Source organism: Amblyomma maculatum, unplaced genomic scaffold (assembly GCF_055883805.1).
Source record: "Amblyomma maculatum isolate TAMU_Amacu unplaced genomic scaffold, ASM5588380v1 scaffold_23, whole genome shotgun sequence".
Lineage (NCBI taxonomy): Eukaryota > Metazoa > Arthropoda > Arachnida > Ixodida > Ixodidae > Amblyomma > Amblyomma maculatum.
Window position 1 is genome coordinate 2,985,047 of NW_028146748.1, and position 108,556 is coordinate 3,093,602.

The 108,556-nt window shown below is 31.9% G+C and overlaps 9 non-coding genes and 14 pseudogenes across 9 annotated transcripts; all 23 read right to left on the reverse strand.

Annotated features, from left to right (window-relative positions):
• Nucleotides 1-10,477: 10,477 nt before the first annotated feature.
• On the reverse strand, nucleotides 10,478-10,669 carry LOC146171329 (U2 spliceosomal RNA). The gene has a single exon (XR_014702955.1). It is a non-coding gene; the product is annotated as a U2 spliceosomal RNA (small nuclear RNA).
• Nucleotides 10,670-11,048: 379 nt separating this feature from the next.
• LOC146171330 (U2 spliceosomal RNA) lies at nucleotides 11,049-11,219 on the reverse strand (annotated as a pseudogene).
• Nucleotides 11,220-16,803: 5,584 nt separating this feature from the next.
• Nucleotides 16,804-16,974, reverse strand: LOC146171331 (U2 spliceosomal RNA; annotated as a pseudogene).
• Nucleotides 16,975-29,264: 12,290 nt separating this feature from the next.
• LOC146171332 (U2 spliceosomal RNA) lies at nucleotides 29,265-29,456 on the reverse strand. Its single transcript, XR_014702956.1, has one exon. It is a non-coding gene; the product is annotated as a U2 spliceosomal RNA (small nuclear RNA).
• A 379-nt stretch (nucleotides 29,457-29,835) lies between these two features.
• On the reverse strand, nucleotides 29,836-30,006 carry LOC146171333 (U2 spliceosomal RNA; annotated as a pseudogene).
• Nucleotides 30,007-32,806: 2,800 nt separating this feature from the next.
• On the reverse strand, nucleotides 32,807-32,998 carry LOC146171334 (U2 spliceosomal RNA). Its single transcript, XR_014702958.1, has one exon. It is a non-coding gene; the product is annotated as a U2 spliceosomal RNA (small nuclear RNA).
• A 379-nt stretch (nucleotides 32,999-33,377) lies between these two features.
• LOC146171335 (U2 spliceosomal RNA) lies at nucleotides 33,378-33,548 on the reverse strand (annotated as a pseudogene).
• Nucleotides 33,549-38,405: 4,857 nt separating this feature from the next.
• On the reverse strand, nucleotides 38,406-38,597 carry LOC146171336 (U2 spliceosomal RNA). Its single transcript, XR_014702960.1, has one exon. It is a non-coding gene; the product is annotated as a U2 spliceosomal RNA (small nuclear RNA).
• Nucleotides 38,598-38,976: 379 nt separating this feature from the next.
• On the reverse strand, nucleotides 38,977-39,147 carry LOC146171337 (U2 spliceosomal RNA; annotated as a pseudogene).
• A 2,802-nt stretch (nucleotides 39,148-41,949) lies between these two features.
• Nucleotides 41,950-42,141, reverse strand: LOC146171338 (U2 spliceosomal RNA). The gene has a single exon (XR_014702962.1). It is a non-coding gene; the product is annotated as a U2 spliceosomal RNA (small nuclear RNA).
• Nucleotides 42,142-42,520: 379 nt separating this feature from the next.
• Nucleotides 42,521-42,691, reverse strand: LOC146171339 (U2 spliceosomal RNA; annotated as a pseudogene).
• Nucleotides 42,692-46,162: 3,471 nt separating this feature from the next.
• On the reverse strand, nucleotides 46,163-46,354 carry LOC146171340 (U2 spliceosomal RNA). The gene has a single exon (XR_014702963.1). It is a non-coding gene; the product is annotated as a U2 spliceosomal RNA (small nuclear RNA).
• Nucleotides 46,355-46,733: 379 nt separating this feature from the next.
• On the reverse strand, nucleotides 46,734-46,904 carry LOC146171341 (U2 spliceosomal RNA; annotated as a pseudogene).
• Nucleotides 46,905-54,290: 7,386 nt separating this feature from the next.
• LOC146171342 (U2 spliceosomal RNA) lies at nucleotides 54,291-54,482 on the reverse strand. Its single transcript, XR_014702964.1, has one exon. It is a non-coding gene; the product is annotated as a U2 spliceosomal RNA (small nuclear RNA).
• A 379-nt stretch (nucleotides 54,483-54,861) lies between these two features.
• Nucleotides 54,862-55,032, reverse strand: LOC146171343 (U2 spliceosomal RNA; annotated as a pseudogene).
• A 14,924-nt stretch (nucleotides 55,033-69,956) lies between these two features.
• Nucleotides 69,957-70,148, reverse strand: LOC146171344 (U2 spliceosomal RNA). Its single transcript, XR_014702965.1, has one exon. It is a non-coding gene; the product is annotated as a U2 spliceosomal RNA (small nuclear RNA).
• A 379-nt stretch (nucleotides 70,149-70,527) lies between these two features.
• On the reverse strand, nucleotides 70,528-70,698 carry LOC146171345 (U2 spliceosomal RNA; annotated as a pseudogene).
• A 4,557-nt stretch (nucleotides 70,699-75,255) lies between these two features.
• Nucleotides 75,256-75,442, reverse strand: LOC146171346 (U2 spliceosomal RNA). The gene has a single exon (XR_014702975.1). It is a non-coding gene; the product is annotated as a U2 spliceosomal RNA (small nuclear RNA).
• A 379-nt stretch (nucleotides 75,443-75,821) lies between these two features.
• LOC146171347 (U2 spliceosomal RNA) lies at nucleotides 75,822-75,992 on the reverse strand (annotated as a pseudogene).
• Nucleotides 75,993-78,764: 2,772 nt separating this feature from the next.
• On the reverse strand, nucleotides 78,765-78,937 carry LOC146171348 (U2 spliceosomal RNA; annotated as a pseudogene).
• A 5,430-nt stretch (nucleotides 78,938-84,367) lies between these two features.
• Nucleotides 84,368-84,538, reverse strand: LOC146171349 (U2 spliceosomal RNA; annotated as a pseudogene).
• Nucleotides 84,539-94,670: 10,132 nt separating this feature from the next.
• Nucleotides 94,671-94,843, reverse strand: LOC146171350 (U2 spliceosomal RNA; annotated as a pseudogene).
• Nucleotides 94,844-100,284: 5,441 nt separating this feature from the next.
• LOC146171351 (U2 spliceosomal RNA) lies at nucleotides 100,285-100,455 on the reverse strand (annotated as a pseudogene).
• Between the last annotated feature and the right edge of the window lie 8,101 nt (nucleotides 100,456-108,556).

The following is a 108,556-nucleotide window of genomic DNA, read 5'->3' on the forward strand; positions in this document are numbered from 1 at the left end:
CTAATTATTTACATTTGCGTAAATATAATTACCAATTACTTCCACACTGTAAAACCAACCACAATGGCTAGGTAAACTATTATTACTAATTATTTACAGTTGCGAAAATATAATTACTAATTATTACCACACTGTAAAACCAACCACATTGGCTAGATAAACAATTATTACCAATTATTTATAGTTGCATAGTATACTTACTAATTATTACCACACTCTGTAAAACCAACCACATTGGCTACATAAACAATTATTAATAATTATTTACAGTTGCGTAAATAATTATTACTAATTATTGACAGTTGCGTGAATATAATTACTAATTATAACCACACTCTGTAAAACCAACCACAATTGCTAGGTAAACTATTATTACTAATTATTTACAGTTGCGTAAATATAATTACTAATTATTACCACACTGTAAAACCAACCACAATGGCTAGGTAAACTTTTATTACTAATTATTTATAGTTGCATAGTATACTTACTAATTATTACCACACTCTGTAAAACCAACCACATTGGCTACATAAACAATTATTAATAATTATTTACAGTTGCGTAAATAATTACTACACTCTGTAAAACCAACCACATTGGCTAGGTAAACAATTATTACTAATTATTTACAGTTGCGTAAATATAATTACTAATTATTACCACACTGTAAAACCAACCACAATGGCTAGGTAAACTTTTAATACTAATTATTTACATTTGCGTAAATATAATTACCAATTACTTCCACACTCTGCAAAACCAACCACAATGGCTAGGTAAACTATTATTACTAATTATTTACAGTTGCGAAAATATAATTACTAATTATTACCACACTGTAAAACCAACCACATTGGCTAGATAAACAATTATTACTAATTATTTATAGTTGCATAGTGTACTTACTAATTATTACCACACTCTGTAAAACCAACCACATTGGCTACATAAACAATTATTAATAATTATTTACAGTTGCGTAAATAATTACTACACTTTGTAAAACCAACCACATTGGCTAGGTAAACAATTATTACTAATTATTTACAGTTGCGTAAATATAATTACTAATTATTACCACACTGTAAAACCAACCACAATGGCTAGGTAAACTTTTAATACTAATTATTTACATTTGCGTAAATATAATTACCAATTACTTCCACACTCTGCAAAACCAACCACAATGGCTAGGTAAACTATTATTACTAATTATTTACAGTTGCGAAAATATAATTACTAATTATTACCACACTGTAAAACCAACCACATTGGCTAGATAAACAATTATTACTAATTATTTATAGTTGCATAGTGTACTTACTAATTATTACCACACTCTGTAAAACCAACCACATTGGCTACATAAACAATTATTAATAATTATTTACAGTCGTAAATAATTACTACACTCTTTAAAACCAACCACATTGGCTAGGTAAACAATTATTACTAATTATTGACAGTTGCGTGAATATAATTACTAATTATAACCACACTCTGTAAAACCAACCACAATTGCTAGGTAAACTGTTATTACTAATTATTTACAGTTGCGTAAATATAATTACTAATTATTACCACACTGTAAAACCAACCACAATGGCTAGGTAAACTTTTAATACTAATTATTTACATTTGCGTAAATATAATTACCAATTACTTCCACACTGTAAAACCAACCACAATGGCTAGGTAAACTATTATTACTAATTATTTACAGTTGCGAAAATATAATTACTAATTATTACCACACTGTAAAACCAACCACATTGGCTAGATAAACAATTATTACTAATTATTTATAGTTGCATAGTATACTTACTAATTATTACCACACTCTGTAAAACCAACCACATTGGCTACATAAACAATTATTAATAATTATTTACAGTTGCGTAAATAATTATTACTAATTATTGACAGTTGCGTGAATATAATTACTAATTATAACCACACTCTGTAAAACCAACCACAATTGCTAGGTAAACTATTATTACTAATTATTTACAGTTGCGTAAATATAATTACTAATTATTAACACACTGTAAAACCAACCACAATGGCTAGGTAAACTTTTATTACTAATTATTTATAGTTGCATAGTATACTTACTAATTATTACCACACTCTGTAAAACCAACCACATTGGCTACATAAACAATTATTAATAATTATTTACAGTTGCGTAAATAATTACTACACTCTGTAAAACCAACCACATTGGCTAGGTAAACAATTATTACTAATTATTTACAGTTGCGTAAATATAATTACTAATTATTACCACACTGTAAAACCAACCACAATGGCTAGGTAAACTTTTAATACTAATTATTTACATTTGCGTAAATATAATTACCAATTACTTCCACACTCTGCAAAACCAACCACAATGGCTAGGTAAACTATTACTAATTATTTACAGTTGCGAAAATATAATTACTAATTATTACCACACTGTAAAACCAACCACATTGGCTAGATAAACAATTATTACTAATTATTTATAGTTGCATAGTATACTTACTAATTATTACCACACTCTGTAAAACCAACCACATTGGCTACATAAACAATTATTAATAATTATTTACAGTTGCGTAAATAATTACTACACTCTGTAAAACCAACCACATTGGCTAGGTAAACAATTATTACTAATTATTTACAGTTGCGTAAATATAATTACTAATTATTACCACACTGTAAAACCAACCACAATGGCTAGGAAAACTTTTAATACTAATTATTTACATTTGCGTAAATATAATTACCAATTACTTCCACACTCTGCAAAACCAACCACAATGGCTAGGTAAACTATTATTACTAATTATTTACAGTTGCGAAAATATAATTACTAATTATTACCACACTGTAAAACCAACCACATTGGCTAGATAAACAATTATTACTAATTATTTATAGTTGCATAGTGTACTTACTAATTATTACCACACTCTGTAAAACCAACCACATTGGCTACATAAACAATTATTAATAATTATTTACAGTTGCGTAAATAATTACTACACTTTGTAAAACCAACCACATTGGCTAGGTAAACAATTATTACTAATTATTTACAGTTGCGTAAATATAATTACTAATTATTACCACACTGTAAAACCAACCACAATGGCTAGGTAAACTTTTAATACTAATTATTTACATTTGCGTAAATATAATTACCAATTACTTCCACACTCTGCAAAACCAACCACAATGGCTAGGTAAACTATTATTACTAATTATTTACAGTTGCGAAAATATAATTACTAATTATTACCACACTGTAAAACCAACCACATTGGCTAGATAAACAATTATTACTAATTATTTATAGTTGCATAGTGTACTTACTAATTATTACCACACTCTGTAAAACCAACCACATTGGCTACATAAACAATTATTAATAATTATTTACAGTCGTAAATAATTACTACACTCTTTAAAACCAACCACATTGGCTAGGTAAACAATTATTACTAATTATTGACAGTTGCGTGAATATAATTACTAATTATAACCACACTCTGTAAAACCAACCACAATTGCTAGGTAAACTGTTATTACTAATTATTTACAGTTGCGTAAATATAATTACTAATTATTACCACACTGTAAAACCAACCACAATGGCTAGGTAAACTTTTAATACTAATTATTTACATTTGCGTAAATATAATTACCAATTACTTCCACACTGTAAAACCAACCACAATGGCTAGGTAAACTATTATTACTAATTATTTACAGTTGCGAAAATATAATTACTAATTATTACCACACTGTAAAACCAACCACATTGGCTAGATAAACAATTATTACTAATTATTTATAGTTGCATAGTATACTTACTAATTATTACCACACTCTGTAAAACCAACCACATTGGCTACATAAACAATTATTAATAATTATTTACAGTTGCGTAAATAATTATTACTAATTATTGACAGTTGCGTGAATATAATTACTAATTATAACCACACTCTGTAAAACCAACCACAATTGCTAGGTAAACTATTATTACTAATTATTTACAGTTGCGTAAATATAATTACTAATTATTACCACACTGTAAAACCAACCACAATGGCTAGGTAAACTTTTATTACTAATTATTTATAGTTGCATAGTATACTTACTAATTATTACCACACTCTGTAAAACCAACCACATTGGCTACATAAACAATTATTAATAATTATTTACAGTTGCGTAAATAATTACTACACTCTGTAAAACCAACCACATTGGCTAGGTAAACAATTATTACTAATTATTTACAGTTGCGTAAATATAATTACTAATTATTACCACACTGTAAAACCAACCACAATGGCTAGGTAAACTTTTAATACTAATTATTTACATTTGCGTAAATATAATTACCAATTACTTCCACACTCTGCAAAACCAACCACAATGGCTAGGTAAACTATTATTACTAATTATTTACAGTTGCGAAAATATAATTACTAATTATTACCACACTGTAAAACCAACCACATTGGCTAGATAAACAATTATTACTAATTATTTATAGTTGCATAGTGTACTTACTAATTATTACCACACTCTGTAAAACCAACCACATTGGCTACATAAACAATTATTAATAATTATTTACAGTTGCGTAAATAATTACTACACTTTGTAAAACCAACCACATTGGCTAGGTAAACAATTATTACTAATTATTTACAGTTGCGTAAATATAATTACTAATTATTACCACACTGTAAAACCAACCACAATGGCTAGGTAAACTTTTAATACTAATTATTTACATTTGCGTAAATATAATTACCAATTACTTCCACACTCTGCAAAACCAACCACAATGGCTAGGTAAACTATTATTACTAATTATTTACAGTTGCGAAAATATAATTACTAATTATTACCACACTGTAAAACCAACCACATTGGCTAGATAAACAATTATTACTAATTATTTATAGTTGCATAGTGTACTTACTAATTATTACCACACTCTGTAAAACCAACCACATTGGCTACATAAACAATTATTAATAATTATTTACAGTCGTAAATAATTACTACACTCTTTAAAACCAACCACATTGGCTAGGTAAACAATTATTACTAATTATTGACAGTTGCGTGAATATAATTACTAATTATAACCACACTCTGTAAAACCAACCACAATTGCTAGGTAAACTGTTATTACTAATTATTTACAGTTGCGTAAATATAATTACTAATTATTACCACACTGTAAAACCAACCACAATGGCTAGGTAAACTTTTAATACTAATTATTTACATTTGCGTAAATATAATTACCAATTACTTCCACACTGTAAAACCAACCACAATGGCTAGGTAAACTATTATTACTAATTATTTACAGTTGCGAAAATATAATTACTAATTATTACCACACTGTAAAACCAACCACATTGGCTAGATAAACAATTATTACTAATTATTTATAGTTGCATAGTATACTTACTAATTATTACCACACTCTGTAAAACCAACCACATTGGCTACATAAACAATTATTAATAATTATTTACAGTTGCGTAAATAATTATTACTAATTATTGACAGTTGCGTGAATATAATTACTAATTATAACCACACTCTGTAAAACCAACCACAATTGCTAGGTAAACTATTATTACTAATTATTTACAGTTGCGTAAATATAATTACTAATTATTAACACACTGTAAAACCAACCACAATGGCTAGGTAAACTTTTATTACTAATTATTTATAGTTGCATAGTATACTTACTAATTATTACCACACTCTGTAAAACCAACCACATTGGCTACATAAACAATTATTAATAATTATTTACAGTTGCGTAAATAATTACTACACTCTGTAAAACCAACCACATTGGCTAGGTAAACAATTATTACTAATTATTTACAGTTGCGTAAATATAATTACTAATTATTACCACACTGTAAAACCAACCACAATGGCTAGGTAAACTTTTAATACTAATTATTTACATTTGCGTAAATATAATTACCAATTACTTCCACACTCTGCAAAACCAACCACAATGGCTAGGTAAACTATTACTAATTATTTACAGTTGCGAAAATATAATTACTAATTATTACCACACTGTAAAACCAACCACATTGGCTAGATAAACAATTATTACTAATTATTTATAGTTGCATAGTATACTTACTAATTATTACCACACTCTGTAAAACCAACCACATTGGCTACATAAACAATAATTAATAATTATTTACAGTTGCGTAAATAATTACTACACTCTGTAAAACCAACCACATTGGCTAGGTAAACAATTATTACTAATTATTTACAGTTGCGTAAATATAATTACTAATTATTACCACACTGTAAAACCAACCACAATGGCTAGGAAAACTTTTAATACTAATTATTTACATTTGCGTAAATATAATTACCAATTACTTCCACACTCTGCAAAACCAACCACAATGGCTAGGTAAACTATTATTACTAATTATTTACAGTTGCGAAAATATAATTACTAATTATTACCACACTGTAAAACCAACCACATTGGCTAGATAAACAATTATTACTAATTATTTATAGTTGCATAGTGTACTTACTAATTATTACCACACTCTGTAAAACCAACCACATTGGCTACATAAACAATTATTAATAATTATTTACAGTTGCGTAAATAATTACTACACTTTGTAAAACCAACCACATTGGCTAGGTAAACAATTATTACTAATTATTTACAGTTGCGTAAATATAATTACTAATTATTACCACACTGTAAAACCAACCACAATGGCTAGGTAAACTTTTAATACTAATTATTTACATTTGCGTAAATATAATTACCAATTACTTCCACACTCTGCAAAACCAACCACAATGGCTAGGTAAACTATTATTACTAATTATTTACAGTTGCGAAAATATAATTACTAATTATTACCACACTGTAAAACCAACCACATTGGCTAGATAAACAATTATTACTAATTATTTATAGTTGCATAGTGTACTTACTAATTATTACCACACTCTGTAAAACCAACCACATTGGCTACATAAACAATTATTAATAATTATTTACAGTCGTAAATAATTACTACACTCTTTAAAACCAACCACATTGGCTAGGTAAACAATTATTACTAATTATTGACAGTTGCGTGAATATAATTACTAATTATAACCACACTCTGTAAAACCAACCACAATTGCGAGGTAAACTGTTATTACTAATTATTTACAGTTGCGTAAATATAATTACTAATTATTACCACACTGTAAAACCAACCACAATGGCTAGGTAAACTTTTAATACTAATTATTTACATTTGCGTAAATATAATTACCAATTACTTCCACACTGTAAAACCAACCACAATGGCTAGGTAAACTATTATTACTAATTATTTACAGTTGCGAAAATATAATTACTAATTATTACCACACTGTAAAACCAACCACATTGGCTAGATAAACAATTATTACCAATTATTTATAGTTGCATAGTATACTTACTAATTATTACCACACTCTGTAAAACCAACCACATTGGCTACATAAACAATTATTAATAATTATTTACAGTTGCGTAAATAATTATTACTAATTATTGACAGTTGCGTGAATATAATTACTAATTATAACCACACTCTGTAAAACCAACCACAATTGCTAGGTAAACTATTATTACTAATTATTTACAGTTGCGTAAATATAATTACTAATTATTACCACACTGTAAAACCAACCACAATGGCTAGGTAAACTTTTATTACTAATTATTTATAGTTGCATAGTATACTTACTAATTATTACCACACTCTGTAAAACCAACCACATTGGCTACATAAACAATTATTAATAATTATTTACAGTTGCGTAAATAATTACTACACTCTGTAAAACCAACCACATTGGCTAGGTAAACAATTATTACTAATTATTTACAGTTGCGTAAATATAATTACTAATTATTACCACACTGTAAAACCAACCACAATGGCTAGGTAAACTTTTAATACTAATTATTTACATTTGCGTAAATATAATTACCAATTACTTCCACACTCTGCAAAACCAACCACAATGGCTAGGTAAACTATTATTACTAATTATTTACAGTTGCGAAAATATAATTACTAATTATTACCACACTGTAAAACCAACCACATTGGCTAGATAAACAATTATTACTAATTATTTATAGTTGCATAGTGTACTTACTAATTATTACCACACTCTGTAAAACCAACCACATTGGCTACATAAACAATTATTAATAATTATTTACAGTTGCGTAAATAATTACTACACTTTGTAAAACCAACCACATTGGCTAGGTAAACAATTATTACTAATTATTTACAGTTGCGTAAATATAATTACTAATTATTACCACACTGTAAAACCAACCACAATGGCTAGGTAAACTTTTAATACTAATTATTTACATTTGCGTAAATATAATTACCAATTACTTCCACACTCTGCAAAACCAACCACAATGGCTAGGTAAACTATTATTACTAATTATTTACAGTTGCGAAAATATAATTACTAATTATTACCACACTGTAAAACCAACCACATTGGCTAGATAAACAATTATTACTAATTATTTATAGTTGCATAGTGTACTTACTAATTATTACCACACTCTGTAAAACCAACCACATTGGCTACATAAACAATTATTAATAATTATTTACAGTCGTAAATAATTACTACACTCTTTAAAACCAACCACATTGGCTAGGTAAACAATTATTACTAATTATTGACAGTTGCGTGAATATAATTACTAATTATAACCACACTCTGTAAAACCAACCACAATTGCTAGGTAAACTGTTATTACTAATTATTTACAGTTGCGTAAATATAATTACTAATTGTTACCACACTGTAAAACCAACCACAATGGCTAGGTAAACTTTTAATACTAATTATTTACATTTGCGTAAATATAATTACCAATTACTTCCACACTGTAAAACCAACCACAATGGCTAGGTAAACTATTATTACTAATTATTTACAGTTGCGAAAATATAATTACTAATTATTACCACACTGTAAAACCAACCACATTGGCTAGATAAACAATTATTACTAATTATTTATAGTTGCATAGTATACTTACTAATTATTACCACACTCTGTAAAACCAACCACATTGGCTACATAAACAATTATTAATAATTATTTACAGTTGCGTAAATAATTATTACTAATTATTGACAGTTGCGTGAATATAATTACTAATTATAACCACACTCTGTAAAACCAACCACAATTGCTAGGTAAACTATTATTACTAATTATTTACAGTTGCGTAAATATAATTACTAATTATTACCACACTGTAAAACCAACCACAATGGCTAGGTAAACTTTTATTACTAATTATTTATAGTTGCATAGTATACTTACTAATTATTACCACACTCTGTAAAACCAACCACATTGGCTACATAAACAATTATTAATAATTATTTACAGTTGCGTAAATAATTACTACACTCTGTAAAACCAACCACATTGGCTAGGTAAACAATTATTACTAATTATTTACAGTTGCGTAAATATAATTACTAATTATTACCACACTGTAAAACCAACCACAATGGCTAGGTAAACTTTTAATACTAATTATTTACATTTGCGTAAATATAATTACCAATTACTTCCACACTCTGCAAAACCAACCACAATGGCTAGGTAAACTATTATTACTAATTATTTACAGTTGCGAAAATATAATTACTAATTATTACCACACTGTAAAACCAACCACATTGGCTAGATAAACAATTATTACTAATTATTTATAGTTGCATAGTATACTTACTAATTATTACCACACTCTGTAAAACCAACCACATTGGCTACATAAACAATTATTAATAATTATTTACAGTTGCGTAAATAATTATTACTAATTATTGACAGTTGCGTGAATATAATTACTAATTATAACCACACTCTGTAAAACCAACCACAATTGCTAGGTAAACTATTATTACTAATTATTTACAGTTGCGTAAATATAATTACTAATTATTACCACACTGTAAAACCAACCACAATGGCTAGGTAAACTTTTATTACTAATTATTTATAGTTGCATAGTATACTTACTAATTATTACCACACTCTGTAAAACCAACCACATTGGCTACATAAACAATTATTAATAATTATTTACAGTTGCGTAAATAATTACTACACTCTGTAAAACCAACCACATAACAGTAAAAGTCGGAAAAAAAAGTCGGAAAAAAAAGTCGGAAAAAAAAGTCGGAAAAAAAAGTCGGAAAAAAAAGTCGGAAAAAAAAGTCGGAAAAAAAAGTCGGAAAAAAAAGTCGGAAAAAAAAAGTCCAAAAATTTCTAGAACAAAACAAAGCAGTTTTTCTGTTTTTTTTCAATTGTGCCTTCTCCCCCCAAAAGGGGGAGATGCTGGGCCGGTCCCGGAAGTAGTGCAGTACCGGGTCGACCCGTGGCGGAGTTGGAGCAAGCCCCGAACACTCCGCCGCGCTACAAAAATCAGTTTAATATCATGGGTACAATTAGAACCCGTAACAGATATTAAGCTGTTAAGAACAGATACTACACTTTGATCTTAGCCAAAAGGCCGAGAAGCGATAAATTGACAAGGAACTGCAGTTCGATCCCATCAAAAATGTATGCCCAAGTGGTGCCACTTATCGGTTGTTGCAGAAACAGCGTCGGTCCACCGTTTTTTGTTTGTAGCACTTGAGCTATGGTTTACCAAATCTCGACACATCCCTTGAAGGGGATTCTTAATCAAACCATTCTTTATTGCCTCAAATAATGGACTCACATGCAATGACATGCGGAAAAAGTAACCCAAGGTGTCACTGCATGCACGAGGCGCCCAACAATGCAATAAGACAGGCATTGAGAGGATTGCTGTGTTAGGCACATGGATAGCAGTGAGCTCGAATGAAAAAAGTTAGTTGGCCTCATCTTTGAGTTGTGATTGTCCTCCCCCAAAAACCGTGAGTCGCTTAGCTAGTCCCGGAAGTAGTGCAGTACCGGGTAGACCCGTGGCAGAGGTACAGCAAGCCCAGAATGCTCTGCCGCATTACAAAAAATAGTATAATATCAGGGTTACAAATTACAACTGGCAACTGATATCAAGCTGTTAAAACAGTGTTTTCCAGAAATGTTTTGTACATTTGCAAGCAATGCTTTATTGCAGATACCTACTGCTATTAAGGCAAAAGCCTTTATTGCCTCATAGTTGTCGTTAGCAAAAGTGTCACATTTTTGCCACAGCACTTATTGGTCGCGAAGGGAAGACGTCGTGGAGGTGTCGACCAATCACAGAGCAACACCACAGTATGTGCAAATGCATAGCTTATATGTCCATATGTCAATCAATGAGCAGTTACTAATTAAAAAGGAAATAAATAAGTAAATAATTATTTATATGCTATGTCCTGGTTATTGCACTAATTACTCAATATTGGCTAGGTAAACAATTATTACTAATTATTTACAGTTGCGAAAATATAATTACTAATTATTACCACACTGTAAAACCAACCACATTGGCTAGATAAACAATTATTACTAATTATTTATAGTTGCATAGTATACCTACTAATTATTACCACACTCTGTAAAACCAACCACATTGGCTACATAAACAATTATTAATAATTATTTACAGTTGCGTAAATAATTACTACACTCTGTAAAACCAACCACATTGGCTAGGTAAACAATTATTACTAATTATTTACAGTTACGTAAATATAATTACTAATTATTACCACACTGTAAAACCAACCACAATGGCTAGGTAAACTTTTAATACTAATTATTTACATTTGCGTAAATATAATTACCAATTACTTCCACACTCTGCAAAACCAACCACAATGGCTAGGTAAACTATTACTAATTATTTACAGTTGCGAAAATATAATTACTAATTATTACCACACTGTAAAACCAACCACATTGGCTAGATAAACAATTATTACTAATTATTTATAGTTGCATAGTATACTTACTAATTATTACCACACTCTGTAAAACCAACCACATTGGCTACATAAACAATTATTAATAATTATTTACAGTTGCGTAAATAATTACTACACTCTGTAAAACCAACCACATTGGCTAGGTAAACAATTATTACTAATTATTTACAGTTGCGTAAATATAATTACTAATTATTACCACACTGTAAAACCAACCACAATGGCTAGGAAAACTTTTAATACTAATTATTTACATTTGCGTAAATATAATTACCAATTACTTCCACACTCTGCAAAACCAACCACAATGGCTAGGTAAACTATTATTACTAATTATTTACAGTTGCGAAAATATAATTACTAATTATTACCACACTGTAAAACCAACCACATTGGCTAGATAAACAATTATTACTAATTATTTATAGTTGCATAGTGTACTTACTAATTATTACCACACTCTGTAAAACCAACCACATTGGCTACATAAACAATTATTAATAATTATTTACAGTTGCGTAAATAATTACTACACTTTGTAAAACCAACCACATTGGCTAGGTAAACAATTATTACTAATTATTTACAGTTGCGTAAATATAATTACTAATTATTACCACACTGTAAAACCAACCACAATGGCTAGGTAAACTTTTAATACTAATTATTTACATTTGCGTAAATATAATTACCAATTACTTCCACACTCTGCAAAACCAACCACAATGGCTAGGTAAACTATTATTACTAATTATTTACAGTTGCGAAAATATAATTACTAATTATTACCACACTGTAAAACCAACCACATTGGCTAGATAAACAATTATTACTAATTATTTATAGTTGCATAGTGTACTTACTAATTATTACCACACTCTGTAAAACCAACCACATTGGCTACATAAACAATTATTAATAATTATTTACAGTCGTAAATAATTACTACACTCTTTAAAACCAACCACATTGGCTAGGTAAACAATTATTACTAATTATTGACAGTTGCGTGAATATAATTACTAATTATAACCACACTCTGTAAAACCAACCACAATTGCTAGGTAAACTGTTATTACTAATTATTTACAGTTGCGTAAATATAATTACTAATTATTACCACACTGTAAAACCAACCACAATGGCTAGGTAAACTTTTAATAATAATTATTTACATTTGCGTAAATATAATTACCAATTACTTCCACACTGTAAAACCAACCACAATGGCTAGGTAAACTATTATTACTAATTATTTACAGTTGCGAAAATATAATTACTAATTATTACCACACTGTAAAACCAACCACATTGGCTAGATAAACAATTATTACTAATTATTTATAGTTGCATAGTATACTTACTAATTATTACCACACTCTGTAAAACCAACCACATTGGCTACATAAACAATTATTAATAATTATTTACAGTTGCGTAAATAATTATTACTAATTATTGACAGTTGCGTGAATATAATTACTAATTATAACCACACTCTGTAAAACCAACCACAATTGCTAGGTAAACTATTATTACTAATTATTTACAGTTGCGTAAATATAATTACTAATTATTAACACACTGTAAAACCAACCACAATGGCTAGGTAAACTTTTATTACTAATTATTTATAGTTGCATAGTATACTTACTAATTATTACCACACTCTGTAAAACCAACCACATTGGCTACATAAACAATTATTAATAATTATTTACAGTTGCGTAAATAATTACTACACTCTGTAAAACCAACCACATTGGCTAGGTAAACAATTATTACTAATTATTTACAGTTGCGTAAATATAATTACTAATTATTACCACACTGTAAAACCAACCACAATGGCTAGGTAAACTTTTAATACTAATTATTTACATTTGCGTAAATATAATTACCAATTACTTCCACACTCTGCAAAACCAACCACAATGGCTAGGTAAACTATTACTAATTATTTACAGTTGCGAAAATATAATTACTAATTATTACCACACTGTAAAACCAACCACATTGGCTAGATAAACAATTATTACTAATTATTTATAGTTGCATAGTATACTTACTAATTATTACCACACTCTGTAAAACCAACCACATTGGCTACATAAACAATTATTAATAATTATTTACAGTTGCGTAAATAATTACTACACTCTGTAAAACCAACCACATTGGCTAGGTAAACAATTATTACTAATTATTTACAGTTGCGTAAATATAATTACTAATTATTACCACACTGTAAAACCAACCACAATGGCTAGGTAAACTTTTAATACTAATTATTTACATTTGCGTAAATATAATTACCAATTACTTCCACACTCTGCAAAACCAACCACAATGGCTAGGTAAACTATTATTACTAATTATTTACAGTTGCGAAAATATAATTACTAATTATTACCACACTGTAAAACCAACCACATTGGCTAGATAAACAATTATTACTAATTATTTATAGTTGCATAGTGTACTTACTAATTATTACCACACTCTGTAAAACCAACCACATTGGCTACATAAACAATTATTAATAATTATTTACAGTCGTAAATAATTACTACACTCTTTAAAACCAACCACATTGGCTAGGTAAACAATTATTACTAATTATTGACAGTTGCGTGAATATAATTACTAATTATAACCACACTCTGTAAAACCAACCACAATTGCTAGGTAAACTGTTATTACTAATTATTTACAGTTGCGTAAATATAATTACTAATTATTACCACACTGTAAAACCAACCACAATGGCTAGGTAAACTTTTAATAAATAAATAAATTGGTTCACAGGAAGGGAAAGGCGCAGTAACTGTCACACTTGCTCTGTGGACACCCGAACCGCGCCGTAAGGGAAGGGAGGAAGGTGGGAATGAAAGTGGAAAGAGAGAAAGAGGAGCCATTTGCGTAAATATAATTACCAATTACTTCCACACTGTAAAACCAACCACAATGGCTAGGTAAACTATTATTACTAATTATTTACAGTTGCGAAAATATAATTACTAATTATTACCACACTGTAAAACCAACCACATTGGCTAGATAAACAATTATTACTAATTATTTATAGTTGCATAGTATACTTACTAATTATTACCACACTCTGTAAAACCAACCACATTGGCTACATAAACAATTATTAATAATTATTTACAGTTGCATAAATAATTATTACTAATTATTGACAGTTGCGTGAATATAATTACTAATTATAACCACACTCTGTAAAACCAACCACAATTGCTAGGTAAACTATTATTACTAATTATTTACAGTTGCGTAAATATAATTACTAATTATTACCACACTGTAAAACCAACCACAATGGCTAGGTAAACTTTTATTACTAATTATTTATAGTTGCATAGTATACTTACTAATTATTACCACACTCTGTAAAACCAACCACATTGGCTACATAAACAATTATTAATAATTATTTACAGTTGCATAAATAATTATTACTAATTATTGACAGTTGCGTGAATATAATTACTAATTATAACCACACTCTGTAAAACCAACCACAATTGCTAGGTAAACTGTTATTACTAATTATTTACAGTTGCGTAAATATAATTACTAATTATTACCACACTGTAAAACCAACCACAATGGCTAGGTAAACTTTTAATACTAATTATTTACATTTGCGTAAATATAATTACCAATTACTTCCACACTGTAAAACCAACCACAATGGCTAGGTAAACTATTATTACTAATTATTTACAGTTGCGAAAATATAATTACTAATTATTACCACACTGTAAAACCAACCACATTGGCTAGATAAACAATTATTACTAATTATTTATAGTTGCATAGTATACTTACTAATTATTACCACACTCTGTAAAACCAACCACATTGGCTACATAAACAATTATTAATAATTATTTACAGTTGCGTAAATAATTATTACTAATTATTGACAGTTGCGTGAATATAATTACTAATTATAACCACACTCTGTAAAACCAACCACAATTGCTAGGTAAACTATTATTACTAATTATTTACAGTTGCGTAAATATAATTACTAATTATTACCACACTGTAAAACCAACCACATTGGCTAGATAAACAATTATTACTAATTATTTATAGTTGCATAGTATACTTACTAATTATTACCACACTCTGTAAAACCAACCACATTGGCTACATAAACAATTATTAATAATTATTTACAGTTGCGTAAATAATTACTACACTCTGTAAAACCAACCACATTGGCTAGGTAAACAATTATTACTAATTATTTACAGTTACGTAAATATAATTACTAATTATTACCACACTGTAAAACCAACCACAATGGCTAGGTAAACTTTGATCTTAGCCAAAAGGCCGAGAAGCGATAAATTGACAAGGAACTGCAGTTCGATCCCATCAAAAATGTATGCCCAAGTGGTGCCACTTATCGGTTGTTGCAGAAACAGCGTCGGTCCACCGTTTTTTGTTTGTAGCACTTGAGCTATGGTTTACCAAATCTCGACACATCCCTTGAAGGGGATTCTTAATCAAACCATTCTTTATTGCCTCAAATAATGGACTCACATGCAATGACATGCGGAAAAAGTAACCCAAGGTGTCACTGCATGCACGAGGCGCCCAACAATGCAATAAGACAGGCATTGAGAGGATTGCTGTGTTAGGCACATGGATAGCAGTGAGCTCGAATGAAAAAAGTTAGTTGGCCTCATCTTTGAGTTGTGATTGTCCTCCCCCAAAAACCGTGAGTCGCTTAGCTAGTCCCGGAAGTAGTGCAGTACCGGGTAGACCCGTGGCAGAGGTACAGCAAGCCCAGAATGCTCTGCCGCATTACAAAAAATAGTATAATATCAGGGTTACAAATTACAACTGGCAACTGATATCAAGCTGTTAAAACAGTGTTTTCCAGAAATGTTTTGTACATTTGCAAGCAATGCTTTATTGCAGATACCTACTGCTATTAAGGCAAAAGCCTTTATTGCCTCATAGTTGTCGTTAGCAAAAGTGTCACATTTTTGCCACAGCACTTATTGGTCGCGAAGGGAAGACGTCGTGGAGGTGTCGACCAATCACAGAGCAACACCACAGTATGTGCAAATGCATAGCTTATATGTCCATATGTCAATCAATGAGCAGTTACTAATTAAAAAGGAAATAAATAAGTAAATAATTATTTATATGCTATGTCCTGGTTATTGCACTAATTACTCAATATTACTTTTAATACTAATTATTTACATTTGCGTAAATATAATTACCAATTACTTCCACACTCTGCAAAACCAACCACAATGGCTAGGTAAACTATTACTAATTATTTACAGTTGCGAAAATATAATTACTAATTATTACCACACTGTAAAACCAACCACATTGGCTAGATAAACAATTATTACTAATTATTTATAGTTGCATAGTATACTTACTAATTATTACCACACTCTGTAAAACCAACCACATTGGCTACATAAACAATTATTAATAATTATTTACAGTTGCGTAAATAATTACTACACTCTGTAAAACCAACCACATTGGCTAGGTAAACAATTATTACTAATTATTTACAGTTGCGTAAATATAATTACTAATTATTACCACACTGTAAAACCAACCACAATGGCTAGGAAAACTTTTAATACTAATTATTTACATTTGCGTAAATATAATTACCAATTACTTCCACACTCTGCAAAACCAACCACAATGGCTAGGTAAACTATTATTACTAATTATTTACAGTTGCGAAAATATAATTACTAATTATTACCACACTGTAAAACCAACCACATTGGCTAGATAAACAATTATTACTAATTATTTATAGTTGCATAGTGTACTTACTAATTATTACCACACTCTGTAAAACCAACCACATTGGCTACATAAACAATTATTAATAATTATTTACAGTTGCGTAAATAATTACTACACTTTGTAAAACCAACCACATTGGCTAGGTAAACAATTATTACTAATTATTTACAGTTGCGTAAATATAATTACTAATTATTACCACACTGTAAAACCAACCACAATGGCTAGGTAAACTTTTAATACTAATTATTTACATTTGCGTAAATATAATTACCAATTACTTCCACACTCTGCAAAACCAACCACAATGGCTAGGTAAACTATTATTACTAATTATTTACAGTTGCGAAAATATAATTACTAATTATTACCACACTGTAAAACCAACCACATTGGCTAGATAAACAATTATTACTAATTATTTATAGTTGCATAGTGTACTTACTAATTATTACCACACTCTGTAAAACCAACCACATTGGCTACATAAACAATTATTAATAATTATTTACAGTCGTAAATAATTACTACACTCTTTAAAACCAACCACATTGGCTAGGTAAACAATTATTACTAATTATTGACAGTTGCGTGAATATAATTACTAATTATAACCACACTCTGTAAAACCAACCACAATTGCTAGGTAAACTGTTATTACTAATTATTTACAGTTGCGTAAATATAATTACTAATTATTACCACACTGTAAAACCAACCACAATGGCTAGGTAAACTTTTAATACTAATTATTTACATTTGCGTAAATATAATTACCAATTACTTCCACACTGTAAAACCAACCACAATGGCTAGGTAAACTATTATTACTAATTATTTACAGTTGCGAAAATATAATTACTAATTATTACCACACTGTAAAACCAACCACATTGGCTAGATAAACAATTATTACTAATTATTTATAGTTGCATAGTATACTTACTAATTATTACCACACTCTGTAAAACCAACCACATTGGCTACATAAACAATTATTAATAATTATTTACAGTTGCGTAAATAATTATTACTAATTATTGACAGTTGCGTGAATATAATTACTAATTATAACCACACTCTGTAAAACCAACCACAATTGCTAGGTAAACTATTATTACTAATTATTTACAGTTGCGTAAATATAATTACTAATTATTAACACACTGTAAAACCAACCACAATGGCTAGGTAAACTTTTATTACTAATTATTTATAGTTGCATAGTATACTTACTAATTATTACCACACTCTGTAAAACCAACCACATTGGCTACATAAACAATTATTAATAATTATTTACAGTTGCGTAAATAATTACTACACTCTGTAAAACCAACCACATTGGCTAGGTAAACAATTATTACTAATTATTTACAGTTGCGTAAATATAATTACTAATTATTACCACACTGTAAAACCAACCACAATGGCTAGGTAAACTTTTAATACTAATTATTTACATTTGCGTAAATATAATTACCAATTACTTCCACACTCTGCAAAACCAACCACAATGGCTAGGTAAACTATTACTAATTATTTACAGTTGCGAAAATATAATTACTAATTATTACCACACTGTAAAACCAACCACATTGGCTAGATAAACAATTATTACTAATTATTTATAGTTGCATAGTATACTTACTAATTATTACCACACTCTGTAAAACCAACCACATTGGCTACATAAACAATAATTAATAATTATTTACAGTTGCGTAAATAATTACTACACTCTGTAAAACCAACCACATTGGCTAGGTAAACAATTATTACTAATTATTTACAGTTGCGTAAATATAATTACTAATTATTACCACACTGTAAAACCAACCACAATGGCTAGGAAAACTTTTAATACTAATTATTTACATTTGCGTAAATATAATTACCAATTACTTCCACACTCTGCAAAACCAACCACAATGGCTAGGTAAACTATTATTACTAATTATTTACAGTTGCGAAAATATAATTACTAATTATTACCACACTGTAAAACCAACCACATTGGCTAGATAAACAATTATTACTAATTATTTATAGTTGCATAGTGTACTTACTAATTATTACCACACTCTGTAAAACCAACCACATTGGCTACATAAACAATTATTAATAATTATTTACAGTTGCGTAAATAATTACTACACTTTGTAAAACCAACCACATTGGCTAGGTAAACAATTATTACTAATTATTTACAGTTGCGTAAATATAATTACTAATTATTACCACACTGTAAAACCAACCACAATGGCTAGGTAAACTTTTAATACTAATTATTTACATTTGCGTAAATATAATTACCAATTACTTCCACACTCTGCAAAACCAACCACAATGGCTAGGTAAACTATTATTACTAATTATTTACAGTTGCGAAAATATAATTACTAATTATTACCACACTGTAAAACCAACCACATTGGCTAGATAAACAATTATTACTAATTATTTATAGTTGCATAGTGTACTTACTAATTATTACCACACTCTGTAAAACCAACCACATTGGCTACATAAACAATTATTAATAATTATTTACAGTCGTAAATAATTACTACACTCTTTAAAACCAACCACATTGGCTAGGTAAACAATTATTACTAATTATTGACAGTTGCGTGAATATAATTACTAATTATAACCACACTCTGTAAAACCAACCACAATTGCGAGGTAAACTGTTATTACTAATTATTTACAGTTGCGTAAATATAATTACTAATTATTACCACACTGTAAAACCAACCACAATGGCTAGGTAAACTTTTAATACTAATTATTTACATTTGCGTAAATATAATTACCAATTACTTCCACACTGTAAAACCAACCACAATGGCTAGGTAAACTATTATTACTAATTATTTACAGTTGCGAAAATATAATTACTAATTATTACCACACTGTAAAACCAACCACATTGGCTAGATAAACAATTATTACCAATTATTTATAGTTGCATAGTATACTTACTAATTATTACCACACTCTGTAAAACCAACCACATTGGCTACATAAACAATTATTAATAATTATTTACAGTTGCGTAAATAATTATTACTAATTATTGACAGTTGCGTGAATATAATTACTAATTATAACCACACTCTGTAAAACCAACCACAATTGCTAGGTAAACTATTATTACTAATTATTTACAGTTGCGTAAATATAATTACTAATTATTACCACACTGTAAAACCAACCACAATGGCTAGGTAAACTTTTATTACTAATTATTTATAGTTGCATAGTATACTTACTAATTATTACCACACTCTGTAAAACCAACCACATTGGCTACATAAACAATTATTAATAATTATTTACAGTTGCGTAAATAATTACTACACTCTGTAAAACCAACCACATTGGCTAGGTAAACAATTATTACTAATTATTTACAGTTGCGTAAATATAATTACTAATTATTACCACACTGTAAAACCAACCACAATGGCTAGGTAAACTTTTAATACTAATTATTTACATTTGCGTAAATATAATTACCAATTACTTCCACACTCTGCAAAACCAACCACAATGGCTAGGTAAACTATTATTACTAATTATTTACAGTTGCGAAAATATAATTACTAATTATTACCACACTGTAAAACCAACCACATTGGCTAGATAAACAATTATTACTAATTATTTATAGTTGCATAGTGTACTTACTAATTATTACCACACTCTGTAAAACCAACCACATTGGCTACATAAACAATTATTAATAATTATTTACAGTTGCGTAAATAATTACTACACTTTGTAAAACCAACCACATTGGCTAGGTAAACAATTATTACTAATTATTTACAGTTGCGTAAATATAATTACTAATTATTACCACACTGTAAAACCAACCACAATGGCTAGGTAAACTTTTAATACTAATTATTTACATTTGCGTAAATATAATTACCAATTACTTCCACACTCTGCAAAACCAACCACAATGGCTAGGTAAACTATTATTACTAATTATTTACAGTTGCGAAAATATAATTACTAATTATTACCACACTGTAAAACCAACCACATTGGCTAGATAAACAATTATTACTAATTATTTATAGTTGCATAGTGTACTTACTAATTATTACCACACTCTGTAAAACCAACCACATTGGCTACATAAACAATTATTAATAATTATTTACAGTCGTAAATAATTACTACACTCTTTAAAACCAACCACATTGGCTAGGTAAACAATTATTACTAATTATTGACAGTTGCGTGAATATAATTACTAATTATAACCACACTCTGTAAAACCAACCACAATTGCTAGGTAAACTGTTATTACTAATTATTTACAGTTGCGTAAATATAATTACTAATTATTACCACACTGTAAAACCAACCACAATGGCTAGGTAAACTTTTAATACTAATTATTTACATTTGCGTAAATATAATTACCAATTACTTCCACACTGTAAAACCAACCACAATGGCTAGGTAAACTATTATTACTAATTATTTACAGTTGCGAAAATATAATTACTAATTATTACCACACTGTAAAACCAACCACATTGGCTAGATAAACAATTATTACTAATTATTTATAGTTGCATAGTATACTTACTAATTATTACCACACTCTGTAAAACCAACCACATTGGCTACATAAACAATTATTAATAATTATTTACAGTTGCGTAAATAATTATTACTAATTATTGACAGTTGCGTGAATATAATTACTAATTATAACCACACTCTGTAAAACCAACCACAATTGCTAGGTAAACTATTATTACTAATTATTTACAGTTGCGTAAATATAATTACTAATTATTAACACACTGTAAAACCAACCACAATGGCTAGGTAAACTTTTATTACTAATTATTTATAGTTGCATAGTATACTTACTAATTATTACCACACTCTGTAAAACCAACCACATTGGCTACATAAACAATTATTAATAATTATTTACAGTTGCGTAAATAATTACTACACTCTGTAAAACCAACCACATTGGCTAGGTAAACAATTATTACTAATTATTTACAGTTGCGTAAATATAATTACTAATTATTACCACACTGTAAAACCAACCACAATGGCTAGGTAAACTTTTAATACTAATTATTTACATTTGCGTAAATATAATTACCAATTACTTCCACACTCTGCAAAACCAACCACAATGGCTAGGTAAACTATTACTAATTATTTACAGTTGCGAAAATATAATTACTAATTATTACCACACTGTAAAACCAACCACATTGGCTAGATAAACAATTATTACTAATTATTTATAGTTGCATAGTATACTTACTAATTATTACCACACTCTGTAAAACCAACCACATTGGCTACATAAACAATAATTAATAATTATTTACAGTTGCGTAAATAATTACTACACTCTGTAAAACCAACCACATTGGCTAGGTAAACAATTATTACTAATTATTTACAGTTGCGTAAATATAATTACTAATTATTACCACACTGTAAAACCAACCACAATGGCTAGGAAAACTTTTAATACTAATTATTTACATTTGCGTAAATATAATTACCAATTACTTCCACACTCTGCAAAACCAACCACAATGGCTAGGTAAACTATTATTACTAATTATTTACAGTTGCGAAAATATAATTACTAATTATTACCACACTGTAAAACCAACCACATTGGCTAGATAAACAATTATTACTAATTATTTATAGTTGCATAGTGTACTTACTAATTATTACCACACTCTGTAAAACCAACCACATTGGCTACATAAACAATTATTAATAATTATTTACAGTTGCGTAAATAATTACTACACTTTGTAAAACCAACCACATTGGCTAGGTAAACAATTATTACTAATTATTTACAGTTGCGTAAATATAATTACTAATTATTACCACACTGTAAAACCAACCACAATGGCTAGGTAAACTTTTAATACTAATTATTTACATTTGCGTAAATATAATTACCAATTACTTCCACACTCTGCAAAACCAACCACAATGGCTAGGTAAACTATTATTACTAATTATTTACAGTTGCGAAAATATAATTACTAATTATTACCACACTGTAAAACCAACCACATTGGCTAGATAAACAATTATTACTAATTATTTATAGTTGCATAGTGTACTTACTAATTATTACCACACTCTGTAAAACCAACCACATTGGCTACATAAACAATTATTAATAATTATTTACAGTCGTAAATAATTACTACACTCTTTAAAACCAACCACATTGGCTAGGTAAACAATTATTACTAATTATTGACAGTTGCGTGAATATAATTACTAATTATAACCACACTCTGTAAAACCAACCACAATTGCGAGGTAAACTGTTATTACTAATTATTTACAGTTGCGTAAATATAATTACTAATTATTACCACACTGTAAAACCAACCACAATGGCTAGGTAAACTTTTAATACTAATTATTTACATTTGCGTAAATATAATTACCAATTACTTCCACACTGTAAAACCAACCACAATGGCTAGGTAAACTATTATTACTAATTATTTACAGTTGCGAAAATATAATTACTAATTATTACCACACTGTAAAACCAACCACATTGGCTAGATAAACAATTATTACCAATTATTTATAGTTGCATAGTATACTTACTAATTATTACCACACTCTGTAAAACCAACCACATTGGCTACATAAACAATTATTAATAATTATTTACAGTTGCGTAAATAATTATTACTAATTATTGACAGTTGCGTGAATATAATTACTAATTATAACCACACTCTGTAAAACCAACCACAATTGCTAGGTAAACTATTATTACTAATTATTTACAGTTGCGTAAATATAATTACTAATTATTACCACACTGTAAAACCAACCACAATGGCTAGGTAAACTTTTATTACTAATTATTTATAGTTGCATAGTATACTTACTAATTATTACCACACTCTGTAAAACCAACCACATTGGCTACATAAACAATTATTAATAATTATTTACAGTTGCGTAAATAATTACTACACTCTGTAAAACCAACCACATTGGCTAGGTAAACAATTATTACTAATTATTTACAGTTGCGTAAATATAATTACTAATTATTACCACACTGTAAAACCAACCACAATGGCTAGGTAAACTTTTAATACTAATTATTTACATTTGCGTAAATATAATTACCAATTACTTCCACACTCTGCAAAACCAACCACAATGGCTAGGTAAACTATTATTACTAATTATTTACAGTTGCGAAAATATAATTACTAATTATTACCACACTGTAAAACCAACCACATTGGCTAGATAAACAATTATTACTAATTATTTATAGTTGCATAGTGTACTTACTAATTATTACCACACTCTGTAAAACCAACCACATTGGCTACATAAACAATTATTAATAATTATTTACAGTTGCGTAAATAATTACTACACTTTGTAAAACCAACCACATTGGCTAGGTAAACAATTATTACTAATTATTTACAGTTGCGTAAATATAATTACTAATTATTACCACACTGTAAAACCAACCACAATGGCTAGGTAAACTTTTAATACTAATTATTTACATTTGCGTAAATATAATTACCAATTACTTCCACACTCTGCAAAACCAACCACAATGGCTAGGTAAACTATTATTACTAATTATTTACAGTTGCGAAAATATAATTACTAATTATTACCACACTGTAAAACCAACCACATTGGCTAGATAAACAATTATTACTAATTATTTATAGTTGCATAGTGTACTTACTAATTATTACCACACTCTGTAAAACCAACCACATTGGCTACATAAACAATTATTAATAATTATTTACAGTCGTAAATAATTACTACACTCTTTAAAACCAACCACATTGGCTAGGTAAACAATTATTACTAATTATTGACAGTTGCGTGAATATAATTACTAATTATAACCACACTCTGTAAAACCAACCACAATTGCTAGGTAAACTGTTATTACTAATTATTTACAGTTGCGTAAATATAATTACTAATTATTACCACACTGTAAAACCAACCACAATGGCTAGGTAAACTTTTAATAATAATTATTTACATTTGCGTAAATATAATTACCAATTACTTCCACACTGTAAAACCAACCACAATGGCTAGGTAAACTATTATTACTAATTATTTACAGTTGCGAAAATATAATTACTAATTATTACCACACTGTAAAACCAACCACATTGGCTAGATAAACAATTATTACTAATTATTTATAGTTGCATAGTATACTTACTAATTATTACCACACTCTGTAAAACCAACCACATTGGCTACATAAACAATTATTAATAATTATTTACAGTTGCGTAAATAATTATTACTAATTATTGACAGTTGCGTGAATATAATTACTAATTATAACCACACTCTGTAAAACCAACCACAATTGCTAGGTAAACTATTATTACTAATTATTTACAGTTGCGTAAATATAATTACTAATTATTAACACACTGTAAAACCAACCACAATGGCTAGGTAAACTTTTATTACTAATTATTTATAGTTGCATAGTATACTTACTAATTATTACCACACTCTGTAAAACCAACCACATTGGCTACATAAACAATTATTAATAATTATTTACAGTTGCGTAAATAATTACTACACTCTGTAAAACCAACCACATTGGCTAGGTAAACAATTATTACTAATTATTTACAGTTGCGTAAATATAATTACTAATTATTACCACACTGTAAAACCAACCACAATGGCTAGGTAAACTTTTAATACTAATTATTTACATTTGCGTAAATATAATTACCAATTACTTCCACACTCTGCAAAACCAACCACAATGGCTAGGTAAACTATTACTAATTATTTACAGTTGCGAAAATATAATTACTAATTATTACCACACTGTAAAACCAACCACATTGGCTAGATAAACAATTATTACTAATTATTTATAGTTGCATAGTATACTTACTAATTATTACCACACTCTGTAAAACCAACCACATTGGCTACATAAACAATTATTAATAATTATTTACAGTTGCGTAAATAATTACTACACTCTGTAAAACCAACCACATTGGCTAGGTAAACAATTATTACTAATTATTTACAGTTGCGTAAATATAATTACTAATTATTACCACACTGTAAAACCAACCACAATGGCTAGGTAAACTTTTAATACTAATTATTTACATTTGCGTAAATATAATTACCAATTACTTCCACACTCTGCAAAACCAACCACAATGGCTAGGTAAACTATTATTACTAATTATTTACAGTTGCGAAAATATAATTACTAATTATTACCACACTGTAAAACCAACCACATTGGCTAGATAAACAATTATTACTAATTATTTATAGTTGCATAGTGTACTTACTAATTATTACCACACTCTGTAAAACCAACCACATTGGCTACATAAACAATTATTAATAATTATTTACAGTCGTAAATAATTACTACACTCTTTAAAACCAACCACATTGGCTAGGTAAACAATTATTACTAATTATTGACAGTTGCGTGAATATAATTACTAATTATAACCACACTCTGTAAAACCAACCACAATTGCTAGGTAAACTGTTATTACTAATTATTTACAGTTGCGTAAATATAATTACTAATTATTACCACACTGTAAAACCAACCACAATGGCTAGGTAAACTTTTAATAAATAAATAAATTGGTTCACAGGAAGGGAAAGGCGCAGTAACTGTCACACTTGCTCTGTGGACACCCGAACCGCGCCGTAAGGGAAGGGAGGAAGGTGGGAATGAAAGTGGAAAGAGAGAAAGAGGAGCCATTTGCGTAAATATAATTACCAATTACTTCCACACTGTAAAACCAACCACAATGGCTAGGTAAACTATTATTACTACTTATTTACAGTTGCGAAAATATAATTACTAATTATTACCACACTGTAAAACCAACCACATTGGCTAGATAAACAATTATTACTAATTATTTATAGTTGCATAGTATACTTACTAATTATTACCACACTCTGTAAAACCAACCACATTGGCTACATAAACAATTATTAATAATTATTTACAGTTGCATAAATAATTATTACTAATTATTGACAGTTGCGTGAATATAATTACTAATTATAACCACACTCTGTAAAACCAACCACAATTGCTAGGTAAACTATTATTACTAATTATTTACAGTTGCGTAAATATAATTACTAATTATTACCACACTGTAAAACCAACCACAATGGCTAGGTAAACTTTTATTACTAATTATTTATAGTTGCATAGTATACTTACTAATTATTACCACACTCTGTAAAACCAACCACATTGGCTACATAAACAATTATTAATAATTATTTACAGTTGCATAAATAATTATTACTAATTATTGACAGTTGCGTGAATATAATTACTAATTATAACCACACTCTGTAAAACCAACCACAATTGCTAGGTAAACTGTTATTACTAATTATTTACAGTTGCGTAAATATAATTACTAATTATTACCACACTGTAAAACCAACCACAATGGCTAGGTAAACTTTTAATACTAATTATTTACATTTGCGTAAATATAATTACCAATTACTTCCACACTGTAAAACCAACCACAATGGCTAGGTAAACTATTATTACTAATTATTTACAGTTGCGAAAATATAATTACTAATTATTACCACACTGTAAAACCAACCACATTGGCTAGATAAACAATTATTACTAATTATTTATAGTTGCATAGTATACTTACTAATTATTACCACACTCTGTAAAACCAACCACATTGGCTACATAAACAATTATTAATAATTATTTACAGTTGCGTAAATAATTATTACTAATTATTGACAGTTGCGTGAATATAATTACTAATTATAACCACACTCTGTAAAACCAACCACAATTGCTAGGTAAACTATTATTACTAATTATTTACAGTTGCGTAAATATAATTACTAATTATTACCACACTGTAAAACCAACCACAATGGCTAGGTAAACTTTTATTACTAATTATTTATAGTTGCATAGTATACTTACTAATTATTACCACACTCTGTAAAACCAACCACATTGGCTACATAAACAATTATTAATAATTATTTACAGTTGCGTAAATAATTACTACACTCTGTAAAACCAACCACATAACAGTAAAAGTCGGAAAAAAAAGTCGGAAAAAAAAGTCGGAAAAAAAAGTCGGAAAAAAAAGTCGGAAAAAAAAGTCGGAAAAAAAAGTCGGAAAAAAAAGTCGGAAAAAAAAGTCGGAAAAAAAAGTCGGAAAAAAAAAGTCCAAAAATTTCTAGAACAAAACAAAGCAGTTTTTCTGTTTTTTTTCAATTGTGCCTTCTCCCCCCAAAAGGGGGAGATGCTGGGCCGGTCCCGGAAGTAGTGCAGTACCGGGTCGACCCGTGGCGGAGTTGGAGCAAGCCCCGAACACTCCGCCGCGCTACAAAAATCAGTTTAATATCATGGGTACAATTAGAACCCGTAACAGATATTAAGCTGTTAAGAACAGATACTACACTTTGATCTTAGCCAAAAGGCCGAGAAGCGATAAATTGACAAGGAACTGCAGTTCGATCCCATCAAAAATGTATGCCCAAGTGGTGCCACTTATCGGTTGTTGCAGAAACAGCGTCGGTCCACCGTTTTTTGTTTGTAGCACTTGAGCTATGGTTTACCAAATCTCGACACATCCCTTGAAGGGGATTCTTAATCAAACCATTCTTTATTGCCTCAAATAATGGACTCACATGCAATGACATGCGGAAAAAGTAACCCAAGGTGTCACTGCATGCACGAGGCGCCCAACAATGCAATAAGACAGGCATTGAGAGGATTGCTGTGTTAGGCACATGGATAGCAGTGAGCTCGAATGAAAAAAGTTAGTTGGCCTCATCTTTGAGTTGTGATTGTCCTCCCCCAAAAACCGTGAGTCGCTTAGCTAGTCCCGGAAGTAGTGCAGTACCGGGTAGACCCGTGGCAGAGGTACAGCAAGCCCAGAATGCTCTGCCGCATTACAAAAAATAGTATAATATCAGGGTTACAAATTACAACTGGCAACTGATATCAAGCTGTTAAAACAGTGTTTTCCAGAAATGTTTTGTACATTTGCAAGCAATGCTTTATTGCAGATACCTACTGCTATTAAGGCAAAAGCCTTTATTGCCTCATAGTTGTCGTTAGCAAAAGTGTCACATTTTTGCCACAGCACTTATTGGTCGCGAAGGGAAGACGTCGTGGAGGTGTCGACCAATCACAGAGCAACACCACAGTATGTGCAAATGCATAGCTTATATGTCCATATGTCAATCAATGAGCAGTTACTAATTAAAAAGGAAATAAATAAGTAAATAATTATTTATATGCTATGTCCTGGTTATTGCACTAATTACTCAATATTGGCTAGGTAAACAATTATTACTAATTATTTACAGTTGCGAAAATATAATTACTAATTATTACCACACTGTAAAACCAACCACATTGGCTAGATAAACAATTATTACTAATTATTTATAGTTGCATAGTATACTTACTAATTATTACCACACTCTGTAAAACCAACCACATTGGCTACATAAACAATTATTAATAATTATTTACAGTTGCGTAAATAATTACTACACTCTGTAAAACCAACCACATTGGCTAGGTAAACAATTATTACTAATTATTTACAGTTACGTAAATATAATTACTAATTATTACCACACTGTAAAACCAACCACAATGGCTAGGTAAACTTTTAATACTAATTATTTACATTTGCGTAAATATAATTACCAATTACTTCCACACTCTGCAAAACCAACCACAATGGCTAGGTAAACTATTACTAATTATTTACAGTTGCGAAAATATAATTACTAATTATTACCACACTGTAAAACCAACCACATTGGCTAGATAAACAATTATTACTAATTATTTATAGTTGCATAGTATACTTACTAATTATTACCACACTCTGTAAAACCAACCACATTGGCTACATAAACAATTATTAATAATTATTTACAGTTGCGTAAATAATTACTACACTCTGTAAAACCAACCACATTGGCTAGGTAAACAATTATTACTAATTATTTACAGTTGCGTAAATATAATTACTAATTATTACCACACTGTAAAACCAACCACAATGGCTAGGAAAACTTTTAATACTAATTATTTACATTTGCGTAAATATAATTACCAATTACTTCCACACTCTGCAAAACCAACCACAATGGCTAGGTAAACTATTATTACTAATTATTTACAGTTGCGAAAATATAATTACTAATTATTACCACACTGTAAAACCAACCACATTGGCTAGATAAACAATTATTACTAATTATTTATAGTTGCATAGTGTACTTACTAATTATTACCACACTCTGTAAAACCAACCACATTGGCTACATAAACAATTATTAATAATTATTTACAGTTGCGTAAATAATTACTACACTTTGTAAAACCAACCACATTGGCTAGGTAAACAATTATTACTAATTATTTACAGTTGCGTAAATATAATTACTAATTATTACCACACTGTAAAACCAACCACAATGGCTAGGTAAACTTTTAATACTAATTATTTACATTTGCGTAAATATAATTACCAATTACTTCCACACTCTGCAGAACCAACCACAATGGCTAGGTAAACTATTATTACTAATTATTTACAGTTGCGAAAATATAATTACTAATTATTACCACACTGTAAAACCAACCACATTGGCTAGATAAACAATTATTACTAATTATTTATAGTTGCATAGTGTACTTACTAATTATTACCACACTCTGTAAAACCAACCACATTGGCTACATAAACAATTATTAATAATTATTTACAGTCGTAAATAATTACTACACTCTTTAAAACCAACCACATTGGCTAGGTAAACAATTATTACTAATTATTGACAGTTGCGTGAATATAATTACTAATTATAACCACACTCTGTAAAACCAACCACAATTGCTAGGTAAACTGTTATTACTAATTATTTACAGTTGCGTAAATATAATTACTAATTATTACCACACTGTAAAACCAACCACAATGGCTAGGTAAACTTTTAATACTAATTATTTACATTTGCGTAAATATAATTACCAATTACTTCCACACTGTAAAACCAACCACAATGGCTAGGTAAACTATTATTACTAATTATTTACAGTTGCGAAAATATAATTACTAATTATTACCACACTGTAAAACCAACCACATTGGCTAGATAAACAATTATTACTAATTATTTATAGTTGCATAGTATACTTACTAATTATTACCACACTCTGTAAAACCAACCACATTGGCTACATAAACAATTATTAATAATTATTTACAGTTGCGTAAATAATTATTACTAATTATTGACAGTTGCGTGAATATAATTACTAATTATAACCACACTCTGTAAAACCAACCACAATTGCTAGGTAAACTATTATTACTAATTATTTACAGTTGCGTAAATATAATTACTAATTATTACCACACTGTAAAACCAACCACAATGGCTAGGTAAACTTTTATTACTAATTATTTATAGTTGCATAGTATACTTACTAATTATTACCACACTCTGTAAAACCAACCACATTGGCTACATAAACAATTATTAATAATTATTTACAGTTGCGTAAATAATTACTACACTCTGTAAAACCAACCACATAACAGTAAAAGTCGGAAAAAAAAGTCGGAAAAAAAAGTCGGAAAAAAAAGTCGGAAAAAAAGTCGGAAAAAAAGTCGGAAAAAAAAGTCGGAAAAAAAAGTCGGAAAAAAAAGTCGGAAAAAAAAGTCGGAAAAAAAAAGTCCAAAAATTTCTAGAACAAAACAAAGCAGTTTTTCTGTTTTTTTTCAATTGTGCCTTCTCCCCCCAAAAGGGGGAGATGCTGGGCCGGTCCCGGAAGTAGTGCAGTACCGGGTCGACCCGTGGCGGAGTTGGAGCAAGCCCCGAACACTCCGCCGCGCTACAAAAATCAGTTTAATATCATGGGTACAATTAGAACCCGTAACAGATATTAAGCTGTTAAGAACAGATACTACACTTTGATCTTAGCCAAAAGGCCGAGAAGCGATAAATTGACAAGGAACTGCAGTTCGATCCCATCAAAAATGTATGCCCAAGTGGTGCCACTTATCGGTTGTTGCAGAAACAGCGTCGGTCCACCGTTTTTTGTTTGTAGCACTTGAGCTATGGTTTACCAAATCTCGACACATCCCTTGAAGGGGATTCTTAATCAAACCATTCTTTATTGCCTCAAATAATGGACTCACATGCAATGACATGCGGAAAAAGTAACCCAAGGTGTCACTGCATGCACGAGGCGCCCAACAATGCAATAAGACAGGCATTGAGAGGATTGCTGTGTTAGGCACATGGATAGCAGTGAGCTCGAATGAAAAAAGTTAGTTGGCCTCATCTTTGAGTTGTGATTGTCCTCCCCCAAAAACCGTGAGTCGCTTAGCTAGTCCCGGAAGTAGTGCAGTACCGGGTAGACCCGTGGCAGAGGTACAGCAAGCCCAGAATGCTCTGCCGCATTACAAAAAATAGTATAATATCAGGGTTACAAATTACAACTGGCAACTGATATCAAGCTGTTAAAACAGTGTTTTCCAGAAATGTTTTGTACATTTGCAAGCAATGCTTTATTGCAGATACCTACTGCTATTAAGGCAAAAGCCTTTATTGCCTCATAGTTGTCGTTAGCAAAAGTGTCACATTTTTGCCACAGCACTTATTGGTCGCGAAGCGAAGACGTCGTGGAGGTGTCGACCAATCACAGAGCAACACCACAGTATGTGCAAATGCATAGCTTATATGTCCATATGTCAATCAATGAGCAGTTACTAATTAAAAAGGAAATAAATAAGTAAATAATTATTTATATGCTATGTCCTGGTTATTGCACTAATTACTCAATATTGGCTAGGTAAACAATTATTACTAATTATTTACAGTTGCGAAAATATAATTACTAATTATTACCACACTGTAAAACCAACCACATTGGCTAGATAAACAATTATTACTAATTATTTATAGTTGCATAGTATACTTACTAATTATTACCACACTCTGTAAAACCAACCACATTGGCTACATAAACAATTATTAATAATTATTTACAGTTGCGTAAATAATTACTACACTCTGTAAAACCAACCACATTGGCTAGGTAAACAATTATTACTAATTATTTACAGTTACGTAAATATAATTACTAATTATTACCACACTGTAAAACCAACCACAATGGCTAGGTAAACTTTTAATACTAATTATTTACATTTGCGTAAATATAATTACCAATTACTTCCACACTCTGCAAAACCAACCACAATGGCTAGGTAAACTATTACTAATTATTTACAGTTGCGAAAATATAATTACTAATTATTACCACACTGTAAAACCAACCACATTGGCTAGATAAACAATTATTACTAATTATTTATAGTTGCATAGTATACTTACTAATTATTACCACACTCTGTAAAACCAACCACATTGGCTACATAAACAATTATTAATAATTATTTACAGTTGCGTAAATAATTACTACACTCTGTAAAACCAACCACATTGGCTAGGTAAACAATTATTACTAATTATTTACAGTTGCGTAAATATAATTACTAATTATTACCACACTGTAAAACCAACCACAATGGCTAGGAAAACTTTTAATACTAATTATTTACATTTGCGTAAATATAATTACCAATTACTTCCACACTCTGCAAAACCAACCACAATGGCTAGGTAAACTATTATTACTAATTATTTACAGTTGCGAAAATATAATTACTAATTATTACCACACTGTAAAACCAACCACATTGGCTAGATAAACAATTATTACTAATTATTTATAGTTGCATAGTGTACTTACTAATTATTACCACACTCTGTAAAACCAACCACATTGGCTACATAAACAATTATTAATAATTATTTACAGTTGCGTAAATAATTACTACACTTTGTAAAACCAACCACATTGGCTAGGTAAACAATTATTACTAATTATTTACAGTTGCGTAAATATAATTACTAATTATTACCACACTGTAAAACCAACCACAATGGCTAGGTAAACTTTTAATACTAATTATTTACATTTGCGTAAATATAATTACCAATTACTTCCACACTCTGCAAAACCAACCACAATGGCTAGGTAAACTATTATTACTAATTATTTACAGTTGCGAAAATATAATTACTAATTATTACCACACTGTAAAACCAACCACATTGGCTAGATAAACAATTATTACTAATTATTTATAGTTGCATAGTGTACTTACTAATTATTACCACACTCTGTAAAACCAACCACATTGGCTACATAAACAATTATTAATAATTATTTACAGTCGTAAATAATTACTACACTCTTTAAAACCAACCACATTGGCTAGGTAAACAATTATTACTAATTATTGACAGTTGCGTGAATATAATTACTAATTATAACCACACTCTGTAAAACCAACCACAATTGCTAGGTAAACTGTTATTACTAATTATTTACAGTTGCGTAAATATAATTACTAATTATTACCACACTGTAAAACCAACCACAATGGCTAGGTAAACTTTTAATACTAATTATTTACATTTGCGTAAATATAATTACCAATTACTTCCACACTGTAAAACCAACCACAATGGCTAGGTAAACTATTATTACTAATTATTTACAGTTGCGAAAATATAATTACTAATTATTACCACACTGTAAAACCAACCACATTGGCTAGATAAACAATTATTACTAATTATTTATAGTTGCATAGTATACTTACTAATTATTACCACACTCTGTAAAACCAACCACATTGGCTACATAAACAATTATTAATAATTATTTACAGTTGCGTAAATAATTATTACTAATTATTGACAGTTGCGTGAATATAATTACTAATTATAACCACACTCTGTAAAACCAACCACAATTGCTAGGTAAACTATTATTACTAATTATTTACAGTTGCGTAAATATAATTACTAATTATTACCACACTGTAAAACCAACCACAATGGCTAGGTAAACTTTTATTACTAATTATTTATAGTTGCATAGTATACTTACTAATTATTACCACACTCTGTAAAACCAACCACATTGGCTACATAAACAATTATTAATAATTATTTACAGTTGCGTAAATAATTACTACACTCTGTAAAACCAACCACATTGGCTAGGTAAACAATTATTACTAATTATTTACAGTTACGTAAATATAATTACTAATTATTACCACACTGTAAAACCAACCACAATGGCTAGGTAAACTTTTAATACTAATTATTTACATTTGCGTAAATATAATTACCAATTACTTCCACACTCTGCAAAACCAACCACAATGGCTAGGTAAACTATTACTAATTATTTACAGTTGCGAAAATATAATTACTAATTATTACCACACTGTAAAACCAACCACATTGGCTAGATAAACAATTATTACTAATTATTTATAGTTGCATAGTATACTTACTAATTATTACCACACTCTGTAAAACCAACCACATTGGCTACATAAACAATTATTAATAATTATTTACAGTTGCGTAAATAATTACTACACTCTGTAAAACCAACCACATTGGCTAGGTAAACAATTATTACTAATTATTTACAGTTGCGTAAATATAATTACTAATTATTACCACACTGTAAAACCAACCACAATGGCTAGGAAAACTTTTAATACTAATTATTTACATTTGCGTAAATATAATTACCAATTACTTCCACACTCTGCAAAACCAACCACAATGGCTAGGTAAACTATTATTACTAATTATTTACAGTTGCGAAAATATAATTACTAATTATTACCACACTGTAAAACCAACCACATTGGCTAGATAAACAATTATTACTAATTATTTATAGTTGCATAGTGTACTTACTAATTATTACCACACTCTGTAAAACCAACCACATTGGCTACATAAACAATTATTAATAATTATTTACAGTTGCGTAAATAATTACTACACTTTGTAAAACCAACCACATTGGCTAGGTAAACAATTATTACTAATTATTTACAGTTGCGTAAATATAATTACTAATTATTACCACACTGTAAAACCAACCACAATGGCTAGGTAAACTTTTAATACTAATTATTTACATTTGCGTAAATATAATTACCAATTACTTCCACACTCTGCAAAACCAACCACAATGGCTAGGTAAACTATTATTACTAATTATTTACAGTTGCGAAAATATAATTACTAATTATTACCACACTGTAAAACCAACCACATTGGCTAGATAAACAATTATTACTAATTATTTATAGTTGCATAGTGTACTTACTAATTATTACCACACTCTGTAAAACCAACCACATTGGCTACATAAACAATTATTAATAATTATTTACAGTCGTAAATAATTACTACACTCTTTAAAACCAACCACATTGGCTAGGTAAACAATTATTACTAATTATTGACAGTTGCGTGAATATAATTACTAATTATAACCACACTCTGTAAAACCAACCACAATTGCTAGGTAAACTGTTATTACTAATTATTTACAGTTGCGTAAATATAATTACTAATTATTACCACACTGTAAAACCAACCACAATGGCTAGGTAAACTTTTAATACTAATTATTTACATTTGCGTAAATATAATTACCAATTACTTCCACACTGTAAAACCAACCACAATGGCTAGGTAAACTATTATTACTAATTATTTACAGTTGCGAAAATATAATTACTAATTATTACCACACTGTAAAACCAACCACATTGGCTAGATAAACAATTATTACTAATTATTTATAGTTGCATAGTATACTTACTAATTATTACCACACTCTGTAAAACCAACCACATTGGCTACATAAACAATTATTAATAATTATTTACAGTTGCGTAAATAATTATTACTAATTATTGACAGTTGCGTGAATATAATTACTAATTATAACCACACTCTGTAAAACCAACCACAATTGCTAGGTAAACTATTATTACTAATTATTTACAGTTGCGTAAATATAATTACTAATTATTACCACACTGTAAAACCAACCACAATGGCTAGGTAAACTTTTATTACTAATTATTTATAGTTGCATAGTATACTTACTAATTATTACCACACTCTGTAAAACCAACCACATTGGCTACATAAACAATTATTAATAATTATTTACAGTTGCGTAAATAATTACTACACTCTGTAAAACCAACCACATAACAGTAAAAGTCGGAAAAAAAAGTCGGAAAAAAAAGTCGGAAAAAAAAGTCGGAAAAAAAAGTCGGAAAAAAAAGTCGGAAAAAAAAGTCGGAAAAAAAAGTCGGAAAAAAAAGTCGGAAAAAAAAGTCGGAAAAAAAAGTCGGAAAAAAAAAGTCCAAAAATTTCTAGAACAAAACAAAGCAGTTTTTCTGTTTTTTTTCAATTGTGCCTTCTCCCCCCAAAAGGGGGAGATGCTGGGCCGGTCCCGGAAGTAGTGCAGTACCGGGTCGACCCGTGGCGGAGTTGGAGCAAGCCCCGAACACTCCGCCGCGCTACAAAAATCAGTTTAATATCATGGGTACAATTAGAACCCGTAACAGATATTAAGCTGTTAAGAACAGATACTACACTTTGATCTTAGCCAAAAGGCCGAGAAGCGATAAATTGACAAGGAACTGCAGTTCGATCCCATCAAAAATGTATGCCCAAGTGGTGCCACTTATCGGTTGTTGCAGAAACAGCGTCGGTCCACCGTTTTTTGTTTGTAGCACTTGAGCTATGGTTTACCAAATCTCGACACATCCCTTGAAGGGGATTCTTAATCAAACCATTCTTTATTGCCTCAAATAATGGACTCACATGCAATGACATGCGGAAAAAGTAACCCAAGGTGTCACTGCATGCACGAGGCGCCCAACAATGCAATAAGACAGGCATTGAGAGGATTGCTGTGTTAGGCACATGGATAGCAGTGAGCTCGAATGAAAAAAGTTAGTTGGCCTCATCTTTGAGTTGTGATTGTCCTCCCCCAAAAACCGTGAGTCGCTTAGCTAGTCCCGGAAGTAGTGCAGTACCGGGTAGACCCGTGGCAGAGGTACAGCAAGCCCAGAATGCTCTGCCGCATTACAAAAAATAGTATAATATCAGGGTTACAAATTACAACTGGCAACTGATATCAAGCTGTTAAAACAGTGTTTTCCAGAAATGTTTTGTACATTTGCAAGCAATGCTTTATTGCAGATACCTACTGCTATTAAGGCAAAAGCCTTTATTGCCTCATAGTTGTCGTTAGCAAAAGTGTCACATTTTTGCCACAGCACTTATTGGTCGCGAAGGGAAGACGTCGTGGAGGTGTCGACCAATCACAGAGCAACACCACAGTATGTGCAAATGCATAGCTTATATGTCCATATGTCAATCAATGAGCAGTTACTAATTAAAAAGGAAATAAATAAGTAAATAATTATTTATATGCTATGTCCTGGTTATTGCACTAATTACTCAATATTGGCTAGGTAAACAATTATTACTAATTATTTACAGTTGCGAAAATATAATTACTAATTATTACCACACTGTAAAACCAACCACATTGGCTAGATAAACAATTATTACTAATTATTTATAGTTGCATAGTATACTTACTAATTATTACCACACTCTGTAAAACCAACCACATTGGCTACATAAACAATTATTAATAATTATTTACAGTTGCGTAAATAATTACTACACTCTGTAAAACCAACCACATTGGCTAGGTAAACAATTATTACTAATTATTTACAGTTACGTAAATATAATTACTAATTATTACCACACTGTAAAACCAACCACAATGGCTAGGTAAACTTTTAATACTAATTATTTACATTTGCGTAAATATAATTACCAATTACTTCCACACTCTGCAAAACCAACCACAATGGCTAGGTAAACTATTACTAATTATTTACAGTTGCGAAAATATAATTACTAATTATTACCACACTGTAAAACCAACCACATTGGCTAGATAAACAATTATTACTAATTATTTATAGTTGCATAGTATACTTACTAATTATTACCACACTCTGTAAAACCAACCACATTGGCTACATAAACAATTATTAATAATTATTTACAGTTGCGTAAATAATTACTACACTCTGTAAAACCAACCACATTGGCTAGGTAAACAATTATTACTAATTATTTACAGTTGCGTAAATATAATTACTAATTATTACCACACTGTAAAACCAACCACAATGGCTAGGAAAACTTTTAATACTAATTATTTACATTTGCGTAAATATAATTACCAATTACTTCCACACTCTGCAAAACCAACCACAATGGCTAGGTAAACTATTATTACTAATTATTTACAGTTGCGAAAATATAATTACTAATTATTACCACACTGTAAAACCAACCACATTGGCTAGATAAACAATTATTACTAATTATTTATAGTTGCATAGTGTACTTACTAATTATTACCACACTCTGTAAAACCAACCACATTGGCTACATAAACAATTATTAATAATTATTTACAGTTGCGTAAATAATTACTACACTTTGTAAAACCAACCACATTGGCTAGGTAAACAATTATTACTAATTATTTACAGTTGCGTAAATATAATTACTAATTATTACCACACTGTAAAACCAACCACAATGGCTAGGTAAACTTTTAATACTAATTATTTACATTTGCGTAAATATAATTACCAATTACTTCCACACTCTGCAAAACCAACCACAATGGCTAGGTAAACTATTATTACTAATTATTTACAGTTGCGAAAATATAATTACTAATTATTACCACACTGTAAAACCAACCACATTGGCTAGATAAACAATTATTACTAATTATTTATAGTTGCATAGTGTACTTACTAATTATTACCACACTCTGTAAAACCAACCACATTGGCTACATAAACAATTATTAATAATTATTTACAGTCGTAAATAATTACTACACTCTTTAAAACCAACCACATTGGCTAGGTAAACAATTATTACTAATTATTGACAGTTGCGTGAATATAATTACTAATTATAACCACACTCTGTAAAACCAACCACAATTGCTAGGTAAACTGTTATTACTAATTATTTACAGTTGCGTAAATATAATTACTAATTATTACCACACTGTAAAACCAACCACAATGGCTAGGTAAACTTTTAATACTAATTATTTACATTTGCGTAAATATAATTACCAATTACTTCCACACTGTAAAACCAACCACAATGGCTAGGTAAACTATTATTACTAATTATTTACAGTTGCGAAAATATAATTACTAATTATTACCACACTGTAAAACCAACCACATTGGCTAGATAAACAATTATTACTAATTATTTATAGTTGCATAGTATACTTACTAATTATTACCACACTCTGTAAAACCAACCACATTGGCTACATAAACAATTATTAATAATTATTTACAGTTGCGTAAATAATTATTACTAATTATTGACAGTTGCGTGAATATAATTACTAATTATAACCACACTCTGTAAAACCAACCACAATTGCTAGGTAAACTATTATTACTAATTATTTACAGTTGCGTAAATATAATTACTAATTATTACCACACTGTAAAACCAACCACAATGGCTAGGTAAACTTTTATTACTAATTATTTATAGTTGCATAGTATACTTACTAATTATTACCACACTCTGTAAAACCAACCACATTGGCTACATAAACAATTATTAATAATTATTTACAGTTGCGTAAATAATTACTACACTCTGTAAAACCAACCACATAACAGTAAAAGTCGGAAAAAAAAGTCGGAAAAAAAAGTCGGAAAAAAAAGTCGGAAAAAAAAGTCGGAAAAAAAAGTCGGAAAAAAAAGTCGGAAAAAAAAGTCGGAAAAAAAAGTCGGAAAAAAAAGTCGGAAAAAAAAAGTCCAAAAATTTCTAGAACAAAACAAAGCAGTTTTTCTGTTTTTTTTCAATTGTGCCTTCTCCCCCCAAAAGGGGGAGATGCTGGGCCGGTCCCGGAAGTAGTGCAGTACCGGGTCGACCCGTGGCGGAGTTGGAGCAAGCCCCGAACACTCCGCCGCGCTACAAAAATCAGTTTAATATCATGGGTACAATTAGAACCCGTAACAGATATTAAGCTGTTAAGAACAGATACTACACTTTGATCTTAGCCAAAAGGCCGAGAAGCGATAAATTGACAAGGAACTGCAGTTCGATCCCATCAAAAATGTATGCCCAAGTGGTGCCACTTATCGGTTGTTGCAGAAACAGCGTCGGTCCACCGTTTTTTGTTTGTAGCACTTGAGCTATGGTTTACCAAATCTCGACACATCCCTTGAAGGGGATTCTTAATCAAACCATTCTTTATTGCCTCAAATAATGGACTCACATGCAATGACATGCGGAAAAAGTAACCCAAGGTGTCACTGCATGCACGAGGCGCCCAACAATGCAATAAGACAGGCATTGAGAGGATTGCTGTGTTAGGCACATGGATAGCAGTGAGCTCGAATGAAAAAAGTTAGTTGGCCTCATCTTTGAGTTGTGATTGTCCTCCCCCAAAAACCGTGAGTCGCTTAGCTAGTCCCGGAAGTAGTGCAGTACCGGGTAGACCCGTGGCAGAGGTACAGCAAGCCCAGAATGCTCTGCCGCATTACAAAAAATAGTATAATATCAGGGTTACAAATTACAACTGGCAACTGATATCAAGCTGTTAAAACAGTGTTTTCCAGAAATGTTTTGTACATTTGCAAGCAATGCTTTATTGCAGATACCTACTGCTATTAAGGCAAAAGCCTTTATTGCCTCATAGTTGTCGTTAGCAAAAGTGTCACATTTTTGCCACAGCACTTATTGGTCGCGAAGGGAAGACGTCGTGGAGGTGTCGACCAATCACAGAGCAACACCACAGTATGTGCAAATGCATAGCTTATATGTCCATATGTCAATCAATGAGCAGTTACTAATTAAAAAGGAAATAAATAAGTAAATAATTATTTATATGCTATGTCCTGGTTATTGCACTAATTACTCAATATTGGCTAGGTAAACAATTATTACTAATTATTTACAGTTGCGAAAATATAATTACTAATTATTACCACACTGTAAAACCAACCACATTGGCTAGATAAACAATTATTACTAATTATTTATAGTTGCATAGTATACTTACTAATTATTACCACACTCTGTAAAACCAACCACATTGGCTACATAAACAATTATTAATAATTATTTACAGTTGCGTAAATAATTACTACACTCTGTAAAACCAACCACATTGGCTAGGTAAACAATTATTACTAATTATTTACAGTTACGTAAATATAATTACTAATTATTACCACACTGTAAAACCAACCACAATGGCTAGGTAAACTTTTAATACTAATTATTTACATTTGCGTAAATATAATTACCAATTACTTCCACACTCTGCAAAACCAACCACAATGGCTAGGTAAACTATTACTAATTATTTACAGTTGCGAAAATATAATTACTAATTATTACCACACTGTAAAACCAACCACATTGGCTAGATAAACAATTATTACTAATTATTTATAGTTGCATAGTATACTTACTAATTATTACCACACTCTGTAAAACCAACCACATTGGCTACATAAACAATTATTAATAATTATTTACAGTTGCGTAAATAATTACTACACTCTGTAAAACCAACCACATTGGCTAGGTAAACAATTATTACTAATTATTTACAGTTGCGTAAATATAATTACTAATTATTACCACACTGTAAAACCAACCACAATGGCTAGGAAAACTTTTAATACTAATTATTTACATTTGCGTAAATATAATTACCAATTACTTCCACACTCTGCAAAACCAACCACAATGGCTAGGTAAACTATTATTACTAATTATTTACAGTTGCGAAAATATAATTACTAATTATTACCACACTGTAAAACCAACCACATTGGCTAGATAAACAATTATTACTAATTATTTATAGTTGCATAGTGTACTTACTAATTATTACCACACTCTGTAAAACCAACCACATTGGCTACATAAACAATTATTAATAATTATTTACAGTTGCGTAAATAATTACTACACTTTGTAAAACCAACCACATTGGCTAGGTAAACAATTATTACTAATTATTTACAGTTGCGTAAATATAATTACTAATTATTACCACACTGTAAAACCAACCACAATGGCTAGGTAAACTTTTAATACTAATTATTTACATTTGCGTAAATATAATTACCAATTACTTCCACACTCTGCAAAACCAACCACAATGGCTAGGTAAACTATTATTACTAATTATTTACAGTTGCGAAAATATAATTACTAATTATTACCACACTGTAAAACCAACCACATTGGCTAGATAAACAATTATTACTAATTATTTATAGTTGCATAGTGTACTTACTAATTATTACCACACTCTGTAAAACCAACCACATTGGCTACATAAACAATTATTAATAATTATTTACAGTCGTAAATAATTACTACACTCTTTAAAACCAACCACATTGGCTAGGTAAACAATTATTACTAATTATTGACAGTTGCGTGAATATAATTACTAATTATAACCACACTCTGTAAAACCAACCACAATTGCTAGGTAAACTGTTATTACTAATTATTTACAGTTGCGTAAATATAATTACTAATTATTACCACACTGTAAAACCAACCACAATGGCTAGGTAAACTTTTAATACTAATTATTTACATTTGCGTAAATATAATTACCAATTACTTCCACACTGTAAAACCAACCACAATGGCTAGGTAAACTATTATTACTAATTATTTACAGTTGCGAAAATATAATTACTAATTATTACCACACTGTAAAACCAACCACATTGGCTAGATAAACAATTATTACTAATTATTTATAGTTGCATAGTATACTTACTAATTATTACCACACTCTGTAAAACCAACCACATTGGCTACATAAACAATTATTAATAATTATTTACAGTTGCGTAAATAATTATTACTAATTATTGACAGTTGCGTGAATATAATTACTAATTATAACCACACTCTGTAAAACCAACCACAATTGCTAGGTAAACTATTATTACTAATTATTTACAGTTGCGTAAATATAATTACTAATTATTACCACACTGTAAAACCAACCACAATGGCTAGGTAAACTTTTATTACTAATTATTTATAGTTGCATAGTATACTTACTAATTATTACCACACTCTGTAAAACCAACCACATTGGCTACATAAACAATTATTAATAATTATTTACAGTTGCGTAAATAATTACTACACTCTGTAAAACCAACCACATTGGCTAGGTAAACAATTATTACTAATTATTTACAGTTGCGTAAATATAATTACTAATTATTACCACACTGTAAAACCAACCACAATGGCTAGGTAAACTTTTAATACTAATTATTTACATTTGCGTAAATATAATTACCAATTACTTCCACACTCTGCAAAACCAACCACAATGGCTAGGTAAACTATTATTACTAATTATTTACAGTTGCGAAAATATAATTACTAATTATTACCACACTGTAAAACCAACCACATTGGCTAGATAAACAATTATTACTAATTATTTATAGTTGCATAGTATACTTACTAATTATTACCACACTCTGTAAAACCAACCACATTGGCTACATAAACAATTATTAATAATTATTTACAGTTGCGTAAATAATTATTACTAATTTTTGACAGTTGCGTGAATATAATTACTAATTATAACCACACTCTGTAAAACCAACCACAATTGCTAGGTAAACTATTATTACTAATTATTTACAGTTGCGTAAATATAATTACTAATTATTACCACACTGTAAAACCAACCACAATGGCTAGGTAAACTTTTATTACTAATTATTTATAGTTGCATAGTATACTTACTAATTATTACCACACTCTGTAAAACCAACCACATTGGCTACATAAACAATTATTAATAATTATTTACAGTTGCGTAAATAATTACTACACTCTGTAAAACCAACCACATAACAGTAAAAGTCGGAAAAAAAAGTCGGAAAAAAAAGTCGGAAAAAAAAGTCGGAAAAAAAAGTCGGAAAAAAAAGTCGGAAAAAAAAGTCGGAAAAAAAAAGTCCAAAAATTTCTAGAACAAAACAAAGCAGTTTTTCTGTTTTTTTTCAATTGTGCCTTCTCCCCCCAAAAGGGGGAGATGCTGGGCCGGTCCCGGAAGTAGTGCAGTACCGGGTCGACCCGTGGCGGAGTTGGAGCAAGCCCCGAACACTCCGCCGCGCTACAAAAATCAGTTTAATATCATGGGTACAATTAGAACCCGTAACAGATATTAAGCTGTTAAGAACAGATACTACACTTTGATCTTAGCCAAAAGGCCGAGAAGCGATAAATTGACAAGGAACTGCAGTTCGATCCCATCAAAAATGTATGCCCAAGTGGTGCCACTTATCGGTTGTTGCAGAAACAGCGTCGGTCCACCGTTTTTTGTTTGTAGCACTTGAGCTATGGTTTACCAAATCTCGACACATCCCTTGAAGGGGATTCTTAATCAAACCATTCTTTATTGCCTCAAATAATGGACTCACATGCAATGACATGCGGAAAAAGTAACCCAAGGTGTCACTGCATGCACGAGGCGCCCAACAATGCAATAAGACAGGCATTGAGAGGATTGCTGTGTTAGGCACATGGATAGCAGTGAGCTCGAATGAAAAAAGTTAGTTGGCCTCATCTTTGAGTTGTGATTGTCCTCCCCCAAAAACCGTGAGTCGCTTAGCTAGTCCCGGAAGTAGTGCAGTACCGGGTAGACCCGTGGCAGAGGTACAGCAAGCCCAGAATGCTCTGCCGCATTACAAAAAATAGTATAATATCAGGGTTACAAATTACAACTGGCAACTGATATCAAGCTGTTAAAACAGTGTTTTCCAGAAATGTTTTGTACATTTGCAAGCAATGCTTTATTGCAGATACCTACTGCTATTAAGGCAAAAGCCTTTATTGCCTCATAGTTGTCGTTAGCAAAAGTGTCACATTTTTGCCACAGCACTTATTGGTCGCGAAGGGAAGACGTCGTGGAGGTGTCGACCAATCACAGAGCAACACCACAGTATGTGCAAATGCATAGCTTATATGTCCATATGTCAATCAATGAGCAGTTACTAATTAAAAAGGAAATAAATAAGTAAATAATTATTTATATGCTATGTCCTGGTTATTGCACTAATTACTCAATATTGGCTAGGTAAACAATTATTACTAATTATTTACAGTTGCGAAAATATAATTACTAATTATTACCACACTGTAAAACCAACCACATTGGCTAGATAAACAATTATTACTAATTATTTATAGTTGCATAGTATACTTACTAATTATTACCACACTCTGTAAAACCAACCACATTGGCTACATAAACAATTATTAATAATTATTTACAGTTGCGTAAATAATTACTACACTCTGTAAAACCAACCACATTGGCTAGGTAAACAATTATTACTAATTATTTACAGTTACGTAAATATAATTACTAATTATTACCACACTGTAAAACCAACCACAATGGCTAGGTAAACTTTTAATACTAATTATTTACATTTGCGTAAATATAATTACCAATTACTTCCACACTCTGCAAAACCAACCACAATGGCTAGGTAAACTATTACTAATTATTTACAGTTGCGAAAATATAATTACTAATTATTACCACACTGTAAAACCAACCACATTGGCTAGATAAACAATTATTACTAATTATTTATAGTTGCATAGTATACTTACTAATTATTACCACACTCTGTAAAACCAACCACATTGGCTACATAAACAATTATTAATAATTATTTACAGTTGCGTAAATAATTACTACACTCTGTAAAACCAACCACATTGGCTAGGTAAACAATTATTACTAATTATTTACAGTTGCGTAAATATAATTACTAATTATTACCACACTGTAAAACCAACCACAATGGCTAGGAAAACTTTTAATACTAATTATTTACATTTGCGTAAATATAATTACCAATTACTTCCACACTCTGCAAAACCAACCACAATGGCTAGGTAAACTATTATTACTAATTATTTACAGTTGCGAAAATATAATTACTAATTATTACCACACTGTAAAACCAACCACATTGGCTAGATAAACAATTATTACTAATTATTTATAGTTGCATAGTGTACTTACTAATTATTACCACACTCTGTAAAACCAACCACATTGGCTACATAAACAATTATTAATAATTATTTACAGTTGCGTAAATAATTACTACACTTTGTAAAACCAACCACATTGGCTAGGTAAACAATTATTACTAATTATTTACAGTTGCGTAAATATAATTACTAATTATTACCACACTGTAAAACCAACCACAATGGCTAGGTAAACTTTTAATACTAATTATTTACATTTGCGTAAATATAATTACCAATTACTTCCACACTCTGCAAAACCAACCACAATGGCTAGGTAAACTATTATTACTAATTATTTACAGTTGCGAAAATATAATTACTAATTATTACCACACTGTAAAACCAACCACATTGGCTAGATAAACAATTATTACTAATTATTTATAGTTGCATAGTGTACTTACTAATTATTACCACACTCTGTAAAACCAACCACATTGGCTACATAAACAATTATTAATAATTATTTACAGTCGTAAATAATTACTACACTCTTTAAAACCAACCACATTGGCTAGGTAAACAATTATTACTAATTATTGACAGTTGCGTGAATATAATTACTAATTATAACCACACTCTGTAAAACCAACCACAATTGCTAGGTAAACTGTTATTACTAATTATTTACAGTTGCGTAAATATAATTACTAATTATTACCACACTGTAAAACCAACCACAATGGCTAGGTAAACTTTTAATACTAATTATTTACATTTGCGTAAATATAATTACCAATTACTTCCACACTGTAAAACCAACCACAATGGCTAGGTAAACTATTATTACTAATTATTTACAGTTGCGAAAATATAATTACTAATTATTACCACACTGTAAAACCAACCACATTGGCTAGATAAACAATTATTACTAATTATTTATAGTTGCATAGTATACTTACTAATTATTACCACACTCTGTAAAACCAACCACATTGGCTACATAAACAATTATTAATAATTATTTACAGTTGCGTAAATAATTATTACTAATTATTGACAGTTGCGTGAATATAATTACTAATTATAACCACACTCTGTAAAACCAACCACAATTGCTAGGTAAACTATTATTACTAATTATTTACAGTTGCGTAAATATAATTACTAATTATTAACACACTGTAAAACCAACCACAATGGCTAGGTAAACTTTTATTACTAATTATTTATAGTTGCATAGTATACTTACTAATTATTACCACACTCTGTAAAACCAACCACATTGGCTACATAAACAATTATTAATAATTATTTACAGTTGCGTAAATAATTACTACACTCTGTAAAACCAACCACATTGGCTAGGTAAACAATTATTACTAATTATTTACAGTTGCGTAAATATAATTACTAATTATTACCACACTGTAAAACCAACCACAATGGCTAGGTAAACTTTTAATACTAATTATTTACATTTGCGTAAATATAATTACCAATTACTTCCACACTCTGCAAAACCAACCACAATGGCTAGGTAAACTATTACTAATTATTTACAGTTGCGAAAATATAATTACTAATTATTACCACACTGTAAAACCAACCACATTGGCTAGATAAACAATTATTACTAATTATTTATAGTTGCATAGTATACTTACTAATTATTACCACACTCTGTAAAACCAACCACATTGGCTACATAAACAATTATTAATAATTATTTACAGTTGCGTAAATAATTACTACACTCTGTAAAACCAACCACATTGGCTAGGTAAACAATTATTACTAATTATTTACAGTTGCGTAAATATAATTACTAATTATTACCACACTGTAAAACCAACCACAATGGCTAGGAAAACTTTTAATACTAATTATTTACATTTGCGTAAATATAATTACCAATTACTTCCACACTCTGCAAAACCAACCACAATGGCTAGGTAAACTATTATTACTAATTATTTACAGTTGCGAAAATATAATTACTAATTATTACCACACTGTAAAACCAACCACATTGGCTAGATAAACAATTATTACTAATTATTTATAGTTGCATAGTGTACTTACTAATTATTACCACACTCTGTAAAACCAACCACATTGGCTACATAAACAATTATTAATAATTATTTACAGTTGCGTAAATAATTACTACACTTTGTAAAACCAACCACATTGGCTAGGTAAACAATTATTACTAATTATTTACAGTTGCGTAAATATAATTACTAATTATTACCACACTGTAAAACCAACCACAATGGCTAGGTAAACTTTTAATACTAATTATTTACATTTGCGTAAATATAATTACCAATTACTTCCACACTCTGCAAAACCAACCACAATGGCTAGGTAAACTATTATTACTAATTATTTACAGTTGCGAAAATATAATTACTAATTATTACCACACTGTAAAACCAACCACATTGGCTAGATAAACAATTATTACTAATTATTTATAGTTGCATAGTATACTTACTAATTATTACCACACTCTGTAAAACCAACCACATTGGCTACATAAACAATTATTAATAATTATTTACAGTTGCGTAAATAATTATTACTAATTATTGACAGTTGCGTGAATATAATTACTAATTATAACCACACTCTGTAAAACCAACCACAATTGCTAGGTAAACTATTATTACTAATTATTTACAGTTGCGTAAATATAATTACTAATTATTACCACACTGTAAAACCAACCACAATGGCTAGGTAAACTTTTATTACTAATTATTTATAGTTGCATAGTATACTTACTAATTATTACCACACTCTGTAAAACCAACCACATTGGCTACATAAACAATTATTAATAATTATTTACAGTTGCGTAAATAATTACTACACTCTGTAAAACCAACCACATTGGCTAGGTAAACAATTATTACTAATTATTTACAGTTGCGTAAATATAATTACTAATTATTACCACACTGTAAAACCAACCACAATGGCTAGGTAAACTTTTAATACTAATTATTTACATTTGCGTAAATATAATTACCAATTACTTCCACACTCTGCAAAACCAACCACAATGGCTAGGTAAACTATTATTACTAATTATTTACAGTTGCGAAAATATAATTACTAATTATTACCACACTGTAAAACCAACCACATTCGCTAGATAAACAATTATTACTAATTATTTATAGTTGCATAGTGTACTTACTAATTATTACCACACTCTGTAAAACCAACCACATTGGCTACATAAACAATTATTAATAATTATTTACAGTTGCGTAAATAATTACTACACTTTGTAAAACCAACCACATTGGCTAGGTAAACAATTATTACTAATTATTTACAGTTGCGTAAATATAATTACTAATTATTACCACACTGTAAAACCAACCACAATGGCTAGGTAAACTTTTAATACTAATTATTTACATTTGCGTAAATATAATTACCAATTACTTCCACACTCTGCAAAACCAACCACAATGGCTAGGTAAACTATTATTACTAATTATTTACAGTTGCGAAAATATAATTACTAATTATTACCACACTGTAAAACCAACCACATTGGCTAGATAAACAATTATTACTAATTATTTATAGTTGCATAGTGTACTTACTAATTATTACCACACTCTGTAAAACCAACCACATTGGCTACATAAACAATTATTAATAATTATTTACAGTCGTAAATAATTACTACACTCTTTAAAACCAACCACATTGGCTAGGTAAACAATTATTACTAATTATTGACAGTTGCGTGAATATAATTACTAATTATAACCACACTCTGTAAAACCAACCACAATTGCTAGGTAAACTGTTATTACTAATTATTTACAGTTGCGTAAATATAATTACTAATTATTACCACACTGTAAAACCAACCACAATGGCTAGGTAAACTTTTAATACTAATTATTTACATTTGCGTAAATATAATTACCAATTACTTCCACACTGTAAAACCAACCACAATGGCTAGGTAAACTATTATTACTAATTATTTACAGTTGCGAAAATATAATTACTAATTATTACCACACTGTAAAACCAACCACATTGGCTAGATAAACAATTATTACTAATTATTTATAGTTGCATAGTATACTTACTAATTATTACCACACTCTGTAAAACCAACCACATTGGCTACATAAACAATTATTAATAATTATTTACAGTTGCGTAAATAATTATTACTAATTATTGACAGTTGCGTGAATATAATTACTAATTATAACCACACTCTGTAAAACCAACCACAATTGCTAGGTAAACTATTATTACTAATTATTTACAGTTGCGTAAATATAATTACTAATTATTACCACACTGTAAAACCAACCACAATGGCTAGGTAAACTTTTATTACTAATTATTTATAGTTGCATAGTATACTTACTAATTATTACCACACTCTGTAAAACCAACCACATTGGCTACATAAACAATTATTAATAATTATTTACAGTTGCGTAAATAATTACTACACTCTGTAAAACCAACCACATTGGCTAGGTAAACAATTATTACTAATTATTTACAGTTGCGTAAATATAATTACTAATTATTACCACACTGTAAAACCAACCACAATGGCTAGGTAAACTTTTAATACTAATTATTTACATTTGCGTAAATATAATTACCAATTACTTCCACACTCTGCAAAACCAACCACAATGGCTAGGTAAACTATTATTACTAATTATTTACAGTTGCGAAAATATAATTACTAATTATTACCACACTGTAAAACCAACCACATTGGCTAGATAAACAATTATTACTAATTATTTATAGTTGCATAGTATACTTACTAATTATTACCACACTCTGTAAAACCAACCACATTGGCTACATAAACAATTATTAATAATTATTTACAGTTGCGTAAATAATTATTACTAATTATTGACAGTTGCGTGAATATAATTACTAATTATAACCACACTCTGTAAAACCAACCACAATTGCTAGGTAAACTATTATTACTAATTATTTACAGTTGCGTAAATATAATTACTAATTATTACCACACTGTAAAACCAACCACAATGGCTAGGTAAACTTTTATTACTAATTATTTATAGTTGCATAGTATACTTACTAATTATTACCACACTCTGTAAAACCAACCACATTGGCTACATAAACAATTATTAATAATTATTTACAGTTGCGTAAATAATTACTACACTCTGTAAAACCAACCACATTGGCTAGGTAAACAATTATTACTAATTATTTACAGTTGCGTAAATATAATTACTAATTATTACCACACTGTAAAACCAACCACAATGGCTAGGTAAACTTTTAATACTAATTATTTACATTTGCGTAAATATAATTACCAATTACTTCCACACTCTGCAAAACCAACCACAATGGCTAGGTAAACTATTATTACTAATTATTTACAGTTGCGAAAATATAATTACTAATTATTACCACACTGTAAAACCAACCACATTGGCTAGATAAACAATTATTACTAATTATTTATAGTTGCATAGTATACTTACTAATTATTACCACACTCTGTAAAACCAACCACATTGGCTACATAAACAATTATTAATAATTATTTACAGTTGCGTAAATAATTATTACTAATTTTTGACAGTTGCGTGAATATAATTACTAATTATAACCACACTCTGTAAAACCAACCACAATTGCTAGGTAAACTATTATTACTAATTATTTACAGTTGCGTAAATATAATTACTAATTATTACCACACTGTAAAACCAACCACAATGGCTAGGTAAACTTTTATTACTAATTATTTATAGTTGCATAGTATACTTACTAATTATTACCACACTCTGTAAAACCAACCACATTGGCTACATAAACAATTATTAATAATTATTTACAGTTGCGTAAATAATTACTACACTCTGTAAAACCAACCACATAACAGTAAAAGTCGGAAAAAAAAGTCGGAAAAAAAAGTCGGAAAAAAAAGTCGGAAAAAAAAGTCGGAAAAAAAAGTCGGAAAAAAAAGTCGGAAAAAAAAGTCGGAAAAAAAAGTCGGAAAAAAAAGTCGGAAAAAAAAAGTCCAAAAATTTCTAGAACAAAACAAAGCAGTTTTTCTGTTTTTTTTCAATTGTGCCTTCTCCCCCCAAAAGGGGGAGATGCTGGGCCGGTCCCGGAAGTAGTGCAGTACCGGGTCGACCCGTGGCGGAGTTGGAGCAAGCCCCGAACACTCCGCCGCGCTACAAAAATCAGTTTAATATCATGGGTACAATTAGAACCCGTAACAGATATTAAGCTGTTAAGAACAGATACTACACTTTGATCTTAGCCAAAAGGCCGAGAAGCGATAAATTGACAAGGAACTGCAGTTCGATCCCATCAAAAATGTATGCCCAAGTGGTGCCACTTATCGGTTGTTGCAGAAACAGCGTCGGTCCACCGTTTTTTGTTTGTAGCACTTGAGCTATGGTTTACCAAATCTCGACACATCCCTTGAAGGGGATTCTTAATCAAACCATTCTTTATTGCCTCAAATAATGGACTCACATGCAATGACATGCGGAAAAAGTAACCCAAGGTGTCACTGCATGCACGAGGCGCCCAACAATGCAATAAGACAGGCATTGAGAGGATTGCTGTGTTAGGCACATGGATAGCAGTGAGCTCGAATGAAAAAAGTTAGTTGGCCTCATCTTTGAGTTGTGATTGTCCTCCCCCAAAAACCGTGAGTCGCTTAGCTAGTCCCGGAAGTAGTGCAGTACCGGGTAGACCCGTGGCAGAGGTACAGCAAGCCCAGAATGCTCTGCCGCATTACAAAAAATAGTATAATATCAGGGTTACAAATTACAACTGGCAACTGATATCAAGCTGTTAAAACAGTGTTTTCCAGAAATGTTTTGTACATTTGCAAGCAATGCTTTATTGCAGATACCTACTGCTATTAAGGCAAAAGCCTTTATTGCCTCATAGTTGTCGTTAGCAAAAGTGTCACATTTTTGCCACAGCACTTATTGGTCGCGAAGGGAAGACGTCGTGGAGGTGTCGACCAATCACAGAGCAACACCACAGTATGTGCAAATGCATAGCTTATATGTCCATATGTCAATCAATGAGCAGTTACTAATTAAAAAGGAAATAAATAAGTAAATAATTATTTATATGCTATGTCCTGGTTATTGCACTAATTACTCAATATTGGCTAGGTAAACAATTATTACTAATTATTTACAGTTGCGAAAATATAATTACTAATTATTACCACACTGTAAAACCAACCACATTGGCTAGATAAACAATTATTACTAATTATTTATAGTTGCATAGTATACTTACTAATTATTACCACACTCTGTAAAACCAACCACATTGGCTACATAAACAATTATTAATAATTATTTACAGTTGCGTAAATAATTACTACACTCTGTAAAACCAACCACATTGGCTAGGTAAACAATTATTACTAATTATTTACAGTTACGTAAATATAATTACTAATTATTACCACACTGTAAAACCAACCACAATGGCTAGGTAAACTTTTAATACTAATTATTTACATTTGCGTAAATATAATTACCAATTACTTCCACACTCTGCAAAACCAACCACAATGGCTAGGTAAACTATTACTAATTATTTACAGTTGCGAAAATATAATTACTAATTATTACCACACTGTAAAACCAACCACATTGGCTAGATAAACAATTATTACTAATTATTTATAGTTGCATAGTATACTTACTAATTATTACCACACTCTGTAAAACCAACCACATTGGCTACATAAACAATTATTAATAATTATTTACAGTTGCGTAAATAATTACTACACTCTGTAAAACCAACCACATTGGCTAGGTAAACAATTATTACTAATTATTTACAGTTGCGTAAATATAATTACTAATTATTACCACACTGTAAAACCAACCACAATGGCTAGGAAAACTTTTAATACTAATTATTTACATTTGCGTAAATATAATTACCAATTACTTCCACACTCTGCAAAACCAACCACAATGGCTAGGTAAACTATTATTACTAATTATTTACAGTTGCGAAAATATAATTACTAATTATTACCACACTGTAAAACCAACCACATTGGCTAGATAAACAATTATTACTAATTATTTATAGTTGCATAGTGTACTTACTAATTATTACCACACTCTGTAAAACCAACCACATTGGCTACATAAACAATTATTAATAATTATTTACAGTTGCGTAAATAATTACTACACTTTGTAAAACCAACCACATTGGCTAGGTAAACAATTATTACTAATTATTTACAGTTGCGTAAATATAATTACTAATTATTACCACACTGTAAAACCAACCACAATGGCTAGGTAAACTTTTAATACTAATTATTTACATTTGCGTAAATATAATTACCAATTACTTCCACACTCTGCAAAACCAACCACAATGGCTAGGTAAACTATTATTACTAATTATTTACAGTTGCGAAAATATAATTACTAATTATTACCACACTGTAAAACCAACCACATTGGCTAGATAAACAATTATTACTAATTATTTATAGTTGCATAGTGTACTTACTAATTATTACCACACTCTGTAAAACCAACCACATTGGCTACATAAACAATTATTAATAATTATTTACAGTCGTAAATAATTACTACACTCTTTAAAACCAACCACATTGGCTAGGTAAACAATTATTACTAATTATTGACAGTTGCGTGAATATAATTACTAATTATAACCACACTCTGTAAAACCAACCACAATTGCTAGGTAAACTGTTATTACTAATTATTTACAGTTGCGTAAATATAATTACTAATTATTACCACACTGTAAAACCAACCACAATGGCTAGGTAAACTTTTAATACTAATTATTTACATTTGCGTAAATATAATTACCAATTACTTCCACACTGTAAAACCAACCACAATGGCTAGGTAAACTATTATTACTAATTATTTACAGTTGCGAAAATATAATTACTAATTATTACCACACTGTAAAACCAACCACATTGGCTAGATAAACAATTATTACTAATTATTTATAGTTGCATAGTATACTTACTAATTATTACCACACTCTGTAAAACCAACCACATTGGCTACATAAACAATTATTAATAATTATTTACAGTTGCGTAAATAATTATTACTAATTATTGACAGTTGCGTGAATATAATTACTAATTATAACCACACTCTGTAAAACCAACCACAATTGCTAGGTAAACTATTATTACTAATTATTTACAGTTGCGTAAATATAATTACTAATTATTACCACACTGTAAAACCAACCACAATGGCTAGGTAAACTTTTATTACTAATTATTTATAGTTGCATAGTATACTTACTAATTATTACCACACTCTGTAAAACCAACCACATTGGCTACATAAACAATTATTAATAATTATTTACAGTTGCGTAAATAATTACTACACTCTGTAAAACCAACCACATTGGCTAGGTAAACAATTATTACTAATTATTTACAGTTGCGTAAATATAATTACTAATTATTACCACACTGTAAAACCAACCACAATGGCTAGGTAAACTTTTAATACTAATTATTTACATTTGCGTAAATATAATTACCAATTACTTCCACACTCTGCAAAACCAACCACAATGGCTAGGTAAACTATTACTAATTATTTACAGTTGCGAAAATATAATTACTAATTATTACCACACTGTAAAACCAACCACATTGGCTAGATAAACAATTATTACTAATTATTTATAGTTGCATAGTATACTTACTAATTATTACCACACTCTGTAAAACCAACCACATTGGCTACATAAACAATTATTAATAATTATTTACAGTTGCGTAAATAATTACTACACTCTGTAAAACCAACCACATTGGCTAGGTAAACAATTATTACTAATTATTTACAGTTGCGTAAATATAATTACTAATTATTACCACACTGTAAAACCAACCACAATGGCTAGGTAAACTTTTAATACTAATTATTTACATTTGCGTAAATATAATTACCAATTACTTCCACACTCTGCAAAACCAACCACAATGGCTAGGTAAACTATTATTACTAATTATTTACAGTTGCGAAAATATAATTACTAATTATTACCACACTGTAAAACCAACCACATTGGCTAGATAAACAATTATTACTAATTATTTATAGTTGCATAGTGTACTTACTAATTATTACCACACTCTGTAAAACCAACCACATTGGCTACATAAACAATTATTAATAATTATTTACAGTCGTAAATAATTACTACACTCTTTAAAACCAACCACATTGGCTAGGTAAACAATTATTACTAATTATTGACAGTTGCGTGAATATAATTACTAATTATAACCACACTCTGTAAAACCAACCACAATTGCTAGGTAAACTGTTATTACTAATTATTTACAGTTGCGTAAATATAATTACTAATTATTACCACACTGTAAAACCAACCACAATGGCTAGGTAAACTTTTAATAAATAAATAAATTGGTTCACAGGAAGGGAAAGGCGCAGTAACTGTCACACTTGCTCTGTGGACACCCGAACCGCGCCGTAAGGGAAGGGAGGAAGGTGGGAATGAAAGTGGAAAGAGAGAAAGAGGAGCCATTTGCGTAAATATAATTACCAATTACTTCCACACTGTAAAACCAACCACAATGGCTAGGTAAACTATTATTACTAATTATTTACAGTTGCGAAAATATAATTACTAATTATTACCACACTGTAAAACCAACCACATTGGCTAGATAAACAATTATTACTAATTATTTATAGTTGCATAGTATACTTACTAATTATTACCACACTCTGTAAAACCAACCACATTGGCTACATAAACAATTATTAATAATTATTTACAGTTGCATAAATAATTATTACTAATTATTGACAGTTGCGTGAATATAATTACTAATTATAACCACACTCTGTAAAACCAACCACAATTGCTAGGTAAACTATTATTACTAATTATTTACAGTTGCGTAAATATAATTACTAATTATTACCACACTGTAAAACCAACCACAATGGCTAGGTAAACTTTTATTACTAATTATTTATAGTTGCATAGTATACTTACTAATTATTACCACACTCTGTAAAACCAACCACATTGGCTACATAAACAATTATTAATAATTATTTACAGTTGCGTAAATAATTACTACACTCTGTAAAACCAACCACATTGGCTAGGTAAACAATTATTACTAATTATTTACAGTTGCGTAAATATAATTACTAATTATTACCACACTGTAAAACCAACCACAATGGCTAGGTAAACTTTTAATACTAATTATTTACATTTGCGTAAATATAATTACCAATTACTTCCACACTCTGCAAAACCAACCACAATGGCTAGGTAAACTATTACTAATTATTTACAGTTGCGAAAATATAATTACTAATTATTACCACACTGTAAAACCAACCACATTGGCTAGATAAACAATTATTACTAATTATTTATAGTTGCATAGTATACTTACTAATTATTACCACACTCTGTAAAACCAACCACATTGGCTACATAAACAATTATTAATAATTATTTACAGTTGCGTAAATAATTACTACACTCTGTAAAACCAACCACATTGGCTAGGTAAACAATTATTACTAATTATTTACAGTTGCGTAAATATAATTACTAATTATTACCACACTGTAAAACCAACCACAATGGCTAGGTAAACTTTTAATACTAATTATTTACATTTGCGTAAATATAATTACCAATTACTTCCACACTCTGCAAAACCAACCACAATGGCTAGGTAAACTATTATTACTAATTATTTACAGTTGCGAAAATATAATTACTAATTATTACCACACTGTAAAACCAACCACATTGGCTAGATAAACAATTATTACTAATTATTTATAGTTGCATAGTGTACTTACTAATTATTACCACACTCTGTAAAACCAACCACATTGGCTACATAAACAATTATTAATAATTATTTACAGTCGTAAATAATTACTACACTCTTTAAAACCAACCACATTGGCTAGGTAAACAATTATTACTAATTATTGACAGTTGCGTGAATATAATTACTAATTATAACCACACTCTGTAAAACCAACCACAATTGCTAGGTAAACTGTTATTACTAATTATTTACAGTTGCGTAAATATAATTACTAATTATTACCACACTGTAAAACCAACCACAATGGCTAGGTAAACTTTTAATAAATAAATAAATTGGTTCACAGGAAGGGAAAGGCGCAGTAACTGTCACACTTGCTCTGTGGACACCCGAACCGCGCCGTAAGGGAAGGGAGGAAGGTGGGAATGAAAGTGGAAAGAGAGAAAGAGGAGCCATTTGCGTAAATATAATTACCAATTACTTCCACACTGTAAAACCAACCACAATGGCTAGGTAAACTATTATTACTAATTATTTACAGTTGCGAAAATATAATTACTAATTATTACCACACTGTAAAACCAACCACATTGGCTAGATAAACAATTATTACTAATTATTTATAGTTGCATAGTATACTTACTAATTATTACCACACTCTGTAAAACCAACCACATTGGCTACATAAACAATTATTAATAATTATTTACAGTTGCATAAATAATTATTACTAATTATTGACAGTTGCGTGAATATAATTACTAATTATAACCACACTCTGTAAAACCAACCACAATTGCTAGGTAAACTATTATTACTAATTATTTACAGTTGCGTAAATATAATTACTAATTATTACCACACTGTAAAACCAACCACAATGGCTAGGTAAACTTTTATTACTAATTATTTATAGTTGCATAGTATACTTACTAATTATTACCACACTCTGTAAAACCAACCACATTGGCTACATAAACAATTATTAATAATTATTTACAGTTGCGTAAATAATTACTACACTCTGTAAAACCAACCACATTGGCTAGGTAAACAATTATTACTAATTATTTACAGTTGCGTAAATATAATTACTAATTATTACCACACTGTAAAACCAACCACAATGGCTAGGTAAACTTTTAATACTAATTATTTACATTTGCGTAAATATAATTACCAATTACTTCCACACTCTGCAAAACCAACCACAATGGCTAGGTAAACTATTACTAATTATTTACAGTTGCGAAAATATAATTACTAATTATTACCACACTGTAAAACCAACCACATTGGCTAGATAAACAATTATTACTAATTATTTATAGTTGCATAGTATACTTACTAATTATTACCACACTCTGTAAAACCAACCACATTGGCTACATAAACAATTATTAATAATTATTTACAGTTGCGTAAATAATTACTACACTCTGTAAAACCAACCACATTGGCTAGGTAAACAATTATTACTAATTATTTACAGTTGCGTAAATATAATTACTAATTATTACCACACTGTAAAACCAACCACAATGGCTAGGTAAACTTTTAATACTAATTATTTACATTTGCGTAAATATAATTACCAATTACTTCCACACTCTGCAAAACCAACCACAATGGCTAGGTAAACTATTATTACTAATTATTTACAGTTGCGAAAATATAATTACTAATTATTACCACACTGTAAAACCAACCACATTGGCTAGATAAACAATTATTACTAATTATTTATAGTTGCATAGTGTACTTACTAATTATTACCACACTCTGTAAAACCAACCACATTGGCTACATAAACAATTATTAATAATTATTTACAGTCGTAAATAATTACTACACTCTTTAAAACCAACCACATTGGCTAGGTAAACAATTATTACTAATTATTGACAGTTGCGTGAATATAATTACTAATTATAACCACACTCTGTAAAACCAACCACAATTGCTAGGTAAACTGTTATTACTAATTATTTACAGTTGCGTAAATATAATTACTAATTATTACCACACTGTAAAACCAACCACAATGGCTAGGTAAACTTTTAATAAATAAATAAATTGGTTCACAGGAAGGGAAAGGCGCAGTAACTGTCACACTTGCTCTGTGGACACCCGAACCGCGCCGTAAGGGAAGGGAGGAAGGTGGGAATGAAAGTGGAAAGAGAGAAAGAGGAGCCATTTGCGTAAATATAATTACCAATTACTTCCACACTGTAAAACCAACCACAATGGCTAGGTAAACTATTATTACTAATTATTTACAGTTGCGAAAATATAATTACTAATTATTACCACACTGTAAAACCAACCACATTGGCTAGATAAACAATTATTACTAATTATTTATAGTTGCATAGTATACTTACTAATTATTACCACACTCTGTAAAACCAACCACATTGGCTACATAAACAATTATTAATAATTATTTACAGTTGCATAAATAATTATTACTAATTATTGACAGTTGCGTGAATATAATTACTAATTATAACCACACTCTGTAAAACCAACCACAATTGCTAGGTAAACTATTATTACTAATTATTTACAGTTGCGTAAATATAATTACTAATTATTACCACACTGTAAAACCAACCACAATGGCTAGGTAAACTTTTATTACTAATTATTTATAGTTGCATAGTATACTTACTAATTATTACCACACTCTGTAAAACCAACCACATTGGCTACATAAACAATTATTAATAATTATTTACAGTTGCGTAAATAATTACTACACTCTGTAAAACCAACCACATTGGCTAGGTAAACAATTATTACTAATTATTTACAGTTGCGTAAATATAATTACTAATTATTACCACACTGTAAAACCAACCACAATGGCTAGGTAAACTTTTAATACTAATTATTTACATTTGCGTAAATATAATTACCAATTACTTCCACACTCTGCAAAACCAACCACAATGGCTAGGTAAACTATTACTAATTATTTACAGTTGCGAAAATATAATTACTAATTATTACCACACTGTAAAACCAACCACATTGGCTAGATAAACAATTATTACTAATTATTTATAGTTGCATAGTATACTTACTAATTATTACCACACTCTGTAAAACCAACCACATTGGCTACATAAACAATTATTAATAATTATTTACAGTTGCGTAAATAATTACTACACTCTGTAAAACCAACCACATTGGCTAGGTAAACAATTATTACTAATTATTTACAGTTGCGTAAATATAATTACTAATTATTACCACACTGTAAAACCAACCACAATGGCTAGGTAAACTTTTAATACTAATTATTTACATTTGCGTAAATATAATTACCAATTACTTCCACACTCTGCAAAACCAACCACAATGGCTAGGTAAACTATTATTACTAATTATTTACAGTTGCGAAAATATAATTACTAATTATTACCACACTGTAAAACCAACCACATTGGCTAGATAAACAATTATTACTAATTATTTATAGTTGCATAGTGTACTTACTAATTATTACCACACTCTGTAAAACCAACCACATTGGCTACATAAACAATTATTAATAATTATTTACAGTCGTAAATAATTACTACACTCTTTAAAACCAACCACATTGGCTAGGTAAACAATTATTACTAATTATTGACAGTTGCGTGAATATAATTACTAATTATAACCACACTCTGTAAAACCAACCACAATTGCTAGGTAAACTGTTATTACTAATTATTTACAGTTGCGTAAATATAATTACTAATTATTACCACACTGTAAAACCAACCACAATGGCTAGGTAAACTTTTAATAAATAAATAAATTGGTTCACAGGAAGGGAAAGGCGCAGTAACTGTCACACTTGCTCTGTGGACACCCGAACCGCGCCGTAAGGGAAGGGAGGAAGGTGGGAATGAAAGTGGAAAGAGAGAAAGAGGAGCCATTTGCGTAAATATAATTACCAATTACTTCCACACTGTAAAACCAACCACAATGGCTAGGTAAACTATTATTACTAATTATTTACAGTTGCGAAAATATAATTACTAATTATTACCACACTGTAAAACCAACCACATTGGCTAGATAAACAATTATTACTAATTATTTATAGTTGCATAGTATACTTACTAATTATTACCACACTCTGTAAAACCAACCACATTGGCTACATAAACAATTATTAATAATTATTTACAGTTGCATAAATAATTATTACTAATTATTGACAGTTGCGTGAATATAATTACTAATTATAACCACACTCTGTAAAACCAACCACAATTGCTAGGTAAACTATTATTACTAATTATTTACAGTTGCGTAAATATAATTACTAATTATTACCACACTGTAAAACCAACCACAATGGCTAGGTAAACTTTTATTACTAATTATTTATAGTTGCATAGTATACTTACTAATTATTACCACACTCTGTAAAACCAACCACATTGGCTACATAAACAATTATTAATAATTATTTACAGTTGCGTAAATAATTACTACACTCTGTAAAACCAACCACATTGGCTAGGTAAACAATTATTACTAATTATTTACAGTTGCGTAAATATAATTACTAATTATTACCACACTGTAAAACCAACCACAATGGCTAGGTAAACTTTTAATACTAATTATTTACATTTGCGTAAATATAATTACCAATTACTTCCACACTCTGCAAAACCAACCACAATGGCTAGGTAAACTATTACTAATTATTTACAGTTGCGAAAATATAATTACTAATTATTACCACACTGTAAAACCAACCACATTGGCTAGATAAACAATTATTACTAATTATTTATAGTTGCATAGTATACTTACTAATTATTACCACACTCTGTAAAACCAACCACATTGGCTACATAAACAATTATTAATAATTATTTACAGTTGCGTAAATAATTACTACACTCTGTAAAACCAACCACATTGGCTAGGTAAACAATTATTACTAATTATTTACAGTTGCGTAAATATAATTACTAATTATTACCACACTGTAAAACCAACCACAATGGCTAGGTAAACTTTTAATACTAATTATTTACATTTGCGTAAATATAATTACCAATTACTTCCACACTCTGCAAAACCAACCACAATGGCTAGGTAAACTATTATTACTAATTATTTACAGTTGCGAAAATATAATTACTAATTATTACCACACTGTAAAACCAACCACATTGGCTAGATAAACAATTATTACTAATTATTTATAGTTGCATAGTGTACTTACTAATTATTACCACACTCTGTAAAACCAACCACATTGGCTACATAAACAATTATTAATAATTATTTACAGTCGTAAATAATTACTACACTCTTTAAAACCAACCACATTGGCTAGGTAAACAATTATTACTAATTATTGACAGTTGCGTGAATATAATTACTAATTATAACCACACTCTGTAAAACCAACCACAATTGCTAGGTAAACTGTTATTACTAATTATTTACAGTTGCGTAAATATAATTACTAATTATTACCACACTGTAAAACCAACCACAATGGCTAGGTAAACTTTTAATAAATAAATAAATTGGTTCACAGGAAGGGAAAGGCGCAGTAACTGTCACACTTGCTCTGTGGACACCCGAACCGCGCCGTAAGGGAAGGGAGGAAGGTGGGAATGAAAGTGGAAAGAGAGAAAGAGGAGCCATTTGCGTAAATATAATTACCAATTACTTCCACACTGTAAAACCAACCACAATGGCTAGGTAAACTATTATTACTAATTATTTACAGTTGCGAAAATATAATTACTAATTATTACCACACTGTAAAACCAACCACATTGGCTAGATAAACAATTATTACTAATTATTTATAGTTGCATAGTATACTTACTAATTATTACCACACTCTGTAAAACCAACCACATTGGCTACATAAACAATTATTAATAATTATTTACAGTTGCATAAATAATTATTACTAATTATTGACAGTTGCGTGAATATAATTACTAATTATAACCACACTCTGTAAAACCAACCACAATTGCTAGGTAAACTATTATTACTAATTATTTACAGTTGCGTAAATATAATTACTAATTATTACCACACTGTAAAACCAACCACAATGGCTAGGTAAACTTTTATTACTAATTATTTATAGTTGCATAGTATACTTACTAATTATTACCACACTCTGTAAAACCAACCACATTGGCTACATAAACAATTATTAATAATTATTTACAGTTGCGTAAATAATTACTACACTCTGTAAAACCAACCACATTGGCTAGGTAAACAATTATTACTAATTATTTACAGTTGCGTAAATATAATTACTAATTATTACCACACTGTAAAACCAACCACAATGGCTAGGTAAACTTTTAATACTAATTATTTACATTTGCGTAAATATAATTACCAATTACTTCCACACTCTGCAAAACCAACCACAATGGCTAGGTAAACTATTACTAATTATTTACAGTTGCGAAAATATAATTACTAATTATTACCACACTGTAAAACCAACCACATTGGCTAGATAAACAATTATTACTAATTATTTATAGTTGCATAGTATACTTACTAATTATTACCACACTCTGTAAAACCAACCACATTGGCTACATAAACAATTATTAATAATTATTTACAGTTGCGTAAATAATTACTACACTCTGTAAAACCAACCACATTGGCTAGGTAAACAATTATTACTAATTATTTACAGTTGCGTAAATATAATTACTAATTATTACCACACTGTAAAACCAACCACAATGGCTAGGTAAACTTTTAATACTAATTATTTACATTTGCGTAAATATAATTACCAATTACTTCCACACTCTGCAAAACCAACCACAATGGCTAGGTAAACTATTATTACTAATTATTTACAGTTGCGAAAATATAATTACTAATTATTACCACACTGTAAAACCAACCACATTGGCTAGATAAACAATTATTACTAATTATTTATAGTTGCATAGTGTACTTACTAATTATTACCACACTCTGTAAAACCAACCACATTGGCTACATAAACAATTATTAATAATTATTTACAGTCGTAAATAATTACTACACTCTTTAAAACCAACCACATTGGCTAGGTAAACAATTATTACTAATTATTGACAGTTGCGTGAATATAATTACTAATTATAACCACACTCTGTAAAACCAACCACAATTGCTAGGTAAACTGTTATTACTAATTATTTACAGTTGCGTAAATATAATTACTAATTATTACCACACTGTAAAACCAACCACAATGGCTAGGTAAACTTTTAATAAATAAATAAATTGGTTCACAGGAAGGGAAAGGCGCAGTAACTGTCACACTTGCTCTGTGGACACCCGAACCGCGCCGTAAGGGAAGGGAGGAAGGTGGGAATGAAAGTGGAAAGAGAGAAAGAGGAGCCATTTGCGTAAATATAATTACCAATTACTTCCACACTGTAAAACCAACCACAATGGCTAGGTAAACTATTATTACTAATTATTTACAGTTGCGAAAATATAATTACTAATTATTACCACACTGTAAAACCAACCACATTGGCTAGATAAACAATTATTACTAATTATTTATAGTTGCATAGTATACTTACTAATTATTACCACACTCTGTAAAACCAACCACATTGGCTACATAAACAATTATTAATAATTATTTACAGTTGCATAAATAATTATTACTAATTATTGACAGTTGCGTGAATATAATTACTAATTATAACCACACTCTGTAAAACCAACCACAATTGCTAGGTAAACTATTATTACTAATTATTTACAGTTGCGTAAATATAATTACTAATTATTACCACACTGTAAAACCAACCACAATGGCTAGGTAAACTTTTATTACTAATTATTTATAGTTGCATAGTATACTTACTAATTATTACCACACTCTGTAAAACCAACCACATTGGCTACATAAACAATTATTAATAATTATTTACAGTTGCGTAAATAATTACTACACTCTGTAAAACCAACCACATTGGCTAGGTAAACAATTATTACTAATTATTTACAGTTGCGTAAATATAATTACTAATTATTACCACACTGTAAAACCAACCACAATGGCTAGGTAAACTTTTAATACTAATTATTTACATTTGCGTAAATATAATTACCAATTACTTCCACACTCTGCAAAACCAACCACAATGGCTAGGTAAACTATTACTAATTATTTACAGTTGCGAAAATATAATTACTAATTATTACCACACTGTAAAACCAACCACATTGGCTAGATAAACAATTATTACTAATTATTTATAGTTGCATAGTATACTTACTAATTATTACCACACTCTGTAAAACCAACCACATTGGCTACATAAACAATTATTAATAATTATTTACAGTTGCGTAAATAATTACTACACTCTGTAAAACCAACCACATTGGCTAGGTAAACAATTATTACTAATTATTTACAGTTGCGTAAATATAATTACTAATTATTACCACACTGTAAAACCAACCACAATGGCTAGGTAAACTTTTAATACTAATTATTTACATTTGCGTAAATATAATTACCAATTACTTCCACACTCTGCAAAACCAACCACAATGGCTAGGTAAACTATTATTACTAATTATTTACAGTTGCGAAAATATAATTACTAATTATTACCACACTGTAAAACCAACCACATTGGCTAGATAAACAATTATTACTAATTATTTATAGTTGCATAGTGTACTTACTAATTATTACCACACTCTGTAAAACCAACCACATTGGCTACATAAACAATTATTAATAATTATTTACAGTCGTAAATAATTACTACACTCTTTAAAACCAACCACATTGGCTAGGTAAACAATTATTACTAATTATTGACAGTTGCGTGAATATAATTACTAATTATAACCACACTCTGTAAAACCAACCACAATTGCTAGGTAAACTGTTATTACTAATTATTTACAGTTGCGTAAATATAATTACTAATTATTACCACACTGTAAAACCAACCACAATGGCTAGGTAAACTTTTAATAAATAAATAAATTGGTTCACAGGAAGGGAAAGGCGCAGTAACTGTCACACTTGCTCTGTGGACACCCGAACCGCGCCGTAAGGGAAGGGAGGAAGGTGGGAATGAAAGTGGAAAGAGAGAAAGAGGAGCCATTTGCGTAAATATAATTACCAATTACTTCCACACTGTAAAACCAACCACAATGGCTAGGTAAACTATTATTACTAATTATTTACAGTTGCGAAAATATAATTACTAATTATTACCACACTGTAAAACCAACCACATTGGCTAGATAAACAATTATTACTAATTATTTATAGTTGCATAGTATACTTACTAATTATTACCACACTCTGTAAAACCAACCACATTGGCTACATAAACAATTATTAATAATTATTTACAGTTGCATAAATAATTATTACTAATTATTGACAGTTGCGTGAATATAATTACTAATTATAACCACACTCTGTAAAACCAACCACAATTGCTAGGTAAACTATTATTACTAATTATTTACAGTTGCGTAAATATAATTACTAATTATTACCACACTGTAAAACCAACCACAATGGCTAGGTAAACTTTTATTACTAATTATTTATAGTTGCATAGTATACTTACTAATTATTACCACACTCTGTAAAACCAACCACATTGGCTACATAAACAATTATTAATAATTATTTACAGTTGCGTAAATAATTACTACACTCTGTAAAACCAACCACATAACAGTAAAAGTCGGAAAAAAAAGTCGGAAAAAAAAGTCGGAAAAAAAAGTCGGAAAAAAAAGTCGGAAAAAAAAAGTCCAAAAATTTCTAGAACAAAACAAAGCAGTTTTTCTGTTTTTTTTCAATTGTGCCTTCTCCCCCCAAAAGGGGGAGATGCTGGGCCGGTCCCGGAAGTAGTGCAGTACCGGGTCGACCCGTGGCGGAGTTGGAGCAAGCCCCGAACACTCCGCCGCGCTACAAAAATCAGTTTAATATCATGGGTACAATTAGAACCCGTAACAGATATTAAGCTGTTAAGAACAGATACTACACTTTGATCTTAGCCAAAAGGCCGAGAAGCGATAAATTTACAAGGAACTGCAGTTCGATCCCATCAAAAATGTATGCCCAAGTGGTGCCACTTATCGGTTGTTGCAGAAACAGCGTCGGTCCACCGTTTTTTGTTTGTAGCACTTGAGCTATGGTTTACCAAATCTCGACACATCCCTTGAAGGGGATTCTTAATCAAACCATTCTTTATTGCCTCAAATAATGGACTCACATGCAATGACATGCGGAAAAAGTAACCCAAGGTGTCACTGCATGCACGAGGCGCCCAACAATGCAATAAGACAGGCATTGAGAGGATTGCTGTGTTAGGCACATGGATAGCAGTGAGCTCGAATGAAAAAAGTTAGTTGGCCTCATCTTTGAGTTGTGATTGTCCTCCCCCAAAAACCGTGAGTCGCTTAGCTAGTCCCGGAAGTAGTGCAGTACCGGGTAGACCCGTGGCAGAGGTACAGCAAGCCCAGAATGCTCTGCCGCATTACAAAAAATAGTATAATATCAGGGTTACAAATTACAACTGGCAACTGATATCAAGCTGTTAAAACAGTGTTTTCCAGAAATGTTTTGTACATTTGCAAGCAATGCTTTATTGCAGATACCTACTGCTATTAAGGCAAAAGCCTTTATTGCCTCATAGTTGTCGTTAGCAAAAGTGTCACATTTTTGCCACAGCACTTATTGGTCGCGAAGGGAAGACGTCGTGGAGGTGTCGACCAATCACAGAGCAACACCACAGTATGTGCAAATGCATAGCTTATATGTCCATATGTCAATCAATGAGCAGTTACTAATTAAAAAGGAAATAAATAAGTAAATAATTATTTATATGCTATGTCCTGGTTATTGCACTAATTACTCAATATTGGCTAGGTAAACAATTATTACTAATTATTTACAGTTGCGAAAATATAATTACTAATTATTACCACACTGTAAAACCAACCACATTGGCTAGATAAACAATTATTACTAATTATTTATAGTTGCATAGTATACTTACTAATTATTACCACACTCTGTAAAACCAACCACATTGGCTACATAAACAATTATTAATAATTATTTACAGTTGCGTAAATAATTACTACACTCTGTAAAACCAACCACATTGGCTAGGTAAACAATTATTACTAATTATTTACAGTTACGTAAATATAATTACTAATTATTACCACACTGTAAAACCAACCACAATGGCTAGGTAAACTTTTAATACTAATTATTTACATTTGCGTAAATATAATTACCAATTACTTCCACACTCTGCAAAACCAACCACAATGGCTAGGTAAACTATTACTAATTATTTACAGTTGCGAAAATATAATTACTAATTATTACCACACTGTAAAACCAACCACATTGGCTAGATAAACAATTATTACTAATTATTTATAGTTGCATAGTATACTTACTAATTATTACCACACTCTGTAAAACCAACCACATTGGCTACATAAACAATTATTAATAATTATTTACAGTTGCGTAAATAATTACTACACTCTGTAAAACCAACCACATTGGCTAGGTAAACAATTATTACTAATTATTTACAGTTGCGTAAATATAATTACTAATTATTACCACACTGTAAAACCAACCACAATGGCTAGGAAAACTTTTAATACTAATTATTTACATTTGCGTAAATATAATTACCAATTACTTCCACACTCTGCAAAACCAACCACAATGGCTAGGTAAACTATTATTACTAATTATTTACAGTTGCGAAAATATAATTACTAATTATTACCACACTGTAAAACCAACCACATTGGCTAGATAAACAATTATTACTAATTATTTATAGTTGCATAGTGTACTTACTAATTATTACCACACTCTGTAAAACCAACCACATTGGCTACATAAACAATTATTAATAATTATTTACAGTTGCGTAAATAATTACTACACTTTGTAAAACCAACCACATTGGCTAGGTAAACAATTATTACTAATTATTTACAGTTGCGTAAATATAATTACTAATTATTACCACACTGTAAAACCAACCACAATGGCTAGGTAAACTTTTAATACTAATTATTTACATTTGCGTAAATATAATTACCAATTACTTCCACACTCTGCAAAACCAACCACAATGGCTAGGTAAACTATTATTACTAATTATTTACAGTTGCGAAAATATAATTACTAATTATTACCACACTGTAAAACCAACCACATTGGCTAGATAAACAATTATTACTAATTATTTATAGTTGCATAGTGTACTTACTAATTATTACCACACTCTGTAAAACCAACCACATTGGCTACATAAACAATTATTAATAATTATTTACAGTCGTAAATAATTACTACACTCTTTAAAACCAACCACATTGGCTAGGTAAACAATTATTACTAATTATTGACAGTTGCGTGAATATAATTACTAATTATAACCACACTCTGTAAAACCAACCACAATTGCTAGGTAAACTGTTATTACTAATTATTTACAGTTGCGTAAATATAATTACTAATTATTACCACACTGTAAAACCAACCACAATGGCTAGGTAAACTTTTAATACTAATTATTTACATTTGCGTAAATATAATTACCAATTACTTCCACACTGTAAAACCAACCACAATGGCTAGGTAAACTATTATTACTAATTATTTACAGTTGCGAAAATATAATTACTAATTATTACCACACTGTAAAACCAACCACATTGGCTAGATAAACAATTATTACTAATTATTTATAGTTGCATAGTATACTTACTAATTATTACCACACTCTGTAAAACCAACCACATTGGCTACATAAACAATTATTAATAATTATTTACAGTTGCGTAAATAATTATTACTAATTATTGACAGTTGCGTGAATATAATTACTAATTATAACCACACTCTGTAAAACCAACCACAATTGCTAGGTAAACTATTATTACTAATTATTTACAGTTGCGTAAATATAATTACTAATTATTACCACACTGTAAAACCAACCACAATGGCTAGGTAAACTTTTATTACTAATTATTTATAGTTGCATAGTATACTTACTAATTATTACCACACTCTGTAAAACCAACCACATTGGCTACATAAACAATTATTAATAATTATTTACAGTTGCGTAAATAATTACTACACTCTGTAAAACCAACCACATTGGCTAGGTAAACAATTATTACTAATTATTTACAGTTGCGTAAATATAATTACTAATTATTACCACACTGTAAAACCAACCACAATGGCTAGGTAAACTTTTAATACTAATTATTTACATTTGCGTAAATATAATTACCAATTACTTCCACACTCTGCAAAACCAACCACAATGGCTAGGTAAACTATTACTAATTATTTACAGTTGCGAAAATATAATTACTAATTATTACCACACTGTAAAACCAACCACATTGGCTAGATAAACAATTATTACTAATTATTTATAGTTGCATAGTATACTTACTAATTATTACCACACTCTGTAAAACCAACCACATTGGCTACATAAACAATTATTAATAATTATTTACAGTTGCGTAAATAATTACTACACTCTGTAAAACCAACCACATTGGCTAGGTAAACAATTATTACTAATTATTTACAGTTGCGTAAATATAATTACTAATTATTACCACACTGTAAAACCAACCACAATGGCTAGGTAAACTTTTAATACTAATTATTTACATTTGCGTAAATATAATTACCAATTACTTCCACACTCTGCAAAACCAACCACAATGGCTAGGTAAACTATTATTACTAATTATTTACAGTTGCGAAAATATAATTACTAATTATTACCACACTGTAAAACCAACCACATTGGCTAGATAAACAATTATTACTAATTATTTATAGTTGCATAGTGTACTTACTAATTATTACCACACTCTGTAAAACCAACCACATTGGCTACATAAACAATTATTAATAATTATTTACAGTCGTAAATAATTACTACACTCTTTAAAACCAACCACATTGGCTAGGTAAACAATTATTACTAATTATTGACAGTTGCGTGAATATAATTACTAATTATAACCACACTCTGTAAAACCAACCACAATTGCTAGGTAAACTGTTATTACTAATTATTTACAGTTGCGTAAATATAATTACTAATTATTACCACACTGTAAAACCAACCACAATGGCTAGGTAAACTTTTAATAAATAAATAAATTGGTTCACAGGAAGGGAAAGGCGCAGTAACTGTCACACTTGCTCTGTGGACACCCGAACCGCGCTGTAAGGGAAGGGAGGAAGGTGGGAATGAAAGTGGAAAGAGAGAAAGAGGAGCCATTTGCGTAAATATAATTACCAATTACTTCCACACTGTAAAACCAACCACAATGGCTAGGTAAACTATTATTACTAATTATTTACAGTTGCGAAAATATAATTACTAATTATTACCACACTGTAAAACCAACCACATTGGCTAGATAAACAATTATTACTAATTATTTATAGTTGCATAGTATACTTACTAATTATTACCACACTCTGTAAAACCAACCACATTGGCTACATAAACAATTATTAATAATTATTTACAGTTGCATAAATAATTATTACTAATTATTGACAGTTGCGTGAATATAATTACTAATTATAACCACACTCTGTAAAACCAACCACAATTGCTAGGTAAACTATTATTACTAATTATTTACAGTTGCGTAAATATAATTACTAATTATTACCACACTGTAAAACCAACCACAATGGCTAGGTAAACTTTTATTACTAATTATTTATAGTTGCATAGTATACTTACTAATTATTACCACACTCTGTAAAACCAACCACATTGGCTACATAAACAATTATTAATAATTATTTACAGTTGCGTAAATAATTACTACACTCTGTAAAACCAACCACATAACAGTAAAAGTCGGAAAAAAAAGTCGGAAAAAAAAGTCGGAAAAAAAAGTCGGAAAAAAAAGTCGGAAAAAAAAGTCGGAAAAAAAAGTCGGAAAAAAAAGTCGGAAAAAAAAGTCGGAAAAAAAAAGTCGGAAAAAAAAGTCGGAAAAAAAAAGTCCAAAAATTTCTAGAACAAAACAAAGCAGTTTTTCTGTTTTTTTTCAATTGTGCCTTCTCCCCCCAAAAGGGGGAGATGCTGGGCCGGTCCCGGAAGTAGTGCAGTACCGGGTCGACCCGTGGCGGAGTTGGAGCAAGCCCCGAACACTCCGCCGCGCTACAAAAATCAGTTTAATATCATGGGTACAATTAGAACCCCTAACATATATTAAGCTGTTAAGATACTACACTTTGATCTTAGCCAAAAGGCCGAGAAGCGATAAATTGACAAGGAACTGCAGTTCGATCCCATCAAAAATGTATGCCCAAGTGGTGCCACTTATCGGTTGTTGCAGAAACAGCGTCGGTCCACCGTTTTTTGTTTGTAGCACTTGAGCTATGGTTTACCAAATCTCGACACATCCCTTGAAGGGGATTCTTAATCAAACCATTCTTTATTGCCTCAAATAATGGACTCACATGCAATGACATGCGGAAAAAGTAACCCAAGGTGTCACTGCATGCACGAGGCGCCCAACAATGCAATAAGACAGGCATTGAGAGGATTGCTGTGTTAGGCACATGGATAGCAGTGAGCTCGAATGAAAAAAGTTAGTTGGCCTCATCTTTGAGTTGTGATTGTCCTCCCCCAAAAACCGTGAGTCGCTTAGCTAGTCCCGGAAGTAGTGCAGTACCGGGTAGACCCGTGGCAGAGGTACAGCAAGCCCAGAATGCTCTGCCGCATTACAAAAAATAGTATAATGTCAGGGTTACAAATTACAACTGGCAACTGATATCAAGCTGTTAAAACAGTGTTTTCCAGAAATGTTTTGTACATTTGCAAGCAATGCTTTATTGCAGATACCTACTGCTATTAAGGCAAAAGCCTTTATTGCCTCATAGTTGTCGTTAGCAAAAGTGTCACATTTTTGCCACAGCACTTATTGGTCGCGAAGGGAAGACGTCGTGGAGGTGTCGACCAATCACAGAGCAACACCACAGTATGTGCAAATGCATAGCTTATATGTCCATATGTCAATCAATGAGCAGTTACTAATTAAAAAGGAAATAAATAAGTAAATAATTATTTATATGCTATGTCCTGGTTATTGCACTAATTACTCAATATTGGCTAGGTAAACAATTATTACTAATTATTTACAGTTGCGAAAATATAATTACTAATTATTACCACACTGTAAAACCAACCACATTGGCTAGATAAACAATTATTACTAATTATTTATAGTTGCATAGTATACTTACTAATTATTACCACACTCTGTAAAACCAACCACATTGGCTACATAAACAATTATTAATAATTATTTACAGTTGCGTAAATAATTACTACACTCTGTAAAACCAACCACATTGGCTAGGTAAACAATTATTACTAATTATTTACAGTTACGTAAATATAATTACTAATTATTACCACACTGTAAAACCAACCACAATGGCTAGGTAAACTTTTAATACTAATTATTTACATTTGCGTAAATATCATTACCAATTACTTCCACACTCTGCAAAACCAACCACAATGGCTAGGTAAACTATTACTAATTATTTACAGTTGCGAAAATATAATTACTAATTATTACCACACTGTAAAACCAACCACATTGGCTAGATAAACAATTATTACTAATTATTTATAGTTGCATAGTATACTTACTAATTATTACCACACTCTGTAAAACCAACCACATTGGCTAGATAAACAATTATTAATAATTATTTACAGTTGCGTAAATAATTACTACACTCTGTAAAACCAACCACATTGGCTAGGTAAACAATTATTACTAATTATTTACAGTTGCGTAAATATAATTACTAATTATTACCACACTGTAAAACCAACCACAATGGCTAGGTAAACTTTTAATACTAATTATTTACATTTGCGTAAATATAATTACCAATTACTTCCACACTCTGCAAAACCAACCACAATGGCTAGGTAAACTATTACTAATTATTTACAGTTGCGAAAATATAATTACTAATTATTACCACACTGTAAAACCAACCACATTGGCTAGATAAACAATTATTACTAATTATTTATAGTTGCATAGTATACTTACTAATTATTACCACACTCTGTAAAACCAACCACATTGGCTACATAAACAATTATTAATAATTATTTACAGTTGCGTAAATAATTACTACACTCTGTAAAACCAACCACATTGGCTAGGTAAACAATTATTACTAATTATTTACAGTTGCGTAAATATAATTACTAATTATTACCACACTGTAAAACCAACCACAATGGCTAGGTAAACTTTTAATACTAATTATTTACATTTGCGTAAATATAATTACCAATTACTTCCACACTCTGCAAAACCAACCACAATGGCTAGGTAAACTATTATTACTAATTATTTACAGTTGCGAAAATATAATTACTAATTATTACCACACTGTAAAACCAACCACATTGGCTAGATAAACAATTATTACTAATTATTTATAGTTGCATAGTGTACTTACTAATTATTACCACACTCTGTAAAACCAACCACATTGGCTACATAAACAATTATTAATAATTATTTACAGTCGTAAATAATTACTACACTCTTTAAAACCAACCACATTGGCTAGGTAAACAATTATTACTAATTATTGACAGTTGCGTGAATATAATTACTAATTATAACCGCACTCTGTAAAACCAACCACAATTGCTAGGTAAACTGTTATTACTAATTATTTACAGTTGCGTAAATATAATTACTAATTATTACCACACTGTAAAACCAACCACAATGGCTAGGTAAACTTTTAATACTAATTATTTACATTTGCGTAAATATAATTACCAATTACTTCCACACTGTAAAACCAACCACAATGGCTAGGTAAACTATTATTACTAATTATTTACAGTTGCGAAAATATAATTACTAATTATTACCACACTGTAAAACCAACCATATTGGCTAGATAAACAATTATTACTAATTATTTATAGTTGCATAGTATACTTACTAATTATTACCACACTCTGTAAAACCAACCACATTGGCTACATAAACAATTATTAATAATTATTTACAGTTGCGTAAATAATTATTACTAATTATTGACAGTTGCGTGAATATAATTACTAATTATAACCACACTCTGTAAAACCAACCACAATTGCTAGGTAAACTATTATTACTAATTATTTACAGTTGCGTAAATATAATTACTAATTATTACCACACTGTAAAACCAACCACAATGGCTAGGTAAACTTTTATTACTAATTATTTATAGTTGCATAGTATACTTACTAATTATTACCACACTCTGTAAAACCAACCACATTGGCTACATAAACAATTATTAATAATTATTTACAGTTGCGTAAATAATTACTACACTCTGTAAAACCAACCACATAACAGTAAAAGTCGGAAAAAAAAGTCGGAAAAAAAAGTCGGAAAAAAAGTCGGAAAAAAAAGTCGGAAAAAAAAGTCGGAAAAAAAAGTCGGAAAAAAAAGTCGGAAAAAAAAAGTCCAAAAATTTCTAGAACAAAACAAAGCAGTTTTTCTGTTTTTTTTCAATTGTGCCTTCTCCCCCCAAAAGGGGGAGATGCTGGGCCGGTCCCGGAAGTAGTGCAGTACCGGGTCGACCCGTGGCGGAGTTGGAGCAAGCCCCGAACACTCCGCCGCGCTACAAAAATCAGTTTAATATCATGGGTACAATTAGAACCCGTAACAGATATTAAGCTGTTAAGAACAGAGTGTTTTTCAGAAATGTTTTGTACATTTCCTAGCAGTTTTATTGCAGACACCTACTGTTGTTGTTCATTCCTTTTTAGGGGAAATCTCATCTGTAAAGTTTTATTCCTGGTGTGGGGTGAGTGTATAGTTGTGCATGTAGGAAGTCTTTCTAACTCGAGCTGCTGAAGTCCACCGAAGTGCGAGCCCTTCAATTTGCAGCTACGTGTTTAGCATAGACTTCACGAGAAGCTGCGATGGTATCGCTCACCGCCAGCTTCTTGAAGAGACGCATGTAGCGTTTGCTACAGAGGCGCCTCATCACTTTGTCATTGTTGGGGTCCCAGGAGCCCAGGGCCCCAACAACGACTGCCTCGATGCTGACCCGCTGGAATTTCCGGAGCAGGTATTGGCGAACGGGTTCGTACTTGGCGATCTTACTCTCCCGTGCAGCATCGAAGGCGGTTTTGCGATTGTCAAAGGGACATGTGACATCGATGACAATCGCTGTTTCCCCGCGCGCCAGAACAAGATCTGGGCGGAGGTTCGTGTCACCCACGGGCCGGTTCTCATGGGTGACGGTGAATCGCTTCTCAGCGGCTGTCTTCAGCCGGTCGACGATCCTGTTGTGTCGGCTGGTGTAGGCGACGCTCTGGCGCATGCAGTGGCAGAGAACATGCGGGAGGGATTCCTTGTCTTGCCCGCATCTCCGACACCGCTGGTCAGCAGCGACATCCCACGGCCTGGCTCCGTTGAGGGGCAGCAGGTTCAGCCTCGCACGGTGCACGAAGCGCCAATCGCAGAAGCGAGTGAAGCGCCCCGTCCTCATGAAGTGGGAACTGCTACGGTCGGCTGCTACGCACTCCATCACTTTCCCCTGGTTAGGCTTTTCGTGGAGATTGTGATCTCGTGCGCGCATAGCGATGCTCCGAAGTGTCCTCACCACTTTCGTGCGCTGCTTCTGCGTGACGGTCACGTCGGCGCGAGTGATGCTGGGGCCCCCCTCTTGCATCTCCCACGTGACCGCCAGGCGCCGGGAAGCTTTGCGAGCCTCCGTCCATACAGACTGAAGCTGCGTTGCCCTAGCTCGGAAGTCTCCCTCCGTCTCCCCTGTCAGGTAGGCAGCGATGTCCTCATCCGTGGCTGGTCGGCGTAGTCTCTTCGTCGTGATGGCAGTAACGGCATGCAGCGCTAGATCTCGCACCTCTAGATCAAGAGAGGAGAGGAGCTTAAATGCATTGTCAATGCGGCAGATGTCGCTCAGCTCCGCTGCGAGGGGGATGCCGACCGAGCCCGATGCTGCACTGCCGTAGAGGTATTCATTGGCTGCGGTTCCTGGAAGATAAAGGGATTTTTTGATTAGTGGCCGCAGTGCATCGTCGAGGCGTGCCCACTCTGACTTGCCCAACACACCGCACCGCATGGAGAAATTGAGCGCTGGATATACAAATGTTTTCACAGCGTCCAATCTCTGCCAAGGGGCGAGCATTGAGCTAAGCAGGCGGCGGCCGGTGTTGATGGCCTGGTCCACAGTAGCTCTGTCCGGGAAGACGTTGAACCCTACAGGGCGGCCCAGGAATGTCTGGCTTTCAAAATCCTGGATAATTGGGATCTCAGCTCCTGCAATAAAGAAAGGGGTCAGTCTTGTACCAACCGGTGTTTTGCCGCTCAGATGAAGAGTGCGGCACTTCGCTGGGTTAAGCTGTAATCCCAGCCTAGAAGAAAGGGATTCAACAGTATTAATGCGGGCTTGAAGCATCTCCGGGTCATTGGCCAGGGGGGTGAGGTCATCGGCGTAGGCCAGGATGTTGTGCTGCCTCTCGCCTCCCTGCACAGCACGCAAAACAGGGTCAATGACAAAATTAAACAAGAGCCCGCTCAGTGGGCATCCCTGTCGAATCCCTGCAGAAATAGCGATCGGCCGTGTTGACCCTTCTTGTCCTACGATGGTGGTGGTGTTGTCCCTGTAGAGGTCAGCGACGATCGAACAGAAGTCGCTGCCGGCGCCTGCTCCACGTAGTGCGTCGATGAGGGCATTGTGGGCGACAGATCCAAAGGCGTTGCTGAAGTCAAGGAACGCCACGCACAGCTCCCCACCGCCACCCCTCGCTGCGTCGAGGCGCTCCTGCAGCACGAAGTTGTGCTCAAACACACCATCGTGCGGCAGGAACCCCTTTTGACAACGAGAGAGCAGCTCGTGTTCAGCGATCCATCGCTGCAGCCGAGTGGCGAGACACCCAGCATACAGCTTTGAAATCGTCGACCCGAGTGCGATGGGGCGCCAGTTCGTGACGTCCTCCACAGGTCCCTTCTTGTGGATGAGGATGGTCCGGGACTCCTTCCATGCTGGGGGCACTCTCTTGAACTTGAGGCAGGCGTTGAATGCTGCTGTCAGGAAGGCTGCTTCAGGGTCTGTCGTCTTCCAGTGCTGGTAGGTGATTCGGTCGTTGCCGGGCGCGGTGTTCTCACATTTCCTCAGCTTCGTCAGGACCTCCTCTTCGGTGAACTTGTCTAGAGGGAATTCCGTGAGGTCGCTGCTCTTGGCCTTGTTGAGAAGAAGGCTGGTGTCCACCTCCTTGGGGCCCCACGTTGCAGTGAAGTGGTCCTCGAGATCCTGTAAAGGAACCGTGCACATAGGCGACTCGCCGTCCACAATCAGGCGTACTGCTCGGCGGCGATTCCTGCGGTAAAGAGACTGGATCTGCTGAGCGTTGTCGGGGTTGGTCGGACGGCGCGGCTTACCTCCGGCCGGAGCCTTCGGCAGCTTTACCGCCTTTCCAACCTCGGTGATGGCCTCCTCCAAGATGGAAAGAAAACCATCCCAACCCTCAGCAGACGCAGGCTCACGCAGCAAACACCGGAGGCGCCTGGTGTGGTCGACGAGTATGCCCTCGCACTCCAGTTCATCAGAAAGAGAATCAGTTAGTGCTCCCTGGGTGGCAGTTGCGTCATGGTGCCCGCCGCCGTCGTCGTCTTGAAGCTGCGATGTATTGCTTTCCTCGCTGATTGTTGACAGGTGAGCCTGTTGTCCGTCGCCTACCTGCAAGGAAGGAGAATCTTGTGAATTCTCCATCTCCCTGCTGCTGTTGGGTGTGCTGCTGGCAGGCACGGGAATTCCTTGGTCATCCTGCTGGGATGGGGAGGTGGGAAAAATTAGTGCTGGTGTTGCTGCTCTCGTGGTGCTGCTCTCTGGAGGAGGAGAGATGGGGGTTAGCGTTCGTGGCTCTTCCTGGCCCGCTTCCTCCACATTGGTGTCTTGTTGAGGCGTTGCTGGTGGTGTCCTTGCGTCTTGGCTGATGTCCTCTTCTTGTGGGGGCTCTAGATCCGGTGGTCTGGCGTCCCGGGATGGTGTCCTTAGTCTTCTCGTCGCCGCTAACGGTGGCACGGGACGAGGCGGTAATCCCTGCATGGCAGTCTGTTTGCGGTGCCACATGTGATGATTTTCCAGCCCTCTTTTCGATGGAAAAGAGAGCTGGCAATCACCGCACTTGTGGCTGTGCAAGTCAGTGCTGGCCACCTCGAGCTTCTCTCCAGTAAGACAGGGATGCGCTTTTGGCCGAGGACCGACCTCTCTGTGGCAGAGAGTGCAAAAATGCGTGACCTGGCTTATGCGCACCCCATGCTCACTTTCAAGATGCCGAGTCAGGGACTGCCGCCTGGACGTCCACAATACCGGGGAGTACGCGGTAGCGCATCCCTCTTCCGTACATCGGAACGTCCTCGCCAGCGGAAAGAACAGCGTAAGGCTGTTCCCATCACGGCGAGGTTGCGATCCGGGCTGTGGCGGTTCTTCATTGTTGGCCGGGCTTGGACTGGTAGACGGCGATCGGACTGGGATGCGGCTTCTGCTGGCGGTGAAGGCGCTGCTTGTCGGAGGCGATGACATCACTTCTAGCAGCGGCGGTCGTCTGGAAGAAATGGCGGGGTGTATCCGCGCGACATACTGCGATAATGGATTTCCTTCCGCAGAAGAGGTCAGCGCTGCAGCTCCAACGGGGAAAAAGACTATCCAGAAAGAACAACTAACATACACTAATAATGAGACTGAAAAACCAAAGTGCGCACAGAAAAGAAAAAAAAAAAAAAAAGAGAGAATGCTCAACACCAAAAAAAAACAAAACAATATGAGAGCCCTCACCAAGCTCGTAGCAAAGCAAGACAAAAGATGGAGCTGAACAGGAGAGAAACACCAGTAAACACCACACACAAATCACCCTCAACACAATACAAGTGAAAAAGAGCAACGCAGCAACTAATAAAAATCGTCACTCAATTACCAGGCAAACGCGGCAAAGAGCCCTCACCAAGCTCAAAAAAAAAAAAAAAAAAAAAAAAAGGTTTAACGGGAGCGAAACATGGGAAACACCACACTTGACTGGAAAACGGCTCTTGTCAATGAAATCACATTGCAGGAACCCAATAAATCAGCACCTCAACTAAAATAAAAGGGCACACATGCAAAGAATTCGCACTAAGCTCTCAAAAAAAAAAGAAAAAAGAAAAAACTGGTGGCAATGCAACAAAAAGTAATAAATAATAATAATTAAAGGCACAACCGGCGAGAAACAGCGGCAGATACTACATGAACAAACCAACAAGGATGGCAAAGAATTTGAACACAAACAAAAAAGTAAAAAAAAAAAATAACTAGCAAAGACGTAAAAAGAAAAAAAAAGTTTAAGGGCAGAAAGCACTACATGAATAAACCGATTGCAAAGAATGTGAGCACAAACAGAACGGAGAGGTTAAAGAACAAGCAAAAAAAAAAGGAAAACTAGAAGGACAAAAAAAAACAAAAAAACTAGCAAATTAAGAAAAAAGAACACTTGAAGGACAAAAAACACTGCCAGATACTACATAAACAAGCCAACAATGGGGATAGGAAACACTAAATGAACTAGTAAAAAAAAGAGCTCTCACCAAGCTCTCACAGCAACCGGGAATCCAGGGACAGCAGGGGTTCCAAGAACAGCAGGTCCGGATGGTCCATGAGTCCAGGGGTCCAGGGTCAGCAGGGGGTCCAGGAACAGCAGGGGGTCCAGGGGTCCAGGATACTACTACACTTTGATCTTAGCCAAAAGGCCGAGAAGCGATAAATTGACAAGGAACTGCAGTTCGATCCCATCAAAAATGTATGCCCAAGTGGTGCCACTTATCGGTTGTTGCAGAAACAGCGTCGGTCCACCGTTTTTTGTTTGTAGCACTTGAGCTATGGTTTACCAAATCTCGACACATCCCTTGAAGGGGATTCTTAATCAAACCATTCTTTATTGCCTCAAATAATGGACTCACATGCAATGACATGCGGAAAAAGTAACCCAAGGTGTCACTGCATGCACGAGGCGCCCAACAATGCAATAAGACAGGCATTGAGAGGATTGCTGTGTTAGGCACATGGATAGCAGTGAGCTCGAATGAAAAAAGTTAGTTGGCCTCATCTTTGAGTTGTGATTGTCCTCCCCCAAAAACCGTGAGTCGCTTAGCTAGTCCCGGAAGTAGTGCAGTACCGGGTAGACCCGTGGCAGAGGTACAGCAAGCCCAGAATGCTCTGCCGCATTACAAAAAATAGTATAATGTCAGGGTTACAAATTACAACTGGCAACTGATATCAAGCTGTTAAAACAGTGTTTTCCAGAAATGTTTTGTACATTTGCAAGCAATGCTTTATTGCAGATACCTACTGCTATTAAGGCAAAAGCCTTTATTGCCTCATAGTTGTCGTTAGCAAAAGTGTCACATTTTTGCCACAGCACTTATTGGTCGCGAAGGGAAGACGTCGTGGAGGTGTCGACCAATCACAGAGCAACACCACAGTATGTGCAAATGCATAGCTTATATGTCCATATGTCAATCAATGAGCAGTTACTAATTAAAAAGGAAATAAATAAGTAAATAATTATTTATATGCTATGTCCTGGTTATTGCACTAATTACTCAATATTGGCTAGGTAAACAATTATTACTAATTATTTACAGTTGCGAAAATATAATTACTAATTATTACCACACTGTAAAACCAACCACATTGGCTAGATAAACAATTATTACTAATTATTTATAGTTGCATAGTATACTTACTAATTATTACCACACTCTGTAAAACCAACCACATTGGCTACATAAACAATTATTAATAATTATTTACAGTTGCGTAAATAATTACTACACTCTGTAAAACCAACCACATTGGCTAGGTAAACAATTATTACTAATTATTTACAGTTACGTAAATATAATTACTAATTATTACCACACTGTAAAACCAACCACAATGGCTAGGTAAACTTTTAATACTAATTATTTACATTTGCGTAAATATAATTACCAATTACTTCCACACTCTGCAAAACCAACCACAATGGCTAGGTAAACTATTACTAATTATTTACAGTTGCGAAAATATAATTACTAATTATTACCACACTGTAAAACCAACCACATTGGCTAGATAAACAATTATTACTAATTATTTATAGTTGCATAGTATACTTACTAATTATTACCACACTCTGTAAAACCAACCACATTGGCTAGATAAACAATTATTAATAATTATTTACAGTTGCGTAAATAATTACTACACTCTGTAAAACCAACCACATTGGCTAGGTAAACAATTATTACTAATTATTTACAGTTGCGTAAATATAATTACTAATTATTACCACACTGTAAAACCAACCACAATGGCTAGGTAAACTTTTAATACTAATTATTTACATTTGCGTAAATATAATTACCAATTACTTCCACACTCTGCAAAACCAACCACAATGGCTAGGTAAACTATTACTAATTATTTACAGTTGCGAAAATATAATTACTAATTATTACCACACTGTAAACCCAACCACATTGGCTAGATAAACAATTATTACTAATTATTTATAGTTGCATAGTATACTTACTAATTATTACCACACTCTGTAAAACCAACCACATTGGCTACATAAACAATTATTAATAATTATTTACAGTTGCGTAAATAATTACTACACTCTGTAAAACCAACCACATTGGCTAGGTAAACAATTATTACTAATTATTTACAGTTGCGTAAATATAATTACTAATTATTACCACACTGTAAAACCAACCACAATGGCTAGGTAAACTTTTAATACTAATTATTTACATTTGCGTAAATATAATTACCAATTACTTCCACACTCTGCAAAACCAACCACAATGGCTAGGTAAACTATTATTACTAATTATTTACAGTTGCGAAAATATAATTACTAATTATTACCACACTGTAAAACCAACCACATTGGCTAGATAAACAATTATTACTAATTATTTATAGTTGCATAGTGTACTTACTAATTATTACCACACTCTGTAAAACCAACCACATTGGCTACATAAACAATTATTAATAATTATTTACAGTCGTAAATAATTACTACACTCTTTAAAACCAACCACATTGGCTAGGTAAACAATTATTACTAATTATTGACAGTTGCGTGAATATAATTACTAATTATAACCACACTCTGTAAAACCAACCACAATTGCTAGGTAAACTGTTATTACTAATTATTTACAGTTGCGTAAATATAATTACTAATTATTACCACACTGTAAAACCAACCACAATGGCTAGGTAAACTTTTAATACTAATTATTTACATTTGCGTAAATATAATTACCAATTACTTCCACACTCTGCAAAACCAACCACAATGGCTAGGTAAACTATTACTAATTATTTACAGTTGCGAAAATATAATTACTAATTATTACCACACTGTAAAACCAACCACATTGGCTAGATAAACAATTATTACTAATTATTTATAGTTGCATAGTATACTTACTAATTATTACCACACTCTGTAAAACCAACCACATTGGCTACATAAACAATTATTAATAATTATTTACAGTTGCGTAAATAATTACTACACTTTGTAAAACCAACCACATTGGCTAGGTAAACAATTATTACTAATTATTTACAGTTGCGTAAATATAATTACTAATTATTACCACACTGTAAAACCAACCACAATGGCTAGGTAAACTTTTAATACTAATTATTTACATTTGCGTAAATATAATTACCAATTACTTCCACACTCTGCAAAACCAACCACAATGGCTAGGTAAACTATTATTACTAATTATTTACAGTTGCGAAAATATAATTACTAATTATTACCACACTGTAAAACCAACCACATTGGCTAGATAAACAATTATTACTAATTATTTATAGTTGCATAGTGTACTTACTAATTATTACCACACTCTGTAAAACCAACCACATTGGCTACATAAACAATTATTAATAATTATTTACAGTCGTAAATAATTACTACACTCTTTAAAACCAACCACATTGGCTAGGTAAACAATTATTACTAATTATTGACAGTTGCGTGAATATAATTACTAATTATAACCACACTCTGTAAAACCAACCACAATTGCTAGGTAAACTATTATTACTAATTATTTACAGTTGCGAAAATATAATTACTAATTATTACCACACTGTAAAACCAACCACATTGGCTAGATAAACAATTATTACTAATTATTTATAGTTGCATAGTGTACTTACTAATTATTACCACACTCTGTAAAACCAACCACATTGGCTACATAAACAATTATTAATAATTATTTACAGTCGTAAATAATTACTACACTCTTTAAAACCAACCACATTGGCTAGGTAAACAATTATTACTAATTATTGACAGTTGCGTGAATATAATTACTAATTATAACCACACTCTGTAAAACCAACCACAATTGCTAGGTAAACTGTTATTACTAATTATTTACAGTTGCGTAAATATAATTACTAATTATTACCACACTGTAAAACCAACCACAATGGCTAGGTAAACTTTTAATACTAATTATTTACATTTGCGTAAATATAATTACCAATTACTTCCACACTGTAAAACCAACCACAATGGCTAGGTAAACTATTATTACTAATTATTTACAGTTGCGAAAATATAATTACTAATTATTACCACACTGTAAAACCAACCACATTGGCTAGATAAACAATTATTACTAATTATTTATAGTTGCATAGTATACTTACTAATTATTACCACACTCTGTAAAACCAACCACATTGGCTACATAAACAATTATTAATAATTATTTACAGTTGCGTAAATAATTATTACTAATTATTGACAGTTGCGTGAATATAATTACTAATTATAACCACACTCTGTAAAACCAACCACAATTGCTAGGTAAACTATTATTACTAATTATTTACAGTTGCGTAAATATAATTACTAATTATTACCACACTGTAAAACCAACCACAATGGCTAGGTAAACTTTTATTACTAATTATTTATAGTTGCATAGTATACTTACTAATTATTACCACACTCTGTAAAACCAACCACATTGGCTACATAAACAATTATTAATAATTATTTACAGTTGCGTAAATAATTACTACACTCTGTAAAACCAACCACATTGGCTAGGTAAACAATTATTACTAATTATTTACAGTTGCGTAAATATAATTACTAAGTATTACCACACTGTAAAACCAACCACAATGGCTAGGTAAACTTTTAATACTAATTATTTACATTTGCGTAAATATAATTACCAATTACTTCCACACTCTGCAAAACCAACCACAATGGCTAGGTAAACTATTACTAATTATTTACAGTTGCGAAAATATAATTACTAATTATTACCACACTGTAAAACCAACCACATTGGCTAGATAAACAATTATTACTAATTATTTATAGTTGCATAGTATACTTACTAATTATTACCACACTCTGTAAAACCAACCACATTGGCTACATAAACAATTATTAATAATTATTTACAGTTGCGTAAATAATTACTACACTCTGTAAAACCAACCACATTGGCTAGGTAAACAATTATTACTAATTATTTACAGTTGCGTAAATATAATTACTAATTATTACCACACTGTAAAACCAACCACAATGGCTAGGTAAACTTTTAATACTAATTATTTACATTTGCGTAAATATAATTACCAATTACTTCCACACTCTGCAAAACCAACCACAATGGCTAGGTAAACTATTATTACTAATTATTTACAGTTGCGAAAATATAATTACTAATTATTACCACACTGTAAAACCAACCACATTGGCTAGATAAACAATTATTACTAATTATTTATAGTTGCATAGTGTACTTACTAATTATTACCACACTCTGTAAAACCAACCACATTGGCTACATAAACAATTATTAATAATTATTTACAGTCGTAAATAATTACTACACTCTTTAAAACCAACCACATTGGCTAGGTAAACAATTATTACTAATTATTGACAGTTGCGTGAATATAATTACTAATTATAACCACACTCTGTAAAACCAACCACAATTGCTAGGTAAACTGTTATTACTAATTATTTACAGTTGCGTAAATATAATTACTAATTATTACCACACTGTAAAACCAACCACAATGGCTAGGTAAACTTTTAATACTAATTATTTACATTTGCGTAAATATAATTACCAATTACTTCCACACTCTGCAAAACCAACCACAATGGCTAGGTAAACTATTACTAATTATTTACAGTTGCGAAAATATAATTACTAATTATTACCACACTGTAAAACCAACCACATTGGCTAGATAAACAATTATTACTAATTATTTATAGTTGCATAGTATACTTACTAATTATTACCACACTCTGTAAAACCAACCACATTGGCTACATAAACAATTATTAATAATTATTTACAGTTGCGTAAATAATTACTACACTTTGTAAAACCAACCACATTGGCTAGGTAAACAATTATTACTAATTATTTACAGTTGCGTAAATATAATTACTAATTATTACCACACTGTAAAACCAACCACAATGGCTAGGTAAACTTTTAATACTAATTATTTACATTTGCGTAAATATAATTACCAATTACTTCCACACTCTGCAAAACCAACCACAATGGCTAGGTAAACTATTATTACTAATTATTTACAGTTGCGAAAATATAATTACTAATTATTACCACACTGTAAAACCAACCACATTGGCTAGATAAACAATTATTACTAATTATTTATAGTTGCATAGTGTACTTACTAATTATTACCACACTCTGTAAAACCAACCACATTGGCTACATAAACAATTATTAATAATTATTTACAGTCGTAAATAATTACTACACTCTTTAAAACCAACCACATTGGCTAGGTAAACAATTATTACTAATTATTGACAGTTGCGTGAATATAATTACTAATTATAACCACACTCTGTAAAACCAACCACAATTGCTAGGTAAACTATTATTACTAATTATTTACAGTTGCGAAAATATAATTACTAATTATTACCACACTGTAAAACCAACCACATTGGCTAGATAAACAATTATTACTAATTATTTATAGTTGCATAGTGTACTTACTAATTATTACCACACTCTGTAAAACCAACCACATTGGCTACATAAACAATTATTAATAATTATTTACAGTCGTAAATAATTACTACACTCTTTAAAACCAACCACATTGGCTAGGTAAACAATTATTACTAATTATTGACAGTTGCGTGAATATAATTACTAATTATAACCACACTCTGTAAAACCAACCACAATTGCTAGGTAAACTGTTATTACTAATTATTTACAGTTGCGTAAATATAATTACTAATTATTACCACACTGTAAAACCAACCACAATGGCTAGGTAAACTTTTAATACTAATTATTTACATTTGCGTAAATATAATTACCAATTACTTCCACACTGTAAAACCAACCACAATGGCTAGGTAAACTATTATTACTAATTATTTACAGTTGCGAAAATATAATTACTAATTATTACCACACTGTAAAACCAACCACATTGGCTAGATAAACAATTATTACTAATTATTTATAGTTGCATAGTATACTTACTAATTATTACCACACTCTGTAAAACCAACCACATTGGCTACATAAACAATTATTAATAATTATTTACAGTTGCGTAAATAATTATTACTAATTATTGACAGTTGCGTGAATATAATTACTAATTATAACCACACTCTGTAAAACCAACCACAATTGCTAGGTAAACTATTATTACTAATTATTTACAGTTGCGTAAATATAATTACTAATTATTACCACACTGTAAAACCAACCACAATGGCTAGGTAAACTTTTATTACTAATTATTTATAGTTGCATAGTATACTTACTAATTATTACCACACTCTGTAAAACCAACCACATTGGCTACATAAACAATTATTAATAATTATTTACAGTTGCGTAAATAATTACTACACTCTGTAAAACCAACCACATTGGCTAGGTAAACAATTATTACTAATTATTTACAGTTGCGTAAATATAATTACTAATTATTACCACACTGTAAAACCAACCACAATGGCTAGGAAAACTTTTAATACTAATTATTTACATTTGCGTAAATATAATTACCAATTACTTCCACACTCTGCAAAACCAACCACAATGGCTAGGTAAACTATTATTACTAATTATTTACAGTTGCGAAAATATAATTACTAATTATTACCACACTGTAAAACCAACCACATTGGCTAGATAAACAATTATTACTAATTATTTATAGTTGCATAGTGTACTTACTAATTATTACCACACTCTGTAAAACCAACCACATTGGCTACATAAACAATTATTAATAATTATTTACAGTTGCGTAAATAATTACTACACTTTGTAAAACCAACCACATTGGCTAGGTAAACAATTATTACTAATTATTTACAGTTGCGTAAATATAATTACTAATTATTACCACACTGTAAAACCAACCACAATGGCTAGGTAAACTTTTAATACTAATTATTTACATTTGCGTAAATATAATTACCAATTACTTCCACACTCTGCAAAACCAACCACAATGGCTAGGTAAACTATTATTACTAATTATTTACAGTTGCGAAAATATAATTACTAATTATTACCACACTGTAAAACCAACCACATTGGCTAGATAAACAATTATTACTAATTATTTATAGTTGCATAGTGTACTTACTAATTATTACCACACTCTGTAAAACCAACCACATTGGCTACATAAACAATTATTAATAATTATTTACAGTCGTAAATAATTACTACACTCTTTAAAACCAACCACATTGGCTAGGTAAACAATTATTACTAATTATTGACAGTTGCGTGAATATAATTACTAATTATAACCACACTCTGTAAAACCAACCACAATTGCTAGGTAAACTGTTATTACTAATTATTTACAGTTGCGTAAATATAATTACTAATTATTACCACACTGTAAAACCAACCACAATGGCTAGGTAAACTTTTAATACTAATTATTTACATTTGCGTAAATATAATTACCAATTACTTCCACACTGTAAAACCAACCACAATGGCTAGGTAAACTATTATTACTAATTATTTACAGTTGCGAAAATATAATTACTAATTATTACCACACTGTAAAACCAACCACATTGGCTAGATAAACAATTATTACTAATTATTTATAGTTGCATAGTATACTTACTAATTATTACCACACTCTGTAAAACCAACCACATTGGCTACATAAACAATTATTAATAATTATTTACAGTTGCGTAAATAATTATTACTAATTATTGACAGTTGCGTGAATATAATTACTAATTATAACCACACTCTGTAAAACCAACCACAATTGCTAGGTAAACTATTATTACTAATTATTTACAGTTGCGTAAATATAATTACTAATTATTACCACACTGTAAAACCAACCACAATGGCTAGGTAAACTTTTATTACTAATTATTTATAGTTGCATAGTATACTTACTAATTATTACCACACTCTGTAAAACCAACCACATTGGCTACATAAACAATTATTAATAATTATTTACAGTTGCGTAAATAATTACTACACTCTGTAAAACCAACCACATTGGCTAGGTAAACAATTATTACTAATTATTTACAGTTGCGTAAATATAATTACTAATTATTACCACACTGTAAAACCAACCACAATGGCTAGGTAAACTTTTAATACTAATTATTTACATTTGCGTAAATATAATTACCAATTACTTCCACACTCTGCAAAACCAACCACAATGGCTAGGTAAACTATTACTAATTATTTACAGTTGCGAAAATATAATTACTAATTATTACCACACTGTAAAACCAACCACATTGGCTAGATAAACAATTATTACTAATTATTTATAGTTGCATAGTATACTTACTAATTATTACCACACTCTGTAAAACCAACCACATTGGCTACATAAACAATTATTAATAATTATTTACAGTTGCGTAAATAATTACTACACTCTGTAAAACCAACCACATTGGCTAGGTAAACAATTATTACTAATTATTTACAGTTGCGTAAATATAATTACTAATTATTACCACACTGTAAAACCAACCACAATGGCTAGGTAAACTTTTAATACTAATTATTTACATTTGCGTAAATATAATTACCAATTACTTCCACACTCTGCAAAACCAACCACAATGGCTAGGTAAACTATTATTACAAATTATTTACAGTTGCGAAAATATAATTACTAATTATTACCACACTGTAAAACCAACCACATTGGCTAGATAAACAATTATTACTAATTATTTATAGTTGCATAGTGTACTTACTAATTATTACCACACTCTGTAAAACCAACCACATTGGCTACATAAACAATTATTAATAATTATTTACAGTCGTAAATAATTACTACACTCTTTAAAACCAACCACATTGGCTAGGTAAACAATTATTACTAATTATTGACAGTTGCGTGAATATAATTACTAATTATAACCACACTCTGTAAAACCAACCACAATTGCTAGGTAAACTGTTATTACTAATTATTTACAGTTGCGTAAATATAATTACTAATTATTACCACACTGTAAAACCAACCACAATGGCTAGGTAAACTTTTAATACTAATTATTTACATTTGCGTAAATATAATTACCAATTACTTCCACACTGTAAAACTAACCACAATGGCTAGGTAAACTATTATTACTAATTATTTACAGTTGCGAAAATATAATTACTAATTATTACCACACTGTAAAACCAACCATATTGGCTAGATAAACAAAAATTACTAATTATTTATAGTTGCATAGTATACTTACTAATTATTACCACACTCTGTAAAACCAACCACATTGGCTACATAAACGATTATTAATAATTATTTACAGTTGCGTAAATAATTATTACTAATTATTGACAGTTGCGTGAATATAATTACTAATTATAACCACACTCTGTAAAACCAACCACAATTGCTAGGTAAACTATTATTACTAATTATTTACAGTTGCGTAAATATAATTACTAATTATTACCACACTGTAAAACCAACCACAATGGCTAGGTAAACTTTTATTACTAATTATTTATAGTTGCATAGTATACTTACTAATTATTACCACACTCTGTAAAACCAACCACATTGGCTACATAAACAATTATTAATAATTATTTACAGTTGCGTAAATAATTACTACACTCTGTAAAACCAACCACATAACAGTAAAAGTCGGAAAAAAAAGTCGGAAAAAAAAGTCGGAAAAAAAGTCGGAAAAAAAAGTCGGAAAAAAAAGTCGGAAAAAAAAGTCGGAAAAAAAAAGTCCAAAAATTTCTAGAACAAAACAAAGCAGTTTTTCTGTTTTTTTTCAATTGTGCCTTCTCCCCCCAAAAGGGGGAGATGCTGGGCCGGTCCCGGAAGTAGTGCAGTACCGGGTCGACCCGTGGCGGAGTTGGAGCAAGCCCCGAACACTCCGCCGCGCTACAAAAATCAGTTTAATATCATGGGTACAATTAGAACCCGTAACAGATATTAAGCTGTTAAGAACAGAGTGTTTTTCAGAAATGTTTTGTACATTTCCTAGCAGTTTTATTGCAGACACCTACTGTTGTTGTTCATTCCTTTTTAGGGGAAATCTCATCTGTAAAGTTTTATTCCTGGTGTGGGGTGAGTGTATAGTTGTGCATGTAGGAAGTCTTTCTAACTCGAGCTGCTGAAGTCCACCGAAGTGCGAGCCCTTCAATTTGCAGCTACGTGTTTAGCATAGACTTCACGAGAAGCTGCGATGGTATCGCTCACCGCCAGCTTCTTGAAGAGACGCATGTAGCGTTTGCTACAGAGGCGCCTCATCACTTTGTCATTGTTGGGGTCCCAGGAGCCCAGGGCCCCAACAACGACTGCCTCGATGCTGACCCGCTGGAATTTCCGGAGCAGGTATTGGCGAACGGGTTCGTACTTGGCGATCTTACTCTCCCGTGCAGCATCGAAGGCGGTTTTGCGATTGTCAAAGGGACATGTGACATCGATGACAATCGCTGTTTCCCCGCGCGCCAGAACAAGATCTGGGCGGAGGTTCGTGTCACCCACGGGCCGGTTCTCATGGGTGACGGTGAATCGCTTCTCAGCGGCTGTCTTCAGCCGGTCGACGATCCTGTTGTGTCGGCTGGTGTAGGCGACGCTCTGGCGCATGCAGTGGCAGAGAACATGCGGGAGGGATTCCTTGTCTTGCCCGCATCTCCGACACCGCTGGTCAGCAGCGACATCCCACGGCCTGGCTCCGTTGAGGGGCAGCAGGTTCAGCCTCGCACGGTGCACGAAGCGCCAATCGCAGAAGCGAGTGAAGCGCCCCGTCCTCATGAAGTGGGAACTGCTACGGTCGGCTGCTACGCACTCCATCACTTTCCCCTGGTTAGGCTTTTCGTGGAGATTGTGATCTCGTGCGCGCATAGCGATGCTCCGAAGTGTCCTCACCACTTTCGTGCGCTGCTTCTGCGTGACGGTCACGTCGGCGCGAGTGATGCTGGGGCCCCCCTCTTGCATCTCCCACGTGACCGCCAGGCGCCGGGAAGCTTTGCGAGCCTCCGTCCATACAGACTGAAGCTGCGTTGCCCTAGCTCGGAAGTCTCCCTCCGTCTCCCCTGTCAGGTAGGCAGCGATGTCCTCATCCGTGGCTGGTCGGCGTAGTCTCTTCGTCGTGATGGCAGTAACGGCATGCAGCGCTAGATCTCGCACCTCTAGATCAAGAGAGGAGAGGAGCTTAAATGCATTGTCAATGCGGCAGATGTCGCTCAGCTCCGCTGCGAGGGGGATGCCGACCGAGCCCGATGCTGCACTGCCGTAGAGGTATTCATTGGCTGCGGTTCCTGGAAGATAAAGGGATTTTTTGATTAGTGGCCGCAGTGCATCGTCGAGGCGTGCCCACTCTGACTTGCCCAACACACCGCACCGCATGGAGAAATTGAGCGCTGGATATACAAATGTTTTCACAGCGTCCAATCTCTGCCAAGGGGCGAGCATTGAGCTAAGCAGGCGGCGGCCGGTGTTGATGGCCTGGTCCACAGTAGCTCTGTCCGGGAAGACGTTGAACCCTACAGGGCGGCCCAGGAACGTCTGGCTTTCAAAATCCTGGATAATTGGGATCTCAGCTCCTGCAATAAAGAAAGGGGTCAGTCTTGTACCAACCGGTGTTTTGCCGCTCAGATGAAGAGTGCGGCACTTCGCTGGGTTAAGCTGTAATCCCAGCCTAGAAGAAAGGGATTCAACAGTATTAATGCGGGCTTGAAGCATCTCCGGGTCATTGGCCAGGGGGGTGAGGTCATCGGCGTAGGCCAGGATGTTGTGCTGCCTCTCGCCTCCCTGCACAGCACGCAAAACAGGGTCAATGACAAAATTAAACAAGAGCCCGCTCAGTGGGCATCCCTGTCGAATCCCTGCAGAAATAGCGATCGGCCGTGTTGACCCTTCTTGTCCTACGATGGTGGTGGTGTTGTCCCTGTAGAGGTCAGCGACGATCGAACAGAAGTCGCTGCCGGCGCCTGCTCCACGTAGTGCGTCGATGAGGGCATTGTGGGCGACAGATCCAAAGGCGTTGCTGAAGTCAAGGAACGCCACGCACAGCTCCCCACCGCCACCCCTCGCTGCGTCGAGGCGCTCCTGCAGCACGAAGTTGTGCTCAAACACACCATCGTGCGGCAGGAACCCCTTTTGACAACGAGAGAGCAGCTCGTGTTCAGCGATCCATCGCTGCAGCCGAGTGGCGAGACACCCAGCATACAGCTTTGAAATCGTCGACCCGAGTGCGATGGGGCGCCAGTTCGTGACGTCCTCCACAGGTCCCTTCTTGTGGATGAGGATGGTCCGGGACTCCTTCCATGCTGGGGGCACTCTCTTGAACTTGAGGCAGGCGTTGAATGCTGCTGTCAGGAAGGCTGCTTCAGGGTCTGTCGTCTTCCAGTGCTGGTAGGTGATTCGGTCGTTGCCGGGCGCGGTGTTCTCACATTTCCTCAGCTTCGTCAGGACCTCCTCTTCGGTGAACTTGTCTAGAGGGAATTCCGTGAGGTCGCTGCTCTTGGCCTTGTTGAGAAGAAGGCTGGTGTCCACCTCCTTGGGGCCCCACGTTGCAGTGAAGTGGTCCTCGAGATCCTGTAAAGGAACCGTGCACATAGGCGACTCGCCGTCCACAATCAGGCGTACTGCTCGGCGGCGATTCCTGCGGTAAAGAGACTGGATCTGCTGAGCGTTGTCGGGGTTGGTCGGACGGCGCGGCTTACCTCCGGCCGGAGCCTTCGGCAGCTTTACCGCCTTTCCAACCTCGGTGATGGCCTCCTCCAAGATGGAAAGAAAACCATCCCAACCCTCAGCAGACGCAGGCTCACGCAGCAAACACCGGAGGCGCCTGGTGTGGTCGACGAGTATGCCCTCGCACTCCAGTTCATCAGAAAGAGAATCAGTTAGTGCTCCCTGGGTGGCAGTTGCGTCATGGTGCCCGCCGCCGTCGTCGTCTTGAAGCTGCGATGTATTGCTTTCCTCGCTGATTGTTGACAGGTGAGCCTGTTGTCCGTCGCCTACCTGCAAGGAAGGAGAATCTTGTGAATTCTCCATCTCCCTGCTGCTGTTGGGTGTGCTGCTGGCAGGCACGGGAATTCCTTGGTCATCCTGCTGGGATGGGGAGGTGGGAAAAATTAGTGCTGGTGTTGCTGCTCTCGTGGTGCTGCTCTCTGGAGGAGGAGAGATGGGGGTTAGCGTTCGTGGCTCTTCCTGGCCCGCTTCCTCCACATTGGTGTCTTGTTGAGGCGTTGCTGGTGGTGTCCTTGCGTCTTGGCTGATGTCCTCTTCTTGTGGGGGCTCTAGATCCGGTGGTCTGGCGTCCCGGGATGGTGTCCTTAGTCTTCTCGTCGCCGCTAACGGTGGCACGGGACGAGGCGGTAATCCCTGCATGGCAGTCTGTTTGCGGTGCCACATGTGATGATTTTCCAGCCCTCTTTTCGATGGAAAAGAGAGCTGGCAATCACCGCACTTGTGGCTGTGCAAGTCAGTGCTGGCCACCTCGAGCTTCTCTCCAGTAAGACAGGGATGCGCTTTTGGCCGAGGACCGACCTCTCTGTGGCAGAGAGTGCAAAAATGCGTGACCTGGCTTATGCGCACCCCATGCTCACTTTCAAGATGCCGAGTCAGGGACTGCCGCCTGGACGTCCACAATACCGGGGAGTACGCGGTAGCGCATCCCTCTTCCGTACATCGGAACGTCCTCGCCAGCGGAAAGAACAGCGTAAGGCTGTTCCCATCACGGCGAGGTTGCGATCCGGGCTGTGGCGGTTCTTCATTGTTGGCCGGGCTTGGACTGGTAGACGGCGATCGGACTGGGATGCGGCTTCTGCTGGCGGTGAAGGCGCTGCTTGTCGGAGGCGATGACATCACTTCTAGCAGCGGCGGTCGTCTGGAAGAAATGGCGGGGTGTATCCGCGCGACATACTGCGATAATGGATTTCCTTCCGCAGAAGAGGTCAGCGCTGCAGCTCCAACGGGGAAAAAGACTATCCAGAAAGAACAACTAACATACACTAATAATGAGACTGAAAAACCAAAGTGCGCACAGAAAAGAAAAAAAAAAAAAAAAAAAAAAAGAGAGAATGCTCAACACCAAAAAAAAACAAAACAATATGAGAGCCCTCACCAAGCTCGTAGCAAAGCAAGACAAAAGATGGAGCTGAACAGGAGAGAAACACCAGTAAACACCACACACAAATCACCCTCAACACAATACAAGTGAAAAAGAGCAACGCAGCAACTAATAAAAATCGTCACTCAATTACCAGGCAAACGCGGCAAAGAGCCCTCACCAAGCTCAAAAAAAAAAAAAAAAAAAAAAAGGTTTAACGGGAGCGAAACATGGGAAACACCACACTTGACTGGAAAACGGCTCTTGTCAATGAAATCACATTGCAGGAACCCAATAAATCAGCACCTCAACTAAAATAAAAGGGCACACATGCAAAGAATTCGCACTAAGCTCTCAAAAAAAAAAAGAAAAAAAAAAAAAACTGGTGGCAATGCAACAAAAAGTAATAAATAATAATAATTAAAGGCACAACCGGCGAGAAACAGCGGCAGATACTACATGAACAAACCAACAAGGATGGCAAAGAATTTGAACACAAACAAAAAAGTAAAAAAAAAAAAAATAACTAGCAAAGACGTAAAAAGAAAAAAAAAGTTTAAGGGCAGAAAGCACTACATGAATAAACCGATTGCAAAGAATGTGAGCACAAACAGAACGGAGAGGTTAAAGAACAAGCAAAAAAAAAAGGAAAACTAGAAGGACAAAAAAAAACAAAAAAACTAGCAAATTAAGAAAAAAGAACACTTGAAGGACAAAAAACACTGCCAGATACTACATAAACAAGCCAACAATGGGGATAGGAAACACTAAATGAACTAGTAAAAAAAAGAGAGCTCTCACCAAGCTCTCACAGCAACCGGGAATCCAGGGACAGCAGGGGTTCCAAGAACAGCAGGTCCGGATGGTCCATGAGTCCAGGGGTCCAGGGTCAGCAGGGGGTCCAGGAACAGCAGGGGGTCCAGGGGTCCAGGATACTACTACACTTTGATCTTAGCCAAAAGGCCGAGAAGCGATAAATTGACAAGGAACTGCAGTTCGATCCCATCAAAAATGTATGCCCAAGTGGTGCCACTTATCGGTTGTTGCAGAAACAGCGTCGGTCCACCGTTTTTTGTTTGTAGCACTTGAGCTATGGTTTACCAAATCTCGACACATCCCTTGAAGGGGATTCTTAATCAAACCATTCTTTATTGCCTCAAATAATGGACTCACATGCAATGACATGCGGAAAAAGTAACCCAAGGTGTCACTGCATGCACGAGGCGCCCAACAATGCAATAAGACAGGCATTGAGAGGATTGCTGTGTTAGGCACATGGATAGCAGTGAGCTCGAATGAAAAAAGTTAGTTGGCCTCATCTTTGAGTTGTGATTGTCCTCCCCCAAAAACCGTGAGTCGCTTAGCTAGTCCCGGAAGTAGTGCAGTACCGGGTAGACCCGTGGCAGAGGTACAGCAAGCCCAGAATGCTCTGCCGCATTACAAAAAATAGTATAATGTCAGGGTTACAAATTACAACTGGCAACTGATATCAAGCTGTTAAAACAGTGTTTTCCAGAAATGTTTTGTACATTTGCAAGCAATGCTTTATTGCAGATACCTACTGCTATTAAGGCAAAAGCCTTTATTGCCTCATAGTTGTCGTTAGCAAAAGTGTCACATTTTTGCCACAGCACTTATTGGTCGCGAAGGGAAGACGGCGTGGAGGTGTCGACCAATCACAGAGCAACACCACAGTATGTGCAAATGCATAGCTTATATGTCCATATGTCAATCAATGAGCAGTTACTAATTAAAAAGGAAATAAATAAGTAAATAATTATTTATATGCTATGTCCTGGTTATTGCACTAATTACTCAATATTGGCTAGGTAAACAATTATTACTAATTATTTACAGTTGCGAAAATATAATTACTAATTATTACCACACTGTAAAACCAACCACATTGGCTAGATAAACAATTATTACTAATTATTTATAGTTGCATAGTATACTTACTAATTATTACCACACTCTGTAAAACCAACCACATTGGCTACATAAACAATTATTAATAATTATTTACAGTTGCGTAAATAATTACTACACTCTGTAAAACCAACCACATTGGCTAGGTAAACAATTATTACTAATTATTTACAGTTACGTAAATATAATTACTAATTATTACCACACTGTAAAACCAACCACAATGGCTAGGTAAACTTTTAATACTAATTATTTACATTTGCGTAAATATAATTACCAATTACTTCCACACTCTGCAAAACCAACCACAATGGCTAGGTAAACTATTACTAATTATTTACAGTTGCGAAAATATAATTACTAATTATTACCACACTGTAAAACCAACCACATTGGCTAGATAAACAATTATTACTAATTATTTATAGTTGCATAGTATACTTACTAATTATTACCACACTCTGTAAAACCAACCACATTGGCTAGATAAACAATTATTAATAATTATTTACAGTTGCGTAAATAATTACTACACTCTGTAAAACCAACCACATTGGCTAGGTAAACAATTATTACTAATTATTTACAGTTGCGTAAATATAATTACTAATTATTACCACACTGTAAAACCAACCACAATGGCTAGGTAAACTTTTAATACTAATTATTTACATTTGCGTAAATATAATTACCAATTACTTCCACACTCTGCAAAACCAACCACAATGGCTAGGTAAACTATTACTAATTATTTACAGTTGCGAAAATATAATTACTAATTATTACCACACTGTAAACCCAACCACATTGGCTAGATAAACAATTATTACTAATTATTTATAGTTGCATAGTATACTTACTAATTATTACCACACTCTGTAAAACCAACCACATTGGCTACATAAACAATTATTAATAATTATTTACAGTTGCGTAAATAATTACTACACTCTGTAAAACCAACCACATTGGCTAGGTAAACAATTATTACTAATTATTTACAGTTGCGTAAATATAATTACTAATTATTACCACACTGTAAAACCAACCACAATGGCTAGGTAAACTTTTAATACTAATTATTTACATTTGCGTAAATATAATTACCAATTACTTCCACACTCTGCAAAACCAACCACAATGGCTAGGTAAACTATTATTACTAATTATTTACAGTTGCGAAAATATAATTACTAATTATTACCACACTGTAAAACCAACCACATTGGCTAGATAAACAATTATTACTAATTATTTATAGTTGCATAGTGTACTTACTAATTATTACCACACTCTGTAAAACCAACCACATTGGCTACATAAACAATTATTAATAATTATTTACAGTCGTAAATAATTACTACACTCTTTAAAACCAACCACATTGGCTAGGTAAACAATTATTACTAATTATTGACAGTTGCGTGAATATAATTACTAATTATAACCACACTCTGTAAAACCAACCACAATTGCTAGGTAAACTGTTATTACTAATTATTTACAGTTGCGTAAATATAATTACTAATTATTACCACACTGTAAAACCAACCACAATGGCTAGGTAAACTTTTAATACTAATTATTTACATTTGCGTAAATATAATTACCAATTACTTCCACACTCTGCAAAACCAACCACAATGGCTAGGTAAACTATTACTAATTATTTACAGTTGCGAAAATATAATTACTAATTATTACCACACTGTAAAACCAACCACATTGGCTAGATAAACAATTATTACTAATTATTTATAGTTGCATAGTATACTTACTAATTATTACCACACTCTGTAAAACCAACCACATTGGCTACATAAACAATTATTAATAATTATTTACAGTTGCGTAAATAATTACTACACTTTGTAAAACCAACCACATTGGCTAGGTAAACAATTATTACTAATTATTTACAGTTGCGTAAATATAATTACTAATTATTACCACACTGTAAAACCAACCACAATGGCTAGGTAAACTTTTAATACTAATTATTTACATTTGCGTAAATATAATTACCAATTACTTCCACACTCTGCAAAACCAACCACAATGGCTAGGTAAACTATTATTACTAATTATTTACAGTTGCGAAAATATAATTACTAATTATTACCACACTGTAAAACCAACCACATTGGCTAGATAAACAATTATTACTAATTATTTATAGTTGCATAGTGTACTTACTAATTATTACCACACTCTGTAAAACCAACCACATTGGCTACATAAACAATTATTAATAATTATTTACAGTCGTAAATAATTACTACACTCTTTAAAACCAACCACATTGGCTAGGTAAACAATTATTACTAATTATTGACAGTTGCGTGAATATAATTACTAATTATAACCACACTCTGTAAAACCAACCACAATTGCTAGGTAAACTATTATTACTAATTATTTACAGTTGCGAAAATATAATTACTAATTATTACCACACTGTAAAACCAACCACATTGGCTAGATAAACAATTATTACTAATTATTTATAGTTGCATAGTGTACTTACTAATTATTACCACACTCTGTAAAACCAACCACATTGGCTACATAAACAATTATTAATAATTATTTACAGTCGTAAATAATTACTACACTCTTTAAAACCAACCACATTGGCTAGGTAAACAATTATTACTAATTATTGACAGTTGCGTGAATATAATTACTAATTATAACCACACTCTGTAAAACCAACCACAATTGCTAGGTAAACTGTTATTACTAATTATTTACAGTTGCGTAAATATAATTACTAATTATTACCACACTGTAAAACCAACCACAATGGCTAGGTAAACTTTTAATACTAATTATTTACATTTGCGTAAATATAATTACCAATTACTTCCACACTGTAAAACCAACCACAATGGCTAGGTAAACTATTATTACTAATTATTTACAGTTGCGAAAATATAATTACTAATTATTACCACACTGTAAAACCAACCACATTGGCTAGATAAACAATTATTACTAATTATTTATAGTTGCATAGTATACTTACTAATTATTACCACACTCTGTAAAACCAACCACATTGGCTACATAAACAATTATTAATAATTATTTACAGTTGCGTAAATAATTATTACTAATTATTGACAGTTGCGTGAATATAATTACTAATTATAACCACACTCTGTAAAACCAACCACAATTGCTAGGTAAACTATTATTACTAATTATTTACAGTTGCGTAAATATAATTACTAATTATTACCACACTGTAAAACCAACCACAATGGCTAGGTAAACTTTTATTACTAATTATTTATAGTTGCATAGTATACTTACTAATTATTACCACACTCTGTAAAACCAACCACATTGGCTACATAAACAATTATTAATAATTATTTACAGTTGCGTAAATAATTACTACACTCTGTAAAACCAACCACATTGGCTAGGTAAACAATTATTACTAATTATTTACAGTTGCGTAAATATAATTACTAAGTATTACCACACTGTAAAACCAACCACAATGGCTAGGTAAACTTTTAATACTAATTATTTACATTTGCGTAAATATAATTACCAATTACTTCCACACTCTGCAAAACCAACCACAATGGCTAGGTAAACTATTACTAATTATTTACAGTTGCGAAAATATAATTACTAATTATTACCACACTGTAAAACCAACCACATTGGCTAGATAAACAATTATTACTAATTATTTATAGTTGCATAGTATACTTACTAATTATTACCACACTCTGTAAAACCAACCACATTGGCTACATAAACAATTATTAATAATTATTTACAGTTGTGTAAATAATTACTACACTCTGTAAAACCAACCACATTGGCTAGGTAAACAATTATTACTAATTATTTACAGTTGCGTAAATATAATTACTAATTATTACCACACTGTAAAACCAACCACAATGGCTAGGTAAACTTTTAATACTAATTATTTACATTTGCGTAAATATAATTACCAATTACTTCCACACTCTGCAAAACCAACCACAATGGCTAGGTAAACTATTATTACTAATTATTTACAGTTGCGAAAATATAATTACTAATTATTACCACACTGTAAAACCAACCACATTGGCTAGATAAACAATTATTACTAATTATTTATAGTTGCATAGTGTACTTACTAATTATTACCACACTCTGTAAAACCAACCACATTGGCTACATAAACAATTATTAATAATTATTTACAGTCGTAAATAATTACTACACTCTTTAAAACCAACCACATTGGCTAGGTAAACAATTATTACTAATTATTGACAGTTGCGTGAATATAATTACTAATTATAACCACACTCTGTAAAACCAACCACAATTGCTAGGTAAACTGTTATTACTAATTATTTACAGTTGCGTAAATATAATTACTAATTATTACCACACTGTAAAACCAACCACAATGGCTAGGTAAACTTTTAATACTAATTATTTACATTTGCGTAAATATAATTACCAATTACTTCCACACTCTGCAAAACCAACCACAATGGCTAGGTAAACTATTACTAATTATTTACAGTTGCGAAAATATAATTACTAATTATTACCACACTGTAAAACCAACCACATTGGCTAGATAAACAATTATTACTAATTATTTATAGTTGCATAGTATACTTACTAATTATTACCACACTCTGTAAAACCAACCACATTGGCTACATAAACAATTATTAATAATTATTTACAGTTGCGTAAATAATTACTACACTTTGTAAAACCAACCACATTGGCTAGGTAAACAATTATTACTAATTATTTACAGTTGCGTAAATATAATTACTAATTATTACCACACTGTAAAACCAACCACAATGGCTAGGTAAACTTTTAATACTAATTATTTACATTTGCGTAAATATAATTACCAATTACTTCCACACTCTGCAAAACCAACCACAATGGCTAGGTAAACTATTATTACTAATTATTTACAGTTGCGAAAATATAATTACTAATTATTACCACACTGTAAAACCAACCACATTGGCTAGATAAACAATTATTACTAATTATTTATAGTTGCATAGTGTACTTACTAATTATTACCACACTCTGTAAAACCAACCACATTGGCTACATAAACAATTATTAATAATTATTTACAGTCGTAAATAATTACTACACTCTTTAAAACCAACCACATTGGCTAGGTAAACAATTATTACTAATTATTGACAGTTGCGTGAATATAATTACTAATTATAACCACACTCTGTAAAACCAACCACAATTGCTAGGTAAACTATTATTACTAATTATTTACAGTTGCGAAAATATAATTACTAATTATTACCACACTGTAAAACCAACCACATTGGCTAGATAAACAATTATTACTAATTATTTATAGTTGCATAGTGTACTTACTAATTATTACCACACTCTGTAAAACCAACCACATTGGCTACATAAACAATTATTAATAATTATTTACAGTCGTAAATAATTACTACACTCTTTAAAACCAACCACATTGGCTAGGTAAACAATTATTACTAATTATTGACAGTTGCGTGAATATAATTACTAATTATAACCACACTCTGTAAAACCAACCACAATTGCTAGGTAAACTGTTATTACTAATTATTTACAGTTGCGTAAATATAATTACTAATTATTACCACACTGTAAAACCAACCACAATGGCTAGGTAAACTTTTAATACTAATTATTTACATTTGCGTAAATATAATTACCAATTACTTCCACACTGTAAAACCAACCACAATGGCTAGGTAAACTATTATTACTAATTATTTACAGTTGCGAAAATATAATTACTAATTATTACCACACTGTAAAACCAACCACATTGGCTAGATAAACAATTATTACTAATTATTTATAGTTGCATAGTATACTTACTAATTATTACCACACTCTGTAAAACCAACCACATTGGCTACATAAACAATTATTAATAATTATTTACAGTTGCGTAAATAATTATTACTAATTATTGACAGTTGCGTGAATATAATTACTAATTATAACCACACTCTGTAAAACCAACCACAATTGCTAGGTAAACTATTATTACTAATTATTTACAGTTGCGTAAATATAATTACTAATTATTACCACACTGTAAAACCAACCACAATGGCTAGGTAAACTTTTATTACTAATTATTTATAGTTGCATAGTATACTTACTAATTATTACCACACTCTGTAAAACCAACCACATTGGCTACATAAACAATTATTAATAATTATTTACAGTTGCGTAAATAATTACTACACTCTGTAAAACCAACCACATTGGCTAGGTAAACAATTATTACTAATTATTTACAGTTGCGTAAATATAATTACTAATTATTACCACACTGTAAAACCAACCACAATGGCTAGGAAAACTTTTAATACTAATTATTTACATTTGCGTAAATATAATTACCAATTACTTCCACACTCTGCAAAACCAACCACAATGGCTAGGTAAACTATTATTACTAATTATTTACAGTTGCGAAAATATAATTACTAATTATTACCACACTGTAAAACCAACCACATTGGCTAGATAAACAATTATTACTAATTATTTATAGTTGCATAGTGTACTTACTAATTATTACCACACTCTGTAAAACCAACCACATTGGCTACATAAACAATTATTAATAATTATTTACAGTTGCGTAAATAATTACTACACTTTGTAAAACCAACCACATTGGCTAGGTAAACAATTATTACTAATTATTTACAGTTGCGTAAATATAATTACTAATTATTACCACACTGTAAAACCAACCACAATGGCTAGGTAAACTTTTAATACTAATTATTTACATTTGCGTAAATATAATTACCAATTACTTCCACACTCTGCAAAACCAACCACAATGGCTAGGTAAACTATTATTACTAATTATTTACAGTTGCGAAAATATAATTACTAATTATTACCACACTGTAAAACCAACCACATTGGCTAGATAAACAATTATTACTAATTATTTATAGTTGCATAGTGTACTTACTAATTATTACCACACTCTGTAAAACCAACCACATTGGCTACATAAACAATTATTAATAATTATTTACAGTCGTAAATAATTACTACACTCTTTAAAACCAACCACATTGGCTAGGTAAACAATTATTACTAATTATTGACAGTTGCGTGAATATAATTACTAATTATAACCACACTCTGTAAAACCAACCACAATTGCTAGGTAAACTGTTATTACTAATTATTTACAGTTGCGTAAATATAATTACTAATTATTACCACACTGTAAAACCAACCACAATGGCTAGGTAAACTTTTAATACTAATTATTTACATTTGCGTAAATATAATTACCAATTACTTCCACACTGTAAAACCAACCACAATGGCTAGGTAAACTATTATTACTAATTATTTACAGTTGCGAAAATATAATTACTAATTATTACCACACTGTAAAACCAACCACATTGGCTAGATAAACAATTATTACTAATTATTTATAGTTGCATAGTATACTTACTAATTATTACCACACTCTGTAAAACCAACCACATTGGCTACATAAACAATTATTAATAATTATTTACAGTTGCGTAAATAATTATTACTAATTATTGACAGTTGCGTGAATATAATTACTAATTATAACCACACTCTGTAAAACCAACCACAATTGCTAGGTAAACTAT